We start from the raw sequence: 144,179 nt of genomic DNA on the forward strand, positions 1-144,179 counted from the left end.
GAGAAAGCTACGAAACCTACCTATATCTAACTTAATAATAGAATACCTACTTATATCTAACTTTTCAAGTTTATAACATCATTGTACAATAAAGGTCGGTAAATAAAAGTCAATATAATCATATTTTTATATTCATCTTTTAAACAGCAATGGATCGATCGTTTTACAACAGTATCGCTCAATCAAAATAACATTACGCATTCTTGTGCTATACAAAACAACGGACAAATTACCTACGTTTATTTTATACTTATTATAAATGTTGATCATGTTTGACAAGGCAGAGGACATATTCCATCTATGGTTGTAAAATATGAAGTTATATAATTCGTATGTGATGACGCCGATTCTATACAGGGTGTCCCACTATTGGTATACAAAGCGCGAAGGGACTTGAAGTTTTGCATATACTGATCACGTAAAAACGCATTTTGTCTATGAAAACATAATCTTTAACGATAGCTCACGTGCTGGTGGCAAAGTTGGGCGGGTTGCTTGTTAGAGGTGTACACATAGAGTTTTAAGAATTCATCTATTTGAAAAAAAATAATGGGTCTGGAATTTTATACCTAAGTATCCTTTACGTAAGTATGCAATACTATAACCTTTGAGCTTAGTATACCAACAGTGGGACACTCAGTAAAACAAAAAAAATACGATGTCATTGTTTTTATTTTACGTAGGACTTACACTCACATAGATTGCAATATAAATTTATCAGCATTGTATTTATGAATATTAAATATGAATTTATATGCATGGATAAGAATAGTACAAGATAGGTACCATACAATTACAATTTACAACTAAGTAAGTACTGAGTAAAAGTTCATAGTTTAAAGATAATATAGACGTCAAAAACTCAATAAAACTGCTATAGGTAGGTCAGTATATTATATAACGAATCAAAAACATTGATATGTAGATACATAACTTCATATGTTACAAATTTAATTGAATTGAATAAATTTTTACTTTACCTATCTAAAACTGCTAGATTCTTATTAATTATATTATATTATTATGTCTAAGGGTTCGTTAGAATTCATGGCTTTGTAAAAAATTCAATTACTTATAGTCTTTCTCCTCCAATATAGTGATAGATTTTCGTTAATTAGGTTCATCATAAGTGATTTTAGGTACGTTTATCCATTATGTATTAAGTACATTTTTTCACATATTTTTAATAATTTTCAAACTACACCAAAAGCGAAATAGCCGCCTGAAATCCCGTTTTCCATAACAATTCAGAGACGTTTACTCTCAATTTTAAGTAATAATTATTATTAATTACTCTCTCCTTATTTATTCATTGCCAAACGACTTACAGACAATTTTTTTTATTTTGCCCTTTACGCCAGCATCGACGTCGCCTTAATTGCAAGGAATCTCTGTACACCTACGAAATACATTGTTATTTCGAGTGACAAACATTGAATCACTATATTGGAGGAAACTAGACAGCCTTATAGTTAATCATTTCGCCCTATCAAACAATCAATAGCATTCAATCGTGCAACCACATCGCTCCCAAAATAAAACAATCCATTTACAATAATTTGGCAATAAACAATATTAAAATCTATATTAAAACAGGGAATCTTACATTACATGGCAATACGACTCTAAATAAAAGCTCTCATATACAAATATATATTTATCTAATACTATTCTAGCAATTACAAACGTATTTGTAATAGGTACACTATTTTAATGTCATTGTAATAAAGTGTAATCGGCCAACAAAATAATTGTTGTTTAATAAAATTATGAATTTTTTGACTTATAGTTTCTGTTGCTGTTACGTAAGAACAATAATTATTATTAACGGAAATATACGAAAAATAACGGAACGTTTTAAGTAAATTATGTTGGTATTAATAGGTTAGGTATACTGATCAAAATATTATATTGCTGGCCGCATTACAAGTTGATTTAATTTAATTATTTTAATTTACACAGCTCGAATTTGTTGAAAAATAAAATATAAATAAAATAAACGATAGCTTTAATAAATATCGTTAATATTAATATTTTGGAGATACAGATAAGTTGATTGACTCTAATTCTAATTTGTAAGGTACAATTTAAAGATGAATTTGAAAGCGTATGTTATATGTAACAATTTTAGATAGATGTATACAAATATACAGTAATAATAATCAACTTATATAATATAAATAACTATCACATACATGCCATCCACATTTTACCTTTTATCCAATGGAAAATCTATTTTCATCCATTTCTCTCATCTCAATTTTCATCTCGCTTCGTAAAAATTATAAAATTTATTAGTAAAATAACATTTTTTTGAACTTGATCTATCACGAGATATTCTGTGTCTTACCACAAAAAACTTTAGACAGGACTTTAAGCGCGGGTTCACTTTAATCTGGTTTTGTCGTATTTCACAAAACTAGATCCTTGGTTTAGAGTTAGACTGTGTTTAAATTGTTTTGTGGTAATACCATCAGTGTTTAAATATTCATAACTAGTTCTGAAAATAAAAATATGTAACTAGTTTGTTAGTAAAATGGACGTAAAAAAAAGTTTATTTAAAATACAGATTCTTTTCTACAAGGCGAAGGTTCTAGCCTTGGCACTAGAATAGATGTAGACAAAATAAACGCGCCTATTTTTACACTCACGTCTGTATGTAATAATTAATCAAAATAAACTTGGAAATTCTTGTTCATATAAACGTTTTTTTTATTTTTAAAATAAGGGATTTGATTCTTTACTTAGTATTATGTTTTACGATTTTGAAAGTATTTTAACTGGTGAGGAATCAAGTTAATCGTTAGCACCCAAAAATCATATTTTGGGTGATAAAAGGAACCTAAATAATATGTTAATATATAAGACTATCGTCTTAATTATTAAGTAACAATTTATTGCAATTCTCATATATTTCATTCTATAGCTTCATTTTATATTCTTCCACGTTCATTTAAATACCGACTAGAAAACATATCACGCCAATCGAAGACCTCATCCAGACATTTAGCCTAGTCAATTATTTCTAATTTTGTAAACACAGCAGCATTTTATAGCTAAGTAACTTTGATATATTTGTTCTCTTGAAACAATCGTGTTTTACGAAAATTTAACAAAAAATAATTAGGTAAATATGTAATTTATTCGACATCTTGCTGATGACGAAATAAACTCTATTATTGTGATGTTTTTAAATCATTACTCAATGATTTTATTTTCTAATATTTATTAAACGATTTCGTGGTTCTAATTAATAAAGCGTTTGGTTTTACTTTAGAGATGAAACGTCTGCTCATAAGTTAATCTTTGCGTATCTTTGGACATTTTTAAATAATAACAAATACATTTATTTCAATTGGATACCTACGGATTTTTCAATCCTTGGTTAAAACTTATTCGTCGAATAACGTAATTTCAAAAATGTAGTATAATTGCCCGTATTTGACATGTAACATTTTAATATACTTTATTAAAAATAAATAAATAAATAAAAATCATTTATTAGACGGGTAAGTTTTAACCAAGGATTGAAAAATCAGCCCTTAGTGTAGATTAAACCAAATTGCCATCAAATTGATGATTGTTTCTTATTGTTAGGCCTTCAATTAGAATATTGTTATCTCATGTATTATTTATTTCATGTGATTCAAAATGTTATAAACTAAATGTATTATAGTTAATACAAGCCACGCCTAATGATAACTAAGACTATCAATATGGTGTCCGGAGGGGGTTAATGAAATTGTGCTTATAAACTAATAACACTCGATAGCATCACAATATCCACAAAGTACAAAAAGTCTTCATTCTCTAAGAGTCACTGAAATCACTTCACTCCAATAATTTAACATTATCGTTAACTTCGCCAAGCCTGATGCATTTTGTTACACACAGTTAATATATTTTTGTCTGTTTGTTCACTACATCCACGCAACGGCTGGAGTGCCGTCAGAGGACAGCGAGTCCATGGACCGGATGACGGTCGATGTCATTTGTTGTCAGTAAAGCGAGGAGCTGGAACACGGACCGTCAACTCCTTGGAGCTGATCGGCGTTTGTCACCAGCTGTAAGAATGTAACGATATAATATGCCTCTCGATGCATTGTAGAGTCTACGATTTTTAAAATAAAATTCACTTAATTTACCAGAACTATGTTTTTTATACAATAGTAGATTTTGTATGGGAACTATATTTTCTATCACCAAAATTTATATTTGTCATCAAGTTGTATCACCTAAAAAATAGATCTATCACCACGAAATATTTTCGTTCTCAGATAAACAAAAATTATTGTTCCCAGGTATGAATTATCAAATTAATGTTAATATATGTGTAAAATATGAGATCGATAACCAATAAAATTATATTCATTACATGAATATGAACTTCGTACTTATTATAACAGTTTTGTTATTTAAATAATAGCTCTGTGCTCAGAATGGTAGATCTGTCACCAAATAAATCGATTATCGATCCCTGACTGCGACTCCTTTTTATTTGATATTTTGTCACCAATACAGACTACAGTAGTAACATTTTATTTCGTTCAGATATTAAATTAATAGTATTAGTTACCAATTTAATACATCAATTTATAATTTTAATGAAAAAATGATCAAAAGGGCGGAGACTAAATATTGATTATTTTAACTTTAATTAAGTGTTTTATATAATATTCTGCTGGCCATAAGCCAGCTATTTTAAACCAGCGCTGATTGTTCAGTGGTAATTATTTTAAACAATAAATATTGATTATTTTGACTTTAATTGTTTTATTTACTACTCTGCTAAAATTTTTATTTAAATATAATTTATACTAGCAGTGGAAATTTAGAACCTTGGGAGTCTAGTTAAGTAGCAGAATGTTTTGGTTGAAACGATGATGACAACCCTAATTTTTTATTTGAACTTAATGCAATTTTCTAGTAACATAATATGATTTATTGGTGATCTCTTTAAATTAGTTTGCTTGAATACTTATTAGGACACACCTATTATTTTACATACAAAAACATTTATTTGGTACTAGACCTTAGATCTCAGGATTTTAGGTGATTTATTGTGGAACTGATTTTGCATTGTTTGGTGACTACATTTTGGTGACAGATCTACTATTTTGAGGACAAACCCTAAGAAACATAAAACTAATTAAATTGGTGATAGCTTAAATGATACCCATTTTGTATTAAAATTAGAATAAAAGTTGAGCTACTCAATTGAGTGCTTTTTATTTTAAAAATCGTAGACTCCTTTCTAATAGACTTCCCAATTAAATGTTGGGGGGGCAAGCTAACACCGCCGCGAGGCGAAAAGCTTGCCCCCCCCCCCCCCCATTTACAAAACGATACAAATTATCGCTAAGATCTAAGAAAGGATCTAAGATCTTTCAGGATACCATACAGTTTACAGGCTGTGCCTACAATGCTTACGTCATAATTTCATCACAGTTGCTTAGTTTCCTAAATGTATCTATCAACTGTGACTATGGTCTAGAAACAGATTTTTTTTGGCAACTAACTGATATAAAAATTGAGGTTTTATTTAAGAGTATTCGTATTCGTATAAACGTACTTCTCGAATTTCGCAAACAGCCGGTAATAGCCCATCGGTAGAGTTATTAGGAGATCTAGGAGATGGGGTCGGCGCGTGCTTCGGTAGTTCTCGGCCGGCCGCCATCTTGTCGTGCAACTGAGCGAGACGCATGCTCATCTGCCTTCTCTCTTTCTGTTCTCTCTCTCTCTCCCACTTCTTTGCGCTGTAACTCCTAATTGACGATGAGCTGCTTTGCACTGAACTTAGACTTGGACGTCGCGAACCTAGAAGTAAATTTTGAATTAGTTGTCTATAAAACAATGCCTAAAGGCGAAGCATGGTGATTTGGAAGCGTGTTTTTATGCTTATGACCTCTTATAATTCCGAATGGAACTAGTTACTGTGATAAATAATTTATAATAAAACATTATTTTTTAAATTGGTGAAAAAAATAAGCATGCTTTTCTTCTTTAATGCTGTAGAAGAGTTACGGTTCATTCATGAGAATAATGTGTAAATTTTTGGGCGTAATAGCACACAAGGTTTATTATTATCGAATCTTATGATTGTGTTAGAAAATCCTACAAGCTTCCATGTAAATAAATTGAAAGTATTTATTTTATATTGTTATTGTAAGCACTTATAATTAAACATAAGGCATTATACATGACACTTTTCACACGTTGACATGCGGTGTAACAGATACGGAAAGCGTAAGCAACGTGCTTCTTGTGAAACTGAAAACACAGCTCACCTTTTTAATCTGCACAATACCATTCGCAAAGCAAGCACTGGCAATATTTCTTGTGAAGCAGCAGTTTATTCAAAATTAGAATAGTGTTATTCCAAATTTAAATTTGAATTAGGAATATGAGGCCAACGTTACTTTCAGTTTCCTGGTTACACAAAAGCTGAAAGATAGAGCACGAAGAGAGATACAATATGAACATCGACGGCCATCTTGCTCACACCATGACGAGTCATGCGGCTATCAAGAGAAACAAAATGAGAACCGAAGTCTTGCTGGAAATTAAAACTGGCTGTTGTCATGTGTGCTAAACTACAATTTTTTGTTAACCAATATTATAATCAAATCTAATAATGCGTCTAGAATTTAGATGATATGTCAGATTTCAGAATAGAATAAATTGAACCTATTTCTGAATGTTTTAGCAAACTAATTAATCATCCTTGAACTTTTGGAATCAGTTGTAAGTTTTTTTTACAAGATGTGGATTTAATACATCCTTCAAAAGAATATATAAAAGTATCATTAAAACACTATAATGGATAAAATACAACATATTTGTTACAGTTCATTTGCAGTAATTAAGAAAAATTCAGATAACCAGCCGAAGAGAAATTAATTATTCTATTTAATTTTCATCAAAAGTTGTAGTCAAGCACACATAGCAGCCTCACACACAGCAGACAGGCTAACACCAAGACGCGACAACTAACGACCGGGACAACACATGCGACACACGTGTGCACTCTCCGAATACCAGCGTGCGAATGACGAGAAACTAGGTAGGTATTGTAAATATTGTTTTGGCGGGTAGTTTTGAATTTGATTTTTGAATTTGTTTTATTGCTTAGTATTGAGTAGTAAAATTACTTAATCAATTGGTTCTTGTGTAAATTAAATTGCGTCTCTTTTCATTAAAAATTAAAGTCTCGTTAATACAATATAAATATAATAATTTATTTAAGGTTAAAATGTAGGTAGTTAAGCTATCGATATTTTTTTAGATAAAAAATATTAACTATATACATTTTTATATTTTTCATTCTTGAGACAAAGGACACCCGCATAAATCGAGATGACTGAATAAAAAATTAACTAAAATATAACATTTTTAAATTTAGAAATTTAGAGTTGTTCACCTTTCCCGCGTTCATTGATATTGGGGTTTAAAAATGGAACACAGCTGAAGTACGGCATTGAGCCAGTAATTTATTTTATTTATCATTACCTACATCACGTAAATCACATTTGTGAATTTCGAAAAAAAGAATTCTAAATCACATCGTATAATTACCTAAGCAATGACGCGTATCATATTGACAACTGTGGTATTGATTACAATTATTAATATAAGTAATATTGCTTGGTAGAGATAGCTTCCTGCATGACATCAAGATTTAAATACTTGTTTGTATTTTATGTTATTATTTTCAACCGATTTCCAAAAAAGGAGGAGGATTAAAATTTATTTTTAAATGAGAAATTATTTCTATTAATAAAAAATTTCAAAACGCTGACATTCCCAATTGGATTGTATTTTATATTTATTTAGGTTTTTCTTTTTGAATTCTTTAAAAATTTCAAAAATGAGACAACCCAATTACTATTTTCCATTTATTAAAGTGAAACTTTTATTACATCGTCTCAAACTTTTTGGTCTGTGTAGCGCATGTCGCGTCACGCACGATAATTATCGTACAAATACGATAATTTTTAGTTAAATGTTTACAGTGTGAAAAAAAGTTTCACTTTTACCGTGGTTTCATAAAACCACACAACATTTTTCTTTATTTTTTACATTTATCACCGCGGTATTCAAAGAGGCACGTCAATAACCCTTGCTGCATACATCCGCATCACCTTTGGCGGCGCACTTAGCGCGCGCGCCGCCGTGCCCGGCCCCGAGGTGGCGCGAGATGAGCAAGATGGCCGCCGTGCGCGCCGCACCTGCGCGCGACGCGGCCCGGCGCGACTCGCGGCGGGAGTCCAGCTCTAGCGTGCCGCTCGTGCAGCCGCTGCGGGACGACGCGCGGGAGGACGCCCGCGTCGCGCTTAGTGTGCCGCCTGTGGATAGATTGTATTAAAAACGCATGGTTCCAATTCATGTGGACTAGATTTGTGCATTTTCAAAGAATTCCGCATAGTTCCTGTTAATGTAGAAATTCCGGGATAAAAAGTAGCCTATGTCTTATTCTGGGTCTTCAGCTATATACCAAATGTCATTATAATCGGTTCAGTAGTATTTGACTCGCGGCGGGAGTCCAGCTCCAGGGTGCCGCTCGTGCAGCCGCTGCGGGAGGACGCGCGGGAGGAGGCTCGGTCGGTAGTGTGCCGCCTGTACATAAGTTGTATACAAAATAATCCTGAATGTTTATCTATTCCAAAAATGTCCGCATACAATGATATTATTATGACCGATTGCAGAGCTTCACCGACCATCAGTGCGTACTTCAGTCGCGCTTGTCATATGTATGGAAATTCATAAAACCGTTCATAGCTAGACCGACCATACGCACGCGTATTTCCAAACATATGACAAGCGCAACTGACGTACGCACTGATTGTCGGTGAAGCTCTGCAACCGGCCTATAAGTAAAAAGGCAGATAAATCAAAAAGATTTGGAAATGGCACGTTGAAATATGGCTAATAAGTTTATTGTGAAAGTGTGTAAATGTTGCATCTACACCTTCTTGTTTGAGTTGTTTATAATATCATTGGAGCGAGAAGCCTCGCGAGGCTGTTCGCTCTATGTTGACTATTAAGTTTAGGCTTCTGCGTTAGACCACCTAAAAATATTAAAATGAAAGACAATATTCATCAAGGATCCTTATGTTGAAATCTGTAAACAGTAGGTTCACAGTCAATACTTTTATTAAAGCACAACATACACTTTAGATATTTATCAAATATCAGTAAAACCTATATAGCAGAAAAGAACGAACCAGTATCATTCAAAGAGTACAGACAGGGTGGAGTGAGGCGCGCATCAGCTAGATGCGCGGGGTGGTAGCGGGCCTTCGTGTAGAGGTGCAGCACGAAGCACAGGAGGCCCGCCAGCACGAAGATGCCCGACGCTACTCCCAGCAGCGTCGGCATGTCCGCCGTCAGCAGCACAAGGTCTGGAAACGGTAGTGAGAAATGTGGTTCAAACACTGACCTCTATAACTATACGCTGGACTGGCTATCCCATACAAAATGACAGCTATTTGTAATTTGCTGTGCCGATTCAAAGCGCCCCTGGTGAGAGTTCTGAGAACTAATAAGATTACAAATGGCCGTTGTTTGTGGTTTAAAATGACAGCAATAGCCTGTCCAGCGTATAGTTATAGAGGTCAGTGGGTTCAAATTATACCCCATGGTGTCAGAAAATTAGTAAATCCAACCATACACGATCGATCAAATTTTTGTGATAGGTACGTCTCATATCCTAGCTCATTGTTCTCTGTTGTTTTCTGCAAAATATGCGTTTATTTCCTATTACACAAAGTGTAAACGCATCTACAGAATTGAGAATCCATTACAAAATCATCGAAAGCACGTCAAGATGTTCAACATTATTTACGTGTAGGTACTTACCTAAAAACAATACATAAAACTAATTAAAAGTTTTAACTATAATGATATTGTGTTTCAATGAAGCTGAAAGGGAAACATTTGTACCAAGTTTCAGTAAAAAAGTTATAAAAAGTAGGTATCTGCATTTGATAATAGGAAAAAGCTAGGTCAAATGCTCTTTTAAAACGCATTGGCTTTGTCTTGCAGAAGATGCTGTTGCTGCTCCTGCTGCAGCTGAAAATTCTTCTAGAAAGTCTTAGTTAAAGTATACCTTCAGTGCAGAAGACCCTTTGCGTCGGCCGTGAGTGGCTGGTGGTGTGGTAGCCAGGGTCGCACTGGCAGTACGCGTTATGATTGACCTGGACGCAGGACGCGTGCGGGTCGAACGCGCGACACGTCTCCCGGTAGAAACATTGCTCGCCAAGCTTTTTGGCTGGAATTCAAGATAAAGATGCCTGGATACAGATTACCGCATATTAAAGACAAAAAGAACAAAAAAGGCAAGTTTCTTCACTTACAGGAAATGATAACCTTCGTAAAAAATACATTGACCGGATAACAATATTACTTGTTTACCCATAATAGTGTAATTAAAAAAAAGAACAAATAAAAACTGGTTTAAATTATTCATGAATTACTCGTACATGAATGTTTGTACATATTATACAAATTTCAAATATTTCGTCGTCTATATAATAACTGATTGTTTGATTGTATAACTTGTATCACTCGTACTTCGGAAGTTTTGTAGTAGTTTCGCCCGCGGACAAAAGCAAGCCAAGTTAAGCGAAGCCAAGTATTTCTATAGCTTATTATTTTGTGTATGTACGTGGGTTACATCACTGCCAAGTTATATCAAAATCCGTTCAAAAGATTTCACTTGAAAGACAAACATCAATACGTTCTAAGTTATTTTCGCACTTATAATATTACTAGCTGCTCCGCGCGGTTTCACCCCCGTGGCTCCACCCCTGTTGTTCGTAGCGTAATGATATTAAGCTTATAGCCTTCCTCGATAAATGAGCTATCTAGCACCGAAATAATTTTTCAAATCGGACCAGTAGTTCCCGAGATTAGCGCGTTCAAACAAACAAACAAACTCTTCAGCATAATAATATTATATTAGTTACTAGCTGCTCCGCGCGGTTTCACCCCCGTGGCTCCACTCCAGTTGCCCGTAGCGTGATGAAATATAGCCTATAACCTTCCTCGATAAATGGGCTATCTAACACCGAAAGAATTTTTCAAATCGGACCAGTAGTTCCCGAGATTAGTGCGTTCAAACAAACAAACAAACTCTTCAGCTTTATAATATTAGTATAGATAATTATTATTACTTTAGTAGGATAGGTTTAGCACAATATGTTTATTATTGTAGATTTAGTAGGATAAGTTTAGCAGGATATGTATATACGTGACGATATATTCAATAGTCTATGTCCACTAGGATATGTACTACGCAATACTCACGTTTAGCGCACCCCCTCGCAACACCCAGTTCCACAGAATGCTTGGGGTCGCACTGGCACGTGCTCGACCTCGGCTCGCAGTACACATGCACCAGCTTCGAGTTGCACGTGAACTCACATGGGGAGCCCAGGTAGCGGCCCTTTTCTGGAAGTTAAAGAAAAAAATTATGAAATACTGATTGAAAATGTCTAAAAGGGCAGAGCAGGGGAGAACAGCTAGTATGTAATAGGAAAACAAAGGTAAAATCTTGTTATTCTGACGAGAACGCGAGCGGAGTCGGAGTGAACAGCTAGTACGTATTATAAATTAGGAAACTTAACTTTTGATTAACTGTTTCTGTAATTAAATGTTGTAAACACGTTTATGTGTTAATTAATTTATATTTCTTGGGGGTAAAATTTGTTAGTATATGACACATAATCCCTGAAAACAATAGTAACATAATAATTATAGTTCCTACATATTATCATGGACGAATATAAATATTATGACATATTCATTATTATTCGTAGGTTTATTTCTATAGATATATTTTTTTAGGTTTATTTGCTAAAATGTAAGCTTTATTTTATCTTGACAATTGATTATACCAAAATATCAATATTATAATAATAACCAAACAATAATATTCCACAACAATTACATTCGACACTTATTAAAAAAATACAAAACATTTTATTGGTAAAATTCTCATTCATATTCTATAAAAATATTTCTTCACGGAAAGTAAATGATGAGGCCACATCGGAAGTAAAATAACACCCAAATAAGTACACATGTAATAAAGATTGTGCTCCATTTTTATTGTCAAGTCAGATAACTGGAACATAAAAGGCAACATCCTGTATAAGTAGATGTAAAGGGCACACTGTATATGTCACATGTTTGCGTGCAAGGCATTCGATGTCAATGTGAATTACAATTTAGAGCGTTTCATTTTTAGGAATATTTTCAGGAAATACGATGTATAAAGTACAGAATGTATTGAGCTTTGCAAACATTTTGTTACGTTTAGGTATTATTTGCTAGGTATCCGCTAGCGTAGTCGCAAATTAATAACCAAATAAATATAACAGTGGTACAAGAAAAATCGCGCCGAAAAAGGCATAATTATAAAAAGTATCCTGCAAGTCATAAACTATTGGCCATTGTACTACATATACGGATTGTAGGAAATAACAACATTAGGACACATAGGTACTTAATGAAAAAGAATTGCAGAAATCTCAAATGATAACCTATAAAAGGTATTCTTAACGTCAGGAAGTTATAAGGCCACATGGCGGAAGGAGCTTCGGAAGCGACTGCCCTTGAAAGTCTATAGAAGCAGATTGAATAGCAATATTGTTCTGTAACTCGGTTGCGTCTATATTGTTCACCTAATGAATTGTTTGCGAGTTTTCAAAACGTACAAAGCACACGTACCGCGCCGGAGAAATTCAAGTTCAGTTCGGAAATTTCCCTTCAACTCATTCAAAGTTAAAGGGAAATTTTTGAACGAAGCTCCCCAGAATTGACAATTTCGACGTTTCTTTCAATGATTCTCCTCGTGTTTAAATAAGACAATGTTGTTTTGTTTATACGAATGAAAACTGTAACATTCCGAAAAATATGCGTTGATATTAAATATATATATATATATGTAAAGCCACATACAGTGCGACACAAACGAGATGACAAAAAATGAGGGCGCCACCGTCGCTCATATAGCAACACTGATACTGCGACGCAAGCAATCTTGATACTATAGAATAAAAATCAAAAAAATAAAAAGTAATAAATACCGCGATTTAAAGTTGTTTCATTCATCATCGTGTAAATTTAAGACAAAAATACATTAGTAAGTATTTTAAATGACCTACCTAGGTCAAATTTTACTTAAATGTATTTGGAATTAGTTTATAGAAATCGGTCAAGCCATTTAGACTGCAGAGGCGCACATAGAATCAAACATACGAACAAACAAACATACATACAGCTCAAACCTAAGGCTCAAACACATTACGCTCCTTTTGGGTCCGTCAGGTAAAAAAAACAAGGTGATTTGAAAACTACATATTTTTATTTATTTTTTGTAGATATTCTCCTTCATTTTTACTCCCTTGCTCCACTATCCTGCGTACTGTGCTTTCAGAAACCCCTATAACAAATGAATTAAGATGAATAAAATCAAATAGTACATTTAACATATTTATTTAGTAGCTTAAAACTATTTTTTTTATGTCGGAGGCCAAGACTCACTTTGGATCCCTGCGTCCACTCTAGTAAGTAGCAAGTAAGGATTCATAGATAGCTGTATGAAAATAGTTATCACTATACTATTTAAGGCTGGTTGGATTGGATATAACTTCTTGACTCAAATTGTGCTGGTCGCACTATAAAAACTAGTTTTTGTTTACATACAAATAACCTCAAATTAAATTTCAAAAACGTAATAATCGCCATAGATACGTACATTAAACACTCGTCACTAATGGAATATTCTATTTTACGTAGTACTGAGCAAAAATAAATGGAATCTCACCGGTATAATCTGCTGTACGTCTGTAAACGTTTTCCAAATATTTTTCTCGTTTTTCAGCTTGAAATTATGAGAAACACCGAATGAAAACTTTATATATGGCATCACGGACACCGCTACGTTTAACCTTTTTCATGATTTCTCCTTTTTTGAGTAAATTTCTTGTTTAAAATAACAATTTTATCTCAATTTCACCAAATAAACAACAAATTTTTATTCAACTTGACAGCTGCATTGATAATTCAGGGTTGCCAGATAATGAAAAAAAAATTAGTTCCAAATTAATTAATTTCATCTCTTTTATGTCGCACTGTAAACTTGATTATTCAACATTCAATTTATTGCAATTCAAAGATTGTTACTACAACTAATCTTCACAAGTCGAAATTCAATCCATTAGTTCACTAACTATCCTTTATTAAGGTCCCAATTCCCACTAATTTCACTCCTGCATCCTGTAGTTAGCATCCCAAATAACCAACTATTTTGCCCTCACTCTAAAAATAGCAAATAATTAAGCCATACTGTTCAATTGTATTCCCAATAAACGTTGCATAAAACGACCTTAGTTTAGGGTAATTAATAAAGGCAAGCCTCCAATGGAGCCATGACCTACCGTTACGTCACAGCTTCGTACAGATTTTTGTCCAATTAAAATGTGCATTCAATTATCACGGTCGACAAATTGTAAGTAATTAATTCAGTGGCCCGCATTTCAATTCGGGTCAGGCTTTATGCCTGTCTCAGATGCTTTCCAAAATTGGATATGTCTGTCTATGATACCACAAATGCTATTTTCTAGACGGTGCTTATTTTACGAATGTTCTATATACGGAACCTAGTGTATTATTATGTTATCTGTGACGAAACAGAAGAAGCGGCTTTTTCCCCTGTGAGATTATAATTAGAGGGATTTGTCGGGGGTTTCGGCTTTAACTGCCGTTTGTAAATTTAGTTTTTTAAAACGTATATCAAACGTATCTTAATTTGCGTTGGTTGTGAGAATTGGATTATCCAATTTCCTTCTCACTTCCTTTCTTGTATAATCCTCTTTTGCTTATCTTTTGATGCGATTAAGAATTGGGGACTAAATTGTCTCTATCGAATTATTAATATATAATTATTATATGCTAGAAAGTCTTCAAATAGTAGAGGTTAACGTGATGAAAAAATCTAGATTTAGTTGTTTATTAAGGGCCCTTAGTAGGTGAAAACGGCAAAATGGACTGTTTTCTATGAGCTATAATTGAAAATATTGAAGTTTTTTCGCACTGAAATTTCTAATACGTATTACAGAACGTATGTGTGATGGGATGACTGTTTCCAAAACACGATTGGAAAAATTTTGCTCGATAAAAAAAAATCCTGAAGTTACCTCTAAAATATCATATAAATGCTCAATACAACTGTAATTTACGATAATAATTCGTATATCACAAATACATAGGTATTTACCTTCCCGATTTCTTGACTGTTTTAGATTTCGAAAATACTAAATATTTTCATTCACTTTATGATAAAAATGTGAATGGCGCTTACGATTTTTAGTTTCGAGCACGTTGATTCCATACTAAACGCGGACCCCCTCACCGCTTACCTCAGGCCCGAATAGCTGAATTTTCGCTGACCGCCTAACCCCCCTTAAGGACGACGGAGAACGCGCGGTTAATAACTCAGGCTCCGGAATCACAGACACAATAGAAAATCTATTGTGTCGTGGCCCAATCGGGCCGCTCGGGGCTCAATGGGTAAGTTTGTCCGTATGTTGATAATATATTTTCTAATGTTCATTCAAAGGATGGTTTCGCCTTATAAGAAAAAACTACTCAATACAACACTATGGTAAAATATTGACGATTAAAATAAGAATAATATAACATAGGTATATAAGGTAATTATTGAACCATCACATTTTGATATTATTAAATCCTGCAGTAAAACAGGCAATATAGCTTAATAGGCGTAAGTTAAAATGAAAACGTTAAACTACGTAAAACGTGATAAAACGTTAATATTCAGCAGAAAATGGCGCGATAAATTTGCCGCCGCTTTCTGACAAAGCTTGATAAATAAGGTGTCACCATGACGTGCCAGGGCTCAGGTTAATCGATTCTCAACTAGGCCTTCATCATATTAGTTATATTTATGGCCATTTATAGCCTAGGTGTGACTGGTCAACGACCTGATAGACCATTAGAGGCCCTGGAAGGAAAAATTTGTATAGAAGGATATAGATTATTGCAAAGTGCTGAATAAGCATCTGCTTCTGTGTTCCTGGTATAGATTTGAGATGTTCATCTTTTCCACGTAATAGATGGTTAGGTTTTTATCCTAATTTAAAGAATTCCATTTATTTATTAAGAATAAATAATTCGACAGTAACCAAACACACGTAACAAAATTTATATTAATTCTTTACATCGTAGGTAATGGAATTGAAAGATGAGATTTTATTTAGACACTTTGGTAGATAGAAGCGGAACCAAATACTGGAAAAGATTAAAGACGTTGAAGGTTTTTATAAAATAATAATAATAATATTGTTGGAAGCTTTCCAACCTCGCGGTATGCAAAACCAATTTAACTTCTTCTATTCCTGTCCTATCTTTTAAAAGTAAAGTCACACCTATTGCCTTTACTTATAACTAGCGGTCTGCCCCGGCTTCGCCTGTGGTACATATATCGCAATAAAAGGTAGCCTATGTTCTTTCTCAGGGTCTAAAGATTGTCTGTGCCAAATTTCATCAAAATCGGTCCAGTAGTTTATGGGCCTATTCATTACAATCAAACAAACAAACAAAGTTTTCCTCTTTATAATATTGGTGTAGATGAATGCTGTTGAGGAGCGACGAGCGGCCAAACAACGAGGCGTCCGGCTCGTGTTGAACGAGCGGAAACGGAGTTATACCCAGTGGTCGACGGCGCGCGCGCAGGCGCCACGGCTCTTACCTACCTACGCTATTGTACCCTTGTAAATTGTATAAATATGTTAAGATTTTGTTGTAAAGTTAGTCTAAGATCAAGTTTGGAGAATAAAGAGCTATCGAGGAAGAAACTGAGTTTTCAATCTACATACAGTCCACAATATTCAGTGGTCCATCGAGCGCCGGATTGAAGATTCGAACCACGGAAACCCTGCTGAAAGAAGAAGCCATCGATATCTACGGGTTAATATCAACATGGTCGTCACACGCAGCCAGGGCGAAGCCGCGGACATCGAAGACCGGGCTATGGAGCAAGTGCGGCAGGAGAGGGCTCGACGCTTAATACTCGACCCTCCGGCCTCACCGTCGGAGTTGAGGACTACCACAGCCACCGAATCGGCTGACGTAGCGCAACCACGGCGGCGATCACCTACAAGGTCCGTCAGATCGGCACGGTCCACGGGGAGCACGGCCACACGAATTAAAATGGCGGAATTAGAGGCGGCGGAAAAACTCGCGGCCATTCACCGCAAGGAACTCGAGCTTGAAAAAGAGCTCGTAAAGAAGCGTCTTCAAGTCGAGGTGTCGGCGATAGAAGAAGAAAATCTACAAGAAGACACCACCACCGCACATGACGAACATCAGAAGGTGGACGACTGGCTGCAGGCGAACCCCATAAACACACGGGGGGAGCCGAACAAAGACGAGAGACAGCTACGGTTCAGCGTGCAACGAGGGCGATCTCCCACGCCGACTAAGTCCCGAACGGGCATCGAACGGTTAGCAGCGTCATTAGAAAAAATGGCACAACCGCGGCTGCGCCACGTAGAGCTCCCAATATACGCGGGCGCTATTGAAGAGTGGCTGCCGTTTCACGCTGCATTTAAAGACACGACAGAAATGTATAACGTCTCAGACGCGGAAAATATTCAACGCTTACGCTCGTGTCTGAGAGGCGAAGCAAGAGACGCCGTGGCGGCATTACTACACACCGCGACGTCGCCTGCGCTGATAATTCGAACGCTCGAACAATGCTTCGGACGGCCGGAAATACTCGTCGATAGAGCATTGGACGAATTGAAAAAAATGCCGAGGCCGGGGACATCGGCGAAAGAATTGAATAGCTTCGCCGTTAAGTTGCAAAATATAGTCTGCACAATACAAACGATCGACCGCAAAGGATACCTTTTCAATCCGATGCTGGCGAGAGAGGTTTTGGACAAGCTAAGTCCACACATTCGATCGCGTTGGTGCGACTACGCGCTCACACAAGAGGGAACGATAGACCCGGAAATCGTCGTGCTATCTCGCTTCCTTATGCGAGAGGCCGATCAGGCGCTGCGATACACGTACGCGCCTGTGAGCAACGCTACGACAACAACATCGAAGCCAGCGTCACGAAGGAAAACTGCAGTCTTCAATATTGTATCAACAAATGAAGAAAAGAAAGAAAAAACATGTCCGTGTTGTGGGCGTGACCACGAACTCACTGCGTGCCCGCAATACACAAAACTCAGCGTAAACGAGCGATGGGCGCTAGTAAAACAAAAGGGAATTTGTTTTAAATGCGCCACGAGAAAACACAGACGCAATTTCTGTAAGGCGAAGTTGTGCGGCGTAAACGAATGCCAGCGCTCACACCATTCGTCCTTGCATAACGAAACACCGAGGGAGGAGCCATCGACATCTGCGGAAGAAACCGTTATGTCGGTTGCGGACCGCGCGACCACACATCGACGCAACGTTTTATTGAAGATGTGTCCCGTCACCGTGTTTGGTCCACGGGGGGAGATCAAAACTCATGCGCTACTGGATGAGGGATCAACTATATCTCTCATAGACGAAGATATCGCTCGTCAAATCGGCGCAGAGGGCCCCACATTGCCTCTTTGCATACACGGGGCGAACATGGAACAAAGCGAGAAAAACAGCAAATTAGTTTCCATTCAACTAAAAGGAAACAACGAAGGCATCACACACACGGTGAAAGCGCGAACGATGAAAAATCTTAAACTTCATCAACAAGCCATACCGAACTCGCTTCTCCGCTATGAACACTTGCGCGATATACCCACCGATGAAGTATGCTACGAACGAGCGCACGCGGGCCTGCTAATTGGTACAGATCACTGGGAATGCATTGTATCGCGTGAGCTGCGCACGGGCGGTCCCGACGAACCGGCCGCGTCAAGAACACAACTCGGCTGGGTGGTGCACGGAACCGCGCCTCAGAGAGCACTTATAACAAAAAATAATGTGCTGCACGTGCACGATAGCGAGCATCAACAACAACTCGACGAGCGACTGCACGACATAGTCGCCGAACATTTCAAGATAGAAGCTTTATGCATCGCTAACAAACCACGCGTTAGCGACGCCGACGCAAGAGCCACAAAGATAGTTCAACAAACTATAAAACAAATAGAAAATGGTTATGAAGTCGGACTGCCATGGAAGAGAGACAACACTATCATGCCTCTCAGTTACAACAACGCACTTCGTCGCCTAACAAACATCGAAAGGAAAATGGACGCGTCACCGAAGTTTGCCGACGAGTACACGCGACAAATAAACAATTTATTTGCAAAAGGATACGCGGTATCGTGCGACGGATCGGAAGCAAAGAGCAACGTGTGTTGGTACTTGCCGCACTTTGCCGTTACCAACCCAAACAAGCCCGGCAAACACAGACTCGTATTCGATGCGGCGGCGAAGAGCTACGGAGTTTGTCTCAACGACGAGCTGTTAGAGGGACCCGACATGTTGCTATCTCTACCGGGCATACTCTTCCGGTTTAGAGAGGGAAGCGTGGCAGTAACAGCGGACGTGCAAGAAATGTTTTTACGAATTAAGATTCGCTCCGAAGATCAGCCTGCACAACAATTCTTGTGGAGAGGTGATAAGCGTGATTCACCACCGCAACAGTATAAGATGACATCAATGATCTTCGGCGCAGCGAGCTCGCCATTCATGGCACACTACGTGCGTAATCATAACGCACAAATCCACGCTGAAAAGTACCCGATGGCGTGGGAGGCTATCACTAACGGCCATTATATGGACGACATGGTCGTTAGCTACAACAATGTGGAAGAGGCGTGTAGAGCCGTGGAAGAAACAAGAAAAGTACACGCTGTGGCGGGCTTCACATTGCGTGGGTGGAGCGCGAGCAACGAGTGCATATTGCGAAACATACCGCAAGAGCTGCACGCCACCGCGCCGACTCAGCTAGGCGGCTCGCCACCAACGCCTAAGATACTCGGCCTCATATGGGATGCCGTACGAGACGAATTGGGATTCAACACATCTATGAATCGCGTGCCGGCGGAGGTGCGAGAGCGAGAGCGACCGCCGACAAAGAGAGAAGCACTCAGCGCCGTTATGTCTATATACGACCCGCTGGGACTTCTAAGCCACTTCACTATACGGGCGAAGATTATACTACAGAGCTTGTGGCGCCTTCAGATATCGTGGGACGAAGCGATACCGGCAGAGGAGGGCGAGTTATTTGCGGATTGGCTTGCACAATTAAAGCAAGTCAGCAAGCTACGCCTACGACGGTGCTACGACGCTACGAAGGCACGGGGCGTCGAGCTACATGTGTTCTGCGACGCGAGCGAACAGGCCTACGCTACAGTTGCGTATTGGCGTACGCTCAAGGACGACGGCAGCTACAACATCAAATTGATTGCGGCTAAAGCGAAGGTAGCTCCCCGACGCGCACAAACCATACCGCGTCTGGAGCTACAAGCAGCGGTTATCGGCGCGAGACTCGCCGATACGATAAAGCGGGAACATCGGTACGAAATCGAACGTACGGTCTATTGGACGGACTCTTCAACCGTCGTTCAATGGGTGAGGAACGACACGAAACGCTACACTCCGTTCGTCGCACACAGGCTCGGTGAGATAGCCGAACTAACCAACAAAACCGAGTGGCGATGGCTGCCTACACAGCATAACGTTGCGGACGACGCTACGAGACTTTGCAACGTCGACGTAAACCTACATAGATGGTTTTATGGACCGGAGTTCTTACACGAACACGAAGAACGGTGGCCCACAGAACGAGAAGCGTACGAAGAGGACGACGTGGACGTATTACACATCAACGAGCAGCCTACCATATTCGATTGGCTGCCGGATCCCGCACGTTTCTCTAAATACGAAACGTTAGTGCGTACGATAGCGCGTGTATTAACCTTCATAGACGTGCGTATTAAACGCACCGCTACAAAAATGGAGTATCGCCACATTCAAAGCGCAGAGCGAATACTCATTCAGCGCGCACAACACGATAGCTTCGGTGAAGAAATCAAGAAGCTACAAGAAGCGCGCTCAATCACCAAATCAAGCAAATTGTTCAAATTGGATCCAGTGTTAGAAGATGGAATCGTGCGAGTGAGAGGTCGTATCAACGCAGCCACGGCGCCGGTCGAAACGAAGCGGCCGATTATTCTAGACGGCCGACATCGGGTCACACGACTGCTAGTTCTAAAAGAACACTGCGCAGCGGGACACGCAAACAGGGAGCGTGTGACAAACGATCTAAGACACTCGTATTGGATAATACCCTTACGACCGACAGTGCGTGCCGTCGCAAGAAGCTGCGCGTTGTGTCAAGTGCGGCGTATGAAACCACAAGTCCCAGCCAAAGGAGACTTGCCTCGCGCACGATTAGATGCATTTCACAGACCTTTCACTAACTGTGGAGTGGATTACTTTGGACCAATGCAGGTGAAAATTGGAAGACGGCGTGAAAAGCGGTGGGGCGCGCTATTTACGTGTCTCACGTCACGCGCCGTACACATTGAAATCGTCGCATCGCTGTCTACCGACTCCGCAATCATGGCGCTAAGACGTATGGCGGCGCGTAGAGGCTGGCCGCGTCTCATTTATTCTGATAATGGGACTAACTTCAAAGGCGCGAGTGAGGAATTGAAGAAAGCACACGGCGAGTGGGCGGCGGCGCTGAGCGAAGAAGCATTGCGACACCGCACCGAGTGGCGTTTCATACCGCCGGGCGCGCCGAATCAAGGCGGCGCGTGGGAACGGCTAGTACGCTCTATCAAGACGGCGCTCGGCGCTACGCTTCACGAGAGGGCCCCAAGCGAAGAATTGCTACACACGCTACTTACGGAGGCCGAGTTTTCCGTCAACGCACGACCGTTGACGCATGTGAGTGTCGACCCGCACGACCCGGAGGCGCTTACGCCTAATCATTTCCTGCTGGGCTCATCGGCGGGCCTACCTACGACGACACAATGCGACGTGCAAGACCGGCAGATGTGGCGAGCGAGTCAAGCGCTCGCGAATCATTTCTGGCACCGCTGGGTGAAAGAGTATTTACCCACGCTGGTGCCACGCGGCGAGCCGCGAAACACAGCGAGGCGCGTGTTAGAAGGCGACGTGGTGGTGATCGTAGATCACACGTTGCCCCGCAACACCTGGCCGATGGGTGTCGTAGTGCGCACTCATGCCGGCCCCGATGGCGCTGTACGGGTGGCAGAGGTGAGAACACGGAGCGGCGTGTTCAGAAGACCGGTGAGCAAGCTCGTCGTCGTGGCCAAGGAGGCTACGCATGCTACGCCGGGGGGAGAGCTGTTGAGGAGCGACGAGCGGCCAAACAACGAGGCGTCCGGCTCGTGTTGAACGAGCGGAAACGGAGTTATACCCAGTGGTCGACGGCGCGCGCGCAGGCGACGGCGGGGGTGCTTCCGTCCCGCAACATCGTTTCCCACGGCTCTTACCTACCTACGCTATTGTACCCTTGTAAATTGTATAAATATGTTAAGATTTTGTTGTAAAGTTAGTCTAAGATCAAGTTTGGAGAATAAAGAGCTATCGAGGAAGAAACTGAGTTTTCAATCTACATACAGTCCACAATAAATGCCATAATTAATCGATATTATTCACTAAATTCCAATTATAACACAAAAGAAATTACCGACTGCCAATACAAAGCAAAGCAAAATCCCGTTCACACCATTCTACGACGATTTAAGTCTCATTGAAATTTGAATTGTATTCAGAAACAGCTGCAGATAACAGAAGGCTTTGGGCCTTGGATGCGAGGCCGAGACGACCTCGCTACGATTATCCACTGCAACGTTGGTACTGCAGTGCTAAATGGATTCAAGCGGGAAAATGGGTTGTGTCTCAAGGAAGACATGTGTTGACGAATAAAAGCTTCTTAGTGGTGAAATAAGGTGTAGATTGTATGGGCTTTTGAATTAGTGAAGTGGTAATATCCATCAAGCAATAAGCATCCATGATATTATGTCGAAGGAAATAGATAGTATAAAATTTAAAGCATTGTTTTCAATTTTCATGAATAAAACTTTAAAATCTGAAAGGTACAAAAAGGTAAAACAGAACAATGTTGAGCCAGAAAATAGAAATACATAATAATAATTATTGATTGCGTTTGTATCGCCAAATTGCCAGACAAGAAAGACTTCCGAATCGCTATTCACTGTCCAATAGTAATTGTATTCTCTAATTTTTTATGAAGGTTTATTGTATAATATAATAACAACCACATAAATAGATAATAAAACTATACCAAAGTTGCACCAAAAACGTTTATGGAATAAACAGCTGCAAGTCCGTCAAATAAAGAGAAGCTATTCACAAAGTTAGCCTAAAGAGCTCTTAAAAAGCCATATTAAAAAAATTGCATTCGTAACTTGTGAAGCGAGACAAAGAAAAGTTTGAAGCGAATTCTCTAATCCCAACAGTTACAAGCGATTGTAGCCAGCTGACAAAAGTTTTATTTTTTCTGTTTTTAACTGGAATCGGATCTGCAATTGTGACGCTTGGCACTTATGGCGCGTAAATAATTCTGTTGTTCAGTTTAGTTACAATTTGTATTGATCCGGTGAAGTTTAAACTTTGAATTAAAGTTTCACTGATCAATTGTGTTGTTTTGTAGATATGTAGGATATACCAATGTTTTGTATGTTTTAAGGGGCTATTCTGATATTACACTCACATTCAAGTCTATAAGTTAGAGCTGGGTGCATGATAATGAGGAGGAAACTAAACGTCTCCAAGGCGACTGTTTTTATTTCTAGCAAATAAAACTATGTAAGTAACTATATAAAAGAATCTGTAAAAAGGAATGTATCTGGTACATCACCAGTGCTTGTGTTGATAGAGGTGGCCGATTTGCTTCTTTGTTTACGATACCACAAAAACGTGTTTCTAGATTCTTGAACAGAAACAATCAACTTTTTGATTGATTTTAAACTTCCGTTAAAATTTCACCCCTCCTGAAGCAAATTTAAATTGATTCTAAAATGAAGAGACCATCATGTTTTTAGTGGAAAATTTATGAAATTAGCATAGCGGTTAATTCCTTCAGGGTTCAGAGTATGAATATTGTAATCTCTTTTCAGTGGCAATTACTATTCTGTTTTCTTCCTACTATGTTTAAATTTGAAACACAAATTTGAAAATAGACCTTAGAATCTTTTAGTCATTTATTTAAAGCTTATATTTTTTCTGGTCTTATAACTTTTTACGTAAGATTTATAATGAGATCATTTCCGAAACACTGTTTTGTGTTTGTATATTTTTTAGACCCGAGAAGTCTTCAATTATTTTTAAGTTCTAAATAATTAGGGTGCTCTAGTAGAATGATTATACTATATCAGCTACTTAGTAAAGTTTTAAGTTTGTATTTTACATTCCCATAGATTTCACAACTACACGTGATTTATATCTAGGACACTTCGTTTAAACCATCCATATATTCGATGATAAAAATATCAATATACCGATAAATAAATGAGATAACGTAAACACATTCAATTGATATTCATAAATTATTATTTGCGTATGAAATAACATTATTAACCCGGGAAATATTTTATTTTATTTCATATAAAATCAGGTCAATGGGATACTGTATAATAATTAATCCTGTTTGTAATTACCTAAATTTCAAATCATACCATTTTTGTTATTGTTAATTACATTTAGTGCTGTACTAATTAAATAAATTGATATACAATGATAATTTCGATAATTACGGAGTAATAAAGTAGTAAATAATAATTTAATCATTAATGAATGTATGACCCATTGAATGTACCCTTATGTTCTTATATTCTAGATTTACATATACAAAAAAAATCTTAATGGTGGTACTCGGCTTCACCAAATTTCGCAAAATTCTAATCGACAAAAAAGATTATATATCTTACGTCCGTTGGATGATTTGCTATTAATTTAATGTAGGTGATGAAAATTTTTGTCTAAAATAATGATTCGATAATTGTAGATAATAACTGTTTTACGAACATTATTATTGCTTCTGCAATATTTTTTTAAAGTGACTGTCAATATGCTCCGTATTAATTGTTAGCCTAGTTTGTTCATAGATTGTCTTTTATGAAGAACGTAGCCTGTTTATTTATAACTAGCTGTCCCGTCCCGGCTCCACTCGGATTGACCCGGGATAACAACAAAAGAAAATATAGCCTATGTCACTCGGGAATAGTGTAGCTTTTAGCTAGTGAAATAAGTTTCTCGTTTCTTGACATATTTTCGCGTTCAAGGTTTTGTAACAAAACTCATCAGCCCCCCTAGCCAAGTGGCTTTCTGTTAGCGTAGCGTTCAATAGAATAGACTACGAATGTATGAGATTGACGTAAGCTGTAGATACGTTTATCTACAGCTTCTATTGAACGCTACGCTAACAGAAAGCCACTTGGCTAGGGGGGCTGGACCGACTCTATCGATTTTTATGTTTGTTTACTTATATTCTGAAATGACGAAAAAGACCACAAGGTTTTCTGGTACGAGCACGTGACATCAGTAAGTGAATATCTGCATTTACACACGACGATATCAATACTTAATAATGGATGGTATTTAAAAGTACTTCAATTTATTCCCATTTCATTTACCTAATTTTGTCTGTGTTCCACCAAATATACTGAATGTGCACCAAAATATGTTCATTAAAATATGTCATAACGAGCATCTATTTAACAACTGTTGCAAATTTGTAAAAATAGTTATACACCTAATTTTAAAAACAAGCATTTATTTCTTTAGTTTTACTTCAGATAATGCACTGCAAAATGTATTTGAATCAAACACCAATTAATGTCCAATGTAGCTTTATTAATAAAAAATGAACACATTATAAAATGTAATGCTTACTAAAAATGTCTTTTTAATACTAATCAGTACGAACCATAATAATTCAAAATGTTAAACAAAGTCTACTCCTACAACGTTCACATTATCAGTCCACTCAATCTCTGCAGTACTTCTTTAAATTATTGCACCAATAAAGCGCACTTTGCCTTTGTAGGACGCCCACGTTTTCGTTTTTGCCCGATGGCTATGTTTTTGGCTTCTACTGGAGGTGTTATGTATTTCAGCCTGTGTGCCTAGTGCGAGTTTTCATCGAGTACGAAACGTTACTATCGCGTTTGCGTCACAGCCGAATTAGTATGGGAAATCGAACAGCGCCCCTAGCGGACGTATGGGGAAGCTTTGATTCCCCATACAAATTTCGCTGTGACGCAGACGCGATAGTAACGTTTCGTACTCGATGAAAACTCGCACTAGGCACACTGATCGCAAGTCCAGTACAGTACATGTTTACATTTATAATTTTTAAAAAACTCGGGGCAGTTACATTGACCCTTTACCCAGTCACTATTTTGGGAAGGCAAGACAACTATCCAGTGAGTAAAGGCAAATTTCTGGAATTCATCGAATGTCTCCCAACTTTGCCCGTTTGGAACATTTATTGGTTGCTGAACCTTCGACTAGATAAGATTTTTGTATCGCTGTTGTTGATATGGTTTTCACTTTTTTGTTCAATTTCGCCCATTGGTATGCTGATGTCCAATCAGATAGTTCTATCAAAGGTGTGCTTGAAAACGAGTCCACTTTATAATTTTCGGACCACTGCTTGACCATGTCAAGAGTAACAGCACGAAACCGGGACAGTGGAATTCGTTCTCTAAGGGTGTGGCTATCTTTTATGCTCCTATTGAAAGCCTCGAGTGCATTATTCGTAGATGGAGATCCGTCCGAAACGCCTAGGTACCAATTCGGGTTTTGTATTATCCATTCTTCCTTGAAGTATGTAATAAAAGCATTTTGACTTTTATATTTGTTCAAAAAAGCTGCTAAAGCGGTGTTGAACACGCCCGGTGCTGTGACAGAATGTAAAATGTCGATGCCTTGTAGAAGATCTTTCTGCAGTCGTTTGTCTACTAGTTTAACTACTTGTTTCTGAATATTCTTTTTAGCGTGAGCCCAGCACATTCTGACTGTAGTCTCAACTCCAAATACTTCCGTAAACGCATTTTGAATACTCTTGGCTGCATCACAAATTAAAACCTTCGGCTGCATTACATGCGAATACAGAGTGTAAGCGCTATCTTTAAGCTGTTCAAATAACATTTTAAAATCTTCTTTGCGTTCTGAGCTAGAAATGGCCAAACAAAAAGGATACAATTTTCAAAAACGGAGCAATAGGCAGGCATATGCGCGTCGCAAGCGCGCCGAAACCATTTTCAGTAAAATAAATATAAGTCTTAGAAGTAATGTTTTACGAAATGCATTATTTGTTCTTCAATTATAATTATTTCTATAACATAAAAGTTGTACAAAACCGTTTTAAATGGGTAAACGGTACTAGGATGCATACTAAATATTTTGTGTAACATTCAGGAATATTTGGTGCACGATCAGTATTTTTCGAGGAATAATAAAATAGTTATTGTTACAATAGAATATTTGCCGCGCACTACAATAAAAAAGTGTTATATTTTGGTGTTAATTTGGAATTTGTTTGATGTAACATATTTTGTTGGCCGAGTAGTTTAATTATAGTAAAACAATTAAACAGGTTTAAGATCAATATTTTAGAAATGCATACATAGATGTACCTTTAGATTTTTGGTGAACACAAAAATATTATCCCTTAATAATTATGAGAAAATATACCCTAATGCTTACATTAAATAATATGCATGCCTTTATTATTACCTACACGTACTGAAATTTTTCAACCATTTATTTACTGTAGACGTCAATTTTCTTAAGCTTCTAAAGTAATTAACGTTAGACGTAGTGAGCACTCAGCTGAAGTTTAAGCTTTATCGTATACAATGAATACTGTCTCAACATCTTTTAAGAGCTGTAAAACAAAAAGCGCTTTAAGGAGCTAACTTGTTGTAAGTTGGTTTTCGACGTTTTGTAAGGTCAAGTCAACATTATCACTATTACTACATAGTATAAAACTAGCTGTCGTTCTGTCTGTGTTTGTGTATGCTTTGATCTTTAAAACCACGTAACGAATTTTGATGTTGTTTATTTTAAGGTAGGTAACTAACCTAGAGGTTCTATGCAAAGTTATTAGTAACTAAGTATATATACTTTTTTAAGTTTTCGACAAAGCGGGTGCGGGCGAAAAGCTAGTTTTAATATTTAAAAAAGAAATTATAGTAGAGTTAATTGATAGAGATCTAAGTATAACAAAGTTAATACGTAATATTATTATATCCAATTCAAATTGCTTTTATAAGTAAATGCCACTAAAATATACCTATGTCTACGAGTATATACTCGTAAGTATATAGTATAGGTTAGTATATAGCTTGCTACTATATGGTTTACTACGATCCACATTGTGGTGGAAAGCAGTTTGACACAACACGTTTTAATTGAAACCGAATGTAGATACGCTTAGGTACATGTATACAGTATGTACATACATACACAGTAGTGACTCAGTAGTAAAAGTCCCTGATTGCAGTTAGGTAAATCGTATGACTAGGTGAGCTTGCAAAACGTTATTATTAATTAGTTTTAGTAATGCGCTATATCTTAAAGATTGTTTGAAAGTATAATATACTCAAACTTTTCAGCATGGTATTGAACGATACATAATACGAAACAATAGAGAGTGCTCTATAAAATTTTGTTTTACCTTGGTTCCGCAAATATTTAATTAATAATAACAAGATTGTTAATCCAAGTAATCTTCTGAAGCTACACACCATTTAAAAGTCACTGGTTACAAATGGATTCTCGTAAATAGAACCGAAAAAAAAAATACAAAAAGAAATATTCCCGCCATATATATTATGTAGATATTATGTAAGCCTTACCAATTATTATTTTAAACATTGGAAAGTGACCCTTTATGTTAAATCAAATGTAATTAAATTGTTATCGATAAATTCAAATTTATTTGTTTCGTAGCGTATCAGACTAACCACGAGCCGACTGATCCTAACCATAATCTGAATAAAATGTTGAATTTATATTTACTGTGAAACTTGCTTTTATACGTAGCGCTTGTCTACATTTTACAGCTTTACAGTGGTTGTAGACAGTTTATACATTACTAAAATAAAATAGAACATGTAAAGAATAAAAGTAGTACAATAATATGGAGAACAAGCAAGATTTTTGGAAGTTTAAACGATTAATATCTAAGTGATCATGCGCAGAAGATTGGAAACATTTCAGGAGGCTAATAGCTGAAATAAAGATTGAAATAATTGATAGCATACCCTTGGTCCACAAGAGAAAGCTAGTTTCAAATAATTTGGACATTTGAAAGTTTGTGAAAACAACATAAAGATCCCTTTAAAATTGATACTAGTAAAGCTCATAAAAGCGTGTATTAAACTTGTAAGAAAGTTCAGGCGGAGGTTTCTTATAAAGATGGGCGATTTAACTGGATAACAAGTTCAAAGTATACTAAACGATAAATGTTACACAATGTTATTTATATTAAAAAAAAAATTCATACTTACGTAAACACTGTTAAAAATCAAGTGCAACTATCAAGTTAAAGCATAACGTTATTAAGCAAGATTCTTTATTACATTTTTGCATATACGTAAGAACTAAACTCAATCAACTCAAATAACAAGAAGTCATAAAAATAAATTATTATCTAGGATCATCTAATGCCGTCTCAATTCAATATGCCGTCCGTATACAATTGCTTTACAAAAAGCCGTGCACAATCATAGCAAGAACCGGGATTTAGTTTTTATGTTCATTCCATCCGTGATCTAATTAACAATTCAGTACCGACATTCCCTCGAAGCCTGGAGTGAAATATTGTAGGGAAAGACGTTTTAACTGGCATTGAATAGCTTGGTGAAATGAAATATGTTACCATTGTTGTAAGGATTAAAATAAATTCTCATAAGTGTCGTAACATAATATCATTATTTTGAGTATACATATACATAGTAGAATAATATCGTAAACTATTCGTTTTCAGGGATTATGTGTCGCATACTTACAATTATGAAATATAAATTAACTAGCGGTCTTTCCCGGCTTCGCCCGTGGTACATATTTACGTTTTCTCTACATAAGAACCATCCTCGTACGTCAAGGAATGTAATAAAAAAATAATTATCGAAATCGGTCCACCCGTTCACGCGTGATGCCGTGACCAAGGAAAACGGGTTTCATTTATTTATATGTACTTATATTAAAATTTATATACCGCTAAGTAGGTTGGTTTAGCATTAGTAGAACAACATTTACCTGGTTAGTTAGTTTACTATAACACTAACTGCATTTGCTTAGCAAAAACATAATAGCTTTATAAATAAACCTCTATTCTGGTTTAAACTGCAGTTCCATAAATTGTCTAAACAATATTCTAGCTAAAAGGAATCCTAAACTACGTTTATGTATGCGGAAAGTCATTGTTTCAACCAAAGCGATAAAAAACCTATTTTAAAGCTCACCTAATCTCAATGATCCGTAGATTCACTAACACCACAAATTGTGTCAAATTATATTCAGTTTTACTATAAACTTTCCCTCTAACTACTTTTTCAATCCTTGGATAAAATTTATCTGTCCAATAAAGTATTACACGAACATATTAAAATATCACCTGTTAAACTGTCAAATACGGACAATTACAATACATTTATGAAATGGTAGTTTAGTACGTTATTCGACGAATAAGTATTAACCAAGGATTAAAAATCAGCACTAACGACCCATTTCTCAGTTTATTGATCAAAGCGACTCACATTCGTCACGTGGAAAATTATATATTTATGTCTTTTATTGTCAAGCATTTAATAACTGTGTAATGAAATAGTTCGCTCATGCCAGAGATACCTTTAATATTAAATAGGTGCTAGTTGTAAACTTAATTTCACATCCACGCTTTCATATTTATTATTTTTAGATACTTTATTTGGTATCTAAATATAGCATGACTTTGGTATTTTTACCAAAACACTAGCGGTCCGCCCCAGCTTCGCCCGTGGTACATATTTACGTTTTCTGTACATAAGAACCATTTTCATACTTTATGAAATATAATAAAAAAAGAATTATCGAAAATGGTCCACCCGTTCACGCGTGATGCCGTGACCAAGGAAAACGGGTTTCATTTTTATATATCAAACATAGAGCCGCAATTAGTTTATATTCGTTTTACAATCCATACACTTCCAAAAACTAATGTTATTGGTTCTACGACGTAGCAATTAGAAAGTCGATTTGTTTCACGCTTATGTGCTTATATAGTCTCGTATTTACAGTTATAGAAAAACTAGATTTCCGCCCGCGGCTTCGCACGCGTTTTCCAAGGAAAAACCGCATAGTTCCCGTTCCCGTGGGATTTCCGGGATAAAACCTATCCTATGTGTTAATCCAAGTTACCATCTATATGACGTGTGCTAAATTTCATTGTAATCGGTTTAGTAGTATTTGCGTGAAAGAGAAATAAACACACACACATCCTCACAAACTTTCGCATTTATAATCTTAGTAAGATAGGATAGGATTTATAATATTAGTAGGATAATATAATATTTTCGCTTAATGATAGAGTAAGAATAAAAAGAAAATATAACCAATGTCAAACTATTTATCCAAGAAAGGGTTGTCGTGCATAAAGGCGTTTCATAGAACTTAGAAAGCATATTGGAAGTTTTGAGAAAAGCTTCGTATTTAAAGGTCAGCTTTCACAAAGAAAATTCTTCAAAGAATATAATGCTAAAAGCGTGTACATAAACATCAGTGCTAAATATTTACTAATCTTTATAAAAACAATTAACTAATTAACGTCAGTTTTAACTATATTATGAAAAATAAAAACAAACTAGCCGTGCCCTGTGGTTTTACCCGAATTGCTCCGCTCCTATTGGTCTTAGCGTGATAATATTGATTAGCCTATAGGCTCGCGATAAATGGACTAAACTAAAGCCCGGCATTCACTACACGCACCGCGAGCCGAGCCCCGAGCCGTACCAATCCGTGGACAAATCCGTCATCGCCCACACACTACACGAGCGCCGAGTTGCAGTCCAGTCGACTGTGAACTTTGGTGAGCCTTGCACGTATCTATCCTACCACGAAAAAAAGCTCTCTGACTCTAGTAGTCGGTGCAATATTTATAACGCAGAAAAAAAAGCGCGTGTGGCAAAGGAATAGCTGAAACAACGAAGAAAAAAAGAACGAACGAACTAGAACTGCACATTTGATAAACTTTTTTCAATTAAATTAATATACATATTTATAATAATAATGACCGATACGAGTAATTTTTATATTTTATTTTACTAATAAACCATTCTTAACATAATAAACATTTTCTGATTTACAGAACTGAACCTTTTTTCTTTTTAAATACTTACTAGAGACGTTACTCTAAAAATCTAATCTGTTATCTACCTAGAATCCACCATAAATAAATAAATGCGTTGTGATTTATGAATTCTTATAATCCATACTAATGTTATAAATGCGAAAGTAATGTCTGTTACTCAATCGCGCCTTAACTACTGAAGCAATTTGCATGAAATTTGGTAAAGAGATATTTTGATACCCGAGAAAGGACATAGGCTACTTTTTATCCCAGGAAATAGGATAGGTTTTATCCCGGCAATCCCACGGGAACGGGAACTATGCGGGTTTTTCTTTGACTGCGCGGGCGAAGCTGCGGGTGGAAAGCTAGTTATTTATAAAATTAATTATGTATATATGGCGAATGACTGACAAGTTCACCGACAAATCCGCGCGCGCACACACACGTACGGATTTGTCCCGCGCGGCTCGGGTGCGGCGCGGCGCTCGCGTCTCCAGACGGCGAGCCCGCGCCGAGCCGCGAGCCGCGCACAACTACACATACACACGCAGATTGGTCCGCGGACTTGTAGCCAGCTACAAATCCAGCGGATGGGTGCGCCTGTGAATGGTACCCATTACAGTGAAATAATTTTTCTACTCGGACACGTGATTCCTGAGATAAGCGCTTCAAGCAAACAAACTCTTCAGCTTTATAATACTAGTACAGCTTCTAAGAAGCTCCAGTGATTGTTCTAAATATAGGTAACCTAAATACATTACCTTCGAGAATCGAGACACGTCTAAAAGGGAACTAAATCTATTGAAGCACGCAATCTAATTGGTGTTTGATAGTTAAGTCCAAGCGTAGGACGAGACAGTTGACCTATTTAATTAATAGACTGAAACGATATGGATTCTTCCGAAGATAAACATTTAGCTAGGACTCTCGTTACATAGGTACCTACTGACGTGAAGGTAATAATTAATATTGTTTAAAAAAAAACATACTAAACATTTGAAATTGTTCTATTGTCACCGAATATGTATCAATAAATAGGTATTTCCTCGCTGCCATAGAAATACATTCTTGTTAACGATTCTAAGTAGGTATGTACGGTGTACCTATTATAATATTGTATGTGAGTTACATGATTTCTTCTTGAAGAAAATGAATAAAGAAGAAATAATCATAACTTTTTCGTAAGCGAATAATAATATGATTTATTTATTTTATTTATATACATACTCTTTATTGCACACACAAAGTTTGACAAAATCAGGATAAATTGTTTACAATACTCACATTTCTTGTGCAATGTCTATAAAATGTATAAGATATGTTTCAGCTTTCAGGTTCTAACACTTTTCGATATTCGATTCCAAATACAAGAACAGAAAATTACTTACATGTAGGAATGTTAAATGAAATAAACACTTAATAATTATAGGGCTTTTTAAATACTCCTCACAGCTAGATACGAAATCTATCGATTGAAACACCATTATAAAATTCTTTTTTTAACTTAAACTTTTTTTTTATAAACGGACAGGATTATTTTTACGTCAGTCGAATTCCTAAATTCAAAGCACCTAAACTTTATTAAATAAACGTAGCTTGTAAGTTATATGTTTTTATTTAAGTTTACCTATATTATGTTCAATATTCATACCTGAGAATCCTTTAAATTACATGTACTACAGAATTCAGGCGCAATTTATTATCTGTAACAAATGACTGCACGTGAGACTGTCATGCCGTTCGAATATTTTTTATCTGTAAAAAAAATTTTGAAAATGGAGCGCGGGAATCGGGGGCAAATAGTATCTTATCTGTGCAACCGTCGGTCGTTACTTCCTCGCGTTACAAAAACCTATTTATCACAGGGATTTGGATGTGCGACGGTAGCAGATTAGTTCTAGCTGTGACTTATTTTGTAGCATTGCACAGGAGTCTTTATTACATTTGGTGATACAAAAATTAATATGCTGTATATCTGTTTCTGTATGTCGCAGCGAACTAACTGAATTAGTTTTTCAATTAATAGCCTAGACGACGCTTTTGAAAAGACCGCTTAATAAAGAGGCTATGAACTACTTATAAAATATTATTATCCTTAAGTTTCCATTTTCACATTTTGTATTTAAAATTTCAATAAGCTTATTAAAAAGTTTAATTTTATCTCGCGATACTTTGTGAAGAAAATAAAGCATTCGGAAGTTGTTAATAATTCTAATAGACTGAGAGTTATTACATCAGGAATTTATATCTATAGGTTGGTAACATATTATAAATTAGGTAAATTTTGCATAGAGATAGGTGAATTAATTGAGGATGTGAAATTTAATTTTCATTCAGGTTTAGTTTATCTTGATAATCATAACTAGTGCTGTTGGAATTAAGTTGTTGTTAAATTTTAATTAACTTTCTGATCAAACATTATTTTATTATTTACTGTAATTAATTTTTTAAAGTGGACTGTAGAAAGAATACGAATGTGTAGTTTTAAAATAGTTGTTACAAGCAAAGAGTAGGTATAATGAGAAATCTCAAGCATTACTTAATCGATTTTCTTATACTTTTTTGGTTTATATTTCAGGCGGAACATGAACCATCGACGAACCATATAGATACGCCATTAAGTTATAAATACAGCTCAAAATTGATTCCAATAAAGCCTTCATTATGATTGGCTGGTTGTTTGCTGGCATCGAGCCAAAATCAGATTGCATAATCACAAAGTTTATTGTCATGGACCCAATGTCTGATGACATATGCTTTTTACATTCTAGTGGAAAACTCGTTTAAAGTTTGGACATTTATTACTTTGGTCTATTTTAAGCTGCTAAAGCTAGTTGAATTAGGAAGGGATTTGGGATTTATTTCGTTGTAATATATGGAAAACTCAGCATGCATTTCAAGTTTTTGTGTGGCAGTTTTCGATTTAAATTTCCATCCTCTGTTTGATCTGTTTCACCTAGTTTTAGTTTAATTGCGTAACAAAAAGTTAGCTACGTCCTTTTTCTATTTACCTACGTGTTTCGATATGTGAAAAAATAACTTTCAAGCAATTTGATTCAGAATTCTACAACAAAAAACACATAGAGATCTCTATCTAACAGTTTACGATACATGTTTATTATTAGACAATAGATGTACGCAAAACGTATGAACATAAACCCAAATACAGGGTGTCTCAAAAGAAAGTTTATATTTTGTGGATGAATAAAAAAAAAAGTAAGCGGTGTATTAAAAAAATGTTTATATTAATTATTAAAGTGCATAATATGGGAATTTATTTCTTAAAAATAATATTGTCCAAATGCAGTCCATTGCGTTCACGGCACTCATTTAATCGAACACTAAAATTATTTATGACAGCTCGGCAGGTAGACACAGTGATGGCTGCCATTTCGTGTCGGATATTTTCTTTTAAATGCTCTAGAGAAGTTGGTTTGTTGGCATACACTTTAGATTTAAGATATCCCCATAAGAAATTATCAAGAATAGAAATTAGCGAGGAATTATTGGCCCTTACTTTTTCGAAGACGAAAGGGGGCGTGCAGTTACAGTAAATTCAGAGCGATGGTAGACGAGTTTTTAGTGCCTGCACTGCAAAACTTTCCTGGCTATAACCAGAGAACATGGTTGCAGCAAGACGGAGCTACATCATACACATCCAATATGTCTTTACCTCGAATTCATGAAATTTTTCCGGGAAAATTGATCTCTAGGAGAGGTGATATAAATTGGCCTCCACGCACCCTGATTTAACTCCCATGGAATTTTTTCTTGTGGGGGTATCTTAAATCTAAAGTGTATGCCAAAAAACCAACTTCTCTAGTGCATTTAAAAGAAAATATCCGACACGAAATGGCAGCCATCACTGTGTCTACCTGCCGAGCTGTCATAAATAATTTTAGTGTTCGATTAAATGAGTGCCGTGAACGCAATGGACTGCATTTGGACGATATTATTTTTAAGAAATAAATTCCCATTTTATGCACTTTAATAATCAATAAACATTTTTTCAATGTACCGCTTTTTTACCAATTTTTAGGTACTTTTTTTTTTATTCATCCACAAAATATAAACTTTCTTTTGAGACACCCTGTATTATAATCACATTTTGACGCATAAATGGCAGTTACTCATGAATTCATGAACTTACGCTTACGTGAAGCGGCTACGAATTACCTTGATCGGTTTATGCAGTTAGCAGATTACGGTCAGAGGTTTAACAACATTTCTCGCTAGCCTTTAATGTTACTATAGTATAGTGTCACCTTAATGTATATAACTCAAACATTCATTTTTTAATTAGACTTCTTCTAGAAGCACCATGTTAAAGAATTGGTAGGTAGCTTTTGACTTTTACTTCTTACTTTACTACATACATTTTTGGTTGAAATCGTCTTTTTGGTAAAGTGGTTAACGCGTGAGTATAGAACCCAGTTGACCTGGGTTCGATTCCCGACGGCTACGGGCTAACTAAAAAAAACGGTGAAGCAGATGTGGCTTGTTTTTTTTTTCCGAGGGGGTCGCGGAAGAATTCTAATCAATACCCGCGGCCCCATCATTAAAGCGGCTCGACGGAACACAGTGGGGTTTTAGTCGGTAAGAATCCGACATAACCCACGGCTCCTTCCCCGGGGGCCGTGGGTATCTTTGGAAGATTTCCCCACTATAAAAAAAAAAAGGATAAATAAGGCTGATCACTTATAAAATAAATAAAAAAGCTTTTAATTCTCGCATAGGTATATTATGGCATAATTTGATCACTTGTCTTAAAGAAAAACAATGAAACATGTATAGTGCATTTGCCCCATACCTTACAAGCAAACCCGGTACTTTACTTTCATAGTATTTTCGTAAAGATCAAGAGTATTGGCACAACGAAGTTTAGCAAACACTTAGGAGTGCTTGCGTAATTGTATTTGCAGACAATGCCTTTGATTTCTTACAACAATATTTGTACCTACTAAGTAATACGATAATCTCTGCTTCAGTGCGTTTGCCTTGTGAAGGAATTTATGATAATATTTAAAGAAAGGCTAAGTTATCAACTTGTGTTATACGGAGCGACAAATTCACATTTGAACTGTAGATTTTTATAGATTACCTAATTGTTAATTTAAGACAATTTTTCAATACCATAAGACTAATACTAAAAGGAAAGAAACTAAGAACACAATACTTATAAAAGCATGAGTGTGCAAAAGTATGCGATCGAAACGAGGCATTCAGCATTATTATGTAAAAGTCATTAATAGAACCTAATTTAGTTGTGTAAACTGTATTTCTTTTATTAGTAGGTACCTACGCAAATAACTTATGTAGACGAAGCATTTACTGAATTTCCATTTAAGATCACTACATAGTATAAAACAAAGTCGCTTTCTCTGTCCCTATGTCCATTTGTATGCTTAAGTCTTTAAAACTACGCAACGGATTTTGATGCGGTTTTTTTTAATAGATAGATTGATTCAAGAGGAAGGTTTTAGTACATAATTTATTAGGTTTTAGACAAAGCGAGTGAAGCCGCGGGTGGTAAGCTAGTTATTACTAAAAGAAAAAAATTATGATTAGCAATGTGTATATGCCTTAAATATGTGTATAATTACTTATGTTTAATAGCGTATTTTTTTCTATGCTTTGCTATAATAGAAAGGTATCCCTTTAATCCGGATAACCGCGATTGTATCGTTTACGATATTAACACTATGTAAAGGTAACAAAACGGACATTATTCTTTCTCATTTGAATATTTAACTTATTTACTTGCAAAAACTATATAAATACACTGTAATATATGTCACATGTATATTAAATTTATTTCCGTACTTGCACATATACATACATACATGTCGTTTATTGACAGATCTCAAGCGCGAAATATGCCTTACATCACGCATTCAATAACTTACATCCTTAGAATACATAATATATAAACTCTAACATCTATATCTATGAAGCGTAACTCCCATCATCAATCACCACATAGTATAAAACATAGTCTCTTTTTCTTTCCCTATGTCCCTTTGTATGCTTAAATCTTTAAAACTACGCAACAGATGTTGATGCAGATGTTTTAATAGACAGAGTGATTCAAGAGGAAGGTTTATATAATTTATTAGGTATTAGGTAAAGCGGGCGAAGCCGCGGGCGGAAAGCTAGTACATAATAAGTTGAACGTCTAGATCAGCATACCGATAACACACATTTATGTATAATCTACATCGAAAGTTCTAGTTCCAGTCCAAGGTCCCATCGGAAGTATACTTGACACGCTTAACGCTAAGAGGTCAAACCGCGAACACTTAGACGTTTTATTATATTCCACAATAGAGTTTAAGTGGCCCTCGTTGCTTTTTGTGCTAATAGACAAAGGCTAGAAATATATTTATAGTCTGTACTGGTTCCTTGGTGCACAAAGAGCTAAGGGTAGATAGGACTAGGTGTTATCTGTTTTGTTATAGCATAGTATATCATAAAGCTTTCGACTCATGACTAAAGAAAAAATTCTGAAAATATGAAGCTAAATTATATTATGCTACTGTGTTATATTTTTTGTCTGCTCGCTCCGACGCTGTCCAGTATAAGATTTTAAAAGCTTTTCATAATTTTAAATTACTCCTATTTAAAAAAGACAAATACAACATAGATACCAAAACTTCTTAAAATGTGGTATTTTCTTGAGTTCTTCGGTAATAGTTTGTGATTATAATCCGACTTTTGTAAGGATGGATGTGTATGTGTATGTTTGTTACTCTTTCACGAAAACACTACTTAACCGATTACAATGAAATTTTGCACACATATAGAAGGTAACTAGGATTAACACATAGGTAGTATAGGCTTTATCCCGGAAATCCCACGGGAACGGGAACTATGCGGGTTTTTCTTTGAAAACGCGGGCGAAGCCGCGGGCAGAAAGTTCGTTCCTGAATATATTATGTTTTGTTATTTCTGAAGCTACCAATATACACTTGTGTGAGATAATAATGTAATTGATAGAACTAACCCCCGTAATTATCTGAAACTGATGTTGTAAGTAAGTCTTCTCCATATTTCTTTTTATTTATATGGATAGAATTATCGGATGTATAGTTTTTTTTTATTCAAAACAGACCAGGCTTTTTTTAATTTGCTTTAAATATGTTTAATTGACACAATAAAATATTATACAAAAGATATTTAAGACAATAAATGAGCTATTAATAAGCGTCGTCTTTGAGGAAATTAAGCCACTGTATAAGCTAATAATGAGTGATACGTAATTAATTGTATCATATTACCAATCCTAGAACATTCTCACTTCGTCGCGAATAATTTTTGAGAACTTTTAAGAAATTTTAAATTTGTCGTAAGTATTATTTAAGTTTGGAAATATCGGAAGTAAATTAAATTAATTATAAAAGTTTCTGAACTAGTAAAATATCATAAATTGTTGATTCAGATATTTTGTTTGATGCTTGAAAATGTGAAGATTGGATACATTTAAACAATTTATTTATTTTTTCAGCATGGCGCGGGCGGTGTGGTTGGGTGTAAATAGTGTTTTGTGGAAAGTGAAAGTTAAATATTAAATAAGCATTTATAATTTGTTGGTTCATAATCGAAAAACATTATGTTGATGACTAGTAATTGTAAAAAAGATAAACAATATTATTTGTAAGATAATGAATATACGTCCTGTATTAATATTAAAATCAAGAGGAACATGATATGGATGTTGTTATTATCTATACTACTTAATATGATAAAGCTGAAGAGTTTGTTTGTTTGTTTGTTTGTTTGAACGCGCTTATTTCGGTAACTACTGGTCCGATTTGAAAAATTCTTTCGGTGTTAGATAGCTCATTTATAGAGGAAGGCTATAGGCTATAATATATCATCACGCTACGACCAACAGGAGAGGAGCCACGGGGGTGAAACCGCGCGGAGCAGCTAGTCTTTCATATAATGAACAGTATAAATATTTTCCGTGCAAAAATGTATTTAAAGGTGAATACGTAATAACATAATGTGTTGAATCATAAAGGTTAAAAGTTAATTATTTGGAGTCTGATTACATGGGAATCGCCCAGATTCGTTCTACGGTCATTTTGATATTATAAACATGAGAAAAATGTTATAATCACGCAAACATAGGTACACACAAGCGCACACACACACACACAACACACACACACAATATCCATCGGCCAAATCGTATATTTTATTTTTATTTTCTTAATCAATTCCTTCTGAGATACAGGTAATTACCTAGTTCAGAAGGCAGAGCAATATTGTAATGTTATATTTGAAGTTGCTAATAATTTTTTTTTACTGTTTACTATAATTAATTTGAAAGATGTACCTAGAATAAATTCACATAAGTGAATCTGTATAAATATCTTAGAATCTCAGTTAATTAATAACAATTGCAATTGTATCTATTTTTGTATATGTAACTACTAGTGGTTCGCCCCGGCTTCGCCCGTGGTACCTACATGTTTAAACTATCCTATCTCTCAAGTTGGATCGAACTGCACATGGTGTGCGAATTTTATTATAATCGGTTAAGTGGTTTAGGAGTCCATTGAGGACAAACATTGTGACACGAGATTTATATATATTAAGATATACTTAATATATTAAATATTTTTTTTCCACAAGGTCCTGAAACAATTTTTTTTAAATATACGACTTATTAATTCATTTTCATTGTATTCCTTACGTATATTTTTCTATCAACAAAGTGATAAAATTTTTATGAATACAGTTAACAACTGTTAAATCGACGAGGTAATATATTTCTGCAAATTGCTTATAACACTTCGGCCAATAATTCCACCATAATAACAAGCGAAGCATGTTCCGTTTGATAGATTATGTGGCTTCCGCCATAAAGGTTAAAGGGTAGAACTAGACGATAACATCTTTGCTACAAAGCAAAGATGTTTTGAGGCTTGAATTTAACAATGAAGTAAATGCTTACAAAACCATTTACTACATTGTTAAATTCAAGCCTGATTATGCGGTAGGTACCTACCTACACTAAAGCTGTGTCTTCATATGCAGAGCAACTTATATCGACTTCACAGATTTTTTGGTAGTTATGGTCCACGTTGGACCACGGTTTTCCTTTGTCTTTGCGATCTAGGCGCTTGTCTTTGTATTAAATCACAGTCACACATAGTATATGGATATGCACCATACTTATAGTGTTTATACATATAGGTAAATACATTAAATAATATTGCAGCACCTTCTAGTTCTAAAGTAACCATACAATATAACAATAGTTCATATTCCATTTATGTATATAGATACATTATCAAACTATATACTCTTAGGACTGGTTATTTGTATTCGCTATTAATTAGAGCTCCCCTTATTTATGAGAGTCGTAGCGGACAGCCATTGTCTTAATTGATTAGAGAAAATTGGCTTACACTCTAACACCCGTTACGGTTTCTAAGTTTCGACCTATAAAGCTGATAATAATTGAAAGCAGAATTTTGAAGTGAAACTTGTTTAAGCGCATTTATAGTAAAATTTCAAGGTCGCGTCATGGCAATACCGTCACGTCATGGAGTAAGGCGAAGATTTTGGTCTTCGAATCTTACCAAAGAAGTTTCACTTCTCGACACACACGCTCTTTTTTATATCAGGAGTAGTCAAGCATTTGACCATCGCTTCGTAAGAAAGCGACAAGCGTGGTCTAGAATGCAGCATACTGACCTAATAAATGCCTATACACTTTTCGTTTGATCAATTACAGATTATAATACAAATAAAGCCTGCAAATGTAATTAAAAAACTATGTACATGTGTGTTGTAGAAAGAAATAATTGATTTATTTATTTATTTTATAATTTTCGGAAAAAAAAACGGAGCCTCTTCAATTCCTTACTGGTACGCATGACAAAAGAAGAAGCGATTGATTAAGATTAAAAAGAGTAAGGTTTACAGTCTACAGAATAGCAAAAAGTAGTAATATTATGTGAAAACTACTGTATTTCCTTATCATTGTTGAGTGCGATGAGTGATTGAACGACAAAGGCGCGTAGGCGCGTAACGCGTATTGTACCCAGTCATTAACTTTACCGCCCTTGTCAATTCTATCCTTATCCCTTCTCGCCTTTATAAAGGTAAAATTTTATCTAAGGTTAAAGCTCTTTAAATAATTGCAGGTGGTAGTGTCGAACTCGTTTACGCAAGGTATTCCTTCGTCTCGGGTTTTAATAATAACAATAATTCATATTCATTATTCATAGTCTGCATAATAAATTAATAAAATGGATAGGAAAACGACCTCCCTTTTTCTATCCACCTAAATATGCAGTCGTATCCAATTTCCTTAATGTCTTCACCAGATATCCGGAAATCTGTTTAAGACGAATTCGTCCTCCTATTTAATTTTAAAACTTAACTAATGCCAAATTCTAATTGAGTTTAACTATTCAAAGATTTGTGTAACAAAGACCTTTAATACGTAATCCGTATCTACTTATCAGAGACATTGAGTCGCTAATAGTAAAGAAAATCGCCTGAATCTACAATTTACGACTCTGATATAGCACTTAAATAAAAATGCAATTAGAAAAAAATAATGCAAATTACAAACAATTAATACCAAAACAGTCCTCTCAGGCTCCTACAGATAACTAACACTGGACCGTCGTTGTACGACGATTTTACACTTAATAATCAAAACACACTTACCAGAGATATTAATCCTAGCCTCGTCATAATAATCAAGGACGAACTCGTCGTCCTCCTCCGGCAGGGGCTCCTGGGGGTCCGCGCGGCGGTGCGTCGCGTTGGGGGCTCCGCTCACCAGCAGGGCGCAAAGCACCAGGCCCACCACCTCCATGCCGTCATCACCGCGCCGGGGACGCACTGGGGGTAAAGAATAGAAGTGAATTAAAATAATAGAAAGAAAAGCAGTGGCAGAAATTGATCAGAATTATTGATGATGGCTTGACTGACCGGTTGGCTTGGTTGGTAATAGCCCTGCCTTCCAAGCCCAAGCCCAAGGTCGGGTTCGATTCCCACCCGGGGCAAATATTTGTGAGATGAACATAGATGTTTGCTCTGTGTCTGGGTGTTAATTATCTATATCAGTATTTATATCAAATTATATATGTACCTACGTTTATCAGCCATCTGGTTTCCATAATACTAGCGAAAAGCTTAGTATGGGATCAGATCGTGCCGTGAGTGAAATTGTCCTAAAGAAGTGAAAAGTAGGATAGAAATGAATAGATGTTTATTCTACATCAGGTAGATAGAAGAACTGATGAGCAATATAGAAAGCGTAGATTTCATAGGAGGGAATATATACATAATATATTATTTAATATTTAGGTGTACACGGTAATGAAGGTATAAGGATACGGTGATATTTCCATAGAATGAAATTTAAACTAAGATTTTATAAAGACGCTTTTCGTGTTCGCTTTTCATGAGATTCCCATGTGAATTAGATATTTTACCGCAGTAAAAGTAGGGTACTATTTTCCGGACACAAAATTAATCATTAAAACGCTCAAAGCGTTATCAAATAAGATTATTTTAGTTCATTATAAAAGAATTTATGATGAAAGAAAATAAAGGTGTCATAATATTATTTATCCAATTCGGTTTAGATCCAACAAGAAATTAGTTAGAGTAAAAGATGAGTGGGCAGTTAAGTAGATGGAAATAAGGTCTGTTGAGTGAGCGCTTCCTTCATCTATCAAATTAATAGATTCAGTGGAAATGGCAATATGATTCTATAATATAAAAATGAATCCCAAAATGTGTTGGTAAGCGCATAACTTTAGAACAGCTGAACCGATTTCTTTAATTCTTTTTTTATTATATTCCTTGAAGTACGAGGATGATTCTTATGTAGAGAAAACGTGAATATGTTCCACGGTCGAAGCCGGGGCGGACCGCTAGTTACATTATATAAGTGATATTATGTCTGACCCAAATCCTCCAAGATTTCGATAACTAGTAAAATATTATTTACACAATAAATGAAAATGAACGAAATATAATATTTTATCTCGAAAGCCAGTCGAAATTGTTTTTGTAGTTTGAATGTCATCAATATTCAGGGGATTTTATTTGTCCACGAAAGATAAATTTGTTTTCATTTGACTCGGCCGCGTTCAATAAATAGTGAAAGTAGAAATTTATTACTGGACCCCTGTCTATATGTTTATTATAATATACTTACTATTCGAGAGCTTTTATCAACTAATTCGGTTACTATGGTTCAGATTTAATTGAAGACCTTTTTTAGTATCTTCATTATTTAATAATATTTGTATGAACTCATGAGGGAAAGTACTGTTTTATGAGACACAGGTAATAACCTAGTTCAAAAGGCAGAGCAAAATTGTCAACTCAATAAAATATAAAAATAAAATTTGCTAATAAACATTATTTTATTTTATTTGAGCATACATTCTCCATTCGTCAACGATACACAGTATTAACAGGCACCTTTTTATTTATTTCTCCTAAAGTTTTGTTCTAATAGTAACGGGATAGTAAATAAATAAATAAAATAAAATAAAAAGCCCGTTTATTTCCAATCCACAAGAAAAGTTTTGATACAGATAGTTTACATACTTAAATTTTAATTACTAATACTTAATTTATTTATTTTTTCTATTTTCTTTTTTTCATTTTAGATGTTACATTCTATCGCAGCTTGCTTATCTATCAGAACCATTGATCGGAACCCCTTCTCGGGTATAGGCCTCCTCCAGCTTTTTCCAGGTATCTCTGTCCATTGCCTTTGTTCTCCAGTGATAGTAGTGCTCGGTAAAAACATGGTAATAATTGTCATCCAGGTTACAGCTATAGTCTTAGGTGTATACGAATTCAGCCCTGTACAATGACGTCTTAAAGCAGTATTATTGCCGGTGTGGTAAAGTGGAAGCGCTTTATAGGTATAACGCTATCTCTTTCTCATACCGGAAATAATATATAATACTACCTATAGACATCATGGTTACCTGAGATTTAAAATGATCTAGAACTAGATGAATAGGGCCATGACATTATGGTCTAAGATTTGCATATGCGCAGTATGGTACGTTTAATTTTGGAATAAATCGAATCAGAAATGAGGTGATCCGCAAAAGAACTAAAGTCACCGACATAGCCCACCGTATTAGTAAGTTGAAGTGGCGTTGGGCTGGGCATATAGCCCGCAGAACCGATGCAGATGGCCGTTGGGGCAAGAAGGTTCTCGAATGGTGACCAGGTACAGGACGTCGCAGTTTGGGATGGCCTTCAACAAGATGGACAGACGACCTGATCAAAGTGGCAGGGAGCCGCTGGAGTCAGGTTTCTGGTGATCGGTCGTTATGGAAATCTTTGGGGGAGGCCTATGTCCTGCAGTAGACGTCTTAAAAGGCTGGAACGATTTTGGAATAAAACGCCTTGTTGTTAAAAGAAAATCCATTTTATTATAAATTACGTGCTGGAAGCGTCATACGAACCCATAGAAATAGGGTAAACATCTTGTTTCACATTAACATAATTCAATTATAACTCAATATTGTACGCACTTGTAATGTTGTTTACATAGTACAATATTTACGTTCTAAATAAAAATATAAAGAGGCATCTTTCTTTATAAATCGGTAAAAATACTGAAACACTTTTCCTTAAACTTTATAACTGGATTTTCAAATAAAATGACATAGGTCGATGATTTTTTATTTTTTAGTAGATCTGCCCCTGTAATGCATAAATAGGAAGTACTTTAATTTTTTCTTGAGTTCGATTTACTCAAGTAGGTATTGTATAGTTGGTTTTTAACGGTTTTTAAATCTTTACAGAGCGTGGTCAAGGACGGACCAAATTTATTTAGTTTCATTATTTAATGCTATCCTCTTGTTGACGTGATAACTGTTCTATTTAAAAAAAAAAATGTGTGCGTGTACTATTGTACACACGTAAGAAGTGAAACTTATTTATGACATTATTTTTCAAAAAATAATTTACTATATGCAAATTTACAGAAATACGTCGAATCACGCGTGGTAGGGATAAGAAAAAGATGGCGCGTAACGGAAAATTGTCACGCGTAACGAAAAAATGTTACACTAAATTTTTTTTCCAACCCCGATATAGAAGTTCCACTTCAATTACAATTGTGTTCTTAAAAACGTCCTTCAATCATACCAAACAGCGATACCATATAATATTTATTTCTTTGCCTTTTCAAAACGTTCTTATATCCATGGTATCATGAGCTGACCCAATATATGTGAAAACATCTAAAAATCTAATATATATTATAAAGGCGAAAGTTTGTATGGATGTATGGATGTATGGATGTTTGTTACTCTTTCACGTAAAAACTACTGAACCGATTACCTACAATGAAATTTAGCACACATATAGAGGGTACCTAACTTGGATTAACACATAGGATAGTTTTTATTTCCTTTGCAAACGCGGGCGAAGCCGCGGGCGGAAATCTAGTAGGATTATATTTGTATACGTAGTATATTATTACTAGTCTGTGATGATATCATTATTCTGGGCAATGCGCAGTCAAATAAAAATGTCTTGATCGTAATGATCTTTGGTTCAATGATTTTCTAATAAATATTAATGAATTTTCCAGAATACCGGAGATGGATGCTGTAAGGATGTGACATGATCTTTATGATATATTCATTATTTACACTATTTGTGACGCGCGGTTTTTCCCGCGAGCAAACTCGCACGCAAAATAAAATATTTCTATAGTAATGTGTTATTCTGAAGTCTAAATTATAATCTAATAATGTAGACTTTTATCTTGCTTTCATCCAAATCCAATCCTTCCACAATATTATCTACAATATTAGCCACTAGTAAGATTCATTGCTTTTTCCATGTATTAAATCTAATTTTAGCTTCTAGGTTCGTATATTTCTACATTTAATAGGCTAAATTCATCAACTTTTATTCATCACTAGCTGTGCCCCGCGGTTTTACTCGCAGTGTTCCTCTCCTGTTGGTCTTAGCGTGATGATATACGGTACTCCAAAACTAATAATGCGCATGCAAATCTTCGTAATTGTCGTATTTCCAAAATGTATTTCATTTGGCTAAACAAATTTTACTAAATTATGCAAGAAGAAAATGCATTTCACCACTCTATATACATATCGTCTTCGGACGCTCCGAGCATATGACAGTTACCGAACTTTGACGAAGATTTCTATGCGCATTATCACTTTTGGAGTACTGTACCTATAGGCCTATAGCCATCGATATAGCTTTCCTCGATATCGATGCATGCATTATGCAATGTTGAAACTAGAAATAGGGATTCAATTTTTTAAATTCTTGATGGAATTATTGCGGCGAAAGCGAACCCGTGTAAATACCGCATTGGAATACATTTATTTGCTTCGTGAATTGTTTAAAGATTGAGTTATGAATAATTTAAAGACGCTTAATAAATATTTATTTATGTTTGCAGTTTCAATGTTTCAACTAGGGATGTAACGATACATGATTTTGCCGATACGATACCGATACCGATATTTGTAGTAATGTATCGGCGATACCGATACCGATACCGATATCGATGGCTTGGTAGAAAAATAAATAGTGAATTATTCATAAACAGTTACCATCATTTAACAGAGACTCAACTGTTAATCGTATTCTTTTAAATAAAAATGCCAAATTAAAAAACAACAAAACCATTTATTTTAGTATTATTATTTTACAAAGTCAAAAACTTTAAGTAATACACATACAATCAGTACCTAATAAAAGTTTACTATTGGTAGATTTTTTCAGAAAACAAAGTGCGCACGCGCGGGCGTCCTCCCGCATCGTTCAGTGGGCGCGGTTTTTTGAATTGTCTGATATCGGTATCGGTTGTTTTATTATCGGCGATACCGATATATCGGCTTGCCGATTATATCGGCCGATGTATCGGTATCGGTATCTGTATCGTTACATGATACATCCCTAGTTTCAACTCTTCGTTGAAGTTTATGAAGAAATATACTTTAACTTGTACTGAATAATTTATTATAGGTATCTGTTTACTTTACTTTCAGTATGAATATGTAGTTTTGTATGATAAAAGAAATCTTAAAATCGGTCTAGTAGGTTTTGGGTTAAACCATAACATACAAATGAAATATTATAGGTACCTAACGACCCATAGATAAATGTTTAGACTATATTCACTATTCAGTTTAAATATATAGGTAATTAAGTAACGTTATCATCTATACATATAATAATCTATACTAATATTATAAAGCTGAGATTTGTTTGTTTGTTTGAACGCGCTAATCTCACTACTGGTCCGATTTGAAAAATTCTTTCGGTGTTAGATAGCCCATTTATCGTGGAAGGTTATAGGCTAGTTATCATCACACTAAGACCAACAGGAGCGGAGCAATGCGGGTGAAACCGCGGGGAACAGCTAGTATTATGTAAAATTAATTTTGTCTGTTTTCCAATTAAAATCATACATTCGGGCAAACATTCTGCACAAATATTTAAAGTATTGACATTATTTACTTCTTAGTTACCTGTTGCTATAAGGAAAAAATAATAGTTAATAATTGTATTGTCTTATGTATTAAATTCTGAACATTAAATGTGATTTTATTGTCGTCAAATAAAAAAACATATAAGTAATATAGTCTATGGTTATGTATATTTATTTGTGGTTTTATTACAACGATGCTATAAATGTTGTATTGTTTATCTGTGTGAATTATTTTTTATATTATCTGTGGTTTTATTACAACGAAGCTTCAATTATCTTTTTATTTCGCAACTGGATATTCCATTCTATCATTTCAAAGACAAGGCAATTTAAGTCAAGGAATACCACATTCCTAATTTACATATTTCATGATTTCAACTTAGTACTCAACTCGCATCTTAAATATACTGCATTTCTCAAGTATTATAACCGAGTGAATTAACGAAGGTGTTAGCAATGACTCAAAGCTTTAACTGACGTTTAAAAACGTGTGTATTTACGCTTTTGCCGGTTAGCTTTTTCAGCATGCCTGTGGTTGTGCATTGACGCACTGCAGTTGGAGCTTTTGACCTTATATAAATGGGTTATATTAACCTCATCCAGTTTTTTGGTATAATAGTTCTTGTTGGTAATTGTAGGGTAGCGAATAGAGGCTTGTTTCGATGTAGGCTTGATAAGGTTTTTGGCTCAAAACTAAGTTTTTATTTCAAGGATGCTATTGTGTTATATTTGGTTGGTACATGTGTTTATTGTGTTATTATTACTTATTACTTATCTTATTTACGTAAATTATATTTCTTATTTTATGTAAGTATATAAAATTGAGTCAATTGTTATATCAATAGAGTAGGTTCATTTTTTTAATTTTGTTTGTGTTGCGGAAGAAAGAGTTTTTCCAATATCTTTTTCTGTTCTTTATAATTTTGACATAGCGAAAGTAATGTTTACTTCTTCTTTTCTTTGTTAATATTGTGTAGGATATGTGGGAGTCATGATATAAATTGTATACAGATATATATTATTCAAAATTATATGTATATTTGAAAGTGTGTTAAAAGGCACTTTTAAAATGAAGCTTAACTTTTCTCAAGTTAACATTCAAGTCGTTTACTCTACAGAGCGCTACAAAGAAACATATCTACTTACATGCACTCGAAATACATAATCCCTTTTCTGGTGTAGCCGAGTAGAAAATTATTGTTTCACAAAACTTAAGAGCACATTGAAAATGTTAGCTCTAAGCGTTATGTAAGAAAGCGAGTTGATCATTGTTTAATATGTAGGTATACTAATAAACTGTACTAATGTTATAAAGAGGAAAGGTTTGTAATTATGTATGTATGTATGTATGGTTTTCACGCATAAACTACTGGACCGATTTCAAAAATTCTTTCACCATTAGAAAGCTGAATCTTCACTGAGCAACATAAGCTAGGTTTATCCCGAAAATCCCGCGGGAACGGGAACTATGCGGGTTTTTCTTTGAAAACGCGGGCGAGGCCGCAGGCGGAAAGCTAGTCTAAATAATATTTGCAAAACCTCGGATGTGTGTATGGATATATGGATGTAGGTATGTATTACTAGAACAATCAAAACACTGAACAGTTATTGATGAAGCTAAACAGAGTGATAGAGTATAAGTAGTAACATAGGGAAATGATGCATCACTAGTTCCTTATTTTTTCATTTTATTAGGAAATAATTCGCACTTGGCTAGCGTGGTAGTTTGTGGTACCTATATCCACGAGAAGGCCTGTAATTTGGAGCATTACAAGAAAGCCTTAAAACGATTATCTTTACGGAACTATCAATTAATAGAACTTCAAAGACCCAATTATGAAGTGACATCTATTGAAAAGAATATTCAGAAAATGTATTGCAATAGCACTCCCACGTAGATGTGGATAGAAATAATAAAAACCTGCACGCTCAAAATTAAATTATTTCGCTCCGTTTATTATTGAATTTTCAATGCAATTTCAACGCTCATGTATTTAAATGCAGGAACAATTTATTTATAAAACTATGAACTAAACGTTGAAGTTTCACAAACTATATTATACTAGCTTGTTGCCCTGGTTTTGTTTACATTTACGTTATAACAGTGATTTAGGAAAGTAGATGATTATCTTTTGTTGTGAGAATATAAGTACAAAATCTATTAGGCCCAAAAAAATAAAATAAAATATACTTATATATTTGTTTAAAAAAAAATCTAAAGAACACGTTGTAATAAGATAAATTTACGAAATTATTGCATTGTCACTTATAAGTTATAATGTGTCCTTGATAAGTGAACAAGCCGGTACTAGTTATTATTCTGTGACAAGTCACAAGGTGTGATTATAATTATCTATCCCTTTGAAGTTTGTCAAAATCGAGTTTAGAGGAGTAGTTACATAAAAAAGAAAAACTTACAAACATACAGATAACAGATGAAGCTTATAAAGCGTGTGATATAAAACCTTCAATTAATATTGTTCACAAGTTAATAAATGGGAACCTCCTCCTTTTTTTTGGAGTCGGTTAATAAATGGTGTTTTATAGAAAAAAATATAATTTCCAACTCCCATTTGTTCACATTAAATTTTCTAAGATAAGCGTAGTCCGTGAAGTAAGTTACTAATCTAAAGATAAGTATGAAGTTTGACGCTTTCTTTTGATTTATTAGCCGTGTTGAGTTTAACGTATGTGAGGAAATGTTACGATTATTAAACTTTGTATAATCTAAATTCTTATGGGATGAATACACCATAAATTATGATAATAGACTAGCTCACCGCCCGCGGCTTCGCCCGCTTTGTCTAAAACCTAATAAATTATACATAATATACTAAAACCTTCCTCTTGAATCACTCTATCTATTAAAAAAAAACCGTATTAAAATCCGTTGCGTAGTTTTAAAGATTTAAGCATACAAAGGGACATAGGGACAGAGAAACCGACTTTGTTTTATATAACTATGTAGTGATATATGTATAAATAATATTCATAGTATCCTAAGGTTTTTGCATGAGTTTTTTTTTATATAGAAAATTGTTTATAGAATTAATTGAAGATATTAAATAAAAGTAGATTTGTGTCCTTTTTGAAAAAAAAAATTGTAACAAACTCCTTCACACTGGGATTGACAAAAAAAGGATCTTAAATAATAATAACTACGTGAATATTATTTGTAGTTTCTATAATATTAATTTTAATTTTTAACCGACTTCAAAAAAAAGGAGGAGGTTATCAATTCGGCCGGTATGTTTTCTTTTTTTTTTATGTATGTACACCGATTACTCCGAGGTTTCTGAACCGATTTACGTGATTCTTTTTTTGTTCGATGCGGGATGGTGTCGAATTGGTCCCATAAAAATTTTATTCAGATAGGCCCAGTAGTTTTTATTTTATGAGCATATTTGTCTGTATTTGTAAATGTTGCAAGTGCAAGTTTGAAGTCGGTTGTTTTTAACGCAGTTATTGACTTGTTTAATAATTAATCTATATCTATTATATACATTCATGAGATATATAACATTCGATATACTTACAAACTAAACAAGGACAGTTGCCACTTTATAGTTTCGCAGTTAATGGTGCAAAAGATTTATGACTGAAGAAATCTGTCCTAGTTTTCCGATCTATTAAATTTTTCTAGCCCTTGACTTAATTGGTCATAAATATTGAAATAAATGAAATTTTATTTTTTATCTTTATTTTATCTGTATTCTAGACCCGGCTGACTATGTAATGCAGTTTGGTTACAAAACTATGGTACGATAATATATATTATATATATTATATCGTATCTAAGCCCATTGGAAATTATAATCAGGATGAAAAAGATTAATGTTTTTGCAAAGGACATATTTATAAATATTTTAAAAAGAAACACTTTTATTTATTTATCGCTACGTAACGCTATACTACAAGCATAGCATAGCTTTATCTAATTATTACCTTATTTTAACTTTATTTAAACTTTTATAATGTCTATAACAGAATTCCCAGACCACAAATTGATAAAACAGAAATAGGTTTATTATAACAGTTTAATACAGTATTATATTATCTGTGGTTTCACAGTAAAAACCCCTCTACAGATTACTATATTATGTTGAAGTCTGTTGATGTTATTTACAGTGAAATTGTACATTTTTCAATATAATGACGTCATCGTCATCAACATTTATATGTTTCTATATTATAGGTACAGAGTCTTCCTATAAGTTTAAGCTATGTAGCTCAAGTAACAAACCACGATGTCTAGTGCGGCTTTGTTTTGTCACTTTTGGCACAACTCTTGGTTCAGAAATGCCCGTTTCCTTACAAGAAAGTAGGTACCTACTATAATAAGAAGTAGGTACGTAGTATATTGAATTATTATTGCCTTTTCATCTTGACCCAAATTTGTTTGATAGAAATTTGAAATGCACACTTAGTTATTAAAATAAACATTCGCATTTTAATAATACAATAAAAAACACAACGATATATCGTACGACAAATTTGTCGTTCCCTCAAAATGTAAACAGGCCAATTACAATAGGCTACGCGTGCTTAGTTCGATACAATTAGTAACGCTTTAAAAATAAGCGTAACCGATTGTGTTAATACCATGTTGACATTTGAGATATGTTTGTACTTTCTAATTAAAAATTCACACGCCACGCTAAGGCGTCTACACACGAGAAAATTGTTCAAAGAGAAATAAGGGAAGGAAATATTTGATGGCTCTTTCATGTTAGGTAACCGAGGATTGTGTGGAAGCAACTTAAGTTTATTAGATGGGCTTTTGATGACATAAATGAAGGTGAAATGGATTTTGGTAAAAAGGTGATGTACCTATAATTATTATAGGCTGTAATAAAATCTAGGATTAGAACAATAGGCGCTTCATGTGTTATAATAACGTCTTTTTACTTTTGTTTCCTTAAAAACCATAAGTTTAAAGGTAGTAAAAGATCGTGTTCTACTGAAAATTGGAATATCTTGAAATAGTTTATGTCAAATTAGCAACGCTTTCTTACCCACAAAGGGAAAATTCACCCACCTCTTAAGCCAGTTACGTAAGACAATCACAAATCTCCACACTGCACATCACTCATATACAATCTGTATTACTTTTAATTTAACATTTCATATAAAAAACACCAATTACAAAATCGTATAATAATGCACTTTCGATTTTAGTTCACATCCGTATCACTAAGCGGTGGCTTGTATTCCGAACTTTTTGGTGATGGTACGTGCTGGCTGGTGATATTTTAATAAAAAAAAGATAGTGTTGTGATTCGAAATTTAAACGTGTTTTATAAGAAGGGTGGAAACGAGCGCGTGCAGTGAGCCGCGCGGTCGCGGGCGGTGACGATCGACGGTCCGCGCCGGCGCGAACGTTGCACCCCTTTGGACAGAGACGAATCGGCGGAAAACTGTTTTTTTATATGTATATATGTGTAGGCTGATCAATGTCACATTAAGTCCTTGTAACGAGTTTATTTACTATCTAATTGAATGATCGTGATAAAACAGATATTTTGGTAGAAATCGATATGTGAAGCGGTGTAACCTACATCATAAATATAGGTCAAGGTAACTTAACTATTAAGTATTATTAATAATTAATGTTAAGTGTTAACCAATTATATTAAGCTTTTGATGATTTTAAAATCTATACTAATATTATAAAGCTTAAGAGTTTGTTTTTTTGTTTGAACACGCTAATCTCAGAAACTACCTACTGGTCTGATTTGAAAAATTCTTCGGTGTTTTAGTGCCCTTACGCACTTGCGGTTAACCGCGGGGGCGGCTAACCACGCGGTTAGCCGCTTTCCCATTTTTATATGCAACCGCTTTTATGATAAGTGCGTACAATCATAAGCGGTTGCATATTAAAATGGGAAAGCGGCTAACCGCGCGGTTAGCCGCCCCGGCGGTTAACCGCTAGTGCGTAAGGGCACTTAGATTGCCCGTTTATCGAGGAAAGCGTAGGACTAACAGGAGAGGAGTAATGCGGGTGAAACCGCGGGGCAATAATAAAATTAAAATTTTTTAAATATTTATTTTATAACGTACCTAGGTACTTTACTTAAATAATATACAATCATACAATAAATAATACAACTTTAGTTACAGTTTTTCGTTTGACATAGTTACAGTGCCAGGTAACAAAAACAACTTAAGTACCTACTTAAAACTTTAATCTATAAATATGAATAATCCTAAATACATTTTCAGTTTAAAGTAACAAATACAAATAAAACATTTGGAACAGCACATAAAGAAAATAAATACGAATTCAAACCCAAGTTATCCATCGTTAGTATTCTAGAACCTTTCATTATTTATTTAGCAATTTTCTAATACGTCCCTATGAAAACGTCTATTTGCCGAGTGCGGGCGACAATCCCCGACGCCAGCCGACGCGACCTGCCTGAAGTTCTCTAGCTAGCGTAACTTGACCTGCCCTGCAGTTCAACTAATACAATTTTCGTGGTAATCTCGAGGATAAGTGCTCGTGTTGAGGTGTCAAGCGTTTATGGTTGTCATGCGCGTTCAGAGGCGGTGGCACGAAATATAGCTTTTTGATTATTTAATCTTTTTGGAATACGATCTTTAATTTGTTCCGCATAGGGTTTACCTGTTTACTAATCTATTATTTAACTATAAGAGGTTTAGAGGTGCGTGTTCAATAAAATAATGCTTTGGGCGGAATTTACAAACAGTATATATCGTTCTTTCCTTTTCCTGGGATTTCTGGGCGAAATTCACTCGATTTCAAAAGCAAGCCTCATAGATATAAAAAAGGTGTACTTTCAAGTAATACTTTATGCTTGCCGGTTATTAAGGATTTCCTTAATATTGACCTGCTGGGAATTTCCCGGGCTTCCAGACCCTATATTTTTTACATATAAATGAACTTATAGAATAGCGTGAGCTCTTTAGATTACAGTTTTATATACCAAATATTACAATTTTAAATACATTTGCACCTTATTAAAATAAATAAGTAAAAATATCCAACTGCTCTTAGTAAAAAATACGCAGTTTCAAATCGTTTTTACGTATCCTGCTGTAATTCGCTGCACATGTAGATCTGGTTTTTCCTTTAGTTTGCAAATCGTTTACCAATATTCATTTTCCTTTGCACCTATTATAAATTTTTGAATTGTATAGCTTCCGATGGGTTTGGCGCTGGAAGATCTGTGAAAGTAAACAGCTTTTGTTAGTGTTATGATTGACAAATTAAATAAATCCCTCGTGTGCATTTCATATTTCAATGTTCATTTTGACTCACATCAATTTTTTACTCGACAAACAGTAGCCTGTGTCTTTTTTCAAGGATTATTCTACTTTACTCCAATGGTCTGATTTTATTTTATATTTTTTTTTGTTGGACAAGAAAGAAGTTTGAAAGATCATTTAGAATTAATGTAGCATCCTCCTGTTGAAATACTTCTTCAAATAAGTATTTCGATACAATATCAAAAATAATCACAAAGATGTACACTATAATATGTACTCACGATAAGTCCCCGCCTTCAAAAAGGTCAGTGCTTTCAAAACACCCACAGTAGCCCCGATTATCCCAACACTAACGCCTCCTATGATACCAGCAGCCAAGGCAGCATCTGATGGTTCATCCCTCGGGATTTTGTACACCAGGCTGGCTGTCTCGTTGCCATGGGGACCAGGAAGGTCAGACTCTATAGTGATGAGCAGTTCTTCACAGGTAAGTGACGATATATCGATGTTTAATGTATCGTTCCTGTAAAATAAATATTATTTTAAGTATGCAGTTCATTCACATATTATATCACTTATATATATTTGTTTAATTTATTTACGTAAATACCTAAGAAATCTGAAGGTAAAATCTCTAGGTACTAATATTTTAACAATAATGTGACGTATGTATGTCGTCAAAATGCCTAAACCGATTTTGACAAAGGATGCTTCCTGTTGCGAAGTAACATTTGATTGTTTTGAAATATAAAGGTGGAAATTCGAATTGTGAATAATTTCAAGACCTTACCCTTTCACAGGTTTATAGATATATTTTTTCATTTAAATGAAAAGTATGAACGTGATTACATATACTTACAGTGATACCGTGGTGTTGTCTGTTGTATATTCCTCTAGTTCCATTGTAAAAACTTCACATTGGTCAGTAACACTTACATGGACAAATGCCAATACCTGAAAATTTGATTTTGATTATTGTGAAGTTCTCACATTATATTTAGTACAGATAGGGATTCAATAAATCCTCAAAAACGCTCACTTAGTAAATAGACGATTCTTTTACATAGGACCAATAATTAATCGATGCAAGCAATTTAAAGAAACAAGAAAATATACTTAGGACAACTCCACGCTGAAAATCATTTCGAAAAAGTTCTTCTTGGTCTTTTCTTTAGAAGGTACTAGTGTAATTTACAGGAGGTAATTAACTTGAGAATATAAATATAAATTTAATACAAACCATGAAAGACACACAAATAATAATATATGCACACATAATGAATAAATCCACTTAATTCTACGATTCACATGACACGACTATTAACTATATATTAGGTTTATTATTAGCATACATTTTCCGTATTCTTGTGACGCACTATATAACCTATATGCAGGAAGATTGGCAATAATTATTTGTAACTAGAGCACCATTTATGGTATGTTTAATAAACAAGATGATTCTCTAAAATACCGAAGGTAAAAGTAGTGTAAGTGCAAGATTTTTTTCAGGAGACTGTGCTATCAGAGAAATGTAAACATTTATTCATTACTAGCTGCTCCGCGCGGTTTCACCCCCGTGGCTCCTCTCCTGTTGGTCGTAGCGCATGATATGTAGCCTATAGCCTTCCTCGATAAATGAGCTATCTAACACCGAAAGAATTTTTCAAATCGGACTTGTAATTCCCGAGATTAGCGCGTTCAAACAAACAAACAAACTCCTCAGCTTTATAATATTAGTATAGATAACACTATCATATAAGTACCATTATAATAATATACCATAATTTAATTGTACACACAGCATTGGTTTAATGCTATTAGCATATAAAAAAAAGGAAACGGAAAAGTCTTCTTCTCTTAATTAATGTCTCCACCCAATAAGAATTAAGAAGGGACTTCACCGGAAACGTCAAGAGTCTACATAGCTTCATCTATCAAGTATAAATATTATAATCACTTTCTATATTTGTAAATACCTATCAAAATCATAGATAAGACTAAATATTAAAATCACAGATTGAAAAATTTTTGGATCTAACTCTACTGAGTTAGATCTATAAAAAATTTATGACGTATAAATCATATGGAGTAATAAATTATGGACATAGAGTGCAACGCCATCTAGTCTCTTACTAAGTAAAGTAGGTACTACGGAAACCTTTGACGAAAACCAACACAAAATCTATATGAATAAAACAAACCAACCTGAATATGTTTTTATATATGACGGAAGAAAAGGCCCAAGGCCATTTTTAAAAAGAGTGACGTCAGCAATTCTGACGTCACCATCATCAGGGCAGGCGCTCATACTCGAAGTAGAACGCCTGTGGGTATTTTTACTGCCCTTTTATTCCACGTCGTAATTATAGAGAGAGCTCCGAACGCTCCAACGGCCGGCGCGTGAATGTGCTCTGTGCCGTCGGACGCTCGTATTTAAATTAAACCATGACTCACAAGAATTAGTTTGAGAGTGTTGCCACTCTAATTTTTGCAATGAATTTTTATCATTTTTAACAAACATTAATTATTTCGTTAATTTAACCACTTATTTAAAAAGATTTAAGTAAACTTTAGCTAGTTATAATTATTTAGTAGTTTGACGGTAGTCGTTTATTGTCGTTGCGCCGACACGGCCATACTGACAGGCGGTGCGCGCTCTGCACCAGCCTCGTTGTAAAAGTCTGTAACAATGTCAAGTTATAATCTTGGAATGTTTTTTGTCGGTTCTCGGAGAGTCTCGAAGGTTCTCGTAGATTTCTCGGAGGTTCTCGTAGATTTCTCGGAGGTTGGTTCTCATAGATTTCTCGGAGGGTCTCGTAGATTCTCGTAGGTTCTCGAAGGTTCTCGTAGATTCTCGGAGGTTCTCGAAGGTTCTCGTAGATTTTAACGGTTTTATTAAGAAATCAGTTTTTTGTACTCACATTATTTAATCTAAGAAGCTAATCATGTTCTGACATGAAATAATGACAACTATTCATCCACAAAATACTAAACCAAAGTTACGTCTAACACGGCCATATTGACAATCGTACGTCCTCGTACGCCTTTTCTCGTATTACAATACTACGGTAGTTCATCTCGGGATTTCAAAAACACACTGCCTCGGCCACACTGACCTTACATAACACTAGACACTCCACATGACAGAAGCAGTCCGTTCGCGTATCATGCGACCAACACCTACTCATTTGTGACATAGGCAGATTCTCGAAGGTTCTCGTAGATTTCTCGGAGGTTCTCGTAGATTTATGCTTATCACAAAGAGAGGCGCAGATAGCACGCACAATTCCTTCGATGAACCACACTCCCGTTACAATAATCCACGTAACAAACTTTTACTTTACACAACGCACGAGAAAAACACAAACGCCAGTATGCCGTTACAAAACTACGTAAACGTTTAAAATTTAAAAAGAGTGAGCTTGAATTCTATCCCACTTCTGATGACGGAAGAAAAGGCCCAAGGCCATTTTTAAAAAGAGTGACGTCAGCAATTCTGACGTCACCATCATCAGGGCAGGCGCTCATACTCGAAGTAGAACGCCTGTGGGTATTTTTACTGCCCTTTATTTTAATTTAAAATATTGTTAAGCACATAAATTTTAGTAAAAAACAAAGTTCGTCGTAATAACTGGCATCGAACCCAACTAAAGTACAAATAAATGTTAACTACTGAGCTTATAATTTTTTTTTAATATCACTCTTATCATTCAAATATATGGAGCATTATTTTTACAATAATATATTCTTTCACATCTAAAAAAAGCTTTCAACGAATACTATCAAATCTATGTACGGTAGTAAATTTGTATAATCTATTGTCAACTTTATTCTTTATCGTTTAAGGGTGATAATTGCATATAAAATTGACGTAAATAAGACCTTTTGTTATTCAAAGTGACATCCGTCTATCCGCACACAATAATATATGTCATTGATCTCGCTTCAACTTTCTGTTAACATAACAATAGTTTGCTTGTCCGTCTGTAGCAGTTAACATTTGGTGGATTTTTTTATATTTCCGGGCCCTTGTCACATTATAAGTATTAATGGTTTCATTTAGGATGTTTACTTTGTCTTTTAATTGTTTTAAGTGATTTATTATCAAGCGAAATTGAAGATTAGAAAAAATATGGTTTTGGAGGGATGCGAAGATGTTTCTCTTTTATGCAAAAGCTTTTGGATTTGATTGAGTATTTGGGTATGTAAAGAGGTAAATTTTAGAAATAATACTTCTTAAGGCACCGTAGTAAACAAGGACGCGTCATGGCAATACCGTCACGTCATGAAGATTTCTGTGTCTTTGAATCTTGTCAAAGAAGTTTCACTTCTGAAACGTGTGCTCGGCACACACGTTCTTTTTTATATATTAGTTAGGTTTCTATTTTTGTAAGCAAGTAGATAATATCTTCACATTTAGAAATTATTTCATTAACAGAATTAAAAAGAGTAATTTTTTTTCAATAATTCTTCTAATATGTACTTCGAACCCACGACCCTGCGTCAACAAAGTAATAGGCATTCATCCAAGTGCATTTTGCATCATTACATTCAAATAGTGAGTAACATCCTTCATTGTTATTCTTAATATTATCAATCGTATCACGCACAAACCATCCTTTTATAAATAGACTGACACATTAGCAATATTGTAGAGAAAAGGGAATATTTACTAGATTTACCATCGGCTTCACCCGCGACGGCAAATGAAATTCTCATGGGAATGAGATGTTTCACTGCCGCAAAAAGTATCTTATAACAAGCCTATATCATTCTTTAGCTTTTTCACTAACAGGGTCAAAAATCATACCATAAAGTTGCTCTATGGCATCGTGAAAGAAAGACAATCAAATACACTTTCGCAAATAAAGGTAATATTGATGATCTTCTTTTAATGACCACCTGAGAACAGTGAATTACAATCAATAGAAATGTTTTCTTTTGTAAAGAGTAAGAAAGTTTGATCTAGCAAGACACGAACAGCTGATGATATTGCATACAAGAAAGGTAATTGGTAAAAGGTAATAGATTAAACGTAATACGTAATTGCTCCTTAATTGAGTATGTTTTCAATAATTGGATAATTACCTAAAATGAGCCAATAAGTAAATGAGTGTGTACTTCTGAAACCATACCATAATCCTGTGTGTTTTTAGTACATAATTGTTTACTAGGATGGGACAAAAAGATACCAATCTATAAATAAATCAATAATTTATATGGTTCTGTATTTCAATACATATTTTTGTCTGAGTACATATTAAATGCTAGTCTGGGTGTTCAAATCAATGTTTTATCTTCTTTTTTTGTCTTTCTTCTTCTAAGCGCGGTGGTATGATACTGCAGATAAATTTTCTGCTCGTAAAATGTAATAACAATCATATTTTTATCGGCACGAGCTAGCGTAAAATTTGATTGACGCGACCATATGGGGCTATAAAGTTTCTTCAAGGAGGTCCCTGTTTTTATACACGAGATGATTTAATTGAGAAAAAAGCTTATCATAGATTGGATAATTAGATTAATATTAATGGTCTTTTCAACACATTTTAAGAAAGATGACAATTTTGCCGGCATTGCTAATTTTCGTATATTTTTTATTCCATGAATTAAATATGTACAGGATTAGTTCATACCACAATACTACTAAATACTTCCAAAAAATCCTGACGCAAATTAAAATATAATGAACAAGCGTATCCCGGTCGTTAACTAATTGTTTTGCTTCATTATTGCATTACGGTTTTAATATTAAGGGAATAAGGGTGAGTTTCGATAAGTTGGCATAAACTGATTTATGTGAACATCCTTTCACACGCATTGATATCTCATATTGTTTTTAAATTCCTTGCCATTTGGTTGTGTCCTTACAGGATAGCAAAAAAAAAATGTGTTCAAAATATTTTGTGATCTGTGCTGTATTTTTTTTCTGTGGAGTGATTTCGGTAGCGTCTTTGAAAGTGGATTCGCCTGGTGTTTGTGTTGCGACCAAACAGTATGTATGATATTGTTTTTTTTTATTGTTTATATTTTCAATTCTTAGTTATTTTATTTTATGTTAAGTATATTAGTTTGAATTAATTGCGTCAAGTTGTACATAACAAAAAATAACAGTGTTTTAATAGAACAATATAAGTCCCGGCAAATACTAAATATTATTTATTTCTTCATAGCATCTAAGAAATTTTTATAATATTATTTTTTTAAACACTTTATGTTTTTTACTTTCAATCTGTGGAAGTCAAAATTTACATCAGCTGTGGTATGAAATTAGAAATATAGGGGTTTCGGATCGATCTAGCTTGTTTATTGTAAGTACTTATAGGAAAATACTCAAGTTCGAGTATATAGGTACTAAGGTAAACGCAGGTATTAACGACCCCTCTAAGGCAATTTCAAAATCAACCATATTTTTTAAGTATACTGGTTCTTCTAAAGATTTATAATTTCATTTTATATGGTAGTGTTATGTATAAAAAATGTATTTATTGAAGCAAATACATTCTAATAAAGGATTATCTTGTAAAAAATAATTTACAATGTGACTTAGTCGATTGTTGTTATTACCGACCCATAAAAACGGCTGTGAAGCTATTAACGATTTTTATGCAGCTATTCCCGATCGTATGTGAGAGGAAGCCTTTTTCCAGCAATGGAATGTATAGAAGCTAGTGATGACGATGATTACCGATCTTAATAAAATGAAATAAAAATGCAAATATATTCGTATTTTTTTATTGTAGTTATTTTTAATAAAACAAATGAGTACTTTTTAGTAATGAACTAAATAATTATAAACTTTTAAATTAATCAACATAATACTATTAATATATGTACATATATTAAATTAAGGATTTCAAACTCTAGGATATTTCGTTATGCTATTTGATTGATTGCTTCGGCGAGTTGTGTTTTACTGAATACTTTTCGCCGCTTTCGTGGCTCCATATTTCTGGAAAAAATATACCTAATTATATGTTTTATGTTAATTTAACCTAAAAAAATATAATTTTTAATAGGCACCTATTATGTCATAAAAGTAATAAAAATATATTTGCACGCTCAATTACGAGCGGAATGTTTAAGGATCAATATTATCTGTATATACAAACATCTTTATTCTACATTCTGCAAATAAAGCAATTTGAATTTGAATTTGTAGATGAGAAACTAAACAATCTATATTCAATCGGTAATAGCTTCCTATAGTTTCTATTGCCGACCCACATGGGTCGGTATTAAAGTATGTAAGTATAAACCTAAATTGTATTACCGACCCATAAAAAAATGGTTATTTTAATTCATTTGACCATCAGACTATAAAATAGATTATAATTGATTAATGTCATACAAAATATGAACAAATGCATATTGTTTAAACAAAAAAAAACAATGATTTACTTCTGTAACTATTCGATAGGGATCCTCGAAAATATCATAACTTTGTATAAATTGACAACGCTAAAAGACACAACACTAGACAAAAAAGTTTAGTCGCTAATAGATTTTTATGAAGACTCATAGCTCAGATTTAAACTGGTCCATAAAACCACTTGTGTTAGTGTGATATAATAACATAAAAGAAAATAATACAAAAAGTTACGTTGCTGCCATTGCCGACTTACGGGTCGTTGATACCTGCCGCGGCTTAAACTGGTGAAGCTAACACCGTCCCATTTTAATTTTTCGTTTTATCGTTTCAAATTACTTTTTATTAATAAAATGTTGTAAGAAATGAAAAGTTGACACTTAAATGCTTTGACATTTAGTAATATAAATTAAAGTATAGATGTCATTTGTTTGTAAATGCCTTAAAAAGATACTCACAGTACTTACCCGAAGGAACAACGGAACAGTACGACACGTCCTGCTTCCACGCTACCCCGCAGCAACTTACGCATTTTAACTCTTTTTTGCTCAGTTACTCACTCTAACGTTAAAGTATACGATGCTCAAGTAATACATTCGTGTATAACTTTGCCTACCTATAGCTAGAATAGTTCTGGAAACGTTTAAATTTCGAATTACTTTTATAGGTCGGTAATACCTTCAGATTTTCGATGGGTCGTTGATAGCTGCGTTTACCCTAATAATAAATATTAAATTATTATAAGTACAAGACAAGTGATAACTGCGTTAAAAACAACCGACTTCAAACCTGCACTTGCAAAAATGCCCATAAAATAAAAACTACTGGGCCTATCCGAATAAAATTTTTGTGGGACCAATTCAACACCATCCCGCATCGAACAAAAACAGAGCTTTTACTGAAGAATATTAAATAGAGCTTTTACAGAAGAATATTAAATAGAGCTTTTACAGAAGAATATTAAATAGAGCTTTTACTGAAGAATATTAAACAGAGCTTTAACTTGATTGAATTATATGCAATTTATTATAGAAATATATATTTAACTGAAAAGTATTTTTAAACATTTTAAATTATTAAAAAGGGGTTTTAAGCGATTTTTTCACCGTGACAACAAGCTAGTGACCTTTCAACAGCTATCGTGTTTTTAATCTCTTGTAGAGATTTTAATATCTACAACTATATTCTACTCTTTCTTTTCTTGTGCTGTTCTTATTATCTATACTAATATTATAAAGCTGAAGAGTTTGTTTGTATGTTTGTTTGTTTGAACGCGCTAATCTCACGAACTACTGGTCCGATTTGAATAATTCTTTCGGTGTTAGATAGCCCATTCATCGAGGATAGCCTTCCTCACGCTAAGACCAACAGGAGCGAAGCCACGCGGGTGAAACCGCGGAGCGCAGCTATTTTAATATAATTAATTAATTATGTATTATTTTTGTTTACAGAGTAAGGAAGACCAGATATACTTCAGTGACCTTCGTGAAATGGTGTGCTCGAGGAAGAAGATGTACAGCTGTCAAGAAGAAACCTATAGTTAGTATTATTATTTATTTACTAACTTTCACTAATAGCAAAAAATACTGAATAGTTAGTTACTACGTAACTAATAATACGGTAAACTACAAGTTTATAAGATGTCCGTTAATAATACAGAGAAATACATGAAAATTCAATAAATATGTGTATTGTGTATGTATGACCTTTAGCAATCATAATGAAGTGTGATAGATGGACCAACAAATAAAAATTCATAACTATGCTATCGGTATAAACTTTATGCCTTTTCTGGTAAGAATAAGTCGAAGAAAGCTAGGTACTATTTATTTAAAAAGCTCGTTGTTATAAATTTAGATTTAAACGTGTTAAGATTATGTATACTGGAAGCATTATTTTGCTATACAGTATACACTTTGTTAATTTAAGTAACAAGTATTATATGTCATCTTTTCGTTGATTACAATAACATTCAAAATCCATTTCCATTTTCAGGTCTACACAAAGGCAGAACGTCAAACAGTTTGCTGTAAGGGATGGGTCTACGAAGCGACAAGTGACTCTTGCGTGCCATCTTGCAGTACCGGCTGCTATGGAGGTCGTTGTGTCGCGCCAGACCAATGCGTGTGCGACCCACCGACCATACTCGACCCTCAACACAACAATACTTGCGTTACACCAATATGCCTGTCAAACCAACACTCTCCCTGTGTTAACAGCGAATGCCAGAACAACACTTGCATCTGCAAGCCAGGATATGATCGATACAACACGACGCACTGCTACCACTGTGAACGAGACTACCAGATCGATGAGGACTTCACATGTAGGCTACATTGTGACCCAGGATATGCTGTAAATGGAGACCAGTGTGAACCCGTGTGCTATACGTGTGTAAACGCGAAATGTGTGCTACCAAACGTGTGTCAATGCTATGAAGGTTACCACGGTTTTGGGGATGTGTGTGAACCTATATGTAACTGTACAGGTAGATGCATAGCGCCCAATGTGTGTGAGTGTCCTGAAGGGTTTAGGAATATAAGTGGACAATGTGAACCGATTTGTGATGGGTGTGTAAATGGAGTGTGTACAGCTCCTAATGTATGTACGTGTCATGAAGGTTTCGCCAAGAATACAAAAGGCGAGTGTTATGATTGTGAAAAGTCGTGTACAAATTGTGATGATGCTGGGAACTGTTTGGACAATTGTACGGCTATGTGAGTATATTTTGCATGTTATAGACGTAGTTATATAGAATAGTTAAATAGATGGTAAAAGACTAGACTGCTTGAAGAGCTTTTGATAATATTGCATTTACCAGTGGCACAGATAAACTCAAATAGACTGAAACATTTATTTATAATTAGACTTCATCTAGAAGCACTTTTGAATGGTCATAGTCTTATGGATCGATACCAAGCCCAAATATGTGATTAAAAATTTTTTTGTCTGTCTGTCTGTATGTTCAGGCATCACGTGAAAACTAACGGTTCGATTTCGATGATTATTATCCTGGGCAAAAAATAGGATACTTTTTATCCCGGAAAAATACGTAGAAAAATAAATAAATCTTAATTTTTCTTAATATTTCCGCGCGGACGGAGTCGCGGGCGGAAGCTAGTATGTAAAATAATACTGTTTATATTAGTACCAATCTAAAACGGAGAGCCGGTTCACTCTGTATAGTTGTTCATTTTAATTTATATCAATTTTGCATTGTAATTTACATGCATAATAAATTATGTTAATGATATCCTGTGGTTAAAATTAGCGTCAAGAGAAATTTCTTTTTCTACATGTTCATCAATAGGTAATTACATGGCTCTCTGACTGTTATGTTTTAAATGATGCTAAAAAAATCTACATGTTAATAATGTTAATTTAGTGGACATTAAGTGGTATTACATATAAATGTTGATCAGATCTTTGATTTGCTTTTATAATATCACTTATCTATAATAAATTATTATACATCTCATACACTTTTAAGCACTTTAATAAAACACAGCCCGTTTATCTCACAAAAAATGTACGCCTTAAAATTATTTCACACCGTTTTTTATTATGACATTTCGTGATTAATATTCACGGAAGGCGTTTTAAATTTTTAATTTAACATTGTTGGTGTATCTGTATTTAAGTGTATTAAGTAAATTTTTTATTTTGAAAACTAACTGCTAATTTATGTAAACTATCTCTATCACAACTCTTATAATTACTTCACCTTATAAGCACAGAATACAAGTCAAAATCCGTCCAGCTTAGGTTGTAGAGCTTGCCAAAGAAATAAACATACACTCGAAAAACATAACCCTCCTTCAGTCGCAGTCGGCTGAAATCGACGTCATACTAAATGCATTATTGACGCACCTTAGTGCGCATTTAAAAGCCCTGACCGAGTTCTTATTAAGCTCACAGTAACAGTAAGTGTGACAACAAAGATACAATTCAAAACTGTTTGATTCTAATACCTGAAAATTATAATTTTAGTTATATGCGCAACGTGTTAATTTTATTACGTTTTAATAATGATTTAAATAACATAAATTTCATAAAATACATTCCTTGAAAGAGTTTAAATTTACAATTTTGCTCATTGCTCCATGTACGAATTAAAAAAATGTGTGCGTGTACTACCTATAAGTGTACACACGCAAGAAGTGAAACTTCTTTATGACCTTATTTTTCAAAAAATAATTTACTAAGTATAAGCATGTATAAGCAACTTTACAGAAATATGTCGAATCACGCGTGGTAGAGATAAGAAAAAGATGGCGCGTAACGGAAAAATGTCACGCGTAACGAAAAAAATGTTACACTAAATTTTTTTTCAACCCCGATAAAGGAGTTTCACTCCAAAAATGTTATAAATAAAGAAATAATAAAATCATACCTATGAATGAATTAAAAGCATACCAATGAAAACATTTTGTATATAATATTAATGAAAAAAAAAAAAAACTGAAATATATGTTCCTACGCTTAGAATGTAGAACCTTACCACATTTTAGGAACATCGGTTAAAATAGACACCTCATGGACACCTCTAATAAAAATAAAGTGACACATTGCCTTACAAAAACTCAATAACAATGAAGATGCACATACATAATTAATAGCTACATCTTGTTAAACTAATTTAAATACATCAGTTATAAATAAATCATAACTTAAAGTTAATGAACCTATAAATTATGGTTCTCGTGTGAAATCAATGAATAATGTTTTATCATTTTCGCGATATCTATTTCCTGTCCCCAGTCGTACTATTACTAAAATAGTTGGAATTAATCAACAGCAACATAAATCTGTTTGTTTGTTTGCTTGAACGTCCTAATATCAGGAACCATGAGTCTGATTTGAAAAACTATTGCTTAGTTAGACTATTTATCTAGGAAGGTTATAGGCTATTTTAAGAAATTTATAACAATAAATGAATGAAAGAAAAAACTTTATTGTACACCATATAGGTTACAATATATAAATTTAACAATAAATTAATCAATGTAAAGTAGGCGGCCTTATCGCTGGAGCGATCTCTACCAGGCAACCCAAAAAAGATGAGGAAAATTAAACAAGAAATAAAAAAATTGCAGCTAATCTCAGAAACTACTGGTCCGATTTGAAAAATTCTTTCGGTGTTAGATAGGTCATTCATCTAAGGCTATATTATATCATCTCGCTAAGAACAACAGAAGCGGAGCCACGCGAATGAAACCGCGGAGCGCAGCTAGTTATAGATACATAAATCCGCAATGTTCTAGAAATAATAGAACATATTAATTAAACTTTTAAAATTCCTATTACACATTGTATATGTTTTTATCAATAGGAAAATTCCTGTCCTGTGGTAGATAATGTACGATATTGAAATGTTGAAATACATTCGAACCATTGCATCCTTTAAAACAACTGGGATAAGCGTGAATATCTCTTGTATGGTTTGATGTTTCAGAACTGAATGTGTATGTTGTACAAATAGTATATTGTTCTATATAATATGTTCTACATAAAGAAATGACGTGCTTCATAAAGCTAGATAATAACTTTTTCCTGTTCTATGACTACATATAATATAGGTAATATGCTTCATTTAATTAATTTTAATATTTAGAATATAAATATTGAACAATTAACAAATGTTCTTAATGACTATGGAGGATTTTTTCTTTAAAAGTTTTATTTATTTATAATAGAGCAAAGCTTATAGAAAAGCTATTTTTTCACACTATTATTCTAAAGCACCTTCAAACATGATAATATTTCTTTTAATGAGAGTTTCTGTAAACAATAACATAGACCAAAAACAATATTTATTTTAGAAATATGTAGTAGGTAGATATAATCGGAGAAATAAGAGTTGTTTACAGATTTTACAAATTTAAATAATTTAGATTGGGATATTCATAATATTTATTGCAAAATAAAGATAATTTATTATTATTTACACCAATAATTATTACCCTAAATGTATTTTCTTCGTAAAATAACATATTGCAAGGTTCTAGAAAACAGTAAATTGTTTATAAGAATTATAGTATAATTCAACGGATGTGAGATTATAAATTTAGGGAAGAATAATACATAATTTATACTTCGTAATGGCGTTTATAAAATTCCATATATTATATTGTTTTCCTTTTATTCGTTTTTAGTTACGATTCGCGGTTGGATTTTAATATATCGAAAATAGATATTTCTTATAATAGATTAAATAAAGCTGAAAGTTAAAAAGCAGCTTAAAATGATAGCTCTGAGATTAGGTTTATAAACTTAAATTATATTAGAAAGTTTTCTTTATCACATATTTGTGTCCTAATTCTCAAGTTCATGTTTTAAACCTAATAAGTACTTATACTTATTTAATCCGATTCCTAATACATTTATCTATACCTATTTATGTATTTGACTTAATAAATCAATGAATTATTTAGCAATTTCATATTGTTGTGTACAAATAATGGAGCAAATATCTTTAATTTTAGATGAAAGAGCTTTTCTATAGGGAAACAATTAAAAGTATGACATAACAATACTATAATAATTGATAAAATAACATTCAAGGACGGTTAATTATTCATATATAATTAAGTGTTTGATAATACTGCATTAACGTTGTTAAAATATATACAGGATGGTTAAAAAGAGCTTTTTCCATATAAATCATACAAATATGTTTTTGCTATCTTTTTATTATTTAATAATAGGTATTTATAATCTATGGCCTCTTATTTGTGCATTTCATACAATTAACGAATTACATTATTGTGTTTTCTTGTACTTTGAGTGTATTTTCAAAGTTACTACTATATTATGCTATCAGCAAAAATGTTAATTTTATTAATTATTAAGGCTTAATAGGCTATATAGTGTTACAACTTACAACGTGTTTTTTTTTTTAATTTTTATGAGATATGTTTGTATTTTTTTTAATTTATAAAAGAACTCTGTCAAATTAGGTTAACCTGTAATGATAGTAAGTTCTATGTGATGTAAATAAATAAATAAATAATAGGTCATAGGACCCCAAAAATGCTTAAGTGTGAGTCAGATTAAGAAACAATAAAATTTATTCTTTCAAAATATATTATGACGTGAGTGTGACGTCACAAAACCATTAGGGTTGTAACAAGGTTGAAAGTTGCAACCAACGACGTCATTGACGTCACAAGCAAAGAAAACTAATAGGTCCTCTTCACAATGGGTAGCGTTGGGCGAGTAGAGGCAATCACGATAGTATAGAGGGCCAAAATGTCTATGATCGGCCATCATTGTAGATGCTTATTCATAATCGCCATAATGGCGGCAAACATTGACGACTTTTTGTTGGGCCATCGCTGCCCATTGTGTAGAGGGCCTATTAGATATGTAGTAGTATCACTAACTGTCGAAATTCAACCTTAATATAATTCTGCCAAATTCTGCATTCCATTGCGTGAAATATAGCTAAGCATTTGCCACATCTTCATAGTAATACTGCAATGTATGTTGAAGACGGAACAATTATGTACGACCAATGTTTAATGATTAAGATTATAGAGGTACCTACTTAACACTCCCAAATTATTAACTAAATGCGAATATAACGTCCCGCCGAAGGCCAGACACTATTAATCATTTAAAAAAATGCTTTGTTGTTTTTGTACCTCAGATAGGTTGGCTATAAAACATACAGTAAGTAGACCGTAAAATAGCTGGTCGATTAGTGTAACGTGACACGAATTTCAATTAGTGGCTCATCGTCAATCGCTCGTTTGATTTGGCTTTGTGAAATTAGGGATCGGTCAAAATGTGTATGCTTGAAATGGAACGCATTTTGCGTTTGGTCCGTAAGGTGTGCGAGTATGGGTGATTGCATACGGTGTATTATTTTGTATAGATGATGATATACGGTGATATTACTTGTAATATAATATAAAGAAAAAGTAGTGAGCTTATGGGTAGGTACTAAGTATTGGTTTTAACGGATAATGTCTATCTATCATTTTAAAATAAATGAACATTAACTATTTTTGCATGCATTGAGTAACAACAATAACAAACTGAATGAGACATGATTTTATAAAATAAAATAAAAATTTAGGTAATAAAATAATTAATAAACATTTAATCGTAACTTTTTAAAAAACAATTACGATAATTATTTTCCCACGGAACCCACGACTAAATGGACACTGCTCTCACCAATCTATCGTCATTTAGTAATCGGCTTTCGTTTTGCACGTGCAATTTTTTTATGAGATACCCGACAAATTTGCATAGCAATTTTTGTATATTCACATCTCGTAGCAAGCATCGCCGGATGTTACGCTAGTCGATGGGAAATGCCATTGTTTGAGCCGTAACGTAGCCGAGAAATGTGGTTTTTTAACCGACTTTAAAAAATGAGGTCTTGATAAGGAGGTGTTACGTCAGTTGTTGGCTGATTTATTTGCAATAATTTTGACAGAAAGAAACAAAATACATACAAGGGAAAGGTAATTCTCTACACGATATAATGGCAATGCTTAAAATATGCTTTTATATAAACAAAAATGTAGAGATATTAATAAATAAGTTAATATAGGTAGGTATTATTTCGTAGATACTGTACGAAATCACAAGGTTTGAATTCAAGATTCAGTTGGCATAAATCTTACTTATCCGATGCTATTTTATAGAGCTTTCCTGAGCTTTTTTATGTTATTAAGGGCTGATTTTTCAATCCTTGGTTAAAATAACGTATTAAACTATTACCATTTCAAAAATTTATTGTAATTGTCCGTATTTGACAGTTTACAGGTGACATTTTAATATGTTCGTGTAATACTTTATTGGACAAGGATTGAAAAATCGGCTCTAAAATGGCCTTTCGTTTCTATAAACATGAAAATAAATATCATTGTATTTCTTATAATTCTGTGCCTCCAGTGAATAAGGGAATAACTCAAAAACATCACTTTTCAGGAGAGACAAAAAACTATATATCAACACTAAATCTTTATAACTTCAAATTTTTAAGCTTGTATGGGTAAGATATGATGTTAGACTTTAGTTTTACATATAAACAGATATTTTAACAACCCCATAAATATACTTTTTTCGTGTTTTTTTGTAGTTGTGGCCTTATGAACGAGTACTTCATGGAATAACTCAATGTATTCACATAATTTTTTTTTTGCTCTTTGCAATATAACGACTTATGCCCTAAAGCACTATGTTCATAGTCGCATAACACGACTTATATTATTGCCAGTTTTGGTTTTATAGAAATAATGCGACTTATCATGCTTGAAATTTGTGTACTTTATGACTCAATTGAAGCCTTTTAGTGGAACAACCATGCATGTAGCTTGAAAAACGAGTGAAATCAACGGATTTTTTAACGTTATTAGATATAATAAAAACAAAACAACATTTAGGTGTTTATGCATTTAACCCTAGAAGTCCAATCTACGTAAATTTGATGTACACCGCGGCGAAATATCTTTGTCTTTTCTATATTTACCATCGAATCACTTCGAAATCCAGAAACAACTCATTAGCCGTCGAGACCTAGCAGTACATAGTTGGCTCTTCCCGGTAAATTCCGCCATTTTGTAGTAAAGAGGATGTTGTACGTCATTTTGACGTATAATTGGGCTTTTCGTAACTTTAACGATTGTTTAAAAAAATTATTTTGTGATTTATTTGAATATTTTTTTTCCAAGTCACGTTTTACATGATATAGTATTATATACTATATATTGAGTATAAAATAGGATCCAGAAAACTTTAACACTAGGACGAAAAACCTTCAATTTTAGTAAATGACTGTTGTCCTCTGCTGGATTTGGACTCCAAGAAAGAGGATTGGGTGGCTGAGATGTTGTCTGGTGGTTATAAACGAATATGTGTTATACATTGAGGATACAAGCACTATAAAGAGTTAAGAGAAGCTCGAAAACCATATTCCTGTATGTTAAGTTACCTTACAGGGAAAGTTATAGGTGGTCTGTGGCGATATTTTACGGCATGATATGAAATTTTAACAATTTCTATATCTTATAATATCAAAATAATATAGATAAATAAAGAAAAAACAATGAGCCGCAGAGATTTTATGAAAAAATTAAGCACAGATTTGAAGGTGCCTTGGATGCAAATACGACTTGAAGAGACTCTACAAGACTGGTTATAATTTTTTTTTCTATGCGTCTATAATTATAGTATTATTGGTTAGATTAAATTAAAAAAAAAGATTAAAAACTAGTTATTTTTTATAAAACTTACCCAATTATAAGAAGAAAATATAAGTTTAACATTATTGTTGGCTTTTTTAGATAATTCAATAATTATCGTTCTGTATTTATATAAACAAAGAGTATAATATCATTAAATGCACTTAATGTGTTAATTAAAACTGTATTTTTATCTATTTCAAAAAATAGTTAATTTCCATAGAAATATTATTAGTATTCCAAGTTGATTGATAAATACCTTTTTTTTAAATATAAAGATTTATTGTTGCATATTTATTGAAAAAACGATTGAAAAATATTATTAAGCAAAAAGAAATAGTGTCTGTTGTTTCCGTGCAGTATTCAAATAGACCAATTACAACACGGCATTAATGCGAAACTATCTCATGTCGTCACTTGAACCAATGACACTAAGAGTTGTTCCTTTATGCTCATGTTAGAAAAATGACACAAATGCGTTTATATACTAAAATAGTGTTAGCACGGATGGAACAAAATGAATTATGTCTTTATTCAAAAAGTATAACTACACATACGTCCTCGTGTTCGTGGGTTATTTTGACTCGAGATGAATAGTTCCTTTGCGATTGCCTAAAATGATGGATAAGGTAACTTATACCGTTAATCACACCCTACTTATACCGTTTGGGTCATTCGAAAAAATGGGTTAGGATGCAGCTAGAGATATGTCCTTTTGATATGTTGTGTATTTTGACGAGCTGAATCCAATGGTGCAATAAAAACCAAAGGGAATAACTCGTCTTACTCCCTTATTCACTGGAGGCACAGAATTTATTCTTACGAAACAACAATCGATATTTTTTACATGAGCACCAAGTTCTATGGAATATGCGTTTATCTTACAATATTCTCAGTAATTTGTGTATAATATGGGTACAGTATATTTGACTTCTATATGTTTTGAACAAAAACGTTTTGTGTTGAGTTGTTATCTGTATTTGGTAAATCGTCTCGAAGTTATCCAGTTCCTCCTGTAATTGCCAGAATGTCAGCTAATATGTACCTATCAGAATTCAGTTACAGTAGCATAAACTATGTCACTCTTTTTTCGAGCTTTAAATAAACTCCATACATCTGAGTAGGTATTGTGAAATAAAAGACGATCTATCACCCATAAAAAGTCAATTTCTTACAGAGGATCCGTTGTGAGGAAACGATGCATACAGCGTCATAATTATAAACATAAAACAACGTCCTGTATGTCCGTTTGAACCGTCACTCGTCAGTTGTTTACGTGTAGTGCAGAGGACTGATCGTGTTTTTGTTGCGTGCGGTTGTGATAATAATTATCAGTTTTAGTGGAACTATGGATGCTCTAAGGCTGTTGATTTTGCTCAGTTTGATGATAATTGTCGTTCTCGGATTGAAGGCGGACGACCCTCATGTTTGTCAAATGTAAGTGCTTTTCAAAGGAGAAAAGTGGTAATAGTTTGGCAGTTTTTGATAAGGCTTGTGCCCTCAAATCCACCCTATTTGATGATAGGGTTATAATCAAATAGTAGACCAAATATAGACCTTGTAAGAGCCTAACTGTTGATAGATAGCTTGGTACACGGTTAATTGTTTGTAGTTTTTGATAAGGCTTGTGTACTATAGATGACAGGGTGGATTTGAGGGACCTTGTTATATAGCCTGATATTTAATAGGTTATAGCTACACTGCCATGTTTTAATATCGGTTGAATTAGATATTTAGTTAAGTGAAACACAAGAGCATATATTTTATTCTCATAATATTATGTTATCAAAGATGATTTGTAATGTAAGTGGGTGTATGATACAAGTTCAAGGTCATTGATAGAAATTGTGGTACTCTCTATTATTTTTATTAATTTCAATTTCATTATTAATAAATTCAATTGAAGTTTACACGACGTTTAAAACAGTTGAAGTTTACTTAACGTATTTTCTGCAATTTGATATGATCATAATACTTAAAAATCATAAACCTTTCGTGTCTGTAGTAGTAGAATAGTACCTAAGTAGTATTTGAGGAGGTAACTAAATAATAAATTATGAATTCCATAGAAAAGCTCAACCCCAAAAAACGTAGTTTTGGCGCTTTCTAGAGCGCGTTTAGTATCTTGATTCTTCAATTGGCGGGAATTGGAATCGATATGTACCTATCTTAAGGGGAATCCCCAACGATCATAGAGCCAACAAACACTTACTACTCAACAGATTTTAGTTAATTATGTGCTGTTTATCTTCAAAACAAGATAACTAATTGTAACAACATTCAATTATGACGGTTAATTTTCCGTTTAGGAAACAAAAGCACGTGGTTTTGTTTGAATAATAAATTCAAATTCAAACAAAATGTAATTATAAATTTTAAGTATATTAATTATATACGCTATCTATATACATCTATATCTATATTTATATAATAAAACTAAGTCGATAAAATGTGCGTGCCGATAAAACTTAAAAAGGAGTCCCGACACGATAAAGGGACTTATGTGGTGTGATAGCCCTTTATCCCCCCTCGAACAAGAAAGTTCCCGTTTTAATCTAAAGGGCGTGTTTCTAAAGATATAAGGAACTTTCCAACCCTACAACTTGGAAATTAAGTAAAGTGGCGCCATCTGTTATCGAATATTTGAACTTCATTCAGGACAACGATTGTTTGGGTTGCATTTCCAAAAGCGTGGCGAGCAATTGTAGCATGTGTAGTAGGTAGTGACACGAAATTTAAAATTCCAATTTCAATAAAGTCTTAAATTTAATTTGTTGCTTTATTAAATTTTGTGTATTTATACGTCATTAGCTAACTTATATTTTGGAGTTAAAGCGACATAATTTTAGTTATCCAAATTAGTTCTCAAAACATTAAAAAATTTAGGTTTTTAAATTTCGCGCTTTTACTACAAATGCTACCGCTATAGAACCTTTTATTATGGCGGACGATAATGACCAGAATACTCTAGAAAGTGTGAGAGAGAAAATATTTTCAAATTTTAATAAAACGTTTTAATTTTAAGAAAACGTTTCCAATAAACTTTTTTTTTACTTTTTACGTCATAGTTTATTTTTTTATTTCGACTCTACATCTCATATCAACTCCCGGGCGAAGCCGGGTTTTTTAGCTAGTATTATATAAAAATGAAACCCGTTTCACGTTGTCACGGCATCACGTGTGAACGGCTGAACCGATTTCGATAATTCTTTTTTTATAATATTCCTTGAAGTACGTGGACGGTTCTTATGTAGAGAAAACGTAAATATGTACCACGGGCGAAGCCGGGGCAGACCGCTAGTAGTAAATACATCCTTTTAATAGTATGTATATGCTTTGTCTATTTTCATGTTTTTTCTTATATTACATAATAAGGAACATTTTTGCATCGCATCAATTTCTATTGGATGTAGAATTTGAGCAGCCATGCAAAAATGTCATGTTACATATTATTTATAAATAAACTATTAAAAACAAAAATACTTTATCAATTCGAACCTTTAGCCAATAATTCCTGAGATTAATGCGTTGGACGAAACAAACAAACAATTAGGACAGGGAAAAGTTACGAATATTAACTACCGCAATTTTAATAGAGTACGTCTGTACGTACAAATACGATTGTACGATAAAATATTATCTCAGAATGATTCATTAGTTTTAAGTGCCAAAACACAGACATAATATGGTAAAGTTAATTAATACATTAGTCACAAGTACTTGCATAATCGACATGTACTTTGATTGCTTTTTGACATTTTCTAACTAGATCGATTTACCATTCTTGAAATCTCCTGAATACAAAATTACGACGTTAAGTCACCGTAAAAATTAGAAAAGACAATTATAAAATATTATGTCCAGGTCGGATTATAAGACTTTTAATATTATGTAGTATTTATACATGTATTAAAATTAAGTTCTTTTGTTTCAGACCAGATCCGAAGACCAAGGTATGTACTTACATTTATTAGACAATGTCAGTTTAAAGTATTAATACTACATTTTAAAGTCTTATGTTCACAAATAGTACAATAAAATGCTCGAAGAATTTATCTATTTGTATGTAACCGGTTTATGTTCATGACAATAATTGATATCCCAATTTAATAGTCTTACTTCACCTCTTTCAGCTATTAAGGAACGCGTGCTGTGAAAACTATTTCTTCAAACATACGACTCATTCTTGTGAACCTAAATGCAAAGATGGTTGCTTGCGAGGGCGGTGCGTCACGATAAACCATTGCACGTGTACACCACCCTTGATTCTGCACAATAACAATGAGTGCATTGACCCCCCGCCTAAATGCGATAGACCTTGCACAAACGCCAACTGTACAGCCACGAACACATGCACATGCTACGATGGATACGAACATTCAGATGCCTTCACTTGCATCCCCAAATGTACTCCATCTTGCGTACACGGGACCTGCGTCGCGCCGAATATATGTGCATGCTACCAAGGCTACACGATGAACAATAATTCCGAATGCGAACCAGTCTGCACAAGCTGTGAGAACGGCAAATGTACAGCACCAGAAACATGCGAATGTAATGCCAACTATCAAAAGATAAACGACAAATGCGAACCGATCTGCCAACGACCTTGTGAAAATGGAATTTGCTCTGAACCAGATAAGTGCGCTTGTCATGTCGGTTATGAAAGAGACCCGCTAGATCCGTATATCTGCCGGCGGACTTGCGACACTCCATGCGTCAACGCTTCCTGTGTATCGGGCGTTTGTATTTGCCACCCTGGTTACTCAGCAGTTAATTGGTCATCCTGCGCTCCAATCTGTGATGATTGTGCTCACGGAGACTGTATAGCTCCTAAAACATGCAAATGCCACGAGGGTTATACTTTAGATGATGGAAAGTGCAAGCCAACTTGTAAACGAGGTTGTGTGAACGGCTCCTGCATTGCTCCGGATCAATGCGAATGCTCAGAGGGATATAGAAAGACTAAAGATATTGCTATATGTGAACGCGATGAGCCCATTTGTGGGAATTGCGATAATGGGAGGTGCGTATCACCGAACGTTTGCTTCTGTAACGAGGGCTATATAATGGTGGATGGCTCTTGTAAAGCGACTTGCTCGAAGCCCTGCGTTAATGGAGAGTGTGTCGAGCCGAACAAATGCGAATGCCTCGATGGCTTTATTCGAAACGAAACAGATGTGACGTCATGTTACAAGACGTGCTCGTGCGAAAACGGGGCGTGTGTGGACGGTGAATGCATCTGCAATAGAGGGTTTGATTTGGTGAACGATACCTGCCAGGAAATTAAGCCGTAAGTATCTTCTTAGGAGTCTATAAAATGAGTTTATTTTTGTGTGTACTTTTGTCATCGTTCGTGTACAACTACACATCTTATTGCCTTAAATAATTTTGTAAGAATAATAGTTTTTAGTTTGCACCTGTTTTATGAATTGTTACCAAATATTGTTATTATTAAAAGTTAACGAACTGTGTGGGGTTTACATAGTTTATGAATCATAATGGAAAATTAGCACTAGTTCATCGTAACTATTATTACGGTTAAAAGCGATTGTTTGAAAAACATAGCGTGTATCTGTTTAATGTTCATACGCATATAAATTATATCAACAATGTAGAGTTAAGAAAAAAATACTTTTCTTAGGATAAAATAGGTTATGACGTATAAATGTTTGAATGTGCGAAGTTTATTAAAAATTTTCTTATTTCCATAAAAATTACTTATTAAATGAATTTAAGCCTATTATCATGTTTTTCTGGAATGAAATAAAATAAAAATTTTCAGACATATATTTCGATTTTAGTAAAATACTTATAATTACATAGTTGCGAAATTAATTCGACCTACCTGACCTGACCTTACATTATACATTTATAAAAACCACACTATCGTTAAATTAACCAACGTTCCGAAAATAATGAAGTTCTCAATTTGTAGCGAATTTTTTTATCAAAACTTAAGACTCGAACCTTTTCATATTATTCATGACATGTGTTGTATTTCCAGAATTGACTGCAACAGTTGTGATGGCGCCTGTCCTGATGAAGCCTGTTGGTGTGTGGATGGTAGACCATGTTATAAGGTCAAGAACAGCGCTGAAGAATCTTCAGCCGTAAGGTATGGTAATAGAGTTATGTTTTAATTGCGCATGTAAGAAAAGTTTTCTAGTGGTGAAAGCTGAAATTGATATAATTTAAAATACACACGTGTAATTTAAGAAAATCAAACACAAAATAGTGTATAAAGAAACTTAAAAGAAAGAATTGAAATATGACAGAAAACATGAACTAACAAATCATCTGTTTAGTTAAAAATATGTAGTTGAATGTAATTCAATATTTTAATGTCTATTTGATTGAACGACGAATGATGTCAAGTTGTTAAATGTAACGCTCAATGTTTTGACTGAACGTCATTTAGCATAGTCGTTGGTTTGGATAAGGGGTTACTAACGTAGTTTTATGTTTTTTTAATGAATGTCGCCATCAATGAAATAGTGACATGCCCATAGCAGAAACAAATAATCATAAATAATAAAATATTTGCAGGTTGGCTGGCCTCGAGATAGGATGGCTGCTGGGAGGCTGCGTGGGAATCCTGCTGGTGACCGCGATGATCTTCGTCATAGGCCACATCTGGAGGAAGCGGCGCGAGTGTGGAACGGAAACGTTGGCCAACGGTACGATAGCTAATCACTTAGTCATCCTTATCGCACTGCTAAATTGCGTTTGACTACCTCTAGTATCTGCGAATACATGTATAATTTGTTTATTTTCAGTCCAGTTGTAAAGCTTAATTGTGAATTAGGTTAATGTTACTATTTGTGCAAATCAATGCTTGATGGAATACTTATATAAACAGATTTGAGGACATAGTAATGAATATTTTACCAATAGGTGTTCCCAAGGGCCATGTTCTAGGTCCAACTTTATTTATTCTTTATAAAGGCGTTTATATTGAATTTTTACTTTAAAAAAATGGGGAGAACTTTGTGTTAAAGCTTTTTTTCATTATTAAAATTGTATTACAATGTTAATTTAAATAAAACTATGAACTCTCAAGAAGTACTATGTTACTGATTTTATTGGCCAAAAATATATAACTATAAATCTCTCTATATCATACTTTTCAGGTGAACTCGGTAATAATCCTTGGAATGGCAGCGTCCTATTTGCAGCTCCGGAAACACTAAAGAAGCGAAATCTTAGTTTGCACGATATTCATACAAATATCGATGAAGATGACGAAAATACAGAAATTGATCCTCTCGCCCCTGCTGTAGTTTCAGATCATAGATTATAACGTAGTCATATAGACATAGTAAATATAATAGGTGCTATCTAAGAGATCTGATTGGTTGAATCTTACGTCATCGATGCACGTGATTGGTCCGTTGCTGCACATGACATTTTTGGGTATTTAACTTTTTGTTGGTATTGTTTATAATACTGCATCGATATATAGAAACTAAAATGTGGAATTTTTGTTGGATTTTATAGCTTATTAGATTAAACTAGAAAAGTCAATTTTAGTGACCTGATAGATATAATAATTTTGATAATGTCCTTGAAAATATAATTATTGAAACGAAATTTATAGTAGAATGGGACGCGAACGTTACTTATTAGACGAAACAACGAATTACGAAATTAAATACAAAATGATGAAGAGCCGTTGGTTTAAAATGCAATTTTAAAATCAATGGTGTCATTAGGTAATAGTTAAAAATAACTTTATATAGGAGTGAAAGCTGTGACAAAGAAGGTTCTGTAAATACTGACTGCTGCATTCAGAAACGTTTAACGATTTTCAATATTAGAGACATAATTATGTTTGTATTATACTTATAAATTTCAGGTTAGGTAGAGACTTAATTTAGTATGGATTATAAACTACTTTGAGAGACAGATAAAAGAAGAACAATTATGAATTTCTGAACCTTTCTGAGTGCACTGAATTAAAACTGTCGTTCTAAGAGAACTCATAATGTTTCTAGAAGGTTCTGTGTGAACAGCATAATATTATTGTAATTAAGTAGATATAAGGTTGATATTTAATATCGCTCGAATTAAGTTGAATTTATATAGAAACGCTAGATTTTAAATAGATATTGTTTTAACAAACAGTTTTTAATATGACAGATATTTTGAGAGATGAGAGATATACTGATACAGTTGCTGAAATACATTTTAACTTAAGTGAAATAGGACACATCTAGATGTTGTGAATTGTTCGTATAACAAACACTCTTTTTTAACAAACATCTCTTAACAATAATCCAAGTAAATTAAGAAGAGTGATTATTTTTAGAGTAAGTACAATATTTTTTCTTAAAACGGGTTTTTCCATAAAGTTACGTTTTGTATTATCTGTACTTTCCAGTGAAAATGAATCTTAAATCAACTTATTAGGGTCCTTTTAAATAAATACGTAATATTTATTGTTTCAAATTTGCCCTCTACGTTTTCATTTCACCTGTAGTTTTCTTTTTCAATTCAATTTGAAAAATAGAGATTATCTTATGTTATTACCATGGCCAAATAGATAAAATTTTATGAATAATTAACCGAAAATCTACCTTGATTTATTTTTGTCATCTATAGCTCTAACAAGGTGATCTTTGTTTTGCGCAGTAGTTTTTTGGAAATCAGTAAAAACTGACTAAAATTTTTGAATGAACGTATTGATTTTCATATTTATTTATTTATTTTTATTTATTTTTATTTATAAAGCATGTCGCTCTTTGTATATTTCTTGTAAATTGCCACTTGTTGATAGTTTCTCTTGTTAATTTTTATTCTTTATTACTTAAAGTGAAATGTAATTCAAAATTTGTTACCCTAATAAAGATCGATAATTTTAAACACTGTTTTATTGTTTTACCTTTATATTTTTTTAACGATAATAAGAATGACTTTGGGCTGTGAAGTGTACTAGGCAGGGCTGAAGTAATTTTATGGTCACCCATCAATAGATGATCGCGTCTTGCCTTGCTAACTCACTGGAAGTGTTAATTGAACTTTGCATAACTCATTGCATTATTACAACGAAGAATAATATAAGAAAATATAAATCTGAAACGAGTGAATCCCAGTAGGCAAACTTACCCTACCTTTGTCTACTGGTAAATTTGCCTAATTTATTTATTTATTTATTATTACAAAGAACATGTTACATGCGTTTCAGTAAGATATATGGGTACATAACAATTATTACAAATAAACATAAGTTACTTCCCTCCGTGCTAGTCGCTGACGCCACTGTGTTACAGCAGGGAAGTTTATTTTTATTAAGCTATTGCATAGCTTCTATCGCGGGCCTTGAGCGCGGGGACCGAATCCAGAAATTCCGTAACGAAAAACCTCACGCTCCCCACTCCGACGGGCTCGGAGGCGTGACTTGAAGGCATGCTATGCAATAGCATTACCGCGGCAGTCCCCGAGTGCCACACGTCTTTTTTTATTTTTAATTATTTACATATATTTATATACAGAGTGTCCCACTATTGGTATACTAAGCGCGAAGAGACTTATAGTTTTGCATACACTGATCACGTAAAAAATACTTAAACAACAAAATTACATCAAAAATTTTTTGTTAAATTTTTCCTGAAAATCCATGTTTTCTTCTCTAGCTTCGCGCAGCCGGCATATACCGCTTCTCTAATGTGAGCATTTTGTCTATGAAAACATAGTATGATAGCTCACATGCTGGTGACAAAATTGGGCGGGTGGCTTGTTTTGGGTGTACACATAGAGTTTTAAGAATTCATCTATTTGAAAAAAACATGGGTCTGGAATTTTATAAGTATTTTTTACGTACTCAGCGTATGCAAAACTATAACCTCCTTTGAGCTTAGTATACCAACAGTGGGAAACCCTGTATAATTGAGTGCATTAGCCGAATTTACCAGTAAAAGAATACTACTTTTTCTTCAGTCCGTTCTTGATTATTTTAGGTAAACTTTCCGAACAATTTTATTCGGAAAGATATTGTATAAAATAACATTGAGGAACCAGTATAACATTGAGGACGTTGTTACAAAATATGTAGCTCAGGCTCTAGACAACAAATCTAAATGATTAGTCATCTTTTAAGATTTAACTAAAGCTTTTGATACCGTTTCAATTCCACTCCTTTTGGCAAAGAAGTAGTGTATTGGTAGACCATAATATAATTATAGTGCTAACAATAGTAACTAATATTTTTGTACATTATAAAATGTGATATATCTCAGTAGATATCCACGTCACTTCCTACTTTAAGTCGGCTAATTTTTTAATTTAAAATATTTTAGCTAATGTTAGTAATAATTAATTTTGCCTGTATGTACTGACAGGGTACAAGAAATCATGAAACTTCCAAATCATAAAAAATAATCAACCTGTAGTACATTTAATAAAAAGTTCTAGAGTGCGTGAGTTAGTAACGTAAGATGTTTCTTCGGAAACATGTCAAGAGTCCCTAGGTAATAAGCATACTAAAACCCCGGGACACTAGGAGGAGCCCCGGAGAGGGGGGAGGGGGGAAAAAGTCATTTTTTTTCATTTTTCGCTTAAATCTCAAAAACGGTACATGTTAGAGAAAAACTTTCAAGGAAAAGTTGAAAGGCCATAAAATTATCTACAAGTTGTAGCTCAATAATTTTTTTCTATTCGCAGCCGTTTTCGAGCTACATCCCATGAAATGTGAAATATTCGAAAGCTTTTTATTTTAAACTCAAACTCAAACTCAAACATTCATTTATTCAATTAGACTACTATTTAGTAGCACTTTCGAATCGTCATTACATAAGTATTTTAACATTTACCACCGATTCGGAAAGCAGTATCTATGGAGAAGAATCGGCAAGAAACTCCATAGTTGCTCTTTTAAAATCATGTCAATATTACATAATATGTAACTTATATCTAACTTATACATAATATATCATAATATGCCAAAGAACTGTCCTGTGGCTTTTACGCGACAACCCTCCATGGGTCTTTATCGTCCATATATTCCTGAATACTGTAGTACGCTCTCTGAACTAGTACACCTTTTATATAAGTTTTAAATTTAGAACTACTAAACTCTTTAATATTGAGAGGAATTCTATTGTATAAGCGTATACCTTGACCCATAAATGAATTTTTAACTTTAGCTAATCGGAAAAACGGCATTTCAATTCTATTCCTGTTCCTTGTGCCATAATCGTGTCTATCTCCTACTCTTGTGTGTAAGTCGGCGTTTTTGTGAACATGCAAAATATTATTAAATATATACTGTGATGGTACAGTAAGGATACCAGTATTCTTAAAATGATCTCTTAGTGAGTCCCGAGCACGCAAATTATATATAGAGCGAATGGCTCTTTTCTGTAAGATAAATATAGTTTCTATATCTGCAGCCTTGCCCCACAGTAGAATTCCATAGGACATAATGCTATGAAAGTAGCTGAAATAAACCAATCTAGCCGTATCTTCATCGGTGAGATGCCTTATTTTTCGGACTGCATATGCAGCTGAACTGAGCTTACCTGCAGCGGTGTTGACATGGGCTCCCCACTGTAGTTTCTCGTCCAATGTTAACCCTAGAAATACAGTAGACTCAGTAGGATGCAATACCTCCCCGTTCAAGGTAATATCTCTGTTCAACTTTTTTACATTAGGAAGTAAAAATTCAACACAAGTGGTTTTTTTGGCATTTAATAATAAATTATTGGCAGTAAACCATTCAGATATGTGTGAAAGAGCACTGTTCACTTCGTCAACATTTGGGTCATGCCTATCCACATTAAAAATTAATGAGGTATCATCTGCAAACAGAACTATTTCACACCTATCCTGCAAATAATAGGGAAGATCATTGATATATACCAAGAACAAGAAGGGACCTAAAATGGACCCCTGTGGAACACCAATGTTAATTGACGCACCGCTAGAACGTTCTCCATTAACAACTACAGTCTGTATCCTATCATGCAGGTATGACGCTATGAGGTTCTGGGCTTTTCCTGTAATTCCATAGTGATTAAGTTTACGTAACAAAGTACAATGTTCAACGCAGTCAAATGCCTTGGAGAGGTCACAAAATATCCCCAGAGCATTTTTTGAGTTTTCCCATGCTTTATAAATATGTGTTAGAAGTGCAACTCCAGCATCTGTGGTTGAGCGCCCCTTTGTGAAACCAAACTGTTTGGTGTGCAGTAAATTATTAGATGCAAAATGACTACTCAATTGGTTTAATATTAACTTCTCGAATACCTTACTTAATGTTGGTAAAATAGAGATAGGTCTATAATTGTTACAGTCTTCTTGATCGCCCTTCTTAAATAGAGGTATAACTTTACTAAGCTTTAGTAAATTAGGAAATGTACCATAGTCACAACACTTATTAAATATGAAAGCTAAATTTTTCGCAATATTTTCTATTATATTATTAACTAAATTTACGGACATTCCCCAAAGATCACAAGTATTTTTTAGATTAAGCGTCCTAAAGGCAGTAACAATATCACTAGCAGTTACGTGTCGTAATTCAAATAATGTACTGCACCCCGCAACATGGTCTCTCAAAAAGGTTTCTGCAAGTGCTGAAGACGAATTTAAACTATTAGTAATAGTAGCAGGGACACTACTGAAGAATTCTTCAAAAGCAAGCGCAACATCAGCACTTTTGTCAATAACCCTGTCATTATTTACAAGTTTTATGGTATTACTTGATTTGCTTTTACCCATTTCACCATTAATAATAGACCAAACTGTTTTAACTTTATTATCAGAGTCGCGTATTTTTTCTTTGATATACAAACGCTTTGCAGTAAAACAAACTTTTTTAAAAATTTTTGAGTAATTTCTAACATAACTAAGAAAAGATGGGTCTTTATTATATTGCTTCATACCATATAATTCATAAAGAATGTTCCTGCACCTATGTATACTAGCTGTCGCCCATTTACTAAATGGTAAATCCTTGGTAATATTTAAAGATTTAACTTTAAATATTTTTTCAAATTCATTATGTACTAAATTAAAAAGATTTTTAAACATTTCACAAGGACTATTAGGAAAGGATTGATCATTTAGTACGGGCAGGTTTTTATTAATATTATTCTTAAATTTATTAATGCCTTTTTTAGTTATAGGCCTAACATTAATCCTTTTAAATGTAGGTATGCAATCCCATTCAAAAACTACTTTCTGGCCACAGTGATCCGAAGTCAATGTATTGAGAATATTTTTCTCTAAACAGATGCAGTCACAGTATATATTATCAATACAGGTTGCAGAAGTAGGTGTAATTCGTGTGGGTTCGTTAAAAAGTTTATATAGATTAAATGACTGAAATAAATTAACAATTCGTGTAGCCGTTTGTGTTTGTAAAAGTAAATCAATATTAAAATCACCACATACTATAACTTTTTTTTTACTCCTGCTTAGACGCTTTAATATTTCTTCCATGACTTTCTCAAACATATTATAGTCACTGGAAGGGGGTCTATAAACGCAAACAATAATATAACGCTCCAGCTCCACACAGGACAGTTCAATGGTCCGTTCTACAGAAAGACTAACAATGTCAGTTCGTTCTTTACATTTTACACTATCATGTACAAAAATAACAGAACCTCCGTGAATAGCCTGCGTCCTAAAGTATATACTCTTTAATTTGTAATTTTCAATATTTACTAACGACTGACATTGTTTAAGCCAATGTTCTGTTACACAAAATATTTTAATATTGTTATCATTCAGAAACAATTCTATTTCTAACAATTTGCTAGCCAAGCCTTGAATATTTTGATGCACTATGGTAAAAGACTGCTTAGCTGTTGTCTTATATACTAGTTTAAATCTAGCTTAGGGCTAGATTGACTGTCAACACTTAACCTAGGTTGATGTATATTATAATAACTACTACATAAAATTGTAGTAGATTGATGGTCTGATACCGAACATGTACCAGACTGGTTAATATTATATGCTATTAACATAGCAAGTTCTCGCTTATATCTAGTTGGCAGATACACTGTATTCTTTGTCAAAGTAAAAGATTTAATACATAAGTTAATGTCAAAGTAAATAAATGCATCACGATGATGATTTGTTAGGTTATACAATTTTAAATTCATATTATGAATTAATCTATTTTGTTCTTGTGTTAAACCAGGTAGGTATGGCAATGTACACAACATAAATTTACATTTAGTCCTACTACTAATATCTAACATTTTTTTAAATCCTACATCAATATCCTTATTATTTATATTTAAACTGTCCCCATATAATATAATTACAATATTATTCTTATTAAAGCTGAAATGATCCAGTGATTTGATTATATATTTAAATGAACTGTTAGGGGTACAAACATTAGTAACTATAAGCCCTAAATTGTTAAGCATAGCGCCAAATCCCTGACCAATATTATCTGACAACACAATCAATTCCTGCTTTGAAAGGTGTTTAGTATTACTGGTTGAATTTGTGGTATTGGGTTTACCACTATGTATGTCTGTGTAGTCAGACTTATGGGGCGACGGTTGCTCATTGTCACTGTTTGAACACTGACATACATATTTATTGGTCAGAGACTCAAAACGATCCATATTCTCATTGCTCAACTTAATAAGGTGATCTGCCTGTTGTATATGCTCGTTAATTTGCATTTGGGCAGAAGAATATTTCTGGTTCACATCATTTAACATTTGACTTAAGGAGTCTATCTTCTCCTTAAGTTCAGTTGTTTCTACATCATACAAGATTTTATAATAATCTAGATCCCTTTGATATTTATCTAATTCCTGATGCAGGTTTTTGTTGGCTTTCTCTAATTGAACTACATTTTTTGAAGAACTCTTTCTTACAATTGATTGCGTACGCTTGATGAACTTACTTAATCTAAGATATTTTTTTAACTTGTTATGCGAAGAGAAATTGATCTTTTTAAAGTTTACAGAACCACTTAACTGTCCACATTCAACAAATTCATCATGAAGACTACTTGGTGTGTTGCATTGTCGCTTGGGATTGTTCTCTTCCACTTCCATTAAGCTACATTCCAACTCCGCAATACGGCTGAGAGCCTTTTCATGGTGACTAGAGCACTGCTGGTAGCTGTCCACAATGTCTTGCAGGGCTTTGCACTTGTCTTCACTATTAATATATTTCATATGTAGTTCAGCTAGCTCGGCTTTTAGAAGAGAGTTCTTGTTTATAATTTCTTGAATCTCTAATTCACTTTCATCCCGCTCTTGTATGAGTTTTTCACATAAAGATTGTGAAGCTTTTAAATCATGGAGTGTAGCTTTTAATTTATTCTCCATGTCCTTAGCTACTGCCTTGCGGGTCAGCATGTTGTACTTTTAAGTTGCTGAAACAGATGAAAGGAAATGTATGAGATAGGTAATTATTCCTGAATACTATTATGATAGAACTGAATGTTGATATTAAGTGATTAACGGTATGATGTAGTAAAGAGTAAAGAATAATATTGTCTGGGGCGATAAGTTATTGTCTTCTAAATTGCTTCCAACTTGTCAAGCAAAGTGAGACGGTAACTTTTGTGCCAATGTATTAATTGTGACGTAGCTCATTAAATATGAGCGGTGTTAGTATTACAAATGAATGTAGGTGTCGTTTATCATTAAATATGAAATTATAAAACTAGTACTCCCCTGGTTTATTGGAGAAGATGTTTGAATTCGGTTAACCGTTGACACGTTGACCTCCGCGTCATACAAAGCGTTGCATATATCACATATAAGGTGTGTTTCACAATTATTTTCACTTTTACATCAATAAAATAGTTAATAATTACTAATATTAACTAATTAAGCACTAATTAATTAATTTTAAAATTTAAAATCTAACAGCTGATGTTAACTCCGCTGTTGACACCTGTCACTAATTTACCTAACTACTCTAATAAATTCAATACCTCCTAAACGCCTCCATGGTGGAATCTGTTTTTTTTATCAATGATAGACCTAAATATGAGCAATCTATCTGTACCGGTCACAAGTTGCACTTTTGTGTTTTTTGGAAGAAAAAAAAAGGTCAACTTCAGTTACTCAAACAAATATAATATTTTGACAATCGATTCATATTATATTCATTCATCGATTCATTCCTCCTTGGAGGGACTCATTCAATGGACTACTGAGCGTAATATTATAATAATTATTTGTGAGTTGTTCACTTTCAAATTAAATAAATTTTTTAATTATTTATAGATGAGAGGTTTTAAGAATATTATGTAAAATTCATATGAATGACGGTTATATTTTAAAACATAGTCGAATATTTTCCTGTGATAAACTATTGGATCTTATGGCTGCTTTACACGAGTAGAGTACACGGTAGAGTTAACTATCATACTACTCTACCAGTTCTCAGTGCTCTACCAGTTATAGTAGAGTAACTGTCATACTGCCACGGTGCCATTCCATTCTCTCCCATCCTCGCCCCTTCTCCCTAAATCCTTCCAAATCCCTTTGAGGATAGCAACACATCCACTTCCCTGTGGAGTGGATGCTTATGGGCGGCGTGTATCGCTACACCAGGCGACGCGTCTGCTCGGTTGCTGTCCTATAGCATAAAAAAAAATAGTTAGTACTCTACCACTCTACTCTACCGTTTACAGCGGCCATTAGCATATTTTTCCTTTTAGGTATTGAACATAGTCTGAATATTATCGAAATGGGAAATACAATGTAAATTTATGAAAAGTAATAATTGGCAACGAGGAAAATATAATTTGAATTGATAAACGTGCTCGATCAATACATGTATTATTTTAATTAATTATTTATTACATCACACCATTGTAATATAAGTTTTTATAAACGAAAGAGTAGTATAAAGCAATTAAGGATATTTTATATATGTATATGGATATTTTCGTGCTTATCGTATGAGATGAACGAAAAATAAATAAATAATTATTGTAACGTCATAAATGAATGAAGAAAATAAATAAACTTAATATAATTAGTCCATTGAAATGTTACATTTTTTAGGCCTAACCTTGCGTTTTTTAGAGCGCGCAATTTTATTTTTTTGATGTGTAGGGGGGGGGGGGGTCAGTGTGAAGCTAAAACAAAAAAAAAACGCGCTTCGAGATTCTACCTCCTGGGTGGTGAGGAAAAGAGTCAACAATTAATTAATAACAAAAAAAAACAATTACTGATGACAAATTATTATTAGTACACACATAATATATGTAATAAGAGTACTGAAATATAGTACTTACTCACTTCGGAGCGCTGTAAAACCTTAACTATTTACCAACGGCCTTACTTATAAAATGTTACCCATTCGCTATGCAATGGATTAGTCATTGCAATAGCCTGTCTTGTTTTTATGATTGACGTTTCATGTGAGCAAGAGCAGGACGCAGCTATTGTATAAAATGTTAGAAATTTATCCATTGTATAACTTTTTATTAGTAAGGCCGTTAATGAAAAAATATTGTTTATAAAAGTTGTTCCTCGAAAAACAATTACTTACAAAAATGGTCTAATATCATTTCTTCGTAAAATTAAAAATAAAAGTTTTATTACAAGATATAAATAGGTCTAATTTCTGAACATTTTCGCTTATAACTTTTTTATTTATAGTTCTACGACAAAAAGTTACCTACTGGATCAAAGTTGTACAGAATGTAATTTGCAACAAATAATGTTAACATTTTTTTTTTCATCAGATAAATAGTTTCTAGTCGTTTTATAAAAAGATGAAAATTTAAAATTTGTTAACCTTAAACTTGTATTAGCATGTATGTACATTGTTGTACACGTATTAGCTTCCACAGTTGAAATTTTTCGTAAGAAAACATTAGCTGGGCGTCTAGAAAACCATAAAATGGTTCTAGATTTCCCTGTCTACATCTATATTTTATTATATTGTTTACAACTTTTCTATTACAATTCTATACCTACTACAAAATATTTTTCACTGAAAGTAAGGAATATTATTATACACTGTCGTACATTAATTGTAAAACATAAAATGGACAAATAAATTTATTTCATTTCATTTCATTTCATACAGGATATAAATACTGAAGGATATTAATTCATCAATATCAAGTTTATTATGGTGTTAATAACACAAAAAAATACATAGTACGTAGGTACAGCAGAGGGGCGTAGGCGGAAGGAAGTTTTTATGTTATACTAGATTTCCGCCCGCGGCTTCGCCCGCGTTTGCAAAGGAAAACCCGCATAGTTCCCGTTCCCGTAGGATTTCTGGGATAAAAACTATCCTATGTGTTAATCCAAGTTACCCTCTATATGTGTGCTAAATTTCATTGTAATCGGTTCAGTAGTTTTTACGTGAAAGAGTAACAAACATCCATACATCCATAATATATGTATATTAGATATTAGATTAGATAGACATTATAATTTTGTTATTCCCTGCACTAATATTTTGAATAGTAGATATACTTCGTCTGTTGCTATTTTAAATTTTTCTATAAAATGAAAAGTGCAAAATACTGAAAAAGAACAAAATAACAAGAGGTGATATCTCAGCTTTTATATATTTTTAACTTTAATAATCGTAAATCGTAAAAAGCAGGCAGTACTAAAAAAAAACTTAAATTCAATTGTTTACCAATCTGTGTTTGTTGTGTATTGATTCTGCTTTAGCTATTATTTATTTGAATACATAATATTACTAATTATAGTGTACATAATATATATAAATCTCGTGTCACAATGTTTGTCCTCAATGGACTCCTAAACCACTTAACCGATTATAATAAAATTCGCACACCATGTGCAGTTCGATCCAACTTGAGAGATAGGATAGTTTAAATCTCAAATCGTTTTAGAGAAAGCGGGCGAAGCCGCGGGCGGTAAGCTAGTGTACAATAATAGGGAAGTACTTGTAGGGAAGTTAAAATACCGCCTTTTATTAAATTCAGGAAACCTATAACGAAATATAAAAATACATAAATATCCTTTATTTTATAGCAACATGTACATAATATTATATTTAGTCATCTTAGGAGGAAAAAAGGAAGTAGAATAAGGTTGAAGTATAGGATTATGTAACAAGGCAGAACATTTAGAGATCATGTTTTATCTATAACAAGAGTTAGGTTCAGGGTCTTCTCTATATCCTAATTGGTGTTTGACTTAGCGACTCTGTAGAAAACAAGGAGGGAGTTATTTAACATACTTATAGTTTTGTTTTGTTGTTTTGTTATTAATCCAAAAGAGTTAGGTATTATTGAGATATTGTTTATTATTTTCGGTAGATTGAACATTCCTCGCGGCTCCTTTATCAACAAAGCAAATAAAAACTAGCAGTGTACACACGTAAGAAGTGAAACTTCTTTATGACCTTATTTTAAAAAATATTAAATAATTTACTATATGCAACTTTACAGAAATACGTCGAATCACGCGTGGTAGGGATAAGAAAAAGGCGCGTAACGGAAAAATGCCACGCGTAACGAAAAAATGTTACACTAAATTTTTTTCCAACCCCGATAAAGAAGTTTCACTTCAAAAATTTTCAACAACATAATATGATCTAGGTACCAAGCAATTGGCAAGCTTGATAGATTATGGCCCAGTGGTCATGTAGTGTTAACAAAAGTGCATCATATTTTATCACTACATGTTATAAAACAAGTCATCCATTGCGTCTGTCTGTTCACGATAAACTCAAAAATGACTGCATCGATTTTCGTTCTGTTTTCACTAGTGGAGCGTGGTTTTAGCGTGGTTCTTGAGGAAGCTTTTAGTATATTTTTTAAAAGTTTTAGAGCAAGTGGGCGAAGCTGCGGGCGAAAATCTAGTTCCTTGTAAGAGAAATACACATTTGGAAATATTTACAACTTATTACAGAATATTTGGGATTATTAGCGACAGGAAAATTTATTTATATACCTAATATCAAATCGCTAATTAACTCCAAACGCACTATTGTAAAAATATAAGGCCTATAGTATTGTTTGCGATTATTTTAATGAGGAAACAGGAAACATTAATTATTTTTAACGTACAGTTTTCAAATATTTCGCATTGAAATTTGAATAATAAAATCTGTAAATTTTATATTTAAATAATTACTAGCTTTCCGCCCGCGGCTTCGCCCGCGTCAAAGAAAAACCCGCATAGCTTTGTCCCGGGGTAAAAAGTAGCCTATGTCCTTTCTCGGGCATCAAAATATCTCTATGCCAAATTTCATGCAAATTGGTTCAGTAGTTAAGGCGTGATTGAGTAACAGACAGACAGACAGAGTTACTTACGCATTTATAATATTAGTATGGATTATATGCTTCGTCTGTGCTGTTGCAATGCAAATTCAAATTCTATATTAATTGGTCAAATCAGAAATTAAAAAAAAAATCTTTGAAAACGAGTGTTCTTTCCAAATACAAATAAAAATGTTCGATAAGATTAAAAATATATATAAAGCGGAAAATAAATAATAAAAACATTAATATGTGATCACTGAAAGTATTCATAATAATGGAGATACCGAAATACATTTGGGCCCTCTTTCAATGGTGATATCGGGTTGACAGAAAATTTTATACTTTCTGATTAACGTTTTTTATTAAAAAAAGTAATAAGTTAATAAAAATTAAGAAAAATGTAGAATATTTCAGGATATGAAAACTCAAGTATGAAAAATGTTATCAGTTTATGAGAACTGTTTTTTTCTACTTCAGACTTGTTAGAATTTTACAAGAAGAAGCGAGAAAATGCGAAAACAAGATAACACAAATAAATCAAAAGAAAAGCCATTTAATATGTCATTGAAGGAAATAAACTATAACAAAGGCTCGCCTCAGTTGTGTGACAAACTGTACATGTATTTATAGAAATATTTTAAACAGAAATGACATGATCCTAATATTGGGAAAAACGCAGTACAAAACAGATTTCATGGAATAGTCAAAGCTCTAATGTAGGTAGTGATATTTTTTTTCGATTATTATTTTAGATTATAATATTTGTTAGCATTAAAGGAAATCACAAAACTACTAAAACACAAATAAGTTATATTTTAATGTTTGTAATTCTTTTATGTAGACACAGGGCAAGCGTAAAATAAAAATTAGAGTCCACAAACAAATCTTACTTGAAGAAAGTGAATTCGCGAGCATCGGCTTGTGTCTTCGATAAAATATTTAGCAAAACTCGTATTTGGTAAAAAATAAATAAATAACATTAATATGCAAAACACATTGTTATGAATTACTTATGAAAGGAATTTTTAAAACGTATTTTTTTTCGTATGTACCTAAGTATTCAATGTACTCACAACGCAAACTAAATAATTACCAAAAACTATATGTCACACCTTTACAAAATACTAACTTCAAATAGGCTATTAAAAACCATCAAATAATAAAAAGCCATGAAAGCAGGATGCAACAGGATATCGACTGCAGCCTACTCCCAACTTATAAGGATAAAAATAAAATAAAATAAAAATAAAAAAGCCTTTATTTCTCTTTTCACAATATAATCTTACATGCTAAACAATAAGGTAACATTAACTTATTTTAATCTAGACACGCGGCAGCGTGTCAAGCCGAGTTCAAGCGAAGAGAACTGGCGAGCAGCAGCCGTGTGTATATTTACACGAACCATTTCGAGCCACTTTTCACCCCCTTATAACTCGAAAACTATTTAAGTTATATAAACCAAATTTGGTACATATCAAGAGGACCTCAAAATAAACAAGAACCTTAAATTTCATAAATACAGATTAAACAGTTGCGTAGATATTAATATCCAAAAATCGCAATTTTTAAGACTGACTGACTTATAGACATATACAAAACCTAACCCACTTCCAGATGACCTAGAAAGTTCAAATTTTGTAATCAACTAGGTAATAGTGAGTGTACAAAGGAAAAAATCAGAAAATACTGAATTTATTTGTATTTAATTTTTTTTTCAATGACATAAATTTTGTTTGTATGGAAAAATGGAAAAGTTTAAAAAAATAGAAAATAGTATATTCACTTTACTAGTCTTAAAAAATAGATAAAAACTAATCAGTGGCCGAAAAAAATTTTGAAATCCATCAATAAATGACTGAGATATAGATTATTGAAGTTTACATATTTTATCACGAAACATCTGTAGATTCGAAGCGCCTCTGACATCACACTCACTCGCGCTAAGTAGTATCGCTAGGGCGGATTACTTCGATTGCATGATTTCTTTATTCAAAACTGTTATTAAACGTAAAACAAAAGAAAATTGTAATAAAAATATTGCTCATACACTTAAAAATAATATATAATTTTACATATTCACATTTATTTATTCTTTATTTATGAGTGTTTAGTTTAGTTTTAATTTCAGTGTAAATAAATAAATAAAATCTTTATTTTGCTTTAAACATGGTATTCAATGGTGATACGATTATATTAATAAAGCACAAACATGTTTAGCCAATACAAGAATGCAAAAATAATTACCATAAATGGTGTAATGGAAGAAGGCTTCGTCGAAGGTCGAAATGATTTAATTTGCGTAATATTAATATGAGTGAAACATCTTTAGGCGCGTTTAGAGTAAAATTTCAAGATCGCGTCATGGCAATACCGTAACGTCATGGAGTAAGGCGACGATTCTTCTACAACGATCTTTGCATCTTGGTAATAGTGTGTGTACAAATTCACGCTGGATGTTTAGAAAATCATATAATCTTTTAAACAGAAAACGAGTTTAAAAAATTGCAGATAATGACGGGGCAATGTGCGCTGACATTCATAACATACAAGAAAATATAGAAAATAATACTAAACAAACCATACAGAGAAACTGCAAGAAAAAAAAATCGTATATAAAAAGTATTATAATATTTATAAAGTAAATCAAATTTGCAGAGTAATTTTCTGTACAAAAAGTAATGATATCCCATCAAAAACATAAATGTAAAAATTGGAGCCGAGTTCAATCGTTGACTTAATTTGCAAAAAAAGAGATGAGATCTAAATGTGTGCCAAGTTCTGCAGACAGTCCAGAAATTAATTATTTACAAAGATGTATTAAGTTCTTAGGTTGACTGAAAACTCAATTGTTTTATTTTCCCTTAGAGAACAATGTTTATTCCAAAATATAACTTTTTTAATTTGAATAATATAATTATTTTCACAAAGCAAACAACTAATGACCTATTGAACCCCATAATTTGATGAGGCTAGTTTTACATACTGTTTATATTTTGTGAGGTTCTAAAAACTAGCCTCATCAAATTATGGGGTTCAATAGGTCATTAGTTGTTTGCTTTGTGAAAATAATTATATTATTCAAATTAAAAAAGTTATATTTTGGAATAAACATTGTTCTCTAAGGGAAAATAAAACAATTGAGTTTTCAGTCAACCTAAGAACTTAATACATCTTTGTAAATAATTAATTTCTGGACTGTCTGCAGAACTTGGCACACATTTAGATCTCATCTCTTTTTTTGCAAATTAAGTCAACGATTGAACTCGGCTCCAATTTTTACATTTATGTTTTTGATGGGATATACTACACTATAGTTGGACTTATAATTATTAATATAAAAAGAGTTATACATTAATAGATTTAGTGATTGTAATATATAACTAATAAAATGGTAACATAAGAGAACCCCTTTATGCAAGGGTGAAGGCCTCCTCCAGACTGTTCCAGTGGTCTCTATTTTGCGCTTGTGCCATCCACTTTTCGCCAGTTATTTTTGTTATGTCGTCCGCCCAGCGATATAGGGGTCTGCCGTGTTTTCTTTTGCCTTTCGGACCAGGCCAAGATGTTAGGCGTATAGTCCAACGGTCGTCCTTCATTCTGGCTATGTGGCCAGCCCAACTCCATTTTAGCTTAAGTGCGTATGAAAGGGCATCCTTAAATTTTGTTTTGTCTCTTATAGTGGTGTGACGAATTTTTTGACATTTGCGTATTTTAAGAATGCTCCTTTCCATACTACGCTGACATGTTGTTAATTTGTTTTTAACTCGTCGGGTGAATTTCCATGTTTGACATCCATATGTGAGTATAGGTAGCAAACAAGAATCCATAACCTTCTTCTTGAGTTTCAAGGGAAGGTTGCTTTTTAGGATTTCCTTGAAACTCCAGTATCTTTTCCATGAGCTGTTTACCCTTCTCTCTATTTCCCGTTCATTGTTTGTTTTGTCGAATGATATTTGTTTTCCAAGGTATATGAATGATTCAACATATTCTATGGGTGTACTGGCTAGCTTGATGGGAACGATACAGTGGTTTGTCATGATTTTTGTTTTGCTCATGTTGATGTCGAGGCCAACTCTGTTGCTAGACACGTAGAGCTCTGATAACATTTTGTCCAAGTCCTTAGCGTTGTTAGCAATTATTACAATATCATCTGCAAACCTTAGATGACTAATGTAATTTTGTTGTATCTTGACTCCCATTTTTTCCCATTTAAGTTTGCTTATGATCGCTTCCAGTACAGCAGTAAATAATCGTGGAGACAGTGGATCGCCTTGCCTAACGCCCCTTTTAATTGGAAAGATAGGTCCTGGTTTTTCAAGCATTATCTGGCCAAAGCTGTTTTTATATAGATACTTTAATGTATTTATGTACTTAATTTCCACATTTTGTGCCTGTAGAGTTTCCCAAATTGCGTCATGCGTTATAGTATCGAACGCTTTTTGATAGTCGATAAAAGCTAGATTCAGTGGCGCCTGGAACTCCTGGTGCTTTTCAATGAGTTGTTCGACAGAGTGGATGTGGTCCATAGTTGAGAAGCTTCTGCGGAACCCCGCTTGTTCTATTGGCTGAAAACTGTCCAATGTTTTGCTGACTCGTTTTTCCACTATTGATGAGAAAAGCTTGAAAAGGGTTGGTAGTAGACTGATTGGTCGATAATTCTTTATTAGAGTAGGGTCTCCTTTTTTATATAAAAGAATTATTCTACATTCTGACCATTGCTGGGGGGTTATGGATGAATTGATTATTAAATTAAAAAGTTGTGTCAAAGGTTTTGCTAGCAGATCGTCGGCGTTTTTTATAGCTTCATTTGATATTCCATCAGCACCTGGGCATTTATCTATTTTAAGCCTTTTTATTGCGCATTTTATTTCGGACTCGGTTATAGGCTCTATATCTCGAGAGTTGCACGGAGGGTTCGTATGACTATAAGGATAACTGAAACGTAAATTATAAAATGGACTTACATACGAATATATTGGCACATATAGTTGAAACTCCGGTAAAGTAACACCTCTGGCGGTTTCACAAGATGTGGTCGTTTAAACTAGTGGTTTTCACAATATTTTTGGTAAGTACATTGCTAAGAAATAATCATCTATCTATTCCTAGTTGAAGATTTTCGACAATAGTAGAATATTTCAAAATTCATCAGAATTTCCTTATATTTTTCATCTCTCCTTTTAAATTAACAAAAGATAGTTGGAATAAAGTAAGATTTGATAAACTATTCGTATTTTTTTACATATTAAATTATCGTCTCATGATCTTACAAGATTTTCAGAGCGATTCGAACGTCGCTTACTGTATGCAACAAATAGTTCGTTTATATTAATGTTATTTTAACTGATAAATACGCTAAATAGAATATATGTATAAATTGTGGAAATGCCTATAATTCTTTGAAATTTGTTTCAGGTTTCTACCACTGCGAGACCCAGTAATGGGTAAGTAAATAGCAAATTTATGTGATTACTAGATTTCCGCCCGTGGCTTCGCCCGCGTTTGCAAAGGAAAACCCGCATAGTTCCCTTTCCCTTTATAATATATATTAGATATTAGATATTAGATTGTATTTATACACACACCGGCACAATTAGCGGAACAGAAACCGATGCGCGAGAACATCGTTTGGGATTTGAACGAATGGCAGCAGGTTCTCTTTACTGATGAGTGCAGAGTTTAGTTACTTTTAAAACAGATCGATGGGAGACAGTGAATATGGAGACGCAAAGGAGAACGCCACATACAGTCTAATTTTGAACACACAGTGGCTTATGGTGGCGGCTCGATTATGGTTTGGGGAGGGATATGTTTGGGAGCTCGCACGGAGTTAGTGATAGTCACAGGAGGGACAATGACAGCAGATCGATACATCAGAGACATTTTACAAGAACATGTTGTACCATTTATTGGTGACGACTTTATTCTAATGCAAGATAATGCTCGTGCTCATAGTGCACAATCGGTACAGGCATATCTGAGCCACGTAGGTATACCGGTGATGCAGTGGCCAGCAAATTCCCCCAATATGAATCCGATAGAGTATGTCTGGGACTTGCTAAAAAGAAGGATTAAATCCAGAATGCCACCCCCCAACAATCTGAATGTACTTGGAAACGCATTACTTGAGGAGTGGGAGCGGTTGCCTCAAGAAATCATCAATAACATAATCTGTAGCATGCCCAGACGAATAGAAATCGTAATCAGAGCAAGAGGGGGAAACACACGTTATTAATTTTGTTTTAATTTTATTGTTAAGTCATTTAATGCTTTTTTTTTATTTTTTGTGATGGTTCATAATCATCTAAAAATTTCACTTATTTCAAATTTCTTTATTTTTCAATAAAAAATAACAAAGGCTTTTCAAAGTTGTTAAAAGATGTAAATCAATTTGTTATTTTGTGTCTAATTCCATTTTCGTCAAATATATATGCGTTATTATCTCATAGTCTCACTTTTTTTTCTGTTCCGCTAATTGTGCCGGTGTGTATGTCAAATGAATAAAGGAGATTGCCCAAGTGACTATGGCACTTGGTATCGCAATCAAACTTACTGTGTCAAGATGAAATATAGCTCAATTTAAATATTGATGTTAGTACTTTTAGATATGATTAAAGTTTTTATGTATATAAGGGATTTTAAATTAAACGATATATGTTTCTTCTCTAAAAAAGATGAGACTTTATTTTAATATTTGCACATTTAACATACATAACTTTTACATTAACAATGTTACTAAAATGAAAAATTTACTAACCTGAAAAAGAAACGACATTTAAAGTTTAATTTACTAACTTTAGCACACAATTTAAACAGTTCAAAGATTTTCTTTTTAATTTTAATTACTTAACACATCACAACTTTATTTTGCGTTGTTCGCCATTATTAGTTCTCTCGCGACCTCTGTCGTAGGTATGTCTCACTAATGTTAAACTTTTTTATATTATCTATGCCGAGCGGCAAAATTCAAATCCACTAAACTTTAATACAAAGAAATGAAGTTTCTTTACATCTCCCCCCCAAAAGAACATATTTTGCAACATAATTTACACAAAACTAAAATATTCTAATTCAAATGCTTGAATACAAATAATATAACATAACATACCTTCATCTAACTCTTAATACTACATACATACTATAATTTTAGTTTAACAGTTTTCAGTAAGTATAAAATACATTTATTTATTTTTTTTTTTTATTATTCTACTTTAAAGACAAAGGAATTAGTTTTGTTATATGAAAGAGGTTCGACTCTGCCTTTTTATGGCCAGTATTAATTCTATAAATAGAATTTGAAATCTTTTCAATAATTTTAAACGGACCAATTCTCAATTCATCTAATTTATTTCTGATTAATTTACTACCATTCTCAACATATAGGTACCATATCTTCTACTTGGAAATCAAATTTAGCTCTATGTTTATCAAATATTTTTTTGTTGTAATTATGAGATTTTATTTATTTATTTATTTATTTATTTATTTATTTCATAACAACAAGTAATTAACAGGTGTAAAACCCAAAGCATTACATGTTTAGTTTAAAATAAAATATTAAAATAGGATAAGTTTACAATTTTCATTAATCATCGACTTAAGAATTTAAAAACATTCGATTTAAACGTATTTAAGGACGTATTAAATAAATCTGTCTCGGGTAGCAGAGCGAGCAAGTCATTTACCAATTTTACCGAGCGCACCAAGGGGGCGTTACGGCCAGACACAGTTCTTACACCTTGCTGGACGGCAAGGAAATCACGACCCCGACGTAGTCCCAACCCAGAAGGAGCCGCTACACTATAAATGAACTTTGGAGGAATTTTAAAAGAAATTCGTTCAAGACTAAATGGGTTATCTATACCACCATTTAGCACCTGATAAACGTGTACTAGTAAAATGTATTTTCGCCTCGATTCCAGACTGAAAAAGCCTGTCATACCGTACACATACAGAGATGGGTACATGTATGGATAGTATCCATACATCTGTCTAAATACATATCTACAAAACTTCTTTTGGATTTTTTCTAACATAAGGATATATTTTTTTTCATGTGAATCCCAGATAATACAATTATATTCTAAGCAACTTCGAACGTATGCCTGGTAAAGAGAAATAGTACATTTTATGTCAGAAAAATTATTGCCAGTTCGAATTATAAAACCGAGCGTTTTAAAAGACTTATTGCATATATTAACGATATGCTCCTTAAATTGTAACCGAGAAGAAAAAGTAACTCCTAGATCTTTAATTGTTGTAACGCGCTGTAGACACTGTCCACCTAAATAATATGTGTAATCGATTGGCATTCGAGACCTCGAGTAGCTCATTATTTTGCATTTACCAATATTAAAATATAAGCGGTTTTCTACACCCCATTCCAAAACAGACTCAATGTCACGCTGCAAAGCCTGGTGTTGGGTATGATTATTTACTCCCATATAAATTTTGAGGTCATCTGCGAACATTAAGCACTGAGCGCTGCTAACAACATTCGGTAAATCATTAATTAAAATTAAAAACTATTTAAACTATTATTTAAACTATTTATGAATGCTATTTTTCTATCTCTGAGCAAATCTTCTTCTGAGATTCTTTGTTTAAGTTCATTTGGCAAACAGGATATATTTGTGCCTTCTAATAGATATTTAGGAGAAAACCCTGTGACTGAATGTTTTGTTTTATTATATTTATCAACACAGTCATGAGCAATCGTTGTCCATGCTTTTCTATAATTATTTTCATTAACTTTACATCTAATTTTATTTACTAGAGTTTGATTCAATCTTTCATTTAAAGCATTGGAAAATGGAGCATTTACTTCAGTGGATAATATTATTGGTATTGATTTTTCCTTTAAGTAATTTTTGAATTCTTTTGAGTTGATGCCTGGGTACTGATCAGAGAAGAGCATCCAATTGTGTCTGAGTCTGTTGTTTTATTTATTAATTTTATAAAATCATTAGCATTTTGTGTCTTTGATGTAATAATAAAAGCATATCTTGTGAAATGGTCCACAAGAAGATGTAAGTATTTTTTTGTGGATCGTTTTCCTCCAAAGCCTCCAATTGTGTCGATTGAGACTATCTCAAAAGGTCTGGTAGCAGGACCTAATTGTGACATTATACCATATTTTTCTTGCCCTCTTGTTTTATTCCTAATACAAGTCTCACAATTTTAACAATGTAGTTTTATATTTTTTGTGATATTTTTTGCTGAATATAATGGACTTATTGTGTTAAGCATTTGTCTTACACCAATGTGACACATGTTTTTATGGACATTTTGAATCAATTGTTTACTGAATTTTTCAGATAAAATTATCTTTTCATAATTTTTAAATTTTTTTGTAATAGACATTGTTTTTTAATATTAAACTGTTTTTTTATTATTTTGTAACTCTTCATTTTTTTCTTGGTCCGAAATAATATCATTTAATTTTATCAAATTTACTATTTTTAATGTATCATCTAAGTTTTCATTTGCATTAATACAGGATTCTTACTTAAACAATCTGCTTCAATATTTTCTCTTCCTGGAGTGTATTTGATTTTGAAATCATATTATTGTGATAAATAATAAGTTAAATCTCCCAACTCATCATCTGTCCTTGATCTAATATTTAAATTTTCTAAAGGTTTATGGTCAGTATATACTGTAAATGATTTGCCAATTAACCAGAACTGCCAATATCTTATAGCTTCTTTGATCGCTAAACATTCTAAGTATATTGCTTTTTTTTTTCTTTTGGACTTTGTTTAATTTTTTGGAAAAATATGCAACTGGTCTTTCAATTCCATTTGGTTGTATTTGTTTCAATACAGCTCCTATACCTTCCAAGGAAGCGTCTGTATAAATGTTAATTGGTAAGTTCTTATCAAATATTTCTAAAATTGGTTTTGAGCACAATAATTGTTTTATAGCCTCAAAAGATTTTTGGCAATCTGTAGACCAAGTAAAAGTCTGATTTTTACGAAGTAAGTTGTGAAGAGGATCCAAAATAATTGATCTGTTTGGTATATATTCATGATAGAAATTAATTTTTCCCAAAAACTGTCTTATATTTTTCTGACCGGTTGGTACAGGAAAATCTTTTATTGAAATTAAATTATCCCGTAAGGGGCTAATAGTATTTTTTTGTATAATATGACCAAGATATTAAACGGCGTCAGAAGCGAACATACATTTTGTAAATTTAATTCTAAAACCTTCTTTTTTTATAACTTCCAATAATACTTTTAAATGATGAACATGCTCAGAAAAACTTTTAGAGAATATAAGTATATCGTCAATATACATAGTTAACAGCAAAGTCAGTAAGCTTATGTTTCCTCAAAATATTACCGAGTATTCTTTGGAAAATAGCTGGCGATGTCTTTAGTCCAAATGGTAGGCATGTCCACTGATAATGCCCGTCTTGTGTTATAAGGCAGTCTTATGTCTGTCTTCAATCCTTAAAGGAATTGACCAAAAAGCGCAATTTATGTCCAGTGTAGAAAAATATGTTGAATTTCTTGTTTTTATTACAAGATCTTCTATTAATGGAAACGGTTGAGCCTGGGGTACCACAATTTTATTTAGGTCTCTAAAATCTATGCAAAGCCTTGATCTTTTGTTGTCTTCCTTTTTAAAGGCTAGTGTTACTGGTGCTGCAAATGGACTATAAGATTCTTCAATAATATTTTTGTCAAGTAATTTTGCTATTTGCTGTTCTATTTCTATTTTATCTTGAACCGAACATTTGTAAGGTCTTTTACTGCAATATTTGTCCATGAGTAAATAAATACGTGCCTCATATTCTTTGACAGTGCCAACATCATATTTGTCTTTCGCAAAGATCGATCTATAGTTGTCAATCAATTCATAGATTTTTTTCTTCTGTTGCTGTGTTCTGTTGATTATTTAAATTGCCCATGTTTATTTTGAAATTTTCTTCCGATATGTGCTCATTAAAATTTATTGAAACTTTTTCACATGTATCTTCTTTTTTATTTCTTTATTTTCATTTGTAACATTTTTTTCTTCAGTTTTTTGAGTTATTTCCAAATCCTCATTTTGAATCAGTTTAAACTTCTTAATAAGGTCCAGAACAATTAAAAAATCATATTTAAACTCTTTGCTATCAACAATATAAACATCAACATTTTCTTCAATTTTTAAAATTTTTATTGTTATTGTTGTCAAAAATCCTTATTTAAAATATTTTCACTTTCTTTCACCCTTAATAATTTGGAATTAATTATTAATACATTAGAACCGGAGTCATATATACCGAACACTTCTATTTTTCCATTTAATATTAGTTTGACTTTAATTAATGGTGTTATTATTCGTTTTTTGTATCATTGTTATTTAATTCCACCTCTATCACTGAATTATTTACAGCTTTACTATTGTATGTTTTACCGGGATGTTTAAACTAACACTTAATATCTTCATGATGATATCTGACGCCTTTATTTAAACCTTCACAAATCTTACATCCGTCTTTTTTTTTGGTTATTAAATTTTCATATTTACCTATTTCATTATATAGTGCGGCAGTTGATTTTACAGTTTTTTGTCAATTTTATCCATAACTAGCTTCCGCCCACGACTTTGTACGTGCATCCCCGTTTTTCCCCGTTCCCGCAAGAATTTCGGGAAATTCTTTCTTAGCGGATGCCTACGTCCTAACATCTACCTGCATGCCAAATTTCAGCCTGATACGTCCAGTGGTTTGGGCTGTGCGTTGATAGATCACTATATCAGTCACCTTTGAGTTTTATATATATATATATATATATATATATATATATAAATACCAACTTGGGCACTAAGTTGATCCAGCCCGACTGCCGTGCATTCCTGACTCCACCTTTTCCCCCTTATTACTCGACTCCGGTTGCATAGATCTTGCCCGGAGTGGCAACGGCGCAAATTTTTGGGCGATGTTGCCAAACGTATTCATAGAGAAACTGATATACTCGACATTTTTATTGCTAAGATCTCGAACTGAATCGACTCCGTAACGGCCGAAATTCAGAAACCCATAAACACTTGTTGGGTCCGTTTTATATACCAAATCCAAAGTCGTATGTTGATCAGATCCATTTATATTATCAAAATTACAGCTTTATTTGATCCGACAAAACGAAACTGTATATTAAGTAACGTAGATTAATTTTTCGTAAACTCTACAGTATTTGTTGGCTCCTTACACAAACATATTATAATTAGTTAATGTTCCATACATTGCTAAATCCGCCTAGACTAGACGAACTCGACTCAGTAATGGTTCAAATTTTGAAATGCTCAAACACTTCTTGACTCCGTTTTATATACCAAATCATAAGTCGTATGTTGATCTGTTCCATTTATAAGCACTTGCATGACATTGACATGGGGATATGAATTTAGGGCTAACAAAAAAGCTCCTGGGTTTTATGGAAGTTGAAGAAGTCGACCGTCATTCAATTGAAACTTATAGAAAACGTTGTGAAACTAAAAATACGGAACCCTAAAAAGATAGATATTTGGACGAACCTTTCGTCAAACAGTGACGGTGATAATTCTCAAATAGTATGCATCCTACAAATAACAACCTACCTCTTGAATCAGGGCAACTCTTTGGCGAACGCTACACGTAAGATCCATATTGTGATCCATCAATATTTACTATCGGATTACGATATTTATTGACGTGTAGGGTAGTGTATTGACGGATCACAATATATCGCTGGATTTCTGGAAATCCTTGTGATCTGATCCCAGGACCTAGATCGCTATATTTATCTTGCCGTCATCACGTCTGGCTCGTACAAAGAACGCTTCAGTACTGACGCGATACGTATTGATGGTGTAGGGTGTGCTGTGATCCCTCCCAAGATACATCAATAAATATCAAGATAATTATCATAATATTTGTTGACGTGTAGCGTTCGCCTTTGCCCTGATTCTGACATCAATCTGATAAAATAATTAAAATGTTAGATTTAGGTGAAACAAATGACGACTCATATTCCTGCACAAATTATCCATTGTGGAGTAAATATGAAAGTACGCAGATCGCCAACATGCAGTGGGTACTGCCGGTGGATCGCATCCCGATCTATCGTAGCTAAGTTCGTTTTCTACGAGTTCTACGCCAACTGATACTCAAATTACTTACAGAAAACGGAAACAACCGCTAGAACAAGATTGCAGATTTAGTGATGATATGAAGGATATTCGGTTGGAGTTGAGCCGTATTAGTACATTACTTGAAAAATATGTATGCTCAAATGAACAAATAGTAAACAAAATTCATGAAAACATTTCTGAGGTAAAAGCACAAATTACCGAAATTAAATAGTCCAACGAACAATCTTTGAATTTAATTCGCCAAAATACGAATCAAATCAATGAAATTAAGTCATCAGCATGTATGATAATTACTGAACAAAACATATTGAAGAGTACTATTTCTCAATTAGAATCCCAGATAAACCAGGGTGAGAGTAAAATAAAATTACTGAAATTAAATCTTCAATCAATAAATCAGTCAGCCATGAGCCAACCCATCGGGTTTTACGTCTAAAAATCAACTTCATATAAATTAAAACTTAATCAAGGAACTACGGGACAGAAAGAGCCGCGAAAAAATGTAATTTTTGCTGGTTTCCCAGAATTGACATCTTATAACTCTGAGGAGAGGAAATCTAAAGACAACTGCGAAATTTTAAAAAATACCTCACTAATAAGTTCAGACCTACCGAAGCCAGTAAAAATATATAATTATAATTAATAAGCTTAAAAACTTACTTCAAACTGTAGTACAGGTCTTGATCACTTGATGGTATTACTACAAAAGCAATTAAATGCATCAAAGAAAAATTAAATCATACCTTAAGCGACTGTTTTAACCAAGCCATAATTCAAAGACGTTTTCCGGACTCGTTAAAAATAGCGAAAGTAACGCCTATCTATAAGAGTGGCTCAAAATTTGAACCTGGTAACAATAGGCCAATTTTGGTTTTGCCAGTATTGTCAAAAATATTGGAGAAGCTTTTACACACGAGATTATAAAAATATTTAGACTCATTTAATTTTATTTCAGTGCGTCAATACGGATTTAAGCCAAAAAGTAACACTCCGTCAGTGACTATGGACCCTATTAAAATAAAACAGAACATTGACGCAAACAATATAGTTTTGGGAGTATTTATTGACCTACAAAAGGCCTTCGATACCGTTTCTCACGAACTTTTAATAAATAAATTAACATCCATTAACATTAATGGTAAAGCCTGTGGGTAAAGCACTAGATATGCTGAAATCATATTTAAAAAAATCGATAAATATTTCACAAATAGTTAAAATAGATAACCACGATAGCATTCCCTTACCAATTACATGTGGCATACCACAAGGTTCGATTCTAGGCCCATTGCTTTTTTTTTAATTTATATTAATAATTTACAAGATTTAAAGCTAAATGGTCACCTAACACTTTATGCGGATGACACTTGTCTGTTTTATTTTGTTCCCTCTATACATGACATGATAGCGCAATGAATTAAATAAATGGTTTGAATGCAACCTCCTAAAAATAAATATATCTAAATTCAAAGCTCATAACAAAATTATTCCACCATACGCTCCATTTAAAATTAACGGTGTTGTATTAGAACATAAAACCCACGAGAAATAACCTAGATTTGCGAATCACATCGACCACCTAAAAAATAAATTATCAGCACTTCTTAGATCTCTGCGTAATATTACTTCTTGCATACCTCATAAATTACGCCACACCATCTACAACACGTTAGTAAAGCCGCACCTAATGTATTTAATAGAAGTCTGGGGGAGTGCTTACAAAAATAAATTAGCGCCACTCCAAATTTTACAAAATAAAATCATTAAAACTATCTTTAACTATCCTTTTTTAACTTCTACAAATAAAATCTACGACGACACTAAAATAATGAATTTAAAACAATTATACTTTTATAATACGTGTATGTTCATCCACAAAGCGCTACATAAAAACATAAATACAAATACATATTATAATCTCAACATCAAATCGCCACTATCCTAATAGACGAGCTAGCTATCTTGCCCTCCCGAAGATCCGAACAAATTATGGAAGGCGAACGGCAACATACGTTTCTAAAACGGCAATAAATGTCTTTAAACCTTCAAATGGCTAAGGCCGCAAGCGACCAATGGCTGAGCTCGGTGGGCTCTGATTGGCTCATTTGAATCGGATCAACAAGAGCTAAAACGCAAAAAAGGTGGATTTGTATAAAAAGCACGTAATTATTATTATTACTGATGGTTACACTTGTGGCTCCGTTCGGATCCACATACGGACGGTGGTGTGGCAATGGATCCACAAATACCAACCGGATCAACAAGTGAAAACGGATCAAATAATTACTAACTATATGGCACGTTTGATCAACATAGTGCCCATGGAGATATCTATATATATATATATATATATATAGAAGATGTATTCCGGTAAACCCATAACAATAAGACTAGTCATTGTTTGAGTGTTAATATCCCTGTTTACTTCTAATAACAGCAAAATAACAGTCTTTCCTTTTTAGTTGCATATTCCAGTAGTAATCCAGCTTGATATTTGAAGTTAAATGCATATATCTCTCTTGAGTCCAACCTTTATTTCCGTATGTTTCACACAAATTTTCTTTCCATTCTATCAAGTTTGAATTCACAGTTAGTTTTATCAACGTACTGGTATACCAATCTATACATTATTTCTCTAATAAATTTTTCAATATCTCAATCTTCTCTTTATCTCCCAAAATCTCAAATCTCTCACATTCACTCTCAAATACAGTTAGTTATCCACTGATTTACATTCGAATTTTTATTTGAAAATTTTTCTATCATGAATCGTTCAGCTACTTTACTAATATTTTTATTTTCTGTTGTGGTGTTTTTATTATTAAGTACTCAGTAAAGGTACGGTTTCTCTTGTAATTTCTTCCAAATACTGGTCACCAATCTGTAAATTTTCGCCTTCGTCTAAATATATGTTCCTCAAATCTGTGTTTAACCATCCACACTGCACGTGTCTGATGTCTTTTTTTTTATGAATTTTTTTATTTTAGTGAATACATCCGAAGATATTAAACTAGTGTGCTTACTTGCAGGTTTTAAATCATCTGGAATATTAAAAATGCGTCCATCCGTAGTCTCGATTGAGGTTATGCACACCACATTGGATTTTCCATCTGATCCTGCTAAAACTGCGAATTTGAGTCGTAGTTTATCCATTTTCATAACTGGAAATGTCGTTTTATAAGCCATTTTAAATTAAACGATATGTGTTTCTTCTCTGAAAAAGATGAGACTTTATTTTAATATTTGCACATTTAACATATTACATAACTTTTACATTAACAATGTTACTAAAATGAAAAATTTACTAACCTGAAAAAGAAACGACATTAAAGTTTAATTTACTAACTATAGCACACAATTTAAACAGTTCAAAGATTTTCTTTTTAATTTTAATTACTTAACACATCACAATTTTATTTTGCGTCGTTCGCCATTATTATGCCTTTAGTACACCTACGCACTCGCATGCGGCAGCGAAACAACGAAAAATCTGTAAGTAGTATGGCAGGTTTTCGCATATGATAATATGTCTCACTCTAGCACATAGATAGATGAAATAGTTGTGTCCTTGTCAGTATTGTTTCGCAAAGACCTGCGAAATGGCCATAGGCGTTAGTTCTCTCGCGACTTCTGTCGTAGGTATGTCTCACTAATGTTAAACTTTTTTATATTATCTATGCCGAGCGGCAATATTCAAATCCACTAAACTTTAATACAAAGAAATGAAGTTTCTTTACATGTAAATAAGACGCAATTCGCGACAATAAAAATAAAACATTTCAACACTTCAAAAAAATACTTTATCGAGTTTAAACTAACGATAAACGTTAAGTTTTACATTTATTACATAGGTAATATTTTAATTTACAAGACAAATGTGAAAAATAAATCATAATAAACATTATTTCAAAATAAATAACGTCGAACACATTCATTTCAAATAGAAACTATGACATTAATTGACGCTTCAGATTTTCATTGTTACTAGGCAATGATTAAAAATACCCACCTTGCTATTGATTTTTAGGTCGATTTGTCAAGTTTTTATTCTATTGAGATACAGTAATCCAAAAGTAATAATGCGCATAGAAATCTTCGTCACTGTTCGGCAACTGTCATATTCCCGGAGCGTCCGAAGATGATATGTATGTCGTGGCCATATCGTAGATTTGCTCATTTCATGATATGATCGATCATTTCACGAAATGGTCGCATTTCATGAAATGGCCAACATAGTTTGATCAGATCGTTAAATCGTCAACGTTTCACGATTTGGCCATCCACATTTGGCCAGATCGTATAAAATATAAAGAGTCCATAAAATATTAAAAAAAATCAGAATATTCTAAAAACTTGTTTAATGTAATTTAAGTTAGTGCCGCGGCAGCGGCCGGCGAATGCCAGAAGCGGATCGCTTTTTAAAAAACAAACAATTATAATACTATAGTAGGATATATAAATATATATCCTAAAAGAAAAAATGCGTCTTAAATTATTTTATTTAAGACGCATTTTTTCTTCAATACATATAAGATATCCACATTTTCCATAGTACTCGAACAGTCGTAAATTCTTTGCTATGACTGTCTTCATATTGTTATTAAACGAATTATGAAGTTTTTAACTGCGAATAATTAAATTTTCGTCAGCGGCCGCCATCTTATCACATAAACACAGAGCTTGCAGCGCCTCTACCAATGATTAATGTAACTATTTTACGATATGATCAAATAATTTTGATCATTTCATGAAAAAACCGCGCGTTTATTTGGCCATATCGTGAAACGATTTCTTATCATTGATCTGCTCAAGCCACATCATGATGTGGCCAAACTAAATTGGCCAAACTAAATCATATCATGAAATGAGCAACTAACGATTTTGTTTCGATAATTCCTTGTAAGTAAATAGCAAGGATAATAACCCCACGATTGCGAATATATTATCATTTTTGGATTGATTTACTTGGAAAATTTTATAGTACTTTTAAAGTGTCTTATTGAAGCTGGTGTAATGATGGAAGAAAAGAAGGTTAAAATAACAAAAAAATTATATTGTATAAAATATGGTTTTCAAACACAGGTTTACATTTAAACCATATAAATCTAATCATTAAAATCTCAGTTCAAAAGTATTTACAGTACTGATCATTCTTCAATATTATGACAATTACAAAAAAATAAAAATAAAAACAATCAAAATCAGGGATTATCTTTATTTCTGACATTTTAGATACATCGGAACTTTCATTATGCTCTTCTTCATTTTCAATTTCCCTACTGCCATCACCTGTGCAAATCATTTCATCGATTTATTCAATTCACCTTTAAAACAAAACTAAGAAGGGTATGTAATAGCAGCTCTATATAATTCCACACAGAGAGAACACGTGCAGTTACCACCACTATTTAAAGACGACTGACGGATTTTTGAGTTTTTTGACTGACAGGCTACCGTCACCTACTGCCCGATTTGTTTTTGATTGTGTATGACCGTGAATTGACTTCTATTTCTTTTGAACAAGGTGTAAAATGCAAGAGCATTGTTTATATTAGGGCTCTTACGATTCAATGATTCGAATGTTTTCGGAAATACGACAATTAGCGAAGATTTGCATGCGCATTATTAATTTTGGAGTACTGTACATACTATTACTTTTTTTAAAATCAGCAATTATTTAAAAATCCGCAAATCGTTTTACGGAATTAAATTGCATCGTAAATGTTGTTGTATTTTCAATATACTAGAGTAGCAACACTGCAAGCAAGATAGATAGATATATTATGTAATATCGTAATTACTTATTGATCTCAGCTTCTTGAAGGCCTTGGTGGCACTGAAAGTAATTCTTAGTTCCTTTTACATATAGATTCCTGTGTTTAATGTTTAAAATATATATAAAATATTAGTTTCGGTTAGTTTATTTTAATATGTTATGCTCTGTTTGTTTATTGTTTATTTTTTGTACGCTTTAAAAGTTTTTGTTTGTTTTTAGACCTTTTTTATTTTTCTTTGGTTGTTTTAATGTATTTTTTTTCTCATTTCTGTTACTCGTTTAATTGCAAGTATTGTTAGTGTCGTGTTTTATTTGTTTAATTTTGTTTTTGTTTTAATTTCGTTTTATTATTATTATTATTTTTTTGTATTTTGTAATGGTCAACTCCAAGTGTCATTAGGGGCCACTGAAAATCAGTGGCACGAATGGTTTTATTATCATTCGTGTCGAATACTGAGTTGGTCCCTTTTGTCAACATGAAAATGCCCAGTACTTTCCCACATTAAATGAATACATATTTTGATGATAGTTAATTAATTATCCATACTAATATTATAAATGCGAAAGTAACTCTATCTGTCTGTCTGTTACTCAATCACGCCTTAACTGCTGAACCAATTTGCATGAAATTTGGTATAGAGATATTTTGATACCCGAGAAAGGACATAGGATAGGTTTTATCCCGGAAATCCTACGGGAACGGGTTTTTCTAAGAAAACGCGGGCGAAGCCGCGGGCGGAAAGCTAGGAATCAATAAAAATAGGAAATAAATTGAAGGTATCAAGTAAAGGTGTCAAGAGAATGCATGAGTGACAGCCGACAGTCGGTCCATATAGGTAGGTTCATATTATCATCACCACTACATAGTATAAAACAAAGTCGCTTTCTCTGTCCCTATTTCCCTATGTCCCTTTGTATGCTTAAATCTTTAAAACTACGCAACGGATTTTGATGCGGTTTTTTTAATAGATAGAGTGATTCAAGAGGAAGGTTTTAGTATATAATTTATTAGGTTTTAGACAAAGCAGGCGAAGCCGCGGGCGGTAAGCTAGTTGATGATAAATTTAATGTGTGTATATGTGTGTGTGTGTGTTTATATTGTGTAATTATCTCATGCTCTGGTGTATTTGTGTTATGTTGACAATAAACGTTTATATATTTATTTAATTAATATATGCAAGAGAGATAGATATATGTTTCAAAACAAAAACTTTTTCTTTTATTTATATTTATTCGGTATAATTACGACTTAATAGTGATAAAATATCAATATGATCATTATAAATACATTATACAAATAGGAATTAACAATATCTCGAAAACGTGGCTAACTATTATTATCCATACTATTATAAATGCGAAAGTAATTCTGTCTGTCTGTCTGTTACTCAATCACGCCTTAACTACTGAACCAATTTGCATGAAATTTGGTATAGAGATATTTTGATACCCGAGAAAGGACATAGGCTACTTTTTACCCCGGGACATGGGAAAGGTTTCATCACGGAAATCCCACGGGAACGGGAACTATGCGGGTTTTTCTTTGACTGCGCGGGCGAAGCCGCGGGCGGAAAACTAGTACATTTATTTCTCTAGAGAGAAGTGAAGTCCCATGTCCCCAAGTGGGGTAAGGGGCAGATGCGTTATACATCTGTTTCGCTGATCGATCCTTATTAGGGACAAGTAGGTGATCAGGCTTCTGTGTACTGCCAGACCGAGACATTGTTTTTTCTTCGTCTCCACCGGGAATCGAACCCAGGACCCCTCGGTTCTACGCTCACGCGTGAACCATTGTACCAAGGAGGCGGTCAGAGAGAGAACATGGTATAATAGTTATAATATCTACAGAGAGAACATGTATTATAGTTTCTAGGTACATCAGTATTTTGTTATTTTAGAAGTTAAAACTAGCGCTACTAGAACTTTCTAAATGAACATAAAAGTACGAACCACTGAGCGTAAGGGTTAAAACTAATTTTAGTCCTGAGCCTAGAGTTCAATAATGTAATAACGAGACATAAAAATTTGTTGATTAATTAGAATAGGAATTTCTCATTAATGAATAATGATTTTAAAATGATGTAAATGAACAATGAAAATCGTTTGTTTATAACATTAATCTTATTTAAATAGAGTTAAGTACCGTTTTTAACTAAGTTTTTTTTAAACATTTCCAACACAGAAGGCATGATAAATTTTAAATACAATCCTACTAATACATATTATAAATGCGAAAGTTTGTGATGATGGATGTTTGTTATTCTTTCACGCAAATATTACTGAACCGATTACAATGAAATTTGGTATGTAGGTCGCTGAAAATCCAAAATAAGACATATGCTTTTTATCCCGGAAATCCCACAGGAAAAAGAACTGCGGGTGCGGGTTTTTCTTTGAAAATGCGGGCGAAGCCGCGGGCGGACCGCTAGTTTTAAATAAATGTGCATACTACTAATATTATTAAAGTGAAAATTTTAACGATTGATGTTTGATACTCTTTCACAAAAAAACTACGGGACAGATTTGGATGATTTAGTTACTTGATTATTCCCGCGGGTTCGTCTGTGAGTGAAACCGCGCGGCACACCGAGTTTAAAATAAATGAGTATATAATTATTGTTATTGTATTTTCAATATACGAGAGTAGCAACACTGCAAGCAATATTGCAAGAGAGATAGATATATGTGTCAAAACAAAAACTTGCACTTTTATTTCTATTTATTTGGTATAATTACGACTTAATAGTGATAAATATGATCATTATAAATACAAATAGGAATTAACAATATCTCGAATACGTGGCTAACTATTATTATCCTTTTATGAATTCGAAAGCATTTTTATATTGTAAACTAATTGATACTTATTACAGAACACCTCCGGGAAATAAAAACCAGCAACCTTCTGATTTAATTACTACTCCTGTAACACCTGCAAAGGTAAATATATTAACGCAGTTTTTATAAAAATTATTTAAATATAGTTAATATTATAGTAGAAAAAAGTAAAATCACGTACAAACTCATGAAATTATTGTATAATCACCAATCCAAGTGTACAAAATTTGAATTAAATCTGTCCTTTTAGAATGGGCCCATGAGTCGTTTCCCGTTACATACAAACATACTAAAATTCTCAATATAGTTCTGTGCTAAAATATATGGATGAACTTAATATGATTCCGTTAAATAATGTTTCTCAAGTGAGTTATTTTTTAGTCAAGTTTGTGATCTATCTTTATTTATTCTGTGTCACTAATTTATATTTTCTTTTTATTTTCAGAATACTTCGACCACTGAAAGAGATATGCAAAAGTGAGTGGTTCATAACAATTTATTGCATCCTACTAATAAATGCGAAAGTTTGTGATGATGGATGTTTGTTATTCTTTCACGCAAATATTACTGAACCGATTACAATGAAATTTGGTATGTAGGTCGCTGAAAATCCAAAATAAGACATATGTTTTTTATCCCGGAAATCCCACAGGAAAAAGAACTGCGGGTGCGGGTTTTTCTTTGAAAATGCGGGCGAAGCCGCGGGCGGACCGCTAGTTTTAAATAAATGTGCATACTACTAATATTATTAAAGTGAAAATTTTAACGATTGATGTTTGATACTCTTTCACAAAAAAACTACGGGACAGATTTGGATGATTTAGTTACTTGATTATTCCCGCGGGTTCGTCTGTGAGTGAAACCGCGCGGCACACCGAGTTTAAAATAAATGAGTATATAATTATTGTTATTGTATTTTCAATATACGAGAGTAGCAACACTGCAAGCAATATTGCAAGAGAGATAGATATATGTGTCAAAACAAAAACTTGCACTTTTATTTCTATTTATTTGGTATAATTACGACTTAATAGTGATAAATATGATCATTATAAATACAAATAGGAATTAACAATATCTCGAATACGTGGCTAACTATTATTATCCTTTTATGAATTCGAAAGCATTTTTATATTGTAAACTAATTGATACTTATTACAGAACACCTCCGGGAAATAAAAACCAGCAACCTTCTGATTTAATTACTACTCCTGTAACACCTGCAAAGGTAAATATATTAACGCAGTTTTTATAAAAATTATTTAAATATAGTTAATATTATAGTAGAAAAAAGTAAAATCACGTACAAACTCATGAAATTATTGTATAATCACCAATCCAAGTGTACAAAATTTGAATTAAATCTGTCCTTTTAGAATGGGCCCATGAGTCGTTTCCCGTTACATACAAACATACTAAAATTCTCAATATAGTTCTGTGCTAAAATATATGGATGAACTTAATATGATTCCGTTAAATAATGTTTCTCAAGTGAGTTATTTTTTAGTCAAGTTTGTGATCTATCTTTATTTATTCTGTGTCACTAATTTATATTTTTTTTTTATTTTCAGAATACTTCGACCACTGAAAGAGATATGCAAAAGTGAGTGGTTCATAACAATTTATTGCATCCTACTAATAAATGCGAAAGTTTGTGATGATGGATGTTTGTTATTCTTTCACGCAAATATTACTGAACCGATTACAATGAAATTTGGTATGTAGGTCGCTGAAAATCCAAAATAAGACATATGTTTTTTATCCCGGAAATCCCACAGGAAAAAGAACTGCGGGTGCGGGTTTTTCTTTGAAAATGCGGGCGAAGCCGCGGGCGGACCGCTAGTTTTAAATAAATGTGCATACTACTAATATTATTAAAGTGAAAATTTTAACGATTGATGTTTGATACTCTTTCACAAAAAAACTACGGGACAGATTTGGATGATTTAGTTACTTGATTATTCCCGCGGGTTCGTCTGTGAGTGAAACCGCGCGGCACACCGAGTTTAAAATAAATGAGTATATAATTATTGTTATTGTATTTTCAATATACGAGAGTAGCAACACTGCAAGCAATATTGCAAGAGAGATAGATATATGTGTCAAAACAAAAACTTGCACTTTTATTTCTATTTATTTGGTATAATTACGACTTAATAGTGATAAATATGATCATTATAAATACAAATAGGAATTAACAATATCTCGAATACGTGGCTAACTATTATTATCCTTTTATGAATTCGAAAGCATTTTTATATTGTAAACTAATTGATACTTATTACAGAACACCTCCGGGAAATGAAAACCAGCAACCTTCTGATTTAATTACTACTCCTGTAACACCTGCAAAGGTAAATATATTAACGCAGTTTTTATAAAAATTATTTAAATATAGTTAATATTATAGTAGAAAAAAGTAAAATCACGTACAAACTCATGAAATTATTGTATAATCACCAATCCAAGTGTACAAAATTTGAATTAAATCTGTCCTTTTAGAATGGGCCCATGAGTCGTTTCCCGTTACATACAAACATACTAAAATTCTCAATATAGTTCTGTGCTAAAATATATGGATGAACTTAATATGATTCCGTTAAATAATGTTTCTCAAGTGAGTTATTTTTTAGTCAAGTTTGTGATCTATCTTTATTTATTCTGTGTCACTAATTTATATTTTTTTTTTATTTTCAGAATACTTCGACCACTGAAAGAGATATGCAAAAGTGAGTGGTTCATAACAATTTATTGCATCCTACTAATAAATGCGAAAGTTTGTGATGATGGATGTTTGTTATTCTTTCACGCAAATATTACTGAACCGATTACAATGAAATTTGGTATGTAGGTCGCTGAAAATCCAAAATAAGACATATGTTTTTTATCCCGGAAATCCCACAGGAAAAAGAACTGCGGGTGCGGGTTTTTCTTTGAAAATGCGGGCGAAGCCGCGGGCGGACTGCTAGTTTTAAATAAATGTGCATACTACTAATATTATTAAAGTGAAAATTTTAACGATTGATGTTTGATACTCTTTCACAAAAAAACTACGGGACAGATTTGGATGATTTAGTTACTTGATTATTCCCGCGGGTTCGTCTGTGAGTGAAACCGCGCGGCACACCGAGTTTAAAATAAATGAGTATATAATTATTGTTATTGTATTTTCAATATACGAGAGTAGCAACACTGCAAGCAATATTGCAAGAGAGATAGATATATGTGTCAAAACAAAAACTTGCACTTTTATTTCTATTTATTTGGTATAATTACGACTTAATAGTGATAAATATGATCATTATAAATACAAATAGGAATTAACAATATCTCGAATACGTGGCTAACTATTATTATCCTTTTATGAATTCGAAAGCATTTTTATATTGTAAACTAATTGATACTTATTACAGAACACCTCCGGGAAATGAAAACCAGCAACCTTCTGATTTAATTACTACTCCTGTAACACCTGCAAAGGTAAATATATTAACGCAGTTTTTATAAAAATTATTTAAATATAGTTAATATTATAGTAGAAAAAAGTAAAATCACGTACAAACTCATGAAATTATTGTATAATCACCAATCCAAGTGTACAAAATTTGAATTAAATCTGTCCTTTTAGAATGGGCCCATGAGTCGTTTCCCGTTACATACAAACATACTAAAATTCTCAATATAGTTCTGTGCTAAAATATATGGATGAACTTAATATGATTCCGTTAAATAATGTTTCTCAAGTGAGTTATTTTTTAGTCAAGTTTGTGATCTATCTTTATTTATTCTGTGTCACTAATTTATATTTTTTTTTTATTTTCAGAATACTTCGACCACTGAAAGAGATATGCAAAAGTGAGTGGTTCATAACAATTTATTGCATCCTACTAATAAATGCGAAAGTTTGTGATGATGGATGTTTGTTATTCTTTCACGCAAATATTACTGAACCGATTACAATGAAATTTGGTATGTAGGTCGCTGAAAATCCAAAATAAGACATATGTTTTTTATCCCGGAAATCCCACAGGAAAAAGAACTGCGGGTGCGGGTTTTTCTTTGAAAATGCGGGCGAAGCCGCGGGCGGACCGCTAGTTTTAAATAAATGTGCATACTACTAATATTATTAAAGTGAAAATTTTAACGATTGATGTTTGATACTCTTTCACAAAAAAACTACGGGACAGATTTGGATGATTTAGTTACTTGATTATTCCCGCGGGTTCGTCTGTGAGTGAAACCGCGCGGCACACCGAGTTTAAAATAAATGAGTATATAATTATTGTTATTGTATTTTCAATATACGAGAGTAGCAACACTGCAAGCAATATTGCAAGAGAGATAGATATATGTGTCAAAACAAAAACTTGCACTTTTATTTCTATTTATTTGGTATAATTACGACTTAATAGTGATAAATATGATCATTATAAATACAAATAGGAATTAACAATATCTCGAATACGTGGCTAACTATTATTATCCTTTTATGAATTCGAAAGCATTTTTATATTGTAAACTAATTGATACTTATTACAGAACACCTCCGGGAAATGAAAACCAGCAACCTTCTGATTTAATTACTACTCCTGTAACACCTGCAAAGGTAAATATATTAACGCAGTTTTTATAAAAATTATTTAAATATAGTTAATATTATAGTAGAAAAAAATCACGTACAAACTCATGAAATTATTGTATAATCACCAATCCAAGTGTACAAAATTTGAATTAAATCTGTCCTTTTAGAATGGGCCCATGAGTCGTTTCCCGTTACATACAAACATACTAAAATTCTCAATATAGTTCTGTGCTAAAATACAGGGTGGCCCGTTTACAGTGGTCCAAAAATTTTTTTCAGGTTGAGAGCATCATGAGTAATCATTTAAAATAAACTTTAGTTAAGCGAAAACTTATGGTTTAGAAATTATGATTTTTTTTTTAAATAATCCGGAGTTTCAATGTTTTTGACACAAAACTACTCTGTTATGAAAACTACTGGACCGAATTGAATGAAATTTGGTATAGGTATAGCGCAATAACCTACCTATCGCGCTATAGGTTCATCTTGTGTAAATAATTACACTGCATTTTTTTATTTTAACTTTTTCTGTAGTTTTTTTAATTTCTCGGCAAAATGTCGATTTTTCGAAAAAATCCTGTGAAAAAAAAAAATGTACCACTAACATTTTGCTGGTACTGCTAAAAACTTCCTTAACATAAGGTTATTCTTTACACAAAAAATCATAGTTGTCCTTCGATTGTAACATCTTCAAAAACAATGTCATGTGCATTAACACATGAAAATCGAAAAATTACGAAATTTACCATAATTCAATTTTAATCATTTGGAACGGCTAATTTTTGATTAAAGAACCATTTATTGCCATTAAAGTCGTTACAAATCAGTATTCACATGGCTATAAAAGTTAAAATGAATGAAATAAAATTTTAACCTGCTAGCCAAGATAACTTTACTTTATTCTAATGTCAATTTATTGAGTTTTTTTTTGTTATTTAGTTTTAAGGTTTAAATCTTAATAAAAGGTTTGGAGAATCAATAAAACAATATAAATATTAATTAACATATTGTTTATTTTTTACAAAAGTTTTCGAAATGCCGTCCCGTCCGCCTTTCGCTAAACATAATCTGCATCTGCGTAAGAAATTTCTTCGCAGCCTATTAAATGGCTTCCGGCTTTCTTTAATGGCTGTTATAGCCATTTGAATTTATGCCTATAAATAACCATAAATTCATTATACATAGGTACATTTGTATACCAATTTATGGTATTAAACCATTTATTACCGTAGGTTCATACCTATCCGTTTTTATTTTATTTGGGGATACATTAAGGAGATTGTGTACGCACGGGAGAGCACATCGGAACAAGAATTGGAGGAAAATTCAAGTGGCTATAACAGCCATTAAAGAAAGCCGGCAGCCATTTAATAGGCTGCGAAGAAATTTCTTACGCAGATGCAGATTATGTTTAGCGAAAGGCGGACGGCATTTCGAAAACCTTTTGTAAAAAATAAACAATATGTTAATTAATATTTATGTTGTTTTATTGATTCTCCAAACCTTTTATTAAGATTTAAACCTAAAAACTAAATAACAAAAAAAAACTCAATAAATTGACATTAGAATAAAGTAAAGTTATCTTGGCTGGCAGGTTAAAATTTTATTTCATTCATTTTAACTTTTATAGCCATGTGAGTACTGATTTGTATGACGACTTTTATGGCAATAATAATTAATGGTTCTTAATCAAAAATTGATCGATCCAAATGATTAAAATTGAATTATGGTAAAATTCGTAATTTTTCAATTTTCATGTGTTAATGCACATGATATTGTTTTTGAAGATGTTAAAATCGAAGGACAACTATGATTTTTTGTGTAAAGAATAACCTTATGTTAAGGAAGTTTTTAGCAGTACCAGCAAAATGTTGGTGGTACATTTTTTTTTCACAGGATTTTTTCGAAAACTACAGAAAAAGTTAAAATAAAAAATGCAGTGTAATTATTTACACAAGATGAGCCTATAGCGCGATAGGTAGGTTATTGCGCTATACCTATACCAAATTTTATTCAATTCGGTTCAGTAGTTTTCATAACAGAGTAGTTTTGTGTCAAAAACATTGAAACTCCGGATTATTTAAAAAAAAATTCATAATTTCTAAACCATAAGTTTTCGATTAACTAAAGTTTGTTTTAAATGATTACTCATGATGCTCTCAACCTGAAAAAAATTTTTGGACCACTGTAAACGGGTCACCCTGTATATGGATGAACTTAATATGATCCCGTTAAATAATGTTTCTCAAGTGAGTTATTTTTTAGTCAAGTTTGTGATCTATCTTTATTTATTCTGTGTCACTAATTTATATTTTTTTTATTTTCAGAATACTCCGACCACTGAAAGAGAGATACAAAAGTGAGTGGTTCATAACAATTTATTGCATCCTACTAATAAATGCGAAAGTTTGTGATGATGGATGTTTGTTATTCTTTCACGCAAATATTACTGAACCGATTACAATGAAATTTGATATGTAGGTCGCTGAAAATCCAGAATGACATATTCTTTTTATCCCGGAAATCCCACAGGAAAAAGAACTGCGGGTGCGGGTTTTTCTTTGAAAATACGGGCGAAGCCGCGGGCGGACCGCTAGTTTTAAATAAATGTGCATACTACTAATATTATTAAAGTGAAAATTTTAACGATTGATGTTTGATACTCTTTCACAAAAAAACTACGGGACAGATTTGGATGATTTAGTTACTTGATTATTCCCGCGGGTTCGTCTGTGAGTGAAACCGCGCGGCACACCGAGTTTAAAATAAATGAGTATATTATTGTTATTGTATTTTCAATATACGAGAGTAGCAACACTGCAAGCAATATTGCAAGAGAGATAGATATAATATGTTTCAAAACAAAAACTTTTACTTTTATTTCTATTTATTCGGTATAATTACGACTTAATAGTGATAATTAATATGATCATTATAAATACAAATAGGAATTAACAATATCTCGAATACGTGGCTAACTATTATTATCCTTTTATGAATTCGAAAGCATTTTTATATTGTAAACTAATTGATACTTATTACAGAACACCTCCGGGAAATAAAAACCAGCAACCTTCTGATTTAATTACTACTCCTGTAACACCTGCAAAGGTAAATATATTAACGCAGTTTTTATAAAAATTATTTAAATATAGTAACGCAGTTTTTATAAAAATTATTCAAATATAATATTATAGTAGAAAAAAGTAAAATCACGTACAAACTCATGAAATTATTGTATAATCACCAATCCAAGTGTACAAAATTTGAATTAAATCTGTCCTTTTAAGATAATAATCTATATGGATGAACTTAATGAGAGTTTTTAAAATACTGTTTCTCAAGTGAGTTATTTTTTAGTCAAGTTTGTGATCGTACCTATACTTTATTTATTCTGTGTCACTAATTTATATTTCTATTAATTTCAGAATATTCCGACCACTGAAGGAGAGATACATAAAAAGTGAGTGGTTCATAACAAGTTATTGAATCCTACTAATATTATAAATTCGAAAGTTTGCGATGATGGATGTTTGTTATTCTTTCACGCAAATATTACTGAACCGATTACAATGAAATTTGATATGTAGGTCGCTGAAAATCCAAAATAAGACATATTCTTTTTATCCCGGAAATCCCACAGGAAAAAGATCTGCGGGTGCGGGTTTTTTTTTGAAAATGCGGGCGAAGCCGCGGGCGGATGTCTAGTATAAAATATATGAGTAATAATCAATTTTCTATATATATAAAAATGAAACCCGTTTCGCGTTGTCACGGCATCGCGTGTGAACGGCTGAACCGATTTAGATAATAATTTTTTTATTATATTCCTCGATGTACGAGGATGGTTCTTATGTAGAGAAAACGTAAATATGTACCACGGGCGAAGCCGGGGCGGACCACTAGTTTTAAATAAATGTTTTTACTGTTCTGTGGTTATCGTATTTTCAATATACGAGAGTAGCAACACTGCAAGCAATATTGCAAGAGAGATAGATATATGTTTCAAAACAAAAACTTTTACTTTTACTTCTATTTATTCGGTATAATTACGACTTAATAGTGATAAATATGATCATTATAAATACAAATAGGAATTAACAATATCTCGAATACGTGGCACAACTAAAATTTTACCGATACCACCCGTGGTCATTCTCCTTTTGACTGGAAATCTTTAATCTAGTCGATAAATATTCTCCTAATTATAAATATACATAATTTAAATTTTTGTTTCATCGAAAAAACTATGAACGAAGTAATCCTGCAGTGGGATCTTAGACTATAATATGTTCCCAACATTTCTGATCCTATTGGTGGTTGCGTGATGCTTGAGCAACTGAGCAATTATTTCTTCTCAATGAATTGAATATCCAACACAAAATATTTTTGCAATGAGAACCTATAGTTTCTGCTATTCGATCAAACAAACAAACTCTTCAGCTTAACTATTATCCTTTTATAAATTCAAAAGCATTATTATATTGTAAACTAATTGATACTTATTACAGGCCAAAAACACCTGCGGGAACTGAAAAACCAGAAAACCAGCCACCTCCTGATCCAACTACTCCTGAAACAACTACAAAGGTATATAAATATATTTACGCAGTTTTATAAACATTATTTAAATATAGTTAATATTATAGTAGAAAAAAGTAAAATCACGTACAAACTCATGAAATTATTGTATAATCACCAATCCAAGTGTACAAAATTTGAAGTAAATCTGTCCTTTTAAAATAATAATATATATGGATGAACTTAATGAGAGTTTTTAAAATACTGTTTCTCAAGTGAGTTATTTTTTAGTCAAGTTTGTGATCGTACCTATACTTTATTTATTCTGTGTCACTAATTTATATTTCTATTAATTTCAGAATATTCCGACCACTGAAGGAGAGATACATAAAAAGTGAGTGGTTCATAACAAGTTATTGCATCCTACTAATATTATAAATTCGAAAGTTTGTGATGATGGATGTTTGTTATTCTTTCACGCAAATATTACTGAACCGATTACAATGAAATTTGATATGTAGGTCGCTGAAAATCCAGCATAAGACATATTCTTTTTATCCCGGAAATCCCACAGGAAAAAGAAGTGCGGGTGCGGGTTTTTCTTTGAAAATGCGGGCGAAGCCGCGGGCGGTTTTAAATAAATGTGCATACTACTAATATTATTAAAGTGAAAATTTTAACGATTGATGTTTGATACTCTTTCACAAAAAAACTACGGGACAGATTTGGATGATTTAGTTACTTGATTATTCCCGCGGGTTCGTCTGTGAGTGAAACCGCGCGGCACACCGAGTTTAAAATAAATGAGTATATAATTATTGTTATTGTATTTTCAATATACGAGAGTAGCAACACTGCAAGCAATATTGCAAGAGAGATAGATATAATACCTATGTTTCAAAACAAAAACTTTTACTTTTATTTCTATTTATTCGGTATAATTACGACTTAATAGTGATAAATATGATCATTATAAATACAAATAGGAATTAACAATATCTCGAATACGTGGCACAACTAAAATTTTACCGATACTACCCGTGGTCATTCTCCTTTTGACTGGAAATCTAGTCGATATATATTCTCCTAATTATAAATACACATAATTTAAATTTTGGTTTCATCAAAAAAACTATGAACGAAGTAATCCTGCAGTGGTATCTTAGACTATAATATTTTCCCGACATTTCTGATCCTATTGGTGATTGTGTGATGCTTGAGCAACTGAGCAATTATTTCTTCTCAATGAATTGAATATCCAACACAAAATATTTTTGCAATGAGAATTGAGAACCTATAGTTTCTGCTATTCGATCAAACAAACAAACTCTTCAGCTTCACTATTATCCTTTTATAAATTCGAAAGCATTTTTATATTGTAAACTAATTGATACTTATTACAGGCCAACAACACCTTCGGGAAATGAACAAAACGGAACTGGAACAACTGCACAGGTAAATATATTTACGCACTTTCAAGTTTCTGTGTTCATGAGAAGTACCCTGTAGGTTTTGAGTCTCATGCGAATGTCGTAATTGGCGAAAATTTTCAGCATTTACGGCTGTATCTTTTGATGCGTTGGCTTGTTTGTTTTTGACGTGACAACGTCTTATAATTCGATAGAGCCGGATGCACGCACGAAAAAACATGACTCATGCGGCGTTACCTCGCTCTGAGGCGTTCCGTTAGGTTTGAAGTGCAAGCGAGAGCGCGGAACGAGCGACAAAGAAGCACAATCGGACGTTGTCACGTTCAACTATCGCCAGTAAACCGACTTTACAGACAACCAATTTTTTTACCAACATCAAGGGACTTGAGTATTCGATATAAATTTCAGTTTAATACCAGAAACAAAAACATGACTAGGTCATTATGTGAAACAGTAAAATCAACAGCTTTTCAATTTCGAAACTTATAGCATCTAAACTTAGACAACTAATCAGAGCCACGCTTGAGGCGTGGCGCCAAAATTCTCGATGGTCGCGAGTCCGACGTTGCCAGATAGAATAAATTTGTTAAAATAATGCAGCAAAATATAAATAATACTATACATTTTAATATTTTGGTCGGAACCGGGAGAACCTGGTTTCATATTATTCAGACCCGGTTCTCAAGATCATCAAAAAACCCGGGTGCATGGCCAAGTCACGAGTGGCTGAGTTGGTCAGGCATCCGCCCCGGAATGGCGCGTAAGGATGCGGGTTCGAGTCCCGTCTCGTGATCGAATTTTTTCTAATATTTATAGTCTTATAAACAGATTTTTTATTTATTACAGGCTGAAGGTGGTGATGCAGCTGAAATAAAGTAAGTAACTAAACTATCCAATCAGTACTGGCCAATAAAAACAAGTCTTTATTGGAACATAATAGTTATAACCTCATTTAAAAAGTCGGTTACAAAAGTAAACTTATAATTACACACATTTTTTTGGAACGAAGTTCCTTATCACGCGTTGCGAAAGGGGGCCATGGAAGGGGCCCAAAAGTTGTAAGTAACGATATTTATTTCTATACCCGTGCCGTGCGACGTGCGCGTATTTCTCTGTCTTTCTCTCTCTCTCATAGAAAGCAAGCCAGTTAGTTTAGTGAGTTCGTTCCATCTTGTCCTTTGACACCTCTCAAGTACATATTTTAATTTTTTTCTTTTCTAGGGCGGAGAAGGGCATGAGTTCGGGGGCCATTGCAGGCACATCTATCGGCGTAATATCGGGGTGTGGGGTCTTAGCTTGGCTCGGAACAATCGTGTACAAGCGCTTCTTTTAATTCAATTATAGTTCAAATAGATTAGTATCGTCCTAACATTGTATGTAAATTTTAAAGCAATAAGTTTAGGCTGGAACTTTTAAACTTTATAGTCCTGTAAATAATTTCTTTTTTTTAGCTGCAACTATTCATATTGTTTAGGAGAAAATCATTGTATTTGTATAACCTTGTAAAGCATACATAATAAGCAATTAAAATAGGTTTATGTGAGTATTATGTATTGAACATAGACTTTGATCGCATTCTTATTGTATATTTAAAATTACCTAACAATTTATTCAAAATGTTCAGCTACAGTTTATAGTTTATAGTATTCAAGATAGTCAAGACTAATTTTTGCTTGAAGTTAAGTATTGCCCAATGTGTTTTTTAAACAAATGACTGAGAGAATAAATGATTTTTTAAATACTTGTGTTTTTTTAATCTTGTCCCCACTTAAATCATAGAAAATATTTGGCTTTACCCGTTTTCGCTTATTTTAATCTTTTAAATATTTTTATTAAACTTTGAGAAACAGGGAAAACGTCTTTCATAGATCAGTTCACGAAATATTTTTTAATTTACAGTTTACTGCCATCTAGGGAGAGAATGTTGAAGCATTTGCTTCGTTTGAGTTATTAAAATAACCAAAATTTATATTAGTTCAATACAATTTGTACAGATGGCGCTTTAATTAATAAATGATTTTTGAAGCAAAATTCGGATAATCATTGGATAATCCAAGGATAATCATTTAATTGGTGAAGTCCGGTGTTTTTAAATGATCTGTGTGGTACAGACAATAAAGAAAAAGCTTTTTATACATCTAAATTATTTGTAAATTTTAAAAGTTGCGCTCTAGTTGTGCCTCTGTGGATCAGCCACGAAGAAAACCACGGGCAATAACTTAAATTCTCATTTCTTTATTAATTTTTGGAAAAGACTTTGCGTATGTATGTCGCAGTCAAATTGTATTATTTCGCCGTTTACAAACGCTTGGCATTTTGTAATATGTCGAGAATTCGTAATCAGACGTTTTTGGTTTGGATAAGGGGGTGGGTAATGGGTTAAGTAAGGTTTGTGTTTTTTTAACTACCAGAAATAGGAGCCCCGCGAAGTGGGGCTCCGTCGGCTCGCGAGCGTCTTTTTGTAGAATCTTGGAAAAAGTTTAATTCTCAGCATTTTACAAAATGCCGAGCATTTGTAAACGGCGAAATAATACAATTTGCCTGCGTCATGTACCTATAATATGGTAAGCATTATTTTTATTCAACAATTCATCCAGTGGTGCATTCAGCTATACCTATATTAGTACCTATGTATAGATTAGAAGAGATAATATATTATGCTTGTGTAAGGAATTGTGAATCAGCTATATTAGATTCCAAATTCTTTATAGTTAGCTTCAGATAGCACTATTATTTATTGTGTGCAGGCGGCTCAGAAATTGTACATAATAATACAATAAATATAGCCAGGTCCGAATCTAGATATTATATTTATAGACGCGATAATTGAGTTTAATTAAAATACCTATTTGGAAAAATTTGTATGACTTTAAAGAATAACTACCTATAGAGTTTCTGGTCGTATTTTCTCTGTAGAAACTGTATTCTGAAGCTTTGGTAAATGATTTCACTTTTCTGCATTTGGACGATTCCAAAGCGCTTCTTCAAGAAGTCTAGTTGAATAAATAAATGTTTGTCTTTAAGTTGACTCTCAGATCTTGGTCCGGAAGGTAATCTTGTTACTGATATAAGAATGAGAGCTTGATGGTAGTTAATCTCCGAATATGAACATTCAGAATGAAGATAAGCCTAATAAGAATCGAAGAAATTAAGTATCGCATACGTACAACCATAAAATACCTATTACTAGAACAGAGCAGCGAAATAACAAAATAAATAGGTGTAATATAATATTTTTAGCTAATGCTTGATTTTGTGAGTGGTAAAAGCTACCCACACACAAAATAAAGGGATTTACAACTTGCCAAAATCGAAATATATAACGAATGTCCCTACGACTATTTAGTATTTATTGCCATTCTTATTGAAGACCGTGGTCTTATTCTTATATTCATTTAATTTGCAATTTTTCATAAGGCGCCGGAGGCACTCCGTTCCCCTGAATGCGGGCCTGTTAACGTTGCACTTATTTCCTCGTCATAACGGGACTACGCCCCACGATTCCGCCAATTTATCAAACGACATTTAAAATAAATTTCCGCATCTCGATGGGGATTCGAATATTGGCTATATTGTAAACACCAAGCCCTCTTCCTATATCCTGAATGAATTTTTGTCGACGTGTCGCTAATTTGTGATTGTGGCTCTTAAATGTAGCGGAGTAAAAGGTCTCTAAATAATGACAAAAATTTATTTGTATGGTAGATCATTTTTATGTTTTCTTGGTATATTTACCTAATTATTTTTTTTTGTTCTTCGCCCGCCAGTAGTGATCAGTATCGTAGTTGCCTGGAAAAAAATTCTAATAAGTGATAAGGCCGCCAAATAAGTTTACTATGTCTTTTTCTGTAAGGTGGTATCACAAGATTGTGAGGTTTTGATTAAGTTTTTGTCGATGAAATTGACATATCCATACTAATATTATAAATGCGAAAGTAACTCTGTCTGTCTGTCTGTCTGTTACTCAATCACGCCTAAAATACTGAACCAATTTTCATGAAATTTGGTATGGAGATATTTTGATACCCGAGAAAGGACATAGGCTACTTTTTATCTCGGGAAAATGACGCAATCCCGGAAATCCCACGGGAACGGGAACTATGTGGGTTTTTCTTTCACTGCGCGGGAGAAACCGCGGGCGGAAACCTAGTAATCTATAAAATGGGATTAACTTGGGATTAACATATGGGATGCTTTTATCTCGAATAAGATAATATAGGTAAGCTTGATTATAAGATGACAGATAGAATTGACATTGATGTAATAGAGATGATCAAGACCAAGAGAAATGTATGACAAGCACACAGAAGTGAGTACTTCTGCCAATCAAAATAAAGATGATGTTCTGACACACTTGTTATATAAAATTGTAAGTGCCCTTACGCACTAGCGGTTAACCGCGGGGGCGGCTAACCGCGCGGTTAGACGCTTTACCATTTTAATATGCAACCGCTTATGATTAGTGCGTACAATCATAAGCGGTTGCATATTAAAATGGGGAAGCGGCTAACCGCGCGGTAAGCCGCCCCCGCGGTTAACCGCTAGTGCGTAAGGGCACTATGGTTTTATAGTCAGAATTCACAGGTAACTAATAAGTACTGATAATTTGATAACTCTTATGGCTCTTACTCAACTTACTACTTTTAATAATTTGGTAGTAATGTAATGAGTTGCAGGTAAACTTAATCTTTGGTAGCAAATTAACTTTTATTTGAATATACACAATCACTATTTTACACATTTTTACATAATTGTGTGAAATTTATGAAAAAATTAAAGTTCTCCATGAAAGCTGTTTAACCAGGATCATTCTAGATGTACCGACATATTACTATAAAACAGGTATTAAATTTTATAAGGCAATGCTGAATCCAAATAATTTTTCAAACTGGTAGAATCTAATTTAAATTGAAAAAGAAATATTTGATTTTGAAACAAGAATCTCTCATAGTTCAGTAATGCTTAACTAAATTCTATAGCCTAATATCATATGCAAAAAAGTCTCTAGTTGAATCAATAGTTGAATATATTATATTACAAAATATATTTTAGTTAAATAATCGCTTATCGTCATACAGTTTTCTATGACCAAAGTCTTATAACGTTTTTCCCGCCCTCGATATGAAAATTAGCTGATACTTCGAGACTTAACACCGGTAATGGAGGCTTTGCCTCTAAACGATTTTATGATTGAATTTCGATAAAGAGGTTCTGAATATTTCATCTTCAATTTTTATTTATATCGACTTTATTTCTTTCAGCGGTGGCAAGGTGACTGATGGGTTTTTTATTTAATGTACGAAGAATGTACGTATATAATTTATTTGCCACCATTTTTATATTATTTACCTACATTATTGACTCTATTTTTTGGTAGTTTGTATTTCTTAAATTCCATCGAAAAAAAGATTTTATAAAGATTTATTAAAAAAAAATTGATGTTTCGAATTGATTACCTACTGTTTAGTATAAATCTGAAATATGTATATGGCCAGTAATATGATTTTTACTGTGTTTTTAATTGATACCTTTATTAATATGTGCAAATAAAAGAGGTATTAAGTATTTTCGCTATTATAGGTTGTATAATATTACGAAGGTTCATTTATGCCATGCCACAATTTTTGAAGTGAAACTTCTGCACGTTGAGAGAAAAAATTTTAAGGACGCGATAGGTACCGTCACATAGGACGACGACGATTTTGATATCTTTGAATTTTGCCAAAGAAGTTTCACTTTTGACACGTGTGCTCAGTACACAGGTTCTTTGTTCTCTATTTTTTGTCCAATAAATTAAACCTCAAAATCTTCAGGCTCTAGCATCGATTACTATATTAAGTTAAGTCAGGGCCATATATTGACGTGTCTGGACCAATATTAATCAGGGCCTTGTCCAGTCCGCCAATCGCACTTGGCACTGACAGGCGTAATTAGTGACGTCATAGTCCTGCGGGAGCTGCGCAGGTTAACCGACTGGGCAAAAAAGGATAAATAGTTAGGTATCAGTTGTAAAATATGGTGAGAATTTTGTTTATTTACGCAATTAAGTTTTATAATTATAATCCTTATAATATGTAATCCTTATGGATTTGCAGGTTGTCTGGCAGAAATCGCTTAAAGCGATTAGACCGCCCTCTGTACATATTTTAACTTGTATCGCTCTTATTTTAAAATCCTGAATTTTTGTGTGCAATAAAGAATTTTTCATTCATTCATTCATAATTTACACAATGACAGACTTCTAGGTGATATACTCTTACTTAATACTAATATTAAATAAGAGTGTAATAACTATCCTGACTGCATAATTTAGCACTTGAATCTTCATGACAATACCGTCACGTCATGGAGTAAGGTGACGATTTTGATTTACCTATTTAAAATTTAAATCTTGTCAAAGAAGTTTCACTTCTTACTCGTGTGCTCGGCACGCCTATTCACATTTGGCAATTTTCCACAGAGGCTCTAAGTATGATTGAAGTGCCATATATTCCATACCAAAGCTGTCAATACACCAACATATTACTTACTATGCTGATGTTTTCTCCCAGGCGTTCCCACGTACGCAGTACGTGTGATGGAAAAATTACAAACATGATATTAATGTCCCCGGAAGAATATTAAAAACCGGCCAAGTGCAAGTCGGACTCGCGCACGAAGGGTTCCGTACTATGGGGAGGTCCTTGATATATTTTTTTATTTTTTTTTATTTTTAGTATTTGTTGTTATAGCGGCAACGGCATACATCATTTGTAAAAATTCAGCTTTCTAGTTATCACGGTTTATGACATACAGCCTGAAGACAGACAGACAGACAACGAAGTTTCAGTAATAGGGTCCCGTTTTACCGTTTCGGTACGGAACACTAAAAACGAGGTTATTAAGGGTTCGATCGGAATGCGTTTTATTGGATTCTCTCATAAAATAATATCGGGTGACATGTTTTCTGGCGCTATGGGTAAACCGAGTGGTTGATGGAAATAAAGAGGTATGTTTGTGTGTTTGCTTGTAAGAATAGCTGGAATTATTTAACCGTATTGAAATTTTTTTCAACAGGAGCTTCCTCCTTTTATTGCTCCTGAACAATCAAAGCTATTCTATATCATGTATATAATAAAACATTTATGAGCATATCTATTAGCAAATTTTATTTCGGATTATTCCGGGTGACTTAGGTACGAGTTACAAAAACAATATTTAACATATTATATTAATATAAATAAAATGAAACTATTCTTACTTAGGCGTTCCCAACTAAAATATTTTTTTTTTCTTTGAAACCTTTTCAAGAGTTTATTATATTCATACCATATCACAGCCTTATTACCGATCTTGCAGACGGTCAGCAACAGCAAAAAATCGTAAAATAGTTGCTGTCAATGGTCTGTTTCATATTACGTAGAAGGCTAGTTGTTTACAAGCAGATAATAATCAGCCGTCAAAAGTGCTGCCTCTGTTGAGCAACTGAAAAACTAAAAATGCAACTTCGGTATGGTATTATCTTTATCTACGACTTGTGACAGCTACTCGACAACAACGTAACAACATCCATCTTCCAAGCAATCGATTATATATATGCCACAGCTCTACAGCCGACGTCAATTTGCACTATCTGTACCAATTCTTCCTTCTTTCTGGTTTTAAAGATAATAAAGTAAGCACCCAATATAAGAGAACTAGCTTCTAAGATAGATTATATGGATAACATAGTTACCAACATATAATCCGAAGGGTGGGAGACAATTACACATTCTCAGCTGCGATCCGAAGCAATGTTATGAACTCACTGTACCTTCAAATTAGAAGATGGTTTTGCAGATGTGTCGAAACGTTGTTCACGATTGGGTTAAGTTTTAAGCTTATAAAGACTTTTTTTAATTATGTGTTAATTTAATCTATACTAATATTATAAAGCTGAAGAGTTTGTTTGTTTGTTTGAACGCGCTAATCTCAGGAACTACTGGTCCGATTTGAAAAATTCTTTCAGTGTTAGATAGCCCATTTATCGTCGAAGGCTATAGGCTCACTCTAAGACCAACCTAATCACGCTAATCAAATCATCACGCTAAGCCCAACAGTGCGAGTGAAACCGCGGGGGACAGCTAGTTTTAATATAGTTTAATAACTTTCTCAAAGTATGATCGTCTCTTTCGTACGCGTGTGCCTAAAAAACGAGAGTTCCTGGGTTCGTTTCCCGGTGAGGTCGAACGATTCATCAAGAAAAAGGACTTCATTTTCTTCATTTTTTCAAATTAACCAATATAACTTCATTTTTTGTAATTCATAAGACAATGTGCAATTATTGACATGATGACAACTAACGCAGCAATCACGTAGGTTTCTCTGAATAAGTAGCTTTTTATTACCTTAGTGTACATAACAAATAAATAAGAAATCTTATCTTTTATTTAATTTGTGTGTAATTTTAAAGATTTTTAGTAAATAGTAAATACATATTCGCTTGAGCTTGTAACGCAGGACTAATGACATAAGATAAGGAGGTTTGCGTTTAAAAGCCAATCAGTTTTTACATATAAAACGCTAAACAGATGCAAATGTGGGAAATTAAATGCAATAATATCACCGATATTGCTAAGGATGTAATTCGGATTCCAGACTAAAATGATGAAAAGAACTTAGTTAATTGTATTTTTTATATTAGATTTTTAATAGATTTTCATCTCTATGCATTTTCTAGGCAGCTTTCGGATTCGAATTTAGTTCATGAATTATCCGAGAAAATTTATATTTAAAAAACGATAATAAAAAAGGGTTTTCAAACTCTACCTTCATTATCTATTGATTTTCATCACCAAATAATTTATAAAAACTAAAACTAAACTAATAAATCGCGTTTAAAATCCGTTAAACTCTTTAATTTCTAAACTAAAATTACTCAAAAAGTCGAAATCGCATTCGTACCGATGTTATGCCCTCCCAATCTCACACATAATATACGTAGAAATACGACTTAATACATATATTTTCACGAAGGAGCCGATATAATGGTATCATTGAATATGTATTAACTTTAACAGATCGGACGTGGCCCAGAAATTGGCTTGTTATCATAATTTTATTACTCACAATAAGTACTCGGCTTGACTTCGTTAGCTGGTAAACATTTTTGGGAAGATCGTCGTATTGACTTGTATACTGTGTCGTTAAATTAATATAATACATGTATTATACGATAAAATTCATATATCAAACATTTATTTATTCAATTAGACTTCTTTTAGAAGCACTTTCGAATTGTCATTACATATTTCATTTACCACCGATTCGGAAATATGTATACTTAATATTATAAAGCTGAAGAGTTTGTTTGTTTGTTTGAACGCGCTAATCTCAGGAACTTCTGGTCCGATTTGAAAAATTCTTTCGCTGTTAGATAGCCCATTTATCGAGGAAGGCTATCATGCTATATCACGCTAAGCAACAGGAGCGGAGCACTGCGGATAAAACCGTGGGGCACAGCTAGTTGCATACTATATTATAATAGGTATTGTACATAAATATGTAGACAGAAAGGATTGTTTTAAATATTATGTGTATTGTACGACAAAATAAGTAAGTACAATGTATTGTACATAGAGATATAGAAAAAGGATATTTTAATATTATGTTATTTGACAAGACAGTGTGTTTCAAATGTTTGGTAATAATTTGTAAGACCGTTAATATCTTTCTTTTTGTATTTTACTTCAGAGGTAGAAAGTATTTTTCTTCTATTTCTTCGTAAACATTTTGGTTAATTAAAAGAAAATTTATACGGAAGTTTATTAGTTTCTGAGTTGAATTGAAGTCTCTCATATTGCATAATTCCTGGGATCTATATTTTTATTAGTTTTATCCTAGAAGCTAGCAATTTTATTTTTTGCTGGAACATTTTATTAAAAGCTCGAAAACGCTTTAAACTGAATTACCCGGGTTTTACAACTTCATAAAAGTAGGAGAAAGGAAAACAATAACACAGAAGTACTTTGCAAACAAACTGACCCAGTTTTCGGATTGAATGCAGTTGGCCAATAGAGAAGCCTAAAAGGCACAAAATAATAATCTAGAAGTGTACTGGAAAATAAAGCTAAAAGGATTTACACAATAATTGAGATAACTATCTGGTGGATATCGTTTGTCGGTTTGGGTACCTATTTGTTTAAGATGAACTATTTTATTATTATATACCTAGGATGTTTTATATTTTTTGACTTGCTTTACTAGATTTCGCATTTTCTAAAACCTAATCTATACTAAGTAATATTATAAAGCTGAGGAGTTTGTTTGTTTGTTTGAATGCGCTAATCTCAAGAACTACTGGTCCGATTTGAAAAATTATTTCGATGATGGATAGCCCATTTAACGAGGAAGGCTATAGGCTATAATATATCATCACGTTAAGACCGACAGAAGCGGAGCCACGCGGGTGAAGCCGCGGAGCGCAGCTAGTAAATTATATAATTCCTCCTTCCTCTTGAATCGCTCTATCTATTAAAAAACCGCATCAAAATCCGTTGAGTAGTGTTAAAGATTTAAGCATAAATAGGGACAGAGAAAGAAACTTTTTTTATATTATTTAGTTATATAAATCATTATCTAGTTTCCTTCAATTTCGAGAGCCCCATGGTCCCCAGTGGGGTATGGGGCAAATGTCTTAACATTTTCTCCATACCATATAAGTAACGATCAGAGATACAGATGTTGAGATTTTATCTGTTCTGACTTGTTTTACAGAAAATAGTTGTCCTGCCTTCCGTGCCTACAACTTACAAGAGTCAGAAATAGGACCGAGCGATAATAGCGATAATAGATTAGAGCTTAATATATAACTATCTCAGCATACTTTGTTCTGCCTGCTTATCATTTATGTTGGCCGATTCTAAGATTTATCCAAGCACACAAAATTTCATGAAAATCAGTCCACTACTTTAGAGGAGTATGGTTACTTACATTGTGACACGAAAATTGTATGTATTTTATAGAAAGAAAGAAAATCTGTAGGTACTAATATTATAAAACTGAAGAGTTTGATTGTTTGTTTGTTTCAACGCGCTAATCTCAGGAACTACTGGTCCGATTTGAAAAATTCTTTCCGTGTTAGATAACCCACTCATCGAGGAAGGCTTATAGGTAAGTATATATTATCATCATGCTAAGACCAACAGGAGCGGACCCACGCGGGTAAAACCGCGCTGCACAGCTAGTAAATTATGTAGAAGCGGCCGCGGCTGTAGCCTTAGTTTGTATTACTTGCGTGGTAGCAGTAGAAATATTGTAATAAATATCGTAATATCTTTATGACGTCATTGCTGCTAACTTTTCTGAGACTCAACGCCCACCAGTTTCCTATTGGATATAATATATAGTTATTAAATAAGTTGCAAGTTACTATCGAATTTCTGTACAATCTAATCCCAGAAGACTATCCATTGTGACATAATATTTCACTTTTTATGACATAGGTGGGTCTGTAGGGTGACCATTAATTAGTAACTTTGAGAACTTAATTTTATGATGATTTAGTTACCGAAAATAGAATTTACAATGCTGAATCTACTAAGATGTAAGATGAAAATATTACCTATGTACATAATTAATGAAGTTGAAGTCAAAAAGCCCTAAATTGAAGTTGGGAAATAACAATACATGGTAATCTATGCAAAGATTTTATAATGCGCGTTATTCTGTAATGCACTTTTCAACGTTTTCCATCGATTTTTCTATAAAGAAAAAATTAAGAAATATTTATAGAAAAGTTTTGATAGACTTTCTTTTTATATTCTTTATTTATACTTCTTACATATCCCATTTATATGACTTTTCGTTATTTTGGTCACCCTCAAGACCAGAGTGGCGTAAAATATTGGGAAAAAGATGCGACAGGGAGTTTTACGGCTTTAGTAAGGGACTGTTTTAGTCGCCTCTATAAAGAAGCCTCCATTTTGCACATCTATTACGTTTCTTTTATGTTATTATTAAATTATAGCTTCAAAAGTACTTGCATTAATTGGTGTGATCGATGGACTGAAATATTAACAAATAATATTAGAAAAAGAGTAGATTATTTTATTATTAGAAGAATTTTGAACACGTTGCATTTTTGACGTGACAACGTATTATAATTCGATAGAGCCGGCTGAACGCACGAAAAAACATGACTCATGCGGCGTTACCTCGCGCTCAGGCGTTCCGTAAGGCTTAAAGTGCAAGCGAGAGCGCGGAACGTGCGACAAAGAAGCACAATCGTTGTCACGTTCAACTATCGTCAGTAAACCGACTTTACAGACAACCAATTTTTTGACATGACAATGTCTTATAATTCGATAGAGCCGGCTGCACGCACGAAAAAACATGACTCATGCGGCGTTACCTCGCTCTGAGGCGTTCCATGTAAGGCTTGAAGTGCAACCAATTTTTTTAATTAAATAAGGCTGAAGGAAAGTTTAAGTACTACTCAAATTACTTAATTTGATTTAATTATCATATTTTAAGAACCCTTTACAGTGGTAGATATAAATGCGCAAAAACAGTTATTGAATAACATTTTAATCTTTTCCATAATAGAAAAAATGGGACACGTTAAAAACTTTACAAATATATTTATTCACCACACTTTACCTGTCGTTTCCCACTATTTTATGCAGAGAAATAGAATTGGTTATCCATTAAAAATACGCGGCTATTCCATACGTTTTATTGAGTTGCGTATAAAATAGAATCGTTCTACATTCCGATATTGGGCCATAAGTTCCGCCAATACAGCGATAGAATACAAAACATAGGCCAGTGGGGCTCATATTTGAAATACAGGGCCGGACTATAGTTTTCAGTTTTATTTTGATGTTAGAGCGTGAAAATTCGTAAATTGCAGTGTGATAAGATAATGTAAAGATATTATCTATGAAATCATTGCATAGAAAGCCCTTAGAAATAATAAATCGATATTATAGTTTGTAGTTCTTGTAGTTAAGTTATAAGTGCTTTAAAAATAATAATGACACAAAATAAATTCTCAATACCAAATCAATCAATCAACTTAAACATATGAGTAATATATGAATTAAATGGGAAAGAAGTTAATATTTTAATGATTTCAGATGATGATGATTTAATTTTGGTTATAATTTTAACAAAGCACATGCGTTATAATTGAAATCTAAACTAATTCTGTATCAACTCAGTTTGAATCCACCTTTAGTTTTCACATAAGAAAAATGTAAATAATAATAAAATAAACAATAATCAGGGCCCTAAAAGGCCCCAATCCGGCCCTGTCACCATCGTGTTTGTGAATTTCCAGCAGTTCGTGATTGATTAAGTGTCACCGACTCGGCCTTTATGAATTCTGTTTGCGACCGCTTTCAGCCTAATGTATGTAGCGATACAAGAAATAAATTGATTTCGCTGTACGGCCCAATTATTAAATAGTATGTTTATTTGGGTCACGTAGAGAGGATTGGGTGAAATTTTGAGATGTGGGGAATATTGAAACTAGTGTTTTTTATAACTTTTATTAAAGTGAAACTTCTTTAGACGCGTTGGGAGTAAATTTTCAAGGTCGCGTCATGGCAATACCGTCACGTCGTGGAGTGACGACGATTTTGGTGTCTCTGAATCTTGCAATATAGGTTTCACCTCTGACACGTGTGCTCGGCACACACGCTCTTTTTTAGTAGTATTGATCTTTACGACATTATGGTTTATTTAAACCCTTTAAGAGAATTTGAGATATAATTTGGCGCTGAAAAATTTATAAGTACATTTTTTTGATTTCGATGGACTCAGATTCACACGCGAACCCATAGATCTATTTAACTACTTACGGAATACGGTCTTACTAATAAAATGTTACCCAACTAGTTTTTGCAATAGCCTATCTTCTTTTTATGATTGACGTTTCATGTGAGCAAGAGCAGGACACAGTTGAAAAAATGGTAGAAATTTATCCATTGTTTAACTTTTTATTAGTAAGGCCGTTAAAATATAGAAAACCTATAAAGAGAGAATTGTTTATTTTTTTACCCCTACATCTCTATTTTTACTTACTTATTTAGTCTTAGATTAAGGATTGGTCTCCGCGCGCGCGGTCGTAGCGCGGTCGTAACCAATCCTTAATCTAAGTTATTTAGTATTACTTATACGAACATAATACATATTTTAATAAGTACCATCTATTTAATTCCAAGTCCAGAAACTTTTTTGTTTTTATCAAAGAACATGCTATTTCGACTCCACTTCTTTTACCAAATTGTGAATAATATTACCATACAACTACATTTTCTTATAAAATTGCGCATACACGCAATATGCTACAATAGGAGCCCATATAATACGCCCATAAAGAACTACTATACAGAACCACTTTAGTAAAGGTTGCGTAACATTACCCCATCATGCATGGATATAAAAAGCCTAATCATTGTAAACACAGCAGTGGTTAATGAGAATGGCCGTCATTTCACGTCCCAAAGGCCCGAGATCGAGCACTGTGCTACAATGTAAAGGTTGACGTAGATTATGTAGAATATGCAAAATGTTTGTAAAAATGTACCCGCTCTACATTGTTGGCAAATTAATTGATCAAGATCGTTCATGTGTCAATGTTATTTATATATCTACATAAGCACAAGTCCTACTATATTCATAATTTTATAGTCCTTTCCAAATAAGATGATTTCTGTGACACATCGATTTTTGACACGTGTAGAGATGTCTTTACTGAAATCATATCAATTGTTTCTGATAATCGATAATATTTTATATGGAAATGAAATCGATTTGAATAATGTACCAAAATTAGTTATTTCGGCATTTCGCCATCAATTAACTAAGGAAACTTAGCAAAAAACAGCAACAAAAAGTCAACAATAACAATTAGTAACATTAACAGAATACCACGTAAAGTATCAATATAAAAATGCAATTTGTATATATAAGGCTGACGCACTCGTACAGACGATTGACTCGATTGACAAACGATCACAAGATGGGCGCCGATTATATGATTTCCAACTCTATGATTTTTCAACGATCCATTTCATGTACACGAATTGCGTAGGTATTATATTTTTGTGTTATTTTATTTTATTTTTCATTATATTAAACTAAACAATACTGTTTTTGATTTATAAGCTTAAGATGTTTCATTTTTATATTTTTGGTAATAATGCCGCCATAAAATAAAAATATTATGCACTAAAATTATTTTTCCGTTTTAAACATAAAATACGTAATTCGGAACACGATGAAGTGTCACAGGAATCATCATAGCTGAAAAGGACTATAATAAATTAATGTAATAAACATGTATTTAATATTTATTAGTAAGAGGTTATTATAAGATTCAGTTGGATAAATTAAGAACCAAATCTATTCTAATTTTAAGCCAATTAAATAATTTTACAGAGGTTCAGAGTTTCTATTACTCCGTACATATTCAAGCATCGAAAACAACTGCCCATCTATGATTCATAGCATGAATTGCATGCATGACATGTCAATTGAGCGCGCACCTTCATATCATATTCAGCAATATAGGTGGACAGCGATTAACAACGCGTAAACTGATTTAGTTCAAGCTGATTCTCAGTGTATTGTGGGGACATTTCACCTGTTTGTGTAATGGACCATGCTACCTTCATTTGGAGATCTTATTTTGATACTGTTTTGGGACGTTTTGATTGTGTGTAGTGGTCGTGAAAATTGAGGTCACTTTGGTGGTGTTGGATATGGTTTTGTTGTGTTTATTTTGTATACCTTTTTAATGGTAGGTATGTATTGCAAAGTAAGGTTAAAATAATATATTGTAAAATGTGAACGTAATAAGCTAAAATATAACTAAACTAGCTTACCGCCCGCGGCTTCGCTCTCATTGTCTAACACCGAATAAATTATATACTAAAACCTTCCCCTTGAATCACTCTATCTATTAAAAAAACCGCATCAAAATCCGTTGCGTAGTTTTAAAGATTTAAGCATACAAAGGGACATAGAGACAGAGAAAGCGACTTTGTTTTATATTATGTAAGTATGTAATAACTCGTGTAGTTTATAATCGCTTAGAGCGAAATAATAAATTTAATCAAACTTTCAAGGAGTTTGTGCTCTAGTTATTTATTTCTTATATTATTTATACTGAAAAAAAAGGTGTTCCTTTTAATCGATCATGAAATAAAGTTATAAAACTTATTAGATGAGCGTATAATTAATTATAATGTAGCATCCCCGAAACTCATTATTTTTCATTTCTAGTTTTTAACTTTTTAGTAAGACATATTAAAAATGTGTTGTGGCGATAGTTTTGGCAGTGCATTTATAGGCAATAATTAATGAGTTATACAATATTATACGACCTAAAATTTTTCGAATTTGACTCTACATGTAATAGTAGCATAATCTATACTATTAATATTATTAAGTTGAAGTGTTTGTTTGTTTGTTTGAACGCGCTAATCTCAGGAACTACTGGTCCGATTTGAAAAATTCTTTTGCTGTTAGATAGCCCATTTATCGAGGAATTCTAAAGGCTATAATATATCATCACGCTAAGACCAACAGGAGCGGAGCAATGCGGGTAAAACCGCGGGACACAGCTAGTTAGCAATCATTAATACCTCTAGAACAGAAGAGAATAGGTTATCTATACATTTAAAAACAACTTAATGCTAATTGGTTTACAAAAACGCGCAGTCAACTAGTTTTATAAATATATTTATCTTACCTCATTAAGAGGCGCCGTATCAGCAAAACGAAATACACGTTTTATGGACCATTAGTGAAGGGTAAAAGTAAATTTGCTGGAACTAAAATTGCGCCTTGCTACCATTAGGGTAACGAGGGGTCCGCTGACATTGCGCGGAGAGGGGCGGTTGCACACTGATACGTTTTTTATATATATATAAAAAAAAGTGGCTAATTTAAAGTTGAGGTGTTCAAAAAAGTGTGTTGATAACGTTTAAAATTTAAAGTTAAGAAAGTTAAGAGGATTCGTGGTTTATGTTCAATGTTTAAAGTTAAAATATTAAAAAGTTATTTTGGATTTCGTTCTATACTTAAACTTGGGAAACATATCCTACGTTATATATTCACAGTTAAAATCTTAAAAAAAATTTCGTGGTTAAAGTTTTATATTTATACGCATAATACGCAAAAAGCTTTCTTAAACATTAAAATTGCGACTCTAACGCGCATGGCTATACATGGCATATCCCACTATTGGTATACTAAGCGCGAAGGGACTTTTGCATACACTGATCACGTAAAACAACAAAATTACGTTAAAAATTTTTTGCTTAATTTTTCCTGAAAATCCATGTTTTCTTCTCTAGCTTCGCGTAGCCGTCATATACCGCTTCTCTAATGTGAGCATTTTGTCTATGAAAACATAATCTTAAACGATAGCTCATGTGCTGGTGGCAATAATGGGCGGGTTGCTTGTTAGGGGTGTACACGTAGAGTTTTAAGAATTTATCTATTTGAAAAAAATGCGTCTAGAATTTTTTAAGTATTTTTTACGTACTCAACGTATGTAAAACTATAACCTCCTTTGAGCTTAGTATACCAACAGTAGGACACCCTGTATAAACTGTGCTAACAGCGTATATATGTATTTATAACAACCTAGTAGTGCGGCTAATAGACACGTTATTACATAATATCTGAATTGAATAATACTTCAATGCAAATAATAATTCCACATATTTTCAATTCACTTTTTAACCCAATTTTATAAAAACCAATGTGGCAGTGCCCTTACAACTAATGAAGCAAGACATCTGAACTACAAAATAGCTGGTTTCACATGGATTTAATAGACTACAGTAATTGTGGTAATTATCATAGTTAATTGTCTTTTTGAAGTGAAACTTCTTTATCGGGGTTGGCAAAAAATTTTGTGTAACATTTTTTCGTTACGGGTGACATTTTTCCGTAACGCGCCATATTTTTCTTATCCCTAACACGCGTGGTTCGATGTATTTCTGTAAAGTTGCATACCTATAGTACCTAAATTATTTTTTGTAAAATAAGGTTATAAAGAAGTTTCACTTCTTAC

At 33.5% G+C, this 144,179-nt stretch overlaps 5 protein-coding genes and 1 long non-coding RNA gene across 10 annotated transcripts; 2 read left to right on the forward strand and 4 right to left on the reverse strand.

Moving 5' to 3' along the window:
* Positions 1–3,187: 3,187 nt before the first annotated feature.
* Positions 3,188–54,146, reverse strand: LOC123693224. Its single transcript, XM_045638225.1, has 8 exons — positions 53,899–54,146; positions 43,064–43,240; positions 11,308–11,451; positions 10,109–10,270; positions 9,225–9,401; positions 8,142–8,345; positions 5,573–5,817; positions 3,188–4,064 (listed from the first exon to the last, which is right to left on the reverse strand). The coding sequence occupies exons 2-8, from the start codon at positions 43,212–43,214 to the stop codon at positions 3,999–4,001; spliced, it is 1,149 nt and encodes a 382-aa protein (XP_045494181.1). The 5' UTR covers positions 43,215–43,240; positions 53,899–54,146; the 3' UTR covers positions 3,188–3,998.
* On the reverse strand, positions 13,351–14,010 carry LOC123693225. The gene is made up of 2 exons (XR_006751664.1): positions 13,832–14,010; positions 13,351–13,447 (listed from the first exon to the last, which is right to left on the reverse strand). It is a non-coding gene; the product is annotated as an uncharacterized LOC123693225 (long non-coding RNA).
* Positions 25,662–27,232, reverse strand: LOC123693223. The gene is made up of 2 exons (XM_045638224.1): positions 26,546–27,232; positions 25,662–26,147 (listed from the first exon to the last, which is right to left on the reverse strand). Exons 1-2 carry the CDS (start codon positions 27,184–27,186, stop codon positions 26,138–26,140), a joined length of 651 nt encoding a protein of 216 aa, XP_045494180.1. The 5' UTR covers positions 27,187–27,232; the 3' UTR covers positions 25,662–26,137.
* A 1,370-nt stretch (positions 54,147–55,516) lies between the features above and the next one.
* LOC123693077 lies at positions 55,517–57,374 on the reverse strand. The gene is made up of 4 exons (XM_045638028.1): positions 57,331–57,374; positions 56,950–57,044; positions 56,372–56,613; positions 55,517–56,048 (listed from the first exon to the last, which is right to left on the reverse strand). Exons 1-4 carry the CDS (start codon positions 57,364–57,366, stop codon positions 55,999–56,001), a joined length of 423 nt encoding a protein of 140 aa, XP_045493984.1. The 5' UTR covers positions 57,367–57,374; the 3' UTR covers positions 55,517–55,998.
* Positions 57,375–61,950: 4,576 nt separating this feature from the next.
* On the forward strand, positions 61,951–82,523 carry LOC123693076 (multiple epidermal growth factor-like domains protein 10). Its single transcript, XM_045638027.1, has 8 exons — positions 61,951–62,085; positions 64,911–64,998; positions 65,455–66,176; positions 77,593–77,611; positions 77,792–78,951; positions 79,666–79,776; positions 80,208–80,338; positions 80,792–82,523. Exons 1-8 carry the CDS (start codon positions 61,979–61,981, stop codon positions 80,959–80,961), a joined length of 2,508 nt encoding a protein of 835 aa, XP_045493983.1. The 5' UTR covers positions 61,951–61,978; the 3' UTR covers positions 80,962–82,523.
* Positions 82,524–98,837: 16,314 nt separating this feature from the next.
* Positions 98,838–127,868, forward strand: LOC123693319 (proteoglycan 4-like). 5 transcript variants are annotated; one of them, XM_045638360.1, is made up of 19 exons: positions 98,838–98,926; positions 99,274–99,302; positions 115,630–115,696; positions 116,040–116,071; positions 116,756–116,822; positions 117,166–117,197; positions 117,882–117,948; positions 118,292–118,323; positions 119,008–119,074; positions 119,418–119,449; positions 120,134–120,200; positions 122,504–122,535; positions 123,221–123,287; positions 123,605–123,639; positions 124,688–124,766; positions 125,057–125,091; positions 126,101–126,152; positions 126,974–127,002; positions 127,349–127,868. In XM_045638360.1, exons 1-19 carry the CDS (start codon positions 98,888–98,890, stop codon positions 127,458–127,460), a joined length of 972 nt encoding a protein of 323 aa, XP_045494316.1. In that variant the 5' UTR covers positions 98,838–98,887; the 3' UTR covers positions 127,461–127,868. The 5 variants fall into 5 exon arrangements, with proteins under 5 accessions (XP_045494316.1, XP_045494317.1, XP_045494320.1 ...); XM_045638361.1 differs by having other exon boundaries at positions 115,642–115,696; XM_045638364.1 differs by lacking the exons at positions 124,688–124,766; positions 125,057–125,091.
* The last annotated feature ends 16,311 nt before the right edge of the window (positions 127,869–144,179 follow it).

This window comes from Colias croceus, chromosome 7 (genome assembly GCF_905220415.1).
Source record: "Colias croceus chromosome 7, ilColCroc2.1".
In the NCBI taxonomy this organism is placed as follows: Eukaryota; Metazoa; Arthropoda; class Insecta; order Lepidoptera; family Pieridae; genus Colias; species Colias croceus.

Excerpts from the sequence above, each read along its gene's own strand:
- LOC123693223 (XM_045638224.1), bottom strand. The coding sequence starts at position 27,186 with ATGTTATTTGAACAGCTTAAAGATAGCGCTTACACTCTGTATTCGCAT.
- LOC123693224 (XM_045638225.1), bottom strand. The coding sequence starts at position 43,214 with ATGGAGGTGGTGGGCCTGGTGCTTTGCGCCCTGCTGGTGAGCGGAGCC. Across the intron at positions 11,452-43,063 it reads GGCTAGGATTAATATCTCTG|AAAAGGGCCGCTACCTGGGC; the intron begins GTAAGTGTGTTT and ends TTTAACTTCCAG. Across the intron at positions 8,346-9,224 it reads GTACTCTTTGAATGATACTG|GCGGCACACTAAGCGCGACG; the intron begins GTTCGTTCTTTT and ends ATCTATCCACAG.
- LOC123693077 (XM_045638028.1), bottom strand. The coding sequence starts at position 57,366 with ATGTGTGCATATATTATTATTTGTGTGTCTTTCATG. Across the intron at positions 57,045-57,330 it reads TTATTTGTGTGTCTTTCATG|GTATTGGCATTTGTCCATGT; the intron begins GTTTGTATTAAA and ends TCAAATTTTCAG. Across the intron at positions 56,049-56,371 it reads TTTGAAGGCGGGGACTTATC|ATCTTCCAGCGCCAAACCCA; the intron begins GTGAGTACATAT and ends TTACTTTCACAG.
- LOC123693076 (XM_045638027.1), top strand. The coding sequence starts at position 61,979 with ATGTGTTCAAAATATTTTGTGATCTGTGCTGTATTTTTTTTCTGTGGA. Across the intron at positions 62,086-64,910 it reads GTTTGTGTTGCGACCAAACA|AGTAAGGAAGACCAGATATA; the intron begins GTATGTATGATA and ends TTTTGTTTACAG. Across the intron at positions 80,339-80,791 it reads AACGGAAACGTTGGCCAACG|GTGAACTCGGTAATAATCCT; the intron begins GTACGATAGCTA and ends CATACTTTTCAG.
- LOC123693319 (XM_045638360.1), top strand. The coding sequence starts at position 98,888 with ATGTGGTCGTTTAAACTAGTGGTTTTCACAATATTTTTG. Across the intron at positions 117,198-117,881 it reads ACTGAAAGAGATATGCAAAA|AACACCTCCGGGAAATGAAA; the intron begins GTGAGTGGTTCA and ends TACTTATTACAG. Across the intron at positions 127,003-127,348 it reads GGTGATGCAGCTGAAATAAA|GGCGGAGAAGGGCATGAGTT; the intron begins GTAAGTAACTAA and ends TTTCTTTTCTAG.